Genomic DNA, 144,179 nt, shown 5'->3' on the forward strand with positions numbered 1-144,179 from the left:
TTCTCACCTGGAAGCTTATATTACCAAATAACATGTTTTTCTCTTTCTACTGAGTTGTGCTATGCTGCTTCTGTGTGTGAAAGAATAATGATGACCGAAGGAACCAGAGGAAGTTAAAGCACTTCTAAGGCTTGACAATTGAAGGCATCGCTGCACGAGGTCCTCAAGATTTGACGGTGGCAAGCGCGCGTTCCTGTTCCTGCTGGACGCTTTCCACCACAACAGCGTTTGATCCGGACACCAGCCAGCGTTAACAACGTACAAACTTTCAGCGCTTCTTTTCATCAAACGGAACAAATTTCTTAGATTTAAAAAGTGAGGTTTGGAAAACCACACTCCATGAACGACAATAATTAAATAAATATTTTAAAATTAAAATCACGCAATTTTACACGTAATTAGGTCTGTTTGAATACTAAAACTGACTTGAAGAATAATTTTCAATGATATTCATGTTATCGGTAATGACATTATTTGCATTGGCATGGTCATGAATAAGATAATGAAGTTGATGGGTGACTAAAATGAGACTCAAATGAATGAAAATTCATCAACGTTGGTTGAAACTGGTTCACAAAATTTGTAGTGCACGGCTTCGCTCCGCAAGCCCACGAGTCCCTTTCGCACAGGTTTTATCTGCTTTACTGAACTTGCTAATAACTACGACACGCCTATATTTCACGTACCAATGCCGTGAAAATGCAGTCTTCAATGCTTCAGATTTAATTCTATCTGAACTCTAATACTTTTATCATTTCCTACTGTTGAGAGACCGCAGTTATATATACATTGCTACTGAGTAGTTCAGTCAGTATCTGTTTTCCGAATCGTTATTTCAGCATTCACTAAACTATTCTTACATGCCAACAAGGCACTAAAAACAGACGATAACTAATTACATGGCATACACTCCAGTAATCTATTTCAGATTACTGCAAATTGTGCGAGTTGTTACTTTTATTTATCATAATTCATTGACCTATAAATTGACTTATTCCGTACTGCGCTCATGGTCATCTATGCAATACATTTTTCTCGTATGGCATTTTGTGAATAAAATGTATTGAAAATATCAGTGAAAATAATAATCTTCTCATGCTCGTGCAACAACGTTTTTTTGATATAATTCGTAAATCATTACTGAGCTTATTTCTCACGATATTCACTGTGTTGTAATTTCGTGACAGCGAATGGTAAGAATAGTTTTGGTTTGAGATACAATTATTCATGATGCTCAGTAGGTGAACGGAGACTTCAGTAGTCATGAAAAATACCTAGTTTTGCTCTAAATTATCCAGTTGTCTTGCAATAATGTGATTACGTAGCCATTGGCTCATATGGTGCCAAGGCTATAATTCGAGAACAGCCTTGCCTGTATCCGGCATAGCAACGCCAGGATGAGTAGGACTGCAAAGACCTGATAACGACTAAAATAACATCGCTACGGGAACATTTTTTCTCAATTTCTTTGAGTGTGTCGTTCGATGAATTTAAAAGGTGAAGGCGGATACGTAACCTCGACGTTCGAGTACGTAACCTTTCTTTTGCAGGATTAAGTTTCACGAGCACATGCAAATTTCGAACCCACCAACTCGTTGCTCCAATCTCCATCACTTTAGCCCTAATCGCCAAGGGTTGTCGTGTCACGCCACAACCTCGGGTGCAAATGATTTCTGCCCTTAATTCTGTAAAGTATTTTTTAGGTGTCTTCTATTTTACATATGCTGCGATTATTTTACCAGCCATTAATATAGATTGTTTCCTATCAAATGCAGTCTTCAAACGCACAATTGTGAACTCGAATCTATTTTTAAGTTATGAGAATGAAAGGACCGAATTTCTGTCCTCAAGCAGAGCCATTCCCGTGTACGACAACTCTGACTGCTCGAACTTGTGTCTATGTTTACCCATGTGGATGAGACTGTAAGTCATTCACGTGTGCGTGTGCCTGAGAACATGTGCATATTTATCGCTGGTGCATGTGCAGCTTTAGCACTGGTGCACCTCCTGCATCATCATCGCTAGTTTTTTTGTTCCTATAGTTTTTTTCATCTCATAGTCTGCGAATTCGTTGCCCGCCATTGAAAGAACTGCATGAAATGAGACGCATCAGCGGAGCGGGAAGCTCGAGTATACCATCCTTCTCCGTTGCTCGTTGGACACTGATATCGTGAGTCCGACAGGGGCGTAGCTCGCTGCCGGCACTCGAGTCCACTTACTCGGTAGCAAATGTTTATACATGGTTTGCTAAATGATCTACCTTATCATTATAGATCAAAATAGCTAAAATATTATTGATCCAACACCAAGAATAGACATCAGTTGAAGATTATCTCGACACACAAGGCTGTGAGATTCGTGGTTACTTTTTACGGTGGTATTACAAAATAAGGGCATTTTTCAGCTCACCCTACGCGATTAGGGACTACTCGGCAAAAACCAGTTATTATTGACCTAAACATAAAAAAACTCACTATTATTTTATGTGTCATTGACCGCTTTGCTTACAGTTGTCCAGTACAGGTTTTCGTAACCTAGAAACAAATATGGTGTGCGAAATATGTTACTAAATAACTCGTTGGCATCCCCGAGGCTCCTTGCCACGTGTGCTACGATGCGTTTGTTATGAGCGAGTCTGTAGGGAAACACGAGGAAAATGTACGAGCCCTCTAAAAACTTAAATTGTTTTGTGTAGAAAAATTTCTTTCCAAAAATAGAATGCCAATGGTAATACTGAGATATACGAATCAGAATCCTACTTCACTCATGAAACGCATCTGCTATGTTATACAATATATTTTTTCGATAATATAACATATAAATACACTAAATCTATCTCCGTTCAATAACAACTGTTGAATGTGGTTCAAAAGTTATTTATGCGCTATTAGTTTGTAGAAGGAAAAATTCAAAGAATTTAGAAGCACTGAGATGCATTGTCATAAGGAATATCATTCACCAAGTTATCGCTATGATATAAATGGCTGAGTCGCCAGTGGAGCACAATCGCCGGCATAAACATTCGACCTCACGAGATTAGTTTGGCCGAGTTATTCAACGATTCTAGTATAGGGAAATATGCTTCGTTTTATCAAATAAATGAATATTTTAAAAATTATTGTGAACTCCCGAAGCGCGTCAAGAGATCGCAGTACGGGTTAATTTCATCTTCTGACATTTTAGCCCTAAGCGCTTCTAAGCGCTGGGGCACAAAAATTTTTCAAGTAGTGGATTTCTAACATTTTTAATGAATAGGGATGTCAAAACACTCTCATATAAGAAACCACTGAACACTTTGAAAGTTGAGAGCTTCCACTGGCAATTGTATCCCAGACTAAAATATTCTCACCCACTGCCCCGTCATCACAAGTATTATTTCGCAGCTCAGTTCAGTATCATGACTTCGAGCACAAAAAAAAAAGGTTGTGAGTTTGTGGATGTAACGCCATCTCACCCTGGAACTAGAAGAAATCTAGTCATTATTAAACAGGTATCGCCTGTTTGATGTCTCCTTCTGGACCACCAGATGGAGTAAAATTTTTAGTGCGATAATGCATGTATCCAATAAGATTTATACAGTTTGAAAAAATCATGAAAGACTTTTTACATATTATCATACAAAAACATGAATAACACCCGCATTTTCAAGTGATTAATAAGAATTAATGAAGACGGGCGAAGAGGGTTTCAATTTTCATGAGGAGAGAAAACTCGGATGTAAAATAATCGAGTACCTCGCAGGTTAAATTTCATGTGTTGAGTTTCCTGAAATTCACATGATATTTAAATATATTTCTGTTTTGACTTTAGAGCATGGGAATATACTACAATATAATCATCAATATGTAGTTGATCAATATTATTGCTACCGTTAATTAAACGATCGAAACGCTGGAGAAATTTGACGATATCAGTCCATATAAATAAGATGTATATATCAGCGGCTTCTTGGGTACGTCGATAATTTATTACGATAATAAATTATCGCCGTACTGTCTTATGTGATATAATTTATTGATGGCAGATAGCGCTGGCGATGCCACCTAATATCAAATTATACTTTTAATCTCAAAGCCACTGCTGCTGATCAGTGATGATGCACCAAAAATCGGTGTTTTCTTGTGTGAAAAACAGGTGCCTGGAGTCAGGCAGCGAAAAATTTTGCAATAAGTTTTTAGAAACAAACAACGTATTTGGGAGATTTAACTATACATATTATTGGGATTTGGTAGCTGAAACGAATTGCTGAAAATTGCCGAAGAAGCAAAACCACTGACAGACTCGATAACTTTATCCTAACCTAAACTATTCCCACGTCACACAGAGGCTGCTCAAGCAAACAGAACAGTTCTCATCTTGCTACTTTGTAGGCAGTGATTTTATAGCCAGCGTCATTAATTACCTCCGCTGAAACGCATGAAAAAAACGAGTTCTATATGGAGAGCGTTCATCTCCCTGAAGCCTACGAACAGAGTATTATTTCTGGACATGAAGTATTATTATCTGGACAACTACGGGAAATAGTATCCCAATAAATATATATTTACTATATACGGTAATGTGATTACATATATATCACATACGATTACTATATACGGTAATGTGATTACCGTATATAGTAATCAAAAGTAATATATTTCGGATCAATAACATTCTGGCGTGACTTTAATGGGCATTATATGTGTTACAATTTGTCAATAAATAATCAATTTTTATTCAAGGAATAAATTTGAATGAATATGCCATCAAATAATGTAAATTTGCCAAATAATTTTTTTTAACAGTATTGATGGGGTTTGTATAAAATGTTATGGCTTCTGCAAAATTATACAAAAAATTTCATGTTATTGCATCTGCTCCCGCGCTATATCTCATGTCGCAGCATTATTTGAATCAATATTCCCATTCGGCCTTATTAACGAACATGAACTACTGAATAACCAGAGTTAAACTACTGCCCTCGTATATTGGATTCAAAAGCACATGCATGTTCTGGTTATGAAATCTCAAAGAGGGCAATCATCAGATATATTATTAAAATAATCTGCTTGTGCGCGTGCAGCTTAGATTTTTATGACATTCATATCAATTTTATTCTAATAGGATATTGTCTATCACCAGATGAGAGGTCTCGTATTACTATTTCAAACTGCATAAATATTATGACAAAGATCCTGGCTCATATCTTTATTAGAATTGCAGATTGAAAATGTTTGTGACGACGCGGTGAGAATAGTTCAGTTTGGCATACAAGTGTCTGCCGAGGTTCTACACTTGTCCAGAGTATTCAGTAGCTATGAATATATGTTTAGGAAACAACTTCTGTTTGTGTAATTAATTTTTTCATTTTTAGAATGTATGCAAATTTTGAAAGCCTTGCGCTTTCTTGAAATAACTGATTGAAATCTTGAAAAATTCCCATAACCTCGTATTGAGCTATTTGTATTGAGTTTACGCGAAAAAGAAGGTAAAATATCAACTACTTGCTGGTATATCTATTCAAATTAAGTTAATGCATAAATTCGCAACATTTCTTTTAAGATGAATGAATAAAATCTAGCGAGATGCAAATTTAGTTCAAGCAGGAAAATCTTTAATTGAAAATCTAATATTCTCGACACTGGCGAAACCGTTTTTAGCACACGAAATAGTGCCGCAACTTAAAGTTCTTAAAGTTCGATCACTTCATGTTTACGAATGCTCATCGTTTTTAAGTCGGTTGTTCGTTCTTAGATTTTATCGTAGCCTTCAGTTTACTGCATTGAATTTATACTTGAAAGACAAAAAACCAACTCGTGCATAACTACTGAACATCACCAATTTACTAGGATTTCTATATTTCATTTGATTCCCACATGGACGAAAAGAAAACAACTCACGCATAATTATTGAGTTTTATTTACCGATTTTTCTGTAACGAGAAACGCCGATTTGAAGTCATCGAACCTACGGGCTGCAATAGGGGGAGCGCAGTCGTGCACCACCAATTTTGTGCACTAATAAGCCCTGAATCGAACGCCTTGGATCTCTTCGGACATCCACCAGCCAATCAGCCGTGAACCACTAGCCGTTGTCCTCCTCCGGCCTTGCATAAAACCTGCTGTGCACAACCAGACCGTGGATCGAATATGACTTCCGGGAATCGTTAAATTACGTAAGTTTACGTTCACCGCATCCGAGGTTATGTTTCGATAGCATAGTTATGTTCCAAAATTTATCGTCCTTCGACGAGTGGCCGTTCGACCGCGGGCTGGTTCGATGCACGGCCTAGATATGATTGTCCTGAAGTGTTGAAGGCTACGATCCGGAAGGCAAGAATCATGATTGTCCATAACATCCAGGGCAGTGGTGTTCAACCCGCATGAGGATTTAGAGTTCAAGTAATTGAAAATACAAGATCAAATAAAGGGGTGAGGACTTTGAATGATATGTACTATGAGAGTTATTCACATCTCTCTAATTACCTATTTTCAGTTGAAATAACTTCTTTATCACTCGCCAACTCTCAGAGCCATCGGTTGAAAAACCCGCTGCCCAGCAAATGAGTTTTCCATGCTGTCTTTTCACGTGAGTCAACATTATTTCTGGAAATTAAAAAGAAACAGAGAAATATTGATTACATTAACATGATGTAATGAAGCTATTTCAAGCTGCAAAAATATACTTAGTACACTTCAGAAGGTTATCTCATGTATGTTCAAGTAGGAAACTTATTTTCTATCCCTTCAATTGAAATTTTCTAACATTTAATTGCCGTCCTCAAATCTCACTTCCTCCGGTGGGTTCGAAGCCATGTAGGAGATTGCTTATAACTGAAAATTCGCTCACCTTTCTATAACGCCTACAGAATGAGTGTTGCTGAATATTTTTTACACATTATCTGATGGTCGAGGATCAATGAATAATTTTATTATATCGTCCGTGCAGTCATGATACGCAACTACACCGGATTATGACTGTGATGGCTGCGGTTAGTTGCGGTAATAGTTCAGTCACAGTCATATAAGGGTAGAGTTGCGGTAATAGTTCAGTCTGGGATGAAACTGACTTCGAGGACACTTCATCTGACCGTAGTATTCAGTAGTTGCAAACCGGTGGCACTTTCTCCAAAAAGTGTGTGAAATTAGTAAATATATTTCTATGTATATAATTGTAATTTAGAAGCCAGTTCGCCACGCAAAAGTGGGTTATAAATGTGACTTTTAATAAGAAATTGGTTTTAATATCTTCAACTAGTGGATCGTTTGCGTGCAATTCTGACCAAGGGTTACACGCCTCCATTTTACTTATTAGACAATCGCCGCCTCGTGAGGCGCCTGTGTCGGACTGGTGCCTTCCTCAATAGTTTTACCATGAAAAAACATCAAATTCTCAATCATTTCAGTTGAGAAAAATTCAATCTGTAGGAATGCCAACATTTCGTTACAAAAATGACCCTGGAACAATGCTGGAAACCCAGCACTTTTTGTTTTAAAGATAGGAATTTGATTTAATTAAAACTTATTTTAGATCTTAAACGAAAGGAATTTTTTCACTAAATATGCTGATTTTAAAACAGAACTTTGAATTTTGTTATCATGCCCTGAACGTCTCGATCGCTCCGTTGTTGGTGGCAACAATAATATGCATGTTAAAATGTTGCTGGACGTGCAGTATAAGTTAAACTTTCTGGATGCATGCATCAACAATATCATCATTATTGTTACTGCAGCTTTTTTCATCCTCAAATAAAGTACAGGGATTGGCGACAGGCAGTTCAATGCTGATGATCCAACACCCACCACCGTGTGCACAAAGATCGAGTAAATGTAACTGAATTGCTACGATTGCTATATTAGAAGTTAGTGTCAGTGAACCGATTTGTCATTTGACTCAATGTTATCATCCACGTTGACTGCACTCAACTGATAGATTCGACGTGACAATGGCAGTTTGATTGCAAATTAGACTTTTTATGCCAAGATGAGATTAGTAATCAATGATGTTTGCCACCCAAGTACATAAAATTCAACTATTTGTTCAACAATTTTTCCGATGTTTAATTATTAAGCGAGTCGCCCCTGCAGCACAACCGCCGGCACAAACATTCGACCTCACGAGGTCAGTTTGGTCGAGTCTTTGACGATGAGGAATGCCATCGGCAACAATTTCCTTGCATTTAATGCAGCCACAGCACAAGAAGTTTGATTTTTCTAATTTACGAAAGAAAATTAAGGTTTTTTATATAAATAATATCGATTTCAATGTTTATCTGGTCGTAGCTAGGCCTGCCGTCTATTTTTAACATAAGAGCATTTTCACAGCTTGTTGCGATCTCGAACACGCAACTCGCTGCCCCAATTTCGCTTTGCTTAACTGCCTCTCTTCTACAATCCTTGCTGTAACCAATAGGCCACCCTGCCTTTTACGGAACTATTTCAGAATCCCAAATGCCACGCAAAATAACGCCTCCGCCCTCCATATCTTTCGGTCGAAATTGTATAGTAATTGGGGATCAAATTTCAAGATGAACAAATTGAAACATTTTAGTAATTGGGGATCAAATTTCAAGATGAACAAATTGAAACAAAATGCACAACGGAAGCGTTCAGAATAACTATTTTACTGACAGGAGCAAATGCTTCGCCAGCTGCTGGTCNCCCCCCCCCCCCACGTTTCTTGCCGCCGCGGCGCCGCGTCTCGCGCTTTCATCTTGCTTCGCCATCACAAATCTTACCAATTCTTGTCTTTGTCATTCGACGTTCTGGATTGTCTATTTACTTCATGCATTCAAAGTTCCTTAGTCCGTCGAATATAACTTTTCGATGCTATCCCTTTGCTGCTAGATAATGAATTCTTTGATTCAAACCGACAACGAAAAAAACAAAAACTGATTTAAATGCTGCTGTGGTTGGCAGTACATAACTCCTCCTGAAATTCTACAATGGCAGGACAAGATGAGGGGCATTGCCATGGCACAAGCGACTCACGCGGAAAGTTAACTCCGTAGGATCAAAATGTTTCAGTTACTGCATTGATTAAATATTGTTAGGAACTTCCTTCATCGAAGAAAACGAAAATTTAGGATAAACTGATACATTTATCTCCAATTCTTTAGGGTATTGCTTCTAGCAAATGAATCGTTGCCTACCTGACAAAAAGGAGTACGTAGCCGTGGGCCACAAGTTTAACTCTTAGATAAGCCTTGCAGCAAACGCTTTGTATAAACATGCTCAGCTAATGTCAGCCTCAGAGCTAGGAAGTCGCAGACCGCGCTAGAAACATCGCATGCCACACCACTGTTGCAACGGCTTGAAGCCAAAGTCTCTCTGCGCCTGCAACTACTGTTCCAGCCAATATAGTCTTCATAGCATATACTACAGATTGGGCAGGGCTACTTTGAAATGTAGCGGCGCTACCGCTACTTGCTCTAAATGTAGCGGGCGCTACCGCCACACCCACTAGATTGTAGCGAGCGCTACCGCTACCGCTACAGTAAAATGTAGTGCTGTTACATGAGCCGCTACAATGGCCAAAATTATTGGAAATCTCTAAATATTTATTGTTCTGCTATTAGTATTTACTCATAAACATTTAATGATAATAAAACATTTTCAAAACATATCTATGCAACTTTATTGCAATTAACCTAAACGAACTATAGTACGGGTTAGATACAGTAAATACAAGTTAGTTATTTTTATGTTTTACCTTCCCCTACATGGATGTCTACTTTAATCTACCAATCTCAAAAATTATCCACGTATGCATATGAAAAATCAGCCTTTTATTTGTATGTATATGTGGATTACTTTGAGATTGTTAGATTAAAGTAGACATCCATGTAGGGAAGATGAAACATAAAAATAACTGTAAGCAAACTGAAACATCAAAAAATACCTGTAAGTGGTAACTGGTAACAACTTAACAAGTAACAACTAACATGTTGGCACTAGTAACAGGTTGAGGTTGACAACATTACACCGAAATCTTTCGTACAGTTTTATTATGTAATTTATATTATGTATGCATCATGCTGGTATTTAAATAATATTTAATACTATTAAGTAAAATCTAAAGCTGTGGTTCCCAAATATTTTCAGGCTGGCGCCCCCTTTGGTTCCCTAGTGATTTTCTAGCGCCCCCACAGATACATATAAAAACATACGCCTATTTCTTGAAATTTAGTACGCTGCAATTTCAAAAGATAAAGGTTAAACACAAATGTGTATTTCACGAATAGAACCCCATTTAGCGAACCATTATTTTTTTCAGCTGTTTTAACTGTTTCAGCACTAGTAACCTAGGACGTCTCGGGCAAATGTACGGCCGGACTCGTGGCCGGCCGCACGACCAATCTTAAAATTAAATTATCAAGTAATATCTCCGAAACTAATGAACGCAGCTCAATGAAACTTGGAACACGTATTCATCAGAACCTAACGCGAATTTTTAGCTCGTAAAAATTATTAAATTTCACCTTCTTCCGTGAGTCATATTGCGATACAGGCCAAAATTCGTAGTGATCACAGAATTTTTTACAAACTACTGAACAGATATGAACGAAATTTTGAATATACATTCCTAACTACCAAACGGTGATTTTTTAGCTTGTAAAAAAATTTTCGATATTACCTTCGTTTGCGATTTTTTTTTATTTCAAAGTCATTCTTGATTTCACACTTCCTTATATTCGACCCATATCGCCGGGTAATTTGTCACTTAAATTCGCGGCGATCAAGACATTTCTTCTAAACTACTGAGCAGATTTCAACGAAACTTTGTATATAAATACCTAACCTCCCAACGGTGATGTTTAGCTCGTGACAATTTTTATATTTCGCTTTCGTTCGCGAGTTATACAGATATAGGAGGAACGACCGATTTTTCTAACGGCCGGTTTATCCAGGAGCCGTTTACGTATAGGCTATAGCCGTATAACTCGCAAACGAAGGCAAAACGAAAAAGTTGTAGCGAGCTAAGTATCACCGTTGCTGAGGTTAGGTATTTAAATACTAACTTTCGTTCAAATCTATTTAGTAGTTTTGGAAGAAATTTCTTGATTGCACGTATTTAAGCACGTATTGCTGTTTAAATTACGAATGAAGGTGAAATAAAAAAAAATTCGTGAACAAAGGCGCAATCGAATAAATTTTCCTGAGCTAAACATTAACGTTCGGTAGTCACGACTGTAAATTCAAAATTTCGTTCGAATCTGTTCAATAGTTTGGAAGAAATTTCTTGATCGCTGTGAATTTCGGCCCGTATTGCCATATAACTGTGGCAAAAAAAAATGAAGGCAAAATTCAAAAAAATTTCACGAGCTAAACATTACCGTTAGGTCCTAATGAATACGTGTACCAAGTATGTACCAACGCCCTCTACTTCCTTACCGCCCCCAAAATCTTTCTACCGCCCCTAGGGGGCGATATCACCCACTTTGGGAACCACTGATCTATAGGCTTTATTTATAAATGTAGCGGTAGCGCTGTATCGGCAAAACCTCGTATCGCTACTTAAATATGTAGCGGGCGCTACCGCTACAGCTACTGAAAATGTAGCGGCCTCATATTTTCATTTGTGTGAATGAATGAATATGAATAAATATTTTAATGTGAGGCCATTTAGCGGCCTCACATTTTTAGTTGCCTCACATGTAGCTACCGCTACATGTAGCGCACTACTGCCCACCTCTGCATGATATACACCCTACCTCCACACTTACTCCGCCTCCCCACCTTGCTGCAGCTAACAACCGGCTCCAGTCCGGTCCCCCACAAGCCCAGCTTCTTCTTGCTGTAGCCAATTAGGTTAGGTTATTAGATCCTGAAACATGGTGAGTTGGGACAAGTGTGGAGGAAGAAGCATGCTGGGGTGTAGATGTGTAGATGCCGAGAAGACTATATTGGCTGGAGCAGTGGGTGCTGGCTTATGGCGCCTATATGGCTCCACCGCTCCAAGCACTTAAGTTCAAATTATTATAGACTCAGTGGAATGCTTGTGCACGGGCAGATATCTGGAAGTGATGACGGTTTTGCAGTATTGAGCAATGCTGGCCTCTAGCATGCAACCCTACATTAACAAAATATGTAAGCGAGCCTCTGACTGTTCAGCTACATGGCTTGATAATACCATTCAAGATTAGTCTTGCGTACGTAAGTTTTGATTACGCAAAAACTGGTCTACTAAAGCAAGGCGTAACTTCTTAGGCGTAGGCAAAAGAAGTTACGTCTACTGAGCGAAGTTTTGATAATATGCGTTTAAAAATTACTTTTGAAAGACAACACTTCTGAACAATCCAGTGTCTTGGATGTTACACATGTGCAATGAATTTCTAATTTTATTTTCAAATATTGAAAAAAAATATTTTTCCATAATTTTTTAAGTTATCAAAATTTTGTAAATTTTCAAAATTATTTATTATGTCAATTGATTAATGCATTGTCTCAGACTTTATGCAATTGTGCTAAATTTCAGATCAATTGGACAGGTTAAATTGTGTCATATATGAATTATAAGATTTGTAGCAGACGAAATTAATTTTTAATTTTTTTACTAATGAAATTTTTTTTATAATATTATTTATTCTGTCAATTGATTCATGCATTGTCTCCAACTTTACGCAAGTGTGCCAAATTTCAGATCGATTGGACAGGTAGAAGTGTGTTAAATTATTAAATATCGATTATAGGATTTGTAGCAGACAGACAGACAGACAAACAAGAAGTGAAGTTAAAGAGAAGTGTTGTAATAATAATCAAGCACCAAGTTTATCAGAACCTTATTTTTGGGTTCTGATAAACTCATGATGACTACGCTGCAGTCTTGATTGAGCTAGAATCCTGGAGAGATGAGATTCAATTTTGTTTATAAAATAAGTTATTTTTAGTGAAAGCCGGTTACCTATGTACTGTGGCTAAGTTTTTGAAAATGACTAGGAAGTTGTAAGTAGCTCATGTCTATACTCCATATTTTATTAATTTCCTGCAAAAAAATTTGAGATTCTTAAGCTAGGGGCAATAATAATTCATTTCCGTACTAGTACAATACTGCGGCACTAACTCTGGGCTGCAGTTAGAGTCTGCATGACACTGAAAGTAAGTTTTCATTTTATATTTATTTTAAACTGGAAAGTAAACCATCATTAGAATAACATAAAGATAAAAATAGCATAATAAAAGTTACCGAGACGTAAAAACATGAAATGTTATAGCGGCACTTCACTTTTAATGACGTTCAGCCTATTGGACTCCATTACAAACCATTAGAAGTCAGTCCACTAGAATGGTCTTTCAGCAACTGCTTTCTCTAAACGCACTACATAATTGTATTTTGACTTTCGCGATTAGTGGAGTAAGACTAGTTGCTGTTGTAGTAAAATTCGGGGTCCCCCCGGTTTTACCCCGCGCTCTCAGTACGCGTATTGATACTTGTATCCGAACAACTTTATACTCACTAACCGGGAAAATCCAGAGCGAGGTAAAATTTTTACTTTTTCCATCATTGTATAAGACATCGTGGGATGTAAGAGGGTTGAGTTTATTGATATTGAAATTAAAATGTAGGGGGTAAGGGAACATTCTGGTTCCCATTGTTGCCTTTTTTCAGAGATTTTGAATAGGTATTTTTTTTAAAGTTAGTTCAACGAGGCCACATTTTAAAATGAAGTTCACGAGAAATATTTACTATTTCTGGTATTTTACTTAGTTTGATGAGGCTCGTCACCAAAGGAGGTACTGACGCCCTTTTTCTGGTAGGTGTAACGCCACAAGCGATACAATACACGAAATCCGCACGCAAGACTGAGAAACGCGTGGGTCAACTTACTATAGTTCATTAATGGTGACGCATGATATAGCGAGGGAATAAGGTATATCGTTAGACCAACACTGGATTTCTAAGCTGTCAAAAAAAGAAATCCAGCTAATATATGTCTATTCATTAAATTCAGAATTAACTTATGAATTCGAGTGGAATGGTTTGTTTCATTTCCTTGGTTTGATTAGAGCGTCGGTAATTCTTGCTTAAGTGATATTATACTGTATTGAACGCAGTTTGAGGGTGAATTATATAATAACTTGAGTTTTGAAAGTTATTGGAAGTTAGAGTGAATGTGTATTGAAGGCTATAGGAATTTGGGTTGAAACTGTGTGAAGCTTGTATAAGACGCGATTGTTCTAGAGACCGCGAGACCGAGGGTTTGTTACATTTTTGTTACGGCCCAGGGTTTCAAAAGTGCTGATCCGTGTGGAACTTGAAACTGTCACGGCGTGCCTCGGTAGGCTTGAACTGAGCGCGACGTCACGCTTTATAAGCACCCTAAAATTGGTGCCAAAGGTTGTTCTACTGTGGTGACCGTCACGTCAGTACGATCTGTAGGCTGTAGCTATTTCCGCAACGGCTTCGGCCTTTGGGCGACGGGTCGCGATATAACAGCCGCGCGAAACGTCGAGTTTTCATACCACAACGGCTCCGAAATAGCAACGTCAAAAATTAACAAGGAACGGCCACGACTTCGTCATATATGTACGGTCAACATCATTGCTACGGCTGTGACTCAGCCATGAGACGACGCGAGAAGCCACGAGTTGTCCAACGAGTATAACAGCGGCAATCATGGACATTTAAGTACAGAGCACTGCGCAATAATTCTCATCGGTACGGTCATCAGCACAGTACGATCGCACTTCTCATCAGAAGAAGCGGTACGATCACAGTCATCATCAGCCGCAGTACGTCAATGAGCTTGGAGTAATATCATCTCCTATGAAGACAAACGCCATTATTCATAAGTACGGTCGTTACAAGAAACCTACGGCCAGGCTGACCGTGAGACATCTATACCAGCAACTGCATGCGGAAGGCGATCGCATGGACGCGTGGCAACGGCTGCGTGACGCCCGCTGGTAATACGGTCGCAACGAGTGCGTGAAGAATGGTCGTTTATGTCAGCCGTACTACTCAACGGATCAGCAAAGGATCAATGTTTTTGGTAAACAGAGGAGTTTGAGTGATGTTAACCGATAGGTTCTCAATTTTGATGTTGTTCGGACTTTATTTTTCACGTACTAGAGATTTTTGTTTACTTAGGATGTGAACTTGAATTTCCCAATTTAATATGAAATGCATCAGTGTTTCATTGCAACCCTCTCTCTGTACTTTTGTTGCCGTAAACTTATTCATATAAGGACTTATATAATTGCCTAGCAAGTCTTTTCGGCAACCAACCTGACAAACGATAAATAATAAATGTCTGGAACCATAACGTAACGTAAAACTGCAGGAGTAATAACGTCTATCGATAAATTTAAAAATATTAGGTTTATATCTTAATGACCATTATTTTATTCATATTTACGTGTGCAAGTAGATGATAATTCGTTTGTCACTACTCATAAAAAGGCGGCGCATCGATGATTATAAGTGGCGATGTAGATTATAGGTGGAGTAACGGTGGGTGCCAGATCCGCCAAAAATCTAAAATAAAACGCCTAAAAATTGAGAGGGTGGCGAGAATAAGGGCAGTCATCGATGAATCATCAATGATTTATAGGGTCTGAACCATCGATGGCGCATTGCTGGTAAATCTTTTTTAAGCCACCGATAAGCGTTTGCCCAAACTTTGCACAACGCGAAGGAATTTGCCACAGTATTTATCCAACGTAGAACGGAGTTATTGGGTTGCGGGTGATTCGAGGTCAATACGAAACCACGACTTCGTTCTGCATGCTTGGCGTGTAAGATTTTGGTATAAGTAAATTTAGCGAAAATTTAACGTGAATTCGGTAGGTACGAGTAAAACTGACAGAAGCAAGGTGTTCACAAATTTTTAAAACCAAAGTGAAGTCACTGGACATGTATCAGACTGCTCCTGACATAAATTGTCCGAGGAACAGTGGAAAATTTTATTGTAAAAAAAAGTTTTCGAAAAGGTGATGGCGAATCCAATTTTTCAATCTCTTAATTTATTGCAGAAATTTATTGCGAATTTTACGTATGCACCGACTTGCTGTGTTTGAAATATTGCGATCAATTAAGAGTCATTTATTGTATCATTAAGTATAAATTGTATGGTTCGATTAGGTTTGTTTCATAATAGTTATATTATTCCTAAGTTTTCGCATTTATCTACAGCTACGTTGACGTAGTCTACAGCGGCTTGGCATCGGCGCATCTCTAAAGCATAGCTAGCAAGTCGATGAAGTACACGTCGTTCATGCCTATTACCTGACGTGTTGGGTTGGCGCGTTTCGGCGTTGAACTTCTTTCCTACTAATCCTTAACATGTCCTGCTTCGTATGTACTTTCCGGGTAATTAGTTTGTCAAAAATTATCCTCTTTACGCAAAGGGATACGAGCGAAAATTCGGTTTTCTATCGCTGACTTGAATAGTTAAATTTCATTATTTAGGGGAAGTTTTCTTATTCCGTCGGATAAGTATTTTGATTCCCAATCAACGTTTCTGATGAAGTGGCGTCGGTTTTGGTGGCGTTGCAATATTCTTGGTAAGAATGCAATAATAAGAATATTGCAGATTTTTTTTTATTTTTATATTTTATTATATTTATTATATTTTTTATTTTTATTTTTATTCTTGGTATGAATATTGCGAATCGAACCTCTGTCCGAATTGGTGTAATGTTCACATTAAGAAACTTCGATACTTATCAAGCATTTTCCCGTTACCTATACTCTGAGCTAAACCATCGTTCGTTATGGATAAACGAAGTTTCTTGCAGCAGCTGTTTACTCGAATATGACAGAATGTTCAACTAAAATTGTTAATGGAACCTTCTAATCATCACGTCATTAGCACTAACATCTGTCATTTGATGAAATTAATACCTGCAATACTTCAATTGATATTTTAAAATAATTTCAGGGCCACGTCCTCTTCGATGGCTCAACGGTGGAGGCATGGCTTCGCGTGAGGGAGATAGGAGTTCGAATCCTGCAGTCAATGAATTTTCTTCAAATAGATTTCTCATGCTCGAGGTAGGTGCGCGGTTTTCTGATAACTTGTTCTTGCTACATGTCTGCATACAGTGTTGCTTGTAGTGCCATTGTGGATTTGCATACATAGTACCAGAATGTGTGCTCGTGTGAGGCAATATCAGTAACTGCAAATGCTTAGGATGTGAAACTAAAGGAAAAAACTTTAGGACTTCATTTGAAATGTGGTCATCAGTGGACCACCGGTGTTATGGGTAGTTATTGATGGAAGAAGAGTTTTCCGAGTAGGGTGGCCATCGGCAGGTTTTAGTTGGAACATAGGGCGGACACGCCATCGATTCCGCATCGATGCGCCATCGGTACTCTACCTATAATTTTCACCTATAGCCAACAATAATCATCCATGCTCCACCAATAATTTTTCTTTGCGTATGGCAACAAGCATTCCCTTGTATAGCCCATATGGCCTTTGTACAAGGAGCATTCAAGACATGTGCATCCGCCGGTGACTTGAAAACCAAACTTCGAACCTGTATCTTCTTCATGTAAGTAAGATCGTGTAAAATTAGAAACAAAGAAATAACAAAACGTTTCCACAATATAATTTCTTCTGCATTATCAAGTTGCAACAGTAAACAAACTCACGGTGGATGAACAATTATTCAGAGTGAGTTTTCACGCTCGTCCTTAAATGATTACCTTAAAAAAACTGATCAAAAAGCCGAGATTTTAATATGAAAGTCCAGTATATCAATATATAAGCATTATAATCCAGAGTGGACTGAATTCCCCTATGCATATATCACTAGTCTTCGAGAGCAGTTTATACTGCAAATCATATACGTATGTAAGGTCACTTGGTGATTATTAAAAATTAGACTTATAATGACCTTCCTCGAATGACTGTCAAGTAAGGCTGTTTTCCCCAGCGTGATAAGCAGGTGATTTTTCCCACGTTATTGAGATGCAGTTGATGCGAATGCTGGCGGCGCGATAATACCTCGGGTTATAGACGGGTATTTTATACCTATACAGTCTTACACTCATTTTAAGATATTCTGCTTGATTTCTATCCATATTCAGCGCAGCGATGATTTCAGCTGGTGTATTTATGAATAGTTTTTAATCAAGTTCTGTCATTTACAAGTCAATTTCTGTCTTCGAAAGATCTTTACAAATAATAGTATTTAATTATTCTATACATGACGACACAAACCAAAATAATGTTTTTAACTGGATGCTTCATCGAATGGGGGAACAACAATTTTGAGGATGCAATTTATTTGAATGTTATTGTGTCTGTTGAGTAATGAAACGAAAATTACTCAACGATAACGGGAAGTATTTTTTAAAATTTAAATGTATTTCATTTCTTGTTAGCAAATTTTCTTACTAGTCATTTGAAATAATTTATTATATACTTTTAAGCTTAAGAAAGTAACACAAAACTTTATAACAAATTCATAATGCGATTAATCCACCGATGTTATAGTAGCTCGTTGAAAATTTTTTGATCACCTTGTAAATATCCCCGCTGAAAATTTCATTTAAAATTCAAACTTCAACCGTTTTTTATTGTAATTCCTCCTGTGCCTTATTTTCTACTCGTATTTTAAGCCATTATTTGTCGTGGAATGCGTGGGAGAAAACAGATGCGGCTTCAGCTGTTCTAATAAAGCCGTCACCATAGCAATGCAGAGGGGCAGATGAGTTTCTGATCTCACTCTGAGGAGAGTGCACTGTCCGAAAAATTGTGAAAATTTTAAGTAGCTAATTATTATTTTTTACGAATATTTCATATCTATATAATTGGGAGGTCGAATTACATTTTTTGTTTATCTCAAATAATTATGTGCTTTTTGGCGATTGAGCTCAAATGCGGAAAGTTTTGAAAGTTTACGGAACGTTTTTCAAATGCGGAACGTTTTACTTTCGAGCCCGAAGTCGTCATAATATTCCTTCATTCAAAATAAGAAAACATTCAAACTTCTTTCAAATTTCACGCGCTGAAAAGATCGACAAATTTGAAATAATTTTTGATTCAATTGTGATTCATATATGTTATTTCACGAGTTGTAGAAGCGCAGAATGATGATATTCAAGCGTAAAAAATTGTTATAATTGTTTTTCAGAAATTACTAAAATTAAGTAAATAACGCAAATCAATATTGAAAAATATAAATGCCATATATTCGTTCTTCAATCTTGCGCTCAGTAGCACTTTATGTAGCAAACGTTAATTGCATAAGCGTCTTTTTTTGTCAAGCAATTTCCTCCTATCCGTTTGCAGCTCTGCTTCATAGGTTCACGTCATGAGCGAGTGGATTATCCTATTTCCAGAAAAGGAAGTATGTTTTGCACAAATATTTTGCAATGTTGGGCTGGCAGGGAGTTTTTCCTGGTTTGGGCAACCGAGGTAGTGTATATCATTTAGAAATTATCTTCAATTTATGAAGTGAAAAGTGATTATAGCTTCATCTGTTCATAATGTTATGAGTGTTTAAAATTGGCGACATGCACAGCGAGCGTAAGCTAATACAATTATCTGTTTCGATCGAAAATTTCTCTGCGCTGAGAGGTTTCAGGCTCCGATGTTCCAGTTTGCAAGAAGATAGAGAAGAATTTCGATGATCGAAAATGTATTGAAGATACGCGTATTTTTCATCGGTCTGTCGGATTTGCGGCTTGAGCGTCTAGCTTCCGTTTCAATTAAAAAACTTGACTGAAACTTATGCTCAATTATTTTATTGATGAGCCATGCTCAATTACAAATTAAAATGCTTCTGTGTTGCAGCTTAAGAAACTTGTGTCACGCATTGAAGTTTTGCATGCAAGCATTTCTAAATTTGGTTAAATGTTAAGAGCGTCCTCGTTCAACGCACTCGTTCGAAAATTTCCGTAGTCTTTCTTGCGAAACTTTCGAAAGAAAACTTAAACCTGGGATCTTGCCTCTAAAGTCACGTTGAACGCGATCTTGGTTTCGGGGTGTCAATTTCCTGCGTTTGTGCCGATCTTGTGTGTTGTCTTGGTTGTGCCGAACGCAGTTTGTGGTTTCACGAGAACTCCACATTGAACTTTCTTCTAAACTGAGAGATAAATAAAGATAGTTAATTCAAGAGCGTTCATCAAAGCTAGACTCCTTCCTCTAGTAGCCTTGAGACACGATGACATATTTTTTCTCAAATATATTGGAGCCGAAACATCGGTCAAGTAATTATATAAATTTCTGCACAATCAAACATTTCTGAGGAACAAAATTGATCCTATCACTAACTGCTCTTTATAAATAATATTCTGAAAATTAAACTCATCTTCTACCTACTAACAATAGCAAGCCCTCCCTCAGACGGTAGTGTCATGAAGCTCTCAAAAGTATCAACGTTCGTGGTGCTCGCCGCGCTGGCGATGGCGCGTGAGGCGCTCAGCCAAACGACGCCCGAGGCTGACGCCGATCAGATCACGGCGCTGCCAGGGCTGGACGCGTCTGCTACGTACAAGCAGTACAGCGGTTATCTGGACGGTGGTGACGGCAACATGTTGCATTACTGGTTAGTGATTAATTTCTTTTAATCGATTTTTATTATTTATTGATTAGGTTGTGATTGTACAATGTTACTTATCAGTGACGGACTAAACCACAATGCAAAAACGTACTGTAGGACCATGCTAGGACATTACCTGAAGATATTGTGCTGATATTCTGCCCTACAGTACCTAATTAATGACTGATTCCCATGACTCGACTTCAACAAAATTTTTCCACTCTACAACTGTTAAGTTGATACACAATACCCGTTCAATTAATGCACAGGTTCATCGAGTCGCAGAACAACCCCGCGACCGACCCTCTTCTGCTTTGGCTGAACGGCGGCCCCGGCTGCTCTTCACTCGACGGCCTCCTCACCGAGCTCGGGCCTTTCACCGTCAATGACGACGCGGCTACGCTCACCCAAAACCCCTTCTCATGGAACACGGTCATTAAATTCCTACTAATAATTGTATTCATGTTATTATAATAGTGTAATGTGACTAGTTAATCAAAAATAAATCTGTACACAGTGATTGAATAGCCTATATAGGCGACAAAGAGATTATCCAGTGAAATATTGCCGTTCAACACGGACGTTGGATTACAGATCCTTTGCCTAAATTGCCTGTATTTTATGCATAATAACTGAATTGATCGATAAATTAGAATTTATAATGAATTACACATACGAAAAATTGTGACTAAACCACCGTTCCTATTTCCAATTGATTATATCAGATATTTGCATAATTTTAATGATATTATCTGTCTAATAATTTTCTAACTCAAAAGATTATATTACTTCAGAATAACTTTACGTAAATGATATCAGAAGTTATCACTGGATTAAATTGGCATTATCAAAAATCAATATTACATAATTTAGTTTTTAACAAAGTTATTCATTTTTACTGCCGTAATCTTACAAAAAATTAAGAAATAAAATGGAGTTATAGGTAAAAAGATGTAATGCAATGGTCTATATACACAACAGAACAGTATATTTCTCAGTCAATTCTGCAGTGCAGGCCTTTTGAAATTTCGATAGCTCATCAGGAGGCGATTAATCTAATGAGTATGAAGCTAAACGTCGAAAACTCTCTCTCCAGTTCGCCAATGTGATCTACTTGGAAGCTCCTGCTTGCGTTGGCTATTCATATAACGTGGATGGAAATTGTGCCGCTTCGGACGATTCTACTTCACTGCACAACTACAACGCTCTACTGCAATTCTTTGAACGGGTAAATGGCGGGTTTAAAGAAGTTCCTGAAGAAATAAAGAAGTTCCTAAACAAATATTTAAGGGTGGAAAGAATATTATTTAATTGATTTATTTTAAACACAAGCTCATGAACTGATGGTGGTAGTCATAATAAATGCACATGAAGTCAGTTTATTGGAGCGAAATTTATTTTTCATCATTGACTCCACAAGAAAACGATAAACATTGCCTAATAATAATTCAATTTATCTATTCAGATAAATTTCGTTTCCATGTCTCCTCGTAAAATACAAAATTATTCAACTTTCACTTATATATCTGTTGCCTTTAAGTTCTTTGTTATGGGTCAATTCACACCTTTTTGTTCACAATGTCCAATTAAGTCCAATAAATTGCAGTTTACACCATGAAAATTTGTGTTTTTTTTAGAAAGTATTAATTCAAAGTCCTTTTCGTGATTATAATCTCATATTCTGTTCCTGGCGCGCAAAAAAAAAATTTTGGGTATCATTTTGTCTGTTTTTAGCAAAATATTTCTGCGTTTCAATATTGGTTTTAAAGCCAGTGTTTTAAGGAGCATTGTTAAATTTCAACCTTATCATATGGCAACACAAAATTTGAATTCAATCATCGTTCCATTCAGTTTCCGTCGTACAAATCAAACGCGTTCTTCGTGACCGGTGAGAGTTACGGAGGCATCTACGTACCCACCTTGTCTGTGCGCATTGTTGATAACAATGACACCAACCCCATCAACTTCCAAGGCTTTGCGGTTGGCAACGGACTCTCAAGTTACCCCATGAACGACAACAGCCTCGTCTTCTTTGCTAACTACCACGGACTTGTAGGAAAAGAGTGAGTTTTTGGCAACACTAGGAAAAGAGTGAGGTTTTGTCTGACATCTGGAAAAGAGTGAGTTTTTGGCTAACACTTGGAAAAGAGTGAATTTTTTAGCAACACTAGGAAAAGAGTAAGTTTTTGGCTAGCGCTATTTACACTAATAACTCCCAATTTTAGGTAAGGAGGGAGACTTAGTCTAACACTTGTTGACAATAATTGCTTTGACTTGTATAGTGAATCTTTGTCCCATACTTTACTGATGTGTAATATTTCACTTAAATGCTTGCATTTTAGTTTAACCATGTAGTTCCTTTATCAGGCAGACAAGTAAAGTTTCCTGACAATTTAAACGTGTGGTTACAGATCAATCGATTTGAAGAGACTACTTAGTTAAAAATGATCCAATCACTATACTACCATCGTTAAAATGGAGGCATTAATAGCAACGATTTGCGTGTAACTTCAAATAAGTTGTCTAAAACCAAAACTTCATTGCATCTTTTAATTACATTATGATTACATTACATTACATCTTTTAATTAATTTTAATTACATTACATCTTTTAATATGTTCAGTACATAATTTCAATTGTTACACCAATCATAAGTTGATTTGACGTTCTGATAGTCCCTCTTGAAACTACTCTTCATTCTACATTGAGAAACAATACACTGCCTGGTTACAATATACACCAAGTAAACCATCGCTGGATGATTGCTTAATTAACCCTCAAAATTTTAAATTATGTATTCACAATATTAGTTATTTACCGTAGATTTTTAGCTGAATAGTATACGGATTTACGAACAAGAATAAAAGTACCTAACTTCTTGTTCCCGTTGGCAGGACATGGGATGCAACGGTGACGGAGTGCTGCGCGGGCGCCGTGCCCAGTCAGGACGCCTGCAACTTCTACGCCGACCACAGCGCACAGTGCGAGTTGCAGGTGTGAACTCGGCTACTCTTGATAATTCCCACTGAACGCTGAAGGTTATAGTCTGGGCAGTCAATGCGTATTTGACGAGTGAGAGACATTTTTGTTGCTCTTGTTGCATGGCTTTAGTGTTTATTGCTTTGATCTCAGTGTTGATTGCTATTCGTCGTATTAATTGATTTCAGAAAATTTGAACTAACTATAACCATCACTTAGAATTGAAATCGTTATCCCAGCGAGCTACCATTACTGTCGGATAAAATAATTTAATTACCATAATTCATTTTAATTTCTTCAAATATCTATTCACGTTAGTGTAAATTTATTGCTTGATTTGTGCTAATTGGTTTTAATTTATATTCACATTGGTGTCAAAACCAAAATATTTGGCAATTATGCGTCAATCGCAAAAAAAAATCGCTCACATAATTAATATTATCAAGCAACTTTAATGGAGAACAGAAATCTTGACTTGAAAAAAATATTTATGTCATGAGAATATAATTCTCACAATAGTAAACAAATTTTTTTATTGAAAATACAAATTATTTATTAATAAATAAATGTAAAACAGGTTATTAGTGATGATTTGTTGGTACATTAAAATTCATTTTTAATTGCAGTTGTTCACTTCACATAACTCTCGTCTGTAACTTATTTGTAAATTAATTCCAATAATATAACTTTCCACTTGATCTACCATTCACAGTACGTGCTCTTTGATTGAAGGATTGAAGCTGAAGAGAACGTTATGAATATTAGGATAGTTAGTTGGCAATTTTCCGAATTAATTAAATTTGCGAAGAAAATTTTTTATAATAAATAAGCCAACTTTAGAACTGTCAATGAGTATTAATCTATTTTAAGATTTTTTGGCATTTTTGTGAATTAAATATGTAAGGGAAAATCTTTCGTTTTAGCATTTATTCGCGGTCTGAAATATACGTTCAACAATATAAAGGCGGTTCTAGTACTCAAACATTCATTTCTCTACATTACCAATCCCATGTGTCGAGGCAATTTAATCTGGTGATCTGTGTAAGAAGTTTTATACATATCAGACATTATGATGGCACTCGAGCTGCTTAATTATTTATCATAAAGTCACCATATCCGGAGCGTACTTCACTTGAAGATTGGAAATTAAACCGGAAAATTTTGAAATTAAAATGAAGATTAATAAATTAATAATATAAAATAAATAAAAGCATTAATAGATAACAACCTATGTTATTAAAGAAAATTTTAAGTTCAAATGGAAATTGTCTGTGGCGTACTTTGAAAAAGACAGGCGAGAAACCTCTTAATATATGCTGGGATACCCACAGCGAATCATGAGGGCAATTATTCTCCTATTATATATATCATCTACTCTTTCTATTCGGAAGCTATTCTATTTTCTTTCTTTATTTACAAGTATGCGGGATCTTTCATTCACGTAGCATTTATATTTTTTTTCGGCCATTTGCAGGTGGACAAGATATTTTTGGCGGTGTACAATCGAGGGTTGAACACTTACAGTCTTTATGGGGACTGTCAGACCGCCGTTCGCACGGCAGGTTCGCAGTTGACTCCCATGGATGTTGCCAAGAGCAATCTCTTCCGGACCCATGATCGTTTGAGGTAAATTAGCGTTCTGAATAGTGTTTTTAACTCAAGCATTATTAATTTCTTTAGAAAAGTTCGTTTTAGTTTCGATACTAATTTTGACTTTCTCGACATCTTCAATCCCAGTTCATTACCGGACCAGTAGCAAGCAATGAAAAAATCATCTCAATTGTCTACCCTCTTCCTAACCTCAGTGGCTTTTTAATTCTCATAGTTGATTTTGGTTGGTTATTATTCACGGAAAGAAAAATAATATTTTTTTGTCTTTGTCTGCTTTTCTCCATAGTTCAGCCTTTGTTCCTTTCTTGCGCAGGAATCGTGACGCTAAGTCCGACCCTCCATGCCTTGACTACACCGTCGAGCGAACCTACATGAACTCCGCTGCTGTGAGGGACGCTCTGCACATCCCAGCCTCTGTGGACCAAGTCTGGGAAGTCTGCAGTGACCAGGTAATCAATTTCTCAGCTTGAAAATTCATCCACGTTATTTAAAATTATTCCTTTATACTGGATTGCTATCGCCATTCTAAAAGATTCCTAAAAGAAATGAACATTTATATTGAAGCCACGATTTTATATTATATAGTAAATTCTATATTTTTCAGGTGGGCAGGCTATACTCCCGACAGTATGAGGACATGAAGGCACAGTACTTGCGGTTGTCTGCTGCTGGTGTTCGTGGTCTCGTCTACAATGGAGACTGGGACATGGCCTGCAACTTCATCGGGGACCAGTGGTTCGTCGACGACTTAGGGTACCAGGTGAGAGTGTGTGAATAACGCGTGGCGATAAATACGAAGCGTGTTCTTTAGAGATTTTCGTTTGAGGAACGAAAACAATCTAATTAGAGCTCGGAGTTTTAGGCTGTTTGCTTTGAACATTTTAAAGCTCTATTTGATCTTTAGATTGTTTCTTCCTCGAATTTAATCGTAGCGATAAAGAAAAAGGAAGAAAGCGGCCTTTGGCAGCTTTGCTACCGTTGACCTTGAGTGGTGCAGCAGCCAGCTGGGGTAGTCTGCCTGCCTTCAATCGTAGCACTGTCCGTGTAAAGAAGTTTGGGGAGGAGGTGGTCTCAGCACAGCCTAAAACTCCGAGCTCTAATTAGATTGTTTTCGTTCCTCAAACGAAAATAATTAGAGCAAACTCCGTTTTAGGCTGTTTGCTTTTCTACCAAAGTCGCCCTTTAGGGTCTGGGGGAGGAAACTTTCAGACTCCCATGAGAGGTAAAAGAAGCAATCGAGATATTTAAACCAAGGTTTACTTAATTAGTGGGGCAAAGAGTAAGTACTATTTTTAAAATGCAACACCGCCGCGCTGCAGCCGTGTGCATGTTACATGGCGTGCATGTGCGCCGTGTAACTTCATCTGTTGGGAAGCCACAACCGCCATTACGGAACCATCCGATCAAGTTATCATCTATTAACGCGATTTCAAATACCTATACACCTATTGAGAATCCCACCGACTGCAGAATGCGTGCGTTTTTTCGTACCCAAGGCTTTAAATCAGTTGACATTCATTGCCAAATCAGTGAAGCGTTTGATGTAAATATTATGAGTAATAGAATGGTGCAGAAAAGAGTTAGGGCCTCTGAAGATGGCCGCGCAAACGTTCCTCATGAGGAATGAAATGGGAGACTTTCAATCATTATCGGAGAAGTGGAATGTAAAGTGAAGAAGAACACAGGACTCATGATTTCTTTCTTAGCTGAAAATTATATTACTGTCTCAAGAAGTGTTCATTATGAAATTATCTGAACAGGTTATCTAATCAAGCCGCAAGATTCTTCGGCGATCGCATGCAAACGCTAGCCCAAAATACAATTAATGACTCAATATTAATGGGATTTGGGTATGCGATGTAGAATAATGTATTATCTTTCAAGTGGATAAATTATTTTTGGAAAAAATTTACTCGTTTTTCAATGTCAAAACGATACTAACTTAAAAAAAAAAACTTTTGGGATCAGTGGGACTTGAAAAATCCCATTATTGCAGTTTGAGGATATGGATGCCTGCGTTATTATGAGTAATTGATTATTAATGAGCACAATTCATTTTTGAGCATTAAAAAGTTGTATCTTGACTTCGGTTTAATTTCGTTGTCCTAAAATATCTGGCGCGACTCTTTTGCCCTGAACTTTACTGTAACGTCTTCCCATCCATTGAAAAGCGCCAGAAAAGACAGTGTCTCGTCGCACATTCATTGCTACTTTAATATTATCATTCATTACAATATTAACGTTTAAATTTACTAATTAGTCTCAATGCTAAATGTGCATTTATAGTTCCTCCGCCTGTAAATAGTTTAATTCTAATAGAATTAGCGGTCAGGAATTTTTAATATATTTTTCCAGCCTGACAATCGAGGACCAGGTCTCCAGTGGTAGTGGATCCCGAGGACTAGTGGTAGTGGTTTCGAGGGGGTTGCACTCTGAAACATTACTCTGATGTGTACCAATTGCAGGTACTCGAAGACCACCGTGAGTGGTACTCGGGTCCACAAGTGGGCGGGTTCGTGAAGCGGTTCGAGCTGCTAGACTACCTGACGGTTCGCGGTGCGGGCCACATGGTTCCTGAAGACAAGCCCAGCGTCGCGTTGGACATGATCCGCGCCTTCGTCTTCAACACCAACTACCCTGCGTGAATCAATGAAGAGCGCCAGTAAATAATCTTACAATTAAAGGTTTTCTTAATATCCGTTGAATGAGCACAAAAATAAAACAAGTTGTTTATTAAAATTAATGTCTTTCCTTTCATAGGACCTTCCCTGACTGATCGAAGAGAGAAAATTTATTAACATACCCAGAAAATGATTCTCGCAAGTGCAATTCTATTGTGCTGGCTTCCGAGCAGGCTTTTATTTGTGCGCCTTTCAAGATTTAATCGCTTTATCGTATTATCTACGTGTTCAACAATTTTTTCCTATAAAGATTAAGAAAAAATTTTCACAGTTTCCTAGGGCACGCCTGGTCTCTAAAATAATGTGATAACTAGTATTGAATCGAACCAGTGTTTATCTTAATTAGTTGCGCTTCAATGAGACCGTTAAAATACATGGTTAAGCTCTTGCGTTGGCTAGCAACACTTTCGTCATCAGCAAACTGCGTTCGTGTTGTTATTTAAAAGAAAAATTTACAGTGTTTCCAATGATAAAGAACTAAATTGTCTATTAATTAAATGAACATTGATCATAATTTGGTAGGATCCTTTCTTCTGTTTCGTGCACAGCCTGTTGATGTAATAAACAAAATTTTAAAAATATCATCGGTGAACAAAAATATAACATTGTACAACGTCGAGAATGTTGCAATTAAATGTAAATGCATTTATAAAAAGACCGATTTTCTAAGCATACAAACGGCGGCCTAATATCGAGAGAAACCCTACCGGGATTTCCAACAACGTCTTCTTCTTCTCCTTAGCTCACAGGAAATGAAGATCTGAGTCTCGTCAAATGTTCCCGACGTGTACATGAGCATTCACGCCCCCCCCTGCGCAGGAAACACTCTATAGGTTCGAGGTATCACACTCTTTATTAAACATTGATCAGCCACATTTGCTAAGAGTATACCTAGAGAAGATGGAACAATTCTGTTTCGTTATTTAGTTTTGACAAGAGTTTAAAAGCAATGAAAAGGTCAAGAAAGGTGTACACCTTAGTTGAAAATTTTCAAGAAAATTAGTTCAATTATCTGAAATGTTGAATAAATAAATTATATTATTTCAATGAAGATACGACGAACTTGCTTGGCGTTTCTTATGCTCTTGTATAATCTTTCAAATTTAAATTTACAGTTTATAATTCCTAAAAATGAAGAATTTCAAAAAAATGCATGATGCTTTTATGGAGCGACCAATTTGCGCTGGGATAAATCAATGGTAATTTGATTTTCACTCATGAGTTACGAGCGTCAAGAGAAGGTTTATCAATTACACTTCCATGCAGAGCCATCGCTTTCGACATCCACGACTTTCATCTATCCCGCCCGACGTTAAGCGTAGACAATCAGACATCTATATTGCAATCACATGAATCAATTTAAATAGACGTTCTGACAATTACACTAGTATGTAGCATCGACAATCAAGTCTTAAACTCAGCCAGGCCTGTTTATTTCTTTAGAGTGGAGCAGAGAAAGTTCTTATTATAGCTTAGCAGCTTATACCCACAAACATTGATGACGGCATGAGGGCATCGATCGCACTTGAGTTTGACATGGAGCTATTCATCTGCATTGCTGCAGAAAGCTCTTTCTTGGCTACGAGTGCATATACCTACTAACGTGTGCTAATTTCTCTCATACTCGATCGAGTATCGTGCATTTGCGTAGCTTAGATCCTCTTACATGCCGGTTATTTTTTACTGCAGAAATTTTTTCTTTGGTTTGCATATTTGTCTTGTTGGTACGTAGCATTTTTTTACATGTTAATATTTATTGAAGACTTGTATGCTAGGTATTCGCTTAAAATTCTTCTTTTACGCTGGGAGACCTTCTTCATTCTGCAACACACTCATTATTTTTATCTCTAAATAATTTTTACTTTACTTGTACCTAATTCACTGAAACGTAATACAAATTCAATCTTCATCCCCGATAATTTTCAAATCTAACTTCAACGATACATATTCACTCCAGGCATGCTAACCAGTCGAGTTGGCATGCCTAGAGCATGTCGAGAGTCAAATAGATTTCACAACCAATAGTTCATTAGGTCCGACTATTCCAAATGAATGTCTTGTGATCTCGCGTCGATTAAGATTATATTCCTCTGGCCAACTTATATTGTCAATAATCCAGAGTCTTACGGCGAGTTTGGATACATATTACCTGGAAATATGTCTTGAAGTGAGGATGGAGATATGAAACTTGACTATTTGAAATCTATGTAATTTTCGTGGTCACATCGTTAGAGACATGAAATATTTCTGATGATAATAAAGGTCACAAACAAAAAGTAAAATGGACGAAGTTTCTGAATGGACGTGTAGCTTATAATTTTAAATTAGTCCAATTTCAAGCCATGCATGATTACTAATGATAACTTGTAATAGGCAAGTAATGATTACTATCGACATCATCATTACGCTGCGCACTGGACTTCAGACTAGAAGTCGTGACTACAATCAGCATTCTGATGCGAAATAATAACATATGTTACTCGATAATAATTGATTACAAATCAGGACCCTGATATTACCAGCTCAAGGCACTTGAGACGCGCTCAGGCTTTGAGATAGGAACGCATCGGGCGGCCGTATCAGATACAATATTTTCGCCACTGGGCCAAGGCATAAATGAACGACGAGCCAGAAAATGTGATGAAATATTAAATCCAAGTTACTTACCATCTATTTCTTTGATATGATAAAATACCAGCCAAAATTTTATGATCATTGCACACAGTTCAAATTTTAAGATGAAATTAATTCATCAACTAAAATTAACAACGTTATTATTAAATTATTTGGCAAAAGACAAACTTTTTGCCGTTCCACGTTATATTCTGCTAAAGATTCCATTCCTGTCTCCTTCTCGAATATTAATAACTAAAAACTGCTTTAGCCTAGTAATTAGTGACGAACAGCATAAAATTCTAGATTTGATTTGAGTAACACAAATTCCGTCAGAGCAATGACAGTAAAAAAAGACGTGTGAATGGCTAATTTTGATGAAGCAATGCTTGCGAGATTATGGTGCCGGTTAGGCAATGAAATCACTGCAAGCATCTTCTACATGACGGAACTTGTGAATGGCGTCACTATCTTTGCTATGTTGCTGACGTATTTGGCTTGAGAAAGGATCAAGTTTGCTTGCAAGTTGAACAAAGTAGCATTTTTGCTTACCGTAAACTATCTTAAAAATATCTCAAATTTTACGTACGAAATGTTTGATTTGGTTTGTCACCAATTGCTAACTAAATAATTCATTCATTCCATTCCATTTCTCATTCATTCCATTCCATTTATCATTCATTCCATTCCATTTATCATTTTAATGTTCGTTCAGCTTTAATCTGTCTTGGAATATATTAATAAAATAATATTAGCGATTTAATCCTCTATTTTGTGTTGGTTTCAGTAAGAGTTATAGAAAATTTAGCAGAGTTCACTGACCCTAACCAGAGTCGACATGACGACAGAATATTTCGGGAGCGTGTGTCTTAGAGGATGACACTTGAGTCTGATAAACGTGGCCGCGCCCTGCCGTACAAGGCGATGTGACATAAGCAGGGAGTTGCATAGTGATGTACTCTGGGCGCCACTGACTTGTGCATTATTCAGCACAAAATGAATACAGCAAATGCCGCAAATTACGTCGTTATTCGGTACAAAATGAATGCACCAAATGCCGCAAATTATGACTTTATTCGGTACGATATAATTGCATCAAATGCCGCTTATTACGGTGTTATTTGGTACAAAATTGATACACCAAGTGCCGCTTATTATGGCGTTATTCGGTAAAAAATGAACCCACCAAATACCGCATATTATGGCGTTATTTGGTACAGAATGATTGCACTAAATGCCGCTTATTACGGCGTTTTTCGGTACAAAATAAATTCACTAAATGCCGCTTATTATGGCGTTATTCCGTACAAAATAATTGCACCAGATGCCGAAAATTATGGCGTTATTTGGTACAGAATGATTGCACCAAATGAGACAATTCGTGCATTATTTAGCCACAGAATGAATGCACTAGACGCCAAAGACCTATGCATCATTAAGCATGGAATGAATGCACCTAATAATTTATTCAGAAACGCGTTTTTACAGCTCCAATATTTCACGGGAAAATCGACAACAAATTTAAGTGTGGTGATATCTAATGCCCACAAAACACGGCCTGCATAAGACACTACTTGTGAAGCTTTCCTCTAACGAAACATGCTGAGCAAAAAGAAGAAGAAAATGTTGATATTCTTCTCCAGCCTACTGCATTTACGAAAACTAAACAATACCTAAAAGAAATGATTCGCTGCCATTGGATAGCTAATTTATGTTGGCACTGATTATTTATTGGTTAATTAAGGAATTACATGCACGCAACGTTGAAAACCAAGCAGGCCTAAGATAAACGAGAAGATGCATTCTTTGAAGCTGGCCTACGACCTAACGTGGGATAATTTCCTCATGAATTCGTATCCAAGACAGAATATTCCAACTATCTATATGTTGCTAAACCGACATGAGAACAGAATATTTACGTTAGTATTTTTTGTTAGTAAAATGCTAACGTAAATGATGATGATGACTAACGATGATACTAACGAACGATGATTTTTTCTTCCAGTTTAGTTTACTCGATAAGGAACGTATTTATTAGTGTTGTATATTAAGGCCAAGCGAAAGACACGATGTATGCTAAATTAAATAGAATTTCATAAAATTTCTTTGTATACTATAAGATTCATTTAGTTTACAAATGCAGCATCGCTTATGCACTATCAATCACTAAAGCGGATTTGAACTGATCGCAGCATAAAATATTACTCCAAACTTTCTGTCGCTTAAACTTTTTTAAGAGATAAAATGTTTCGAGACAACCCCAGGTCGGTGAACCTTCGATATAAAAAATTGGTCTTATCCCAACTTCGAACTTCATTTTTCACTGAACACCTTCGGAATCTGGATAACTACTCTAATATTTTTATTGCCATCAAAATTATCTAAAGTAAATTTTAGTGTGTTTGTTGGTGTATTCGAAGCTTTGACTGGCGTCACCGAAGCTAAGAGATAACAGATGCATTGTAGAACTGGAGCGCCAGGGAGTGGCACAAGACGCCATTTGGTTCTTCATTTTGTGTGGTGTCGCCTACTAGTTCTGTAGTGTTACTCCACGTCGCTGTGAATTGACTCTAATTTGGTGGGTGAAATGTAAAGTTGCTGGTGGTTCTAATTCTATCTATCCTTTATTTGTTTTGATCATTTTTTCCCATCTTTGATTACACCCAAAGTTTATGTCTAATTTTTTATCAATAAAGTTTTAAATTGGCCTCACTAATGCATTTTATTACACAATCTACTGTTTTCAGTGACAAGAAAATATTCACGACACCTACATGGCAGATTTCAATAACTCTTGGCTCGTTGTCGCGGTATTATACTTTCGTGGCTAAGCATCTTGGCTGAGCAAACGAACAAACGATTTTAAAATTGAAAGATCAGTTATCCCGATCCCATGGGTCAATAGATTGGAATTAAATCGCGATCGACGAGCAACATTAATCGCTGTACATGGAGGCTGGTCCTTTCCTTAATGATGCTGAATACTATGCGCAAGATATAAAGGTGCACAGCCCCTAAACAATTTTTTTTTATAATTTGGTTAGTTTGACTATTTGAGATTGATCGTTGTAGCATCCATACAAAGCAACAGCTTGGAACGAATAAATCCAGATGACCTGGCCTTGTAAAAACTCTTGCAGGTCTGCAGTTTAATCCAAATAAATATTTGGAGATCAGAGGACGTTCTGGAGCAATAAATTCGAGGCTGCTGGATGCTAGCAAAGTTTCACCCGCATAACGTAGGAACAAGTGTGGTAAAAATCCTGATCAACAAGTATTAGATTGATGTTCAGTTGAATAAACAGATAATTTGTATAATAAGTTCAGTGCTACGGTGGTGCTCGTTTACACGGCAAAACTTCACGGCACGTAAAGTTAAAGAAAGCTTCGTCCTCCCCAGTGTTTATGTGCAACTAACTATCTTGCCTTCATTTGCGCCGCAATTTTTCTCCTTTTCGTACTAAACGCGTGAAAGAAGTAAACTGTCGGATAAAATAGTCTGATTGCTTCATTACTATTAAACTACGTTTTCAATGTGAATCTTCATTTTGGATTGACTTGCTCCTGGAACTCAGAAGATATTTCAGAACGAGCTTATGCATTTCAAACGTTTCCTATTTTACTGCTGCTTTATCATTGTTCAATGCGTGTGTTTATCGATGAATATTGTCATATGTACTCATTCTGAGAGGGTTATGTCAATCAAAGATCCTCTAAGTCAGCAATAGTTTGAAGTGAAGCCCATCCTTGTTTGGCAGCGTTGATACCTTCTGACGTCAGAGAAGGTCTGTTTATTTGTTTATAGATTATACGTACATACACTCACATTGTAGGTCAAGTGGGCCATACATACTCATCCTTTGATTCATTGCCCTTTAATGAATGACGTAAATTACAGCGTCTTTCTCCCGCAACGTTCACATAATTCTTTGTTGAAACTCCTGCTGAATTCGAATGAAGGTTTGACTCACTGGGCCTTTTGTCATATTGAGATACTATAAGTGTGAAGATAGCAGCGTAAATTTGTGCTTTTGGAACATAGATTCACTATCGTAAGTTCTAGCAAGGCGTTGCTGGGCACATTCAGTGCGAACGAATTAAGGTGTTCATATAATAAAAATCAGTTCTTAACAAGGTGGCTGCACCAAATATTGTAACGGTGTAAAATTAAGATGCGTCATAATTAAGAATGAAATTTTAAAATAAAGTTATCATTCCAGAAGCGTCGAGGAGAGCTGTCAGGGCAGGAATTGAATTGACTGATAGTTGCTTGTAACATGGAAGCTCCAAGTGCTGTTGGAGCCAGTCCTATAGAGAGATTAACCTGGATAGCGTCACACCTCAGGCTTTTGTGCATAACCACGGTGACTTCATAATGGTGCCGATCTTGTTTCAGTTGGTGGTCAGTGAGTAGATCGTGGGTGCAGCAGATTTTCTTGGAGGATTGAACTGCATTGTCTCACTCCTTGGACGTTCTTGCATGAGCGATATGACTTCATAATCGTGCCGACCTTGCTTCAGTTGGTGGTCAGTGAGTAAATCGTCTTACAGCCGCATTTTCTTGGAAAAAATTTGAACTTAATTAATTGTCTCACTCCTTGGACGTTTGTGCATGGCTACTATGACTTTATAATCGTACCGATCTTAATTCAGTTAGTATTCAGTGTATAGATCCTGGGTACAGCTGCATTTAATTGGAGGATTGAACTGCATTGTCTCGCTCCTTGGACGTTCGTGTACGGCTATTATGACTTTATAACCGTGCCGATCTTGATTCGGTTGGTGGTCAGCGAGAAGATCGTGGGTAGAGCTGCATTTTCTTGGAAGATTGAACTGCATTGTCTCACTCCTTAGACGTTCTTGCATGATCAATGTGACTTCATAAGCGCGTCGATTTTTCTTTAGTTAGTATTCAGTGTATAGATCGTGGGTACAGCTGCATTTTCTGACTCCTCGGATCGGATGTTGTGACTAAGCGGCTGTCTGGCGTCAGCTGTCTGGAGGATATGCTGAGGGCTCAACTGCATTGCCGAGCTGGCATGCAGGTCGCCGACTTTCTCTTTGTGGCCTCCCGTCTAGCTGGCGTCAGAAATCTTAAGTGTAGCTCAAGTTTTCCTTCCTCCTCCAGCGATACTTAGGAGAACGTCCAGCTTTAGAGATCCTGGCGAGGTAAATTCTAAGTGAAAGTCGTGAGGCTGAACACCGTCCTTTACCAAACACCCTTTAGGTAGCGACAAAGTCTGGCAATTAATTTATTGATCGGACCATTCGAATTCACTCGGCCGTTAGAGAAGTCGAGAGAAGGGATTCAGTTCTCTAAAAAATTCGTATATTTGCACGTGATTATACAGTGTTTTCTATCATATTCGTTAATAGTTCATTAGTTTACTTCGTTATACAATACGAAAAATACAACTATTCAATCAGTAAATATTAAATTCTTAGGCGATGTGGCAGGCATTAAGCATTTTACCTCTCAATCCGAATAAAGGTTACTAAATTTTAAGATGTTTTAATACTTGAGTGACGAACTGAGAAATTCTGACATCAGAAATTGAACTTAAAATCCAGATATTCTTATCACAATTTTAATGCAAGCATCAGAACCAACATTTGCCCCCGAGATTTGCATTGGCAACTCAAGACACGAGGACGCATTATATGTGCAGGCGAAGACTGGTTTGGCGTCAAGGGAGTCACTGGCGATTGACCTTCACTGCCATCACCACAATGAAGCGGTCACTCCTGCCAGATCCTACCGCCTGCCCCCTTGCCTCACTCCTGCCTGATCCTACACCGCCTGCCCGCCTCACTCCGGCCGAGACAGTCTGTTGCCGAGGTGCAGTCGAGATCTGAACGCCGCAGCGGTTGGATGTGTAGTGAGAGCCACTGGATGCCACTGCTTTTTCCTAGGAGAATACGGCGAACTTTTCTAACGCGTGTGACAGTTTGAATTACATTAGTGCTTGTGATACAGGACAGACCATTGACGGACGTGTGAAATTGCTTTTTATTTGCTTATAGTCCATGTGATTAGAACTTATTAATAATAATTAATACATTGGATGATATAATATTGCTGCAAGCAAACGTGAATATACCGACTTATAAACTCAGTTTTTTTCCTTCACCGTGCTTACATAAATAGTGAGTCTTCATGAGGATGATGAAGACTCGCCAAATTACAACTCTGTTAGTAATCTTGCTGTTGCCAAACGTACGCTCGTCTGACGCTGATAGGCCTATGTCAGAGAATAATGATAGCTTGAATGGCAGCAACAGGAACGAAGGGCGGCGATACACATCCGGCCGCTACGTATATCCCAGTCCAAATCAATCTGTGAACCCAGCGAACGCTCCGGAAGACTTATTGGAGCTGAGGGTGCAGAGAAACCGAGCCACGGAGCGCCGCGATCAGGTACCCAAATTTTACGCCCACCCCAAATATCGACGTCCAAAGGGCACGCGTATGCCTAACCAGGACGAGTTGAGTCGTCACTTGAACTCTGGAGTTGACAACCTCCGAAGTGGATACCTCAACAGATCAACAGATCAAGAGAGTGAGGCTGGATCCTCGTTTGCAGAAGACCCGGGACCTGGACGCATGGCGGTAACCAAGCTAGATGAGATGCTGCAGCGACTCGAGAACAATAACGACGAGCTCCTTCAGCGCCTTCGGCAGGAACGCGACCACTTCGCAGTATCGCGGAACAGGATCGTAAGTATTCATGGACATTTTTTGTGGCTTGGTATGAATATGAGTAGAATATCTTCGCCCAATAATCTCAATTATACCGTGTTTTTTCATGAAAAATTGCCGCATTTAGAAGTTTGTAATTAATTTTATAAATTTAAAGTAGTTATTCTTCAAGTGAAATTTTCTAATTTGTCATTAGTTATAAATGGAGAAATTTGGTAATGCGTGCTTCGACAGTGAAAACACATGATTTTTTTTAATTGTTCGGTACATTTCGAGTGTAGGGAATGATGGAAATGAGAATAATAATGAATTAAAATGTTAGTACGCGACACAAAATTCATACAGATGTTTGTTTATCCTAAGCAAAAGAATGATTAAATAGGTGAGGGTTGAAAAAATATTTTTCCCATCTTAATCTGCGGTTATGTCTTTTGGCGAGGTTTGCATTTGTGAACCACAAAGCTGCCACGTGGACAATCCATCAATGTCGCCAGTAGGTCTGCGTTTGACACCTTGACGGTAGCACACATGGTTTACATAACAACCTCGACATAACTTATCGTCTTTCGTTACCAACGAGAGAAAATATTATTCACGCATTATCTTGTGCTTTGATTACTGCTTGCTTACTTTTTATTCTAATTTCTCATACTATTCAAAATAATATTTGACGAATTGTAAATATGCACATTAAGTTCTTTGGACGCGGAATCATGGCAAGAAATGGCAAGAAATAAATTAAATTGAACTATTCACAAGGAAACCAATTATTTTGGCACAACTAACATATATTTAAGAAGGCTCGACATGTTTAAATGGGTCCAATTGAAATATTAATCATTGCGTAAGTGAATGTTTTCAATTCAACACTATCGAATGCTTTCGTCGTGACTGAGAGAAATTTTCATAAATATTAAGTTACAATCTTACGGAACTTTTTACTTATAACCTAATTAAAGCGAATTTTCTGAATAAATCACGGCAGCAAGCACCAAGATTATTATGCCTGAATGAAAGTATTCGTGCCATTATTTTCTCTTACCTCTTTTCTCTTGTAGGTTGTTCTCGCTCTCCTATAAATGTAAGATCCCTTGGAACTTTAAAACTCGCGTAACGATTTTTCACCTGATTATTTTAATTTACATTGTGTGCTTTTTACGATTATATGATAAATTATTTAGAAAGTATTAATTGTGCTGTATATAATCTATTGGTTATGCATCGCGGAAATTCTGCACAATCCCAGGATATTTTTTTACCACAGTGTAAAGAAAGGCGCAAAACCAGCGCATCTGCCGTGTCGTATTACTGTCCCCTTCATTTTTTAATCAAAAGGTTTTACTATAATTGTCGCTTTATTCTCTCAATGAATCATAAAAGAGGTTGGGTGCGGTGCTTTTGACGTAGTAAATGAAATACAACCTCATGCCCAAGCAGACAAATCATCAAAAGCTTTCGTGTCCGGACCTCAATTGCTTCGAAGATTATTTTAAATGTTTAACGAAGCCTGGCAGAGGTAGGTCTTTCAATAACCCAAGATCATTCATCTCTCTTAATTTGTTGATGTTTGAATACTGTGTGAATTATGTATGCCTTTACGCTGGCCATGCACGGCTAAGGTAGGCCGTAATTATAAGCCTACCACGGCTCATTAAGGGCATGGGAGTAATATACTCGCAATGGGCCGATGTCAGTTCATTAGCAGCCATTGGAGCTGCGGCTTACGTTCAGTAGGTGGTCGCTTGCTGAGCGCCAAAGCCTTGTAACCGGAGCGGAAAAAATTCCTATCTTGAAATATTTGTTCGTACATGCATTGTGTTTTTATCAGACTGTAGAAGTAAGTTACAAGTTATGAAAGATAAAAAAGTAATGCTTGATTTCGTGGTAAAAATGCCTGAATTTGTTATATTGACGACGTTCGTTTTTCTTAAAAAGAGCATATTGCTGCATCGTTTAGCAGTCAATTTAAATATGACCGCAGCACAAAGGTTTATTCAACCGTTTTCAATAGGGATATAGTGAATTTGTGTCGATGTTTCTTCGTTTTTAAGCATTTAATCTCGACAATTTAATTGCTTAACAGCTTCAGCTAATACATAATATAATTGAGTATCGAAAGAGCATTAAATTCAACATTTATCATGAATTCTCTTGGAGTACAGAAGGTTCATGTCCTTCTTATGGCATTACTGTTTGCACACATTATCAAAATATTTCATCTCTTATTCATATTGCGATTTGTTATGTTCAAACTTTCCACAGCCAATTTTAATTTTCCAATTAATCATTAATTTGCATGATTGCATGAGCAAATGTAGCCACCAATACTCATGAAGAGGAAGGAATTATTGACGAATTATTGAATAGATCTGACAATTTATTGAGTTCATTCGAATGTTCTTCCTCATCCCCGAGCTCTAACTCTTATTCAACTATAAAAATTCAAAGAAAATATATTAACAAATTGAAGTATCGTTCTTCTACCGTTTAAGAACGTTAGACGTCTCAATAAATTTTGAACAAAAACTATTCGATATTACCCATGCCAAAATGGTTGATCATAATTTGCTAGAATTCGGGTGCATGTGGTACATGAATTCGTGTTCCCGGTGGTGTACGCGTCTCGTGTTCGATATTCAACGCTTGTATCTAGTTAAGTAATCCAGATTTGCCCAGTATTTACAAGGAACTTTCCCCTATGTCTTGACATTTCGAATTTAGATGTTTTGCGCTATCAGATAATTGCTCAATTAGCTTACGAATCACCTGCATTGTATACCCCGTTCAAAGCGAGGCTGTCGCTATCAATCGTAGTGCATTACTGTGTGCAGAAGCGTTAGAGTCCAGTAAAGTTGCTCCAATTTGGTTCATAAAGTCGCAGTTAAATATGAATTTTTATGGACTTTTTTGGCAAGAAGGTCTGTAAGGTTAAATCGCAAATGTGAGGAAATTATTTTGCACTGTTTAAGCTCGGTAAGTTCCTTCTAGCAGCCAAGTGACGAGTCAGGCTTTAAGCAGGTTTTAATTTCAAAATTTCTCTGGAATGTCTCAAGTCGTGAACGGAAGATGCGATGGTGTAGTTGCAATTCCTTGAACGCTCCGTTTTCCTGTTGCATTGACTCGTGAGCAACTTCATTAGCTGATATATTTGTTTGATTGTATATATATATTTGTTTGATTTGTCCCTCATTGTTTAGTCCGAATCAGGTATAAAAATTACCTCCCTTGACGTAGCTTTAAATACTTTATAGGAACCTGAAAATGATTCATACGCGAGGCTTACGGACAAAATTAATTTACCTTTGATGGCCAATGCTCGAAAAATTTATATTTTATGCAATTCTATATATGAGTTGTTATTTTACATGCTTTGCATGTTGCTAATGTTGTCAAACGATCATTAAAACAGAACGTCCATCTTCTTTGCTAATAAATTACATTAGAATATATATTTAAATGGTAGCAAGATTTACTGTGTTCATCTCTGTTTTCAAGTGTGCGAGTTTGCATAACATCGAAAATTTTCCTTTTTAGAGAACAGTGTTTCTTTTTAATTGCGGAATTTTTTGCCAAGTTACTGAAGCACTCACTGATGTGACTTTTTCAGTTCAACCGAATGTAAAAGATTTTTATGGATACGCTTCCATGTTGTACATGACAGTTTGTCGCAAATCTGCAACGCAAATTCATTTTAAGGTTTCATGCGTTTTGTGCCCGATGGCAGTTCCCATTGGTTCGTCAATTTCTCCAGCATCTCTTGCGTGTTTTGTACGCTCGGAAAATACTGCCAAATTTTTATAAAAAAAACAATCAAAGACAAAAAAATCCACTATGGGTATATAAAAGTTGATTATAATTTATTTGAAAAATATTAGAAGTAATAGGCTTTGGGATTTTGATTGCCATTATTCGAATTATTATTGAATTTTTCGATTTCGTTGTTGATCAGCAATCATGTTCTCGGTTCATGGACTGGGAATTGTTCGAATTCACAACTAGCTGCAACTGTGAATTATTGAATATTTTTTGATCGGCATTTGTTGCCCTCTAACCATTCATGTACAATTATTTCGACTCTATCCCAAAATTTTATGATTATTTACTAATAAATTAAATTCATACCATACTCATTTTGATCGAATTACAAGGTCTTACATATTTATTATTTTTTTTTAAATAAACTGGTCAATGAAAACCGATCAGATGCTGAACCACGTCAAGCCAAATGTTCATCAAGCTCGTTTGAAAAGAGCAAAGAGAAGACGAACATTTTCCAACTGAAAATCACGATTGCCGTATCGCTGGCCTGTAAATGGCCTTCTATGAGCCAGCCATTATCCGCCTGTCAATAGGTTAAAAGCGCATGTGAGTGACAAGCGTTGGCCGTATCTCTAGAATGTGCTGAAGCGGTGATGGTGCTGGTATCTCGACACCTAATGGACGCGACTGCGAACCCTGTAAATATGTCCGCGATGTCTCATATCTTCCCTACTTTGATTATCTGGCATCTGTGGAATATTTAAAACTGCGCTGAGAAAGTACATCTTCATGGTAAATTTTGAGCATGTTTTTGTTGAAATCTCTTAATGGTGAAATTTACTCCGATTTGCATTTAATGTCAAATTTTCGCAATTTGTCTATCACATTCCTAATAGATGAACTATATTTTCAGTCTTTCTTTGAACGTTTGGAACAGCGAATAATATTTTATGTTATGTTCAGAATCCACCGATGAACCCCACAAAAAAACGTTCTTCCAGTTTGCATCAAAGTAAGAAGGTAGAGCTTCAGTTCAATTCGTGGTATTTTACTATCAAAGTATTGATATGCTTCTACACCAATGAAATTTATTTCTGGAGTTTTATGTATGCATGCCGAAAACACTCGAGAAGTCGCTATCAGCTATCCTGACCTTTTTTGCTATATTTTTTTCTTTTATCTTTTTTTTTGCTATCTGCAGCTCGGAAACGAAATTTGGGTCAAGTAGACGCAATATATACCGTGTCGTTTGCATCGCTATCATGAGAACTCGGTAGCGCGAGACGAAAATATTTCACGGTTTTCAAATCAATCTTTGTAAACATCAAGAATCACCTTGAGTATTAATTGAAACCTAAATAGAGATACGAATACCGGGATTCCTTCGCAACATTATATGTAATATTCAAATACAGTTCAAAAAATGCAGCGTTTCTGCAAAAAATTGATGTCATTATCGGAGCAAATTCAATTTTCGTAGCAAATTTGATGAAGAATTTGTGTTGGATTTTGTTAAAATAAAGCTAAAAGCAAGAAAGTCACGCCCCATCGCAGAATAATTAATTCATTTTAAAAATATACCTTGACAAATTTCGATAAATGCTAAAACATATTTGAACTCACAGCTGAGTATCTATACTTCCACCTCTACAACAAACCCTTCAAATGTATAAAAAGAACTACGAAATAACATACTTTAGATTAAAACTGTAGCCTAAATCCTTAAAATGTGGCTAATTTCGAGCCTCGCCGTCCACTTGACCACGTGTGACGGCGTCCGTATAAGAGCGTCGCGAGATGAACGTGCTACGGCAGCGGCTGGCAGCATTAGAGCAGACAAGCCTCGTCTGAAGCGACTTCGTGGGGCGGGACCCTAATCGCTTGGGGCAGCTGCCGGCATGTCTGATACTTTTTCCCTGGCGAAAGTGTCTTCCTTTGGGAAATTGCGAATTTAAGTTTTTGATTATTGAATGACTCTAAAACAATTTGGTATTGAATGCGGACCGAAAATGGCTTCGCTTTGAAGAAGCTGTTAAATAGTCAATATCTTTCTGCTATTCAAGTTATCTGTACTGCAAAAACTGTATCAGAATTCTCGGCATGACTTCAATATTGGAACGGAGCTGCATTTCTCCTTCTGAAAAACGAAGGGCTTCAAGCTGACGCTAAACATACGCCCATGAAAACACGACACAAATTGTATGCAATTTAAAGTCATGAGCAGAGTTCCGTGCAACTGAACAACACTGTTGGGAATCGACTAGCGATGCCCATACCACAAATGCATAGCCTCAAACCAAGGCTCACTGTCTCATGGCTGTTGAGGTCACCAGAACTTTTTGTGTTGGGAAATATTTCTTCATAGTTGCACTAGTGATAATTTTTCATGATGTACGATCGACGGAATGGGTATTGAGCATATCACGATTCCATAATATTTTCTTATTCTATCTTCAACGTTGACGTCACTTCGGAATTACGGAATTTTATGGCGTAAGCGACAAACCACTTGTTTCCGCCTGCAACGATCGCTTGCGTCACGAGGGGCTGAACAAAACGTTCGCTACCAACCATCCCGGATGGAGGGATATGCATCAAAATATTTTAATTACACACCTTTTTGGAAAAATATCTGACCTGACAGATGAGGGCAAACTTTAACTGATATTAATGTACGAGTCTTGAATTCCGAACGCAATCCCTTTAATAACCGCAATCGGTTAAACGAGCGCTTGCCGTGTAATCGATTAAATAGGGCTGTGCATTTCATACATTGTCCCATACTGAAGCAACTCTGATTATGTGTGCAGAAAAACGATAATTGCACGTTTGTTTGAAGGGAAGATTGTTGGGGAACCTTGAAGGCATATCGATTTGTGATCCAACCGCCAGAAGTACTACATGCAATGCCCATGATATTATCTCATTATTTTTGCTGAGAGTAGGATCCACTAAAACTTAAATAAATAAATTGAAAAATAATTTCGTATCTGAGGTTAGAAGATGCAATCCTAAAATTTTCTCAACAGTTGATTGATATTTAGATCAATCTATCTTCAGATTTATGCATGAATAGAATCATATTTTTCTCTATGAGAAGAGAAATAAAAATAAAATGTTATCTTCCTGTTACTAACCAATAAACATACAACTAATGCCGTCGATAATACGCCGGTGATTGTCTTCATTGCACCGTAAAGGTGTGACGTACAAGCAGTTCCGTGGCGCGTGATGATGCAGAGCGCGTTGTTATACCCAAGCCTGCCGTGCGGTCTGCTCGAGGTTGTTTACAAATACCAATTTACAAGCGCCAGGGGGACTACCCTCGTCGCTGCCCAATACATTGAGGCACGAGATCGTAAAAGAGATTCTCTTAGACAGGCCAAGCCGTTGGTTGCAATTTATGTTTATGCAATTTAGTTCACTGGGAGCGCGAATATCGATTCCAGTTCGTCATTTCGGATACAATCGTCGTTACTAACGCGATCAGCTCATAGCTGTTGGGAAAATTTTCCGTTGGTTCCGTTCATAAATTTTGAGAATTTGCTACGTAATAATGCAATGAATACACAAATTAATACAGATATATAGCTCATGAACTGCCATCAATGTTAGTATTATCGAAGCGTGGGTAATTTTGATCAGTTGAAACATATGCAGTGTGAATAGAATAAAACACGTTGTTTCGTCGAATGAGACAACATTAATGAAATCTGTCATCATGTTTCGGTGAATACTCTCCTGTCTCTTTATTTTTCGAGCTATGTGTGTAAATCTCGAACGCTAATCCTTGCTTCTCCACGAAAACTTTGAACTATTTCATCCATAATGCTGGGTCCAAGCCAAACAGTTCGTGATAGGAGGCCTGCAAAACGGCTATTTGAAATATCTGTATTTCTTTAATCCCGAACAATTTCGTACATCTGTGCTGGCTGCTGAGCAAACCGACGATTGTAAACGCAATAGGGACCACGGAGCAGCAGACATAACCATTGTTGGTGGCTTGGAAGAGCACAAATTTATTGGACTCGCTTCCTCCACGCTAAGTGACCCTCAATGACGGCTCAAATCCCGCACACAAGAGCCCATTCATTGTTCAGATCCTATTGGCTATGTGAGTCTTGCCTTTGCTAAATGCGTTCATTTCACGTTCATCGACTCTCTCTATTTAAAGTCAGAGGTGGAACCCCACTGCTCGGCAGCAGAACATAAACGAGAATAGTTTGTGATTTTGTGATTGTCGAAAATGTATTATTTTGTTCCCACCCAGTTTGAATCGGATGCCTTTTCTCGAGTTCAAAGTAGATCTTAAATTTTGTTTCAAAGTTTTATAGCATTGTATTTCATTGGTTTTAACGACGCTCGATTCTCATTGAGATATTCTTACGAATTTTCGTACCTGGGGATTGTTTCTTGTGACTTTATAATTCGAGAGTGACGTGAATTTTCACTTCTGCTGCAAAATTCTACTATATGCGAGCTCAGGGCTTAAAATTTCGCGGAAGATCTTGATGACTAAATGCAAATACGAAACACATTTTACTACTGCTGCGGAAGATTTATCTTATATTTTGACCTCATCAGAATTCAAAACAGGTTTGCTTGTAATCAAGTGACTATAAATTTACAGACGAGTTATAACTTTGTTCTTTATCGTTCATGACATTCCAGTGCCAGGCTCCAGCGCACCCGTGGAATATTTAATGACATTTGGTTTGGAGAATCTGCACTGAAATGCTAACATCCTACCGCGCTTTGTATTTAGGTACGCTAAGCTTCTGATTGAATTAAAGGTATCGTTATGGTCCTTGTATTTTAACCTCAATTTTATATTAATATCATTATTTTCATTAATTTCCTCTTTCTTTCATTCCCTATCTCAGGATCGTCATCACGAGCATCCCGGCAACCACCATCGACACAACAATTTTCCGTCAAGGTATAGGTGAGTTGAGAATATATAGTGAATATTCAAATAACTTTAATTTCCATAATAATATAACTTCTGGTACCAAGAAATTGTCCAATCCATTAAATTAATTAAGGCTATTCACCCAATGCCCACCGATACTAGCAATCAACTGTCAGAAAACCCATCTAGTCAGGAAGTGTTTTAACAACTAACAGCCACTATCGTTCATTCGGATTGACAGCTTTTAATAGGGAATCAAGAATTAGCTGCAATTTTTCGAAGGAATTACTTACTCTTGGTCATATTCAATCACTTCCTGCTGCAGAATCACCAAACAAGCAAAATTTTTTTGAATCAAATTTCAAGTTTTTTATGACTAGTGATGCGGGCTGTGACCAGACAGATCTGCCAAAAATACATATCTATCCAAACAAAGCAGAATATGAGAGCTAAATTGCTTTTTGCTGTTCGCTATTTCTATACATAAATATTTAGCGTAAAAATGAATGCTATCACTTGAGGCATCAATCACATCTACATATAATCGTTTAATTTCTAAGGAACGACAAAGTCAATGTCACAATTTCGCTGATGTCTCTTGTAAACATCGCATGACGGAGCCTATGCAAATAAAATTAGCTGCACTATTATAACTGCACTAACTATTAACTGTTCACTGCAAATCATGTTCACTGCAAATCATGTTCACTGCAAATCATGTTCACTGCGAATCATGTTCATTGCAAATCATGTTCACTGCAAATCATGTTCACTGCAAATCATGTTCACTGCAAATCATGTTCACTGCGAATCATGTTCACTGCGAATCATGTTCCTGTCTCTTATACACATCTAGATNCACTGCGAATCATGTTCATTGCAAATCATGTTCACTACAAATCATGTTCACTGCAAATCATGCTCACTGCAAATCACTTCAATAGTTGTTATATTTATTAGGTGCACTTCATCTAACTCGCGCATCGCAATTTTTATCATACTTTTCCTTGAATGTTTTGATACAATAGAATATAAATTATGTTTTCAGAACTGTCCTCTACATTGCAAAATGCAGTTAATCATCAAAATGAAAAGAGTGAAAATTAATGTTCAAGGTGAAACATAGCAAAACTTAACCTCCTACAGACAACCAATTCTGCTGCTAAAATATTAAATAATTTATAAACAGTTTACTCAAAATTATTTTTAATATTCGAACTGAAGAACGATGGAACTCGCTCACAGGACATTTTAAGACTATGTACCGAGAAGTTAGTTCCAAACAGCGCAGCCAAGGATGAACATAAAATTTGCATTTTACGATTTTTCTTGGTCAGAAAAAACATGCGAGTATTCTATTTTTGTATCCTGAGTTTTTATCTGTATAGATTTTTTCTCTTTCAAACACAGGGACAACAGCGTCCATTATTCTGACCGCGTCCTGCACGCCAGCAGCCGACATGGCGTCCAACGCATCGAAGATTTGCACGACGACTCTGAGCGCCTGATCAAGCTTGACCGCGACGTTGCCCAGCTTGAGGCGCTGACACCGAGACTTAGCCAAAGACCAACGTCTCGTAACGGGCTTGATGTCTCGTCTCGCAACGGGCTCAATGCCTCGTCTCGTAACGGGCTCGATGCCTCGTCTCGTAACGGGCTCGATGCCTCGTCTCGTAACGGGCTCGATGCCTCGTCTCGTAACGGGCTCGATGTCTCGTCTCGTAACGGGCTCGATGCCTCGTCTCGTAACGGGCTCGTAGCACCCCCTCGTAACAGACAGGACGGCAACGAGCCCACCGTCCTAGAGACTGACTACCAAGACGAAGACGCTAGTCTCAAGAATCGTAAGACTAGTCATCGCATCCTCCAGCAGAGCCTCGTCAGCAAAGATGGTCAGTCACTAATGTTAATGCATTTTGCCTGCCATTAATTATTAATCAATTCATAGACATTTTGTGCAGGAAATGACTGTGCCTGAGACGTTTTCTGAGTTCTTCGGTAAAAACAAAAGAATCACGTAACGTCTTTTCTGGCATGAGTTCACATTGAATCAATTTTTACAAGTTTCCATAATACTATTAGATAAATTTTACGGAGTTGAATAATGAACTATGGAATATTTGTAGTGTATAACTCCCCATAATAAAGTACCACTATGCAGTGTCATTTCAATTTATACGCAAGGGAAGGAAAAACACCTATCGACAATCTTCACTGAATTTAATTGAAATCTTTGACTTATCATTGCAGCGATGTGAGGTAATAGTGATTTGTAGTACTTCTCTGCATACTATGATTTAATAATCTTTGTAGGAGCGTATTTCCAATGGGCATGAATGGATTTATTCTAAAAACCGTATAATATATATGCGTATACCGTATGCAGCCACACCGTATAATATATATTAATGATTGTTGGTCTGGAATATAAAATTTTTACCCGTTGCATGAGTACATCTGTTTAACTAAAATTCACAGATAACACGCCTTTCGAGCCGTTGTCACCGACTGTTGGAAATTTGTATAAAATGAATTGAACGAGGAGACCCAACCGTTGTTAATGCTTGGTTGCCAATAATTTCCTTTTGTATATGGTTTATGTCATTCTGATTAATTCTGCAGATAGTCGAGTCCTTATTTTGTATTTATTGAAGTCATGAAGTATCTTAGAAATTGGTAACAGTAATATAACAGTCAGTAGCACAGTGCGTGAATTTCAGCACATTTTACAACGAAATTGAATAAAAAAATCGAAGTATAGCGTTCAAACGCTCAAATAATAACAACCGCAACTGTTGCTCGGAAGTAACTTTTTTCCAGCGCTGCAAGCACCAATAAGTTGCGTAATTTCAAGGTCTCAAATATTTTTGGGTGTTAATCACATGTCAGGATTCATAAGATTCATAAATAAACACCAATAATCCTTAATATAAAATAATATTAAAATTATATCTTATTTATCCCCGTATCCTTTGATGAGGTATACTCCATGGAGGCAGATCTGTTAATATTAAAATTATATCTTATTTATCCCCGTATCCTTTGATGAGGTATACTCCATGGAGGCAGATCTGTTCTGTGCATCTGACTTATGCGCGTAAATAATAGCGTAAATAATATCATTGAGGAAAGTATTCGAGTGAAGCTTAAATGCCCACACTTTTTTGTCTAATCATCAATTAATAATGAACTAATGCATTGTAAGTTATTCCGTCATTAAAGTTTTTTCACATATGAACCATTTCACACCCACGAGGAAAACTTTCTTCATCAACCGGAATACATATACTCCCCAAATTTATTATCCACACGTGCATTGAAGAGTCAAACAGAAGTGCCAGCTCATTTTGCCCCAATTGGATATCTAATGCAGAACCACGTACACGCCTGGGAGAGAGACATAAGACGATAGTATAACAGTGTAAATAAACTCTATGTTTATGGGGTCAGCACCGGCATTTGTCAATATAAGACACGTGCATATCCTGAGCTATCAGTTACATGTGAGCCTGCAGTGCCCCGCACTAAAATACGACCTCATTTAGATAAGATGTGGTCAGTTCTATGAAGATATTTCACTGCCACCGAGCTATTTTATCAATCCCTCGAAGTGGTTATTTATTTATGGGTGGACTCAATAAAGAACATCCGTAAACGCTTTCTATTTACTTAGGAAAAATTTTATCAATCCAATAGAAGTGGCTATCTGTTTCATGGATTTTTTGCATTCCATCCATATTAAACTGTCTTCCTACTGATTTCTTTGAACTTTAAAGGACACTGTAATTGGCATAGCGTTTCTTTACAGTCCAGGAAAATATTGAATTAATTATACCTAGTATGTATCTCATTCTTCAGTTGTTATTTCTTTAGTCAGTAGTATTTCTAATATAATTTGTCGTGAATGCTTCTATGCTGGTGCTTGATGTTAATAATTTCCAAACAAATGCTGAGTATTTTAATTTCGTGACAGATATCATATAGGACTAATCCTAAACAATAATGATACAGATTCATTTCAGTAGGATACATGTTAAATGAATCCAATCATACCTTACCCTTCTTATTTCTAATACACACCCTTCTTATCTCTGAAACCTCACCTTTCTTATTTCTAATACTTCACCCTTCTTATCTCTATTACCTCACACTTCATATTTCTAATTTCTAATAGTTCTGATCTAATTTCTAATAGTTGTGATCTAATTTCTAACACTTCTTCACGTTTCTAATAATACCTCACTCTTCTTATCTCTGAAACCTCACCCTTCTTAACAACTGTGAAAAATTCCAGTTCAGCTCGTATTATATCGACTAACTTTTGACCTTTACGAATTGGCATTATTTTACGACCCTCCGCTGTATACGTTCATCACAAATTTGTAACCTTTTTGGCTCCTGTTGCTCTTCCATCCACAACAAGTGGCTCTCTGTATGCATAGCTCGGCTGTATGTCTTACACTCCTCACCCACAAATATTTCGTATTGAATAACTTATTTTGATTACCAAAAGCACAGGCTTATATTAACATGTAAGTGCAATGTTTGCTCGCTGTTGTTGATCAGCAGCCTGGGCGCGCTGGATGATCTCAGTGTTCTTGTGTTTTGCTCTCAAAAACAATCATGGAATAAATAATGAATTTAAAATCAATGCTGCTTTGACTATAGCAAAAATATCTTTAAATTAAACATTCTACTGTTTGAAAGAAATTGTAGTGAGTAATCATGGTCAACTAGAGTTCTAGATCCACTAACGCATTCTCATTAATTAGTGTGATGTTTATTTCTTTTTCACCGAGTAAACAAAAATAATAAAAAACAAATAAAACCATTCCGTCCAGTGGAAATGTAAATGTTCTTGCACTTAGTTGGTGACCCTCTTTGTATGAGTTATCCTGTCATTTTTAGCGCATTTTCTCATTTATGGAAAAAAGGCGCTATTGTGCTCGTCATGTCCGCCCGTGACATTCGTCCGTGACTTCACGTCACGGGCGGACGAGAAAATGCGCTCTCTGTCACTCACAGCAGTGAGTACTGAGTTATATTTTTACTAATTCATGAAATGAATTTTACATCTTCATGAAATGAATTTTACATCTTCATGAAATGAATATTCAATTTTTATGTTCTACCCTAAGGAAATTAGTCACTACCATCACTTACTTTCTTGTGTAAAAATTTTTAATGTGTTTTTGGGAAGATATAAATTTAAAAAAAAATACGCGCACAAGTTGGAAATTATCACTAAACAGTAAAGAATAAGAAAATTGAATGAAGTGAGCGAATGTTGGCATGCTACATGATGATTTTTAACGTTTAAACTTCAGTTTTACGATGACTGTTATTAATACGAGCTGAACTTGAATTAATAACAGAAATTAATTGAAAAAATGCATCAATGTCGCATCAGAAATCTGCATCGCAACCAGCGTCTAACTTTTTGTATTTCTGAATTTTTCGGCTAATCGATCGCTTTTATAGATCGAACACTAATTAATAAAGATAATGTTAACTTAGCTTTCACAAAACCAAAATTAATTACAGGAACAATTAGAATCGTGAAATTAAGACTTCTCATCATCGCAATCATCACAGAAATCAGGAGCAGCTTAACTAACAATCAGTACAAAACTAAGAAAAAAATGTTAACTAAAATTATTACTGCGAACTATCAATCAAATTTATTGACTAGTCTGAATTTGTTCAAATCCATTTGAATTTTATGAACATTCCATGAAGAAAATTTAATTTTTGAAAATACATATATTAATCTTGCGATTCATGACAAGAACAGCTAGGAAATAGTTGAAGCTAAATCTTACTTTGTACCAAGCTTAGATAAACGCTTTCATAGTGCTAATTTTTTTAATTTTCAATTCACGCACGTTCTCCATGCATGAATTACCGAATTACCAATGCGATAAGAAGAAATTTTGTGGAATTTTCTTTGTATATTTACAAGAAATACTCATATAATATATGATCAAAGAGTATAATTTACTAATTTTGCGCTTAAATGCACGTTACGCAATATTAGTTTTAAACTGGAAACTCAATCAAAAATTCGTTCATGATCATTTTATTCATATTTTTAAATTTTCTTGGAATTGAAAATGAGATTCAAATTGTGAGCGTTGTTTGAGGACCAAGTTATTCCAAGTATCCATGAACTGCACCACGAACTGCATACCATTTGCATTTTTGGTGCTTGTTTACGCCTAGTTTCTCCTGCATTTATTTTCTTTGGTCAGATCATATATGCAGAACTGATTCATAAAAAAATCAATAAGTCTTGACCACTTCCTTTGAACGTTTAAAAAAATCACCTAAAACTTGTAATCGTACATTATTCGACATATATTCAGTTTTGAAGACCTAAAGAATCAGTTGTCGAATATATTTTCTGAAATTATCGAAGAACGAATTAACACTGTAATGTGATCAGCTTTCAATAAAGTTCCATTTCAATTTGAAAATTTATGAACTGTATTCATCTCTATGCTTGAATCCAAAGAAAGAACAATTCATATATTTTTAAAATATTTTCTGCAATATCACCAACTAATATCGTGTATTTCTGTATATTTTGAATCAAACAAGCTCTTTTCTGACGCTATTCATGCTGTCGTGCGAACCACCGAATGAACGAATGTTTTTAACTCATTGTTTGCATGAGCTGAGTGAGTACTGTACGTTGTAACTGCACTGGGTGTCTCCTTGCTGCTTGACTTTACGACTTCCTCGATGTTCTTCTTCTATACTGCAGCACAGCGTGCAGCACAGTGTGCTATACTTTGCGTCAATTTGTTCTCCGGCAGTACAGATTAAAATCTGCCGAGTCATAACCAAGTTCGGTCGAAGGCTTAATTTTATTGGCTGGTAATTCTGCATGCTGTGGGTATCTGGTACATAGATCGGTTGAGAGCAGTGGCTAGAAGTTAATAAATAATTCGACTCTTCACTGTTATTGAATGAGCGTATCAACTGAAGTTCTGCACAAGTCTTATACCAAGCTCTCTAATGTCGCAAAAATTGTTTATTTTACACTGATATTTCCTAAGTACGTATTTCTAAATAACTAATTATGCATTCAATGAAGTGGCCATATTTATTACACTGCCTGAGTAATGCGTATCATGAATGTCTATGTTGGTTTATAATTGCATCGATCTGCATCACGATATTATTTTTGTATGCATCATAGTCATTCATTTTCAATCAGGAACATTTAGTTGAACATATCATTCTTGGTGATGAGAATTACACAATAATTTTAATAGAAGACGATAGTACTTCAATATCCACCTAACTTCTCTTACTGTAATATCTACTTTTACTGTTTGCCTTATACTTTAAGGCAATTAATAATTCTGATCATAACTTACACAAGTTGTACGGTAACGTAACAATGACAGATGTGCCCATGAACTCGTGTTCATGAACGCACAATTCCTGCGGGCAGCTGAAGGTTAAATTAAACTATCGGGATCCTTTTTTTACCCTTGTAAGACATATTGCATGCAGAGTGCAATTACATCATTACGCCTGCCCAAGTGTGGGAAGCAAACTGCATAGTGACTCAATACCTACGCTTGGCTTCCCGTTGTGGTCTCTGGGTCTAACTCGGAAATTCTTGCGATGTCTAGAACATGTCTGTCAATAACCGGTCTGAGTTGAAATAACCCTAGAATTTAAAAAACTTACGAATGTTTTTACGATCATCTTAAGCTTACTATCATGTTGATGAATTTCGTCACTTAATCCGGCTGATAACGAAAATATAATGCGCCGTGTAGTGAATGGCTTCTACCAATTCATTTCAAAATGTGATGCTACTCAAAACGTGACGTTACAATTTTTCTCCTGGGTTGAGTAACTTTTGATTTCTTTATACCTTATGCTTATATATGTTGTTTTGCCCTCAGAATGTGGAAGACTTCTTACGTTATTAAAAATAGCGTAGGTTGATTGTGCTACTATACATCACCGAATGTTTAATTCAACTCTTGCATTGCAAAGATGTTTCTAGACTATCCACTGGTAACGTTGATCTTCAACTGAAGGTCACCCATGATGCAGCTTTATGGATCCGCATATCACGCCCAACGTAAGCTTTAGAGCAAAATTTTATGATCCCTGAGCTGCAATGATGCATCCGTCTGCCCGAGTGACAACCATGAACGTTACTCTAACACCAGAGGCGCCTGCAAGAAACTAGCTGTACTTAAGGGGCTGCACGAGTTACTTTTTATCAGCTTATTGGTGATTATCAAAGTTTAACGAATGTTGCACTTTGTTGTGTCTGTGGGCTCTTACTACGATGAGAAACTACCGGGCTAAAATAGATGAAATAATCAATCAACGTCCGTTATGATGTATTACTGATTCCTTTCGATTTATAACTCGGACTAACAAAACCCATGCCCGACTAACAAAAGAAAATTTTGTTTCTTATAGCGTCATAGCCGAACATTGAGCTGTCAGAGATACATTAGCTGCACTCAAACGATCTCTCATAAGAACGTTCTGCTCTGCACCCCAAGCAACGCTCATCTGGTTTATCCGTAATAAACTTGTATACAACTTGACACTGATGATGCCGTAGAGTGAAGTTTATCTCTGGCGCTAGGCTATAATACTGGACGCGAAGACTTGGAACTACTTCATCCATTTACGAACTTCCGCGTGTGTTTGGATCAAAGAATACGAGTTTCCGCGATTGATACGAAATTGAGATCCACGCTTTATTTTATCTTTATGACAATTCATGCCACCTGTACTACATTTTTATTCCGTGGAATAAAAGCCTTACGTTGAACGTAAGTACTCGCTTCAGTGATACAACCACTTAGTCAAGGTTAGAGGGCAAGTGGTGTGAATGTTTAGCGACCTAGGAAGTTATACCTGCATTCTTAATATTGATTGTGAAAAAAATAAGATTCTTAGGACGTTGTAAATTCACTTCAAAATTTTATAGGAATCACATATTTTGACGGCAATTTTGAGCTTTAGAAATTTATTCATTTCAATTTTCATTTTCATTTTTGATATCCTGATATCCTTTCATTTTTTATATCCTGATACTTGAACTTCATAATATTCGCCATAACTAAAGCAAATATTCAACTTAATTCGATATCGGGCAGTTAATTTACCATCATTTTAAATATTTGTTGAAAAGTTTCTCTCTCATTAATGTCACAACGCGCGTGAAAATTTACTTTAATTTGACTTTTTATTTGATTAGAAACGTTTTAATTTCTGTGCTATTTCAAAATTATCTCCACCGTATCTATCCCTTAATTGAATGCCGATGAAATGTTATTGATCTTTCTATTATCATAACATTGATGGAAACATTCTTTTATGTCCCAATTAAAAGTGTTCTTTGTTTACTGTAATTTCAGCTTAGACGTGCTAACTTAGCTGCACCATACATCTTTAATTAAAGTAATCAAAGTCTTGACATTTTCCCTGGTCCAACTCTACCCTCAAATTAAACCTGACATGCGTTAATTTAACAGCTAGTTTCCTCGGACGCGTCAATCTTTTTGCATGACAAGGCAAACAAGGATCATGTTCATTGCATGAGTGCGCCAAACATGTGCATCTGCACCCGGACGATGCGTAATAACGTGTGCAGTTTTTACTATAGTTTTAATGAATGTCGTGACTGCCTTGCAGCCACCATGCTGAGCGGTCTCTGTATATGACGCCCAGAAATAAATAACAGTATTTGAAACAAGTGTAAGGGCTGCATTGGGTGCCGGTCTGTCGCTATGGCGCCACACCTTCTCGCGTTTGTGTTTTTCTTTATTTTACGACGAGGGTTGTTTTTACACGTCGCCGGGGCGGAGGAACCAGATGGTTTTCATTCCATTGAGCATCGTTATTCCTCATTTTCATAAAGCGGTGTGGGTTGATTGTATACAATTGGTAAAATTAACTCGGTAGCTGGTGAATATGATTTCTCTTCTCCCACGCGCATATTTTCGTCGCAGTTTTCAACCGGTTTAATAATTCATTGAATTATAATGGATTTTTACATGAAATGAGCCAGTTTTTCACGTTTGATGTAATTTTTTGCAAAATGTTCGAATGAGGTATTCTTATGAGTTTGATCAGTGAAATCTAAAAAACAAGCTTCGCATTATATAATCTTTATTCATTAAACTCTACGGCTTGCAAGTAAATTTTCCAGATTTTAATTGTGAGTTGATTTTATGCAAGTACCAGTTCACGTTCAGGGGTAGCGTATGTCAATTACTCCATCCCTTACCTCCACTTTTCTCGAAGCTACTTTTGAGTTCTTTTGAATTATTCTCCCCGTGACTGGATGTGCTTGGGTCAGAGAATATTCTTTTTCATCATTGTTTACTGTCTGTGCCAGAAGCTCAAGGTGACCCGCAGCATCGTCGCCCTTTGCAAAGAGTTTCCACGCAACCGATTTGCTCGACCGCGTCTAGAAGAACTCTTCTTCTGACACTCAAGTGCCAAACCCACTGGGGTGACTTCAAGTTTTCCCGCTCGATTAGCTCACGCTTCAGGTAGGAATAGCGTTAGATTTACGCGGACGCATTTGTCTGCTTGGAAGCGGAATTGCTAGATTTGTCTGTCGAAAAAGACAATTTTCTTTCTTCAATTTCGTTTTAGTTTCGGCTCATTCTCGAGACTAAGTTTAAGGTGACACATATAAATTTTATGAACAACAACTCCGCAGGTTATATGATGCGGATTAATTAGAGATAAGCTGACGATGCTCGACTTGAAACCTTAGTTTCAGCTGAACCTGAAGCAAACTTAGGATATGTAAAAAGCACCGGTAATGAAAAAATTTCGATTGCTTCTGTATTTCAGAAACTTTGTTTCCAATATAAAATTATCGAGAAATATTTTACTTGGCGCTCTTTCTATCTGCTATACGGGTAAATTAAGATAAAATAATTCATCGAGAATAACCAGAATTTATTAAATATATGGAAAATTTGGGTGTGAAAGGTTCAACGATCATCTACAGAAGTTCAGAGGTTCAGGGAACCATTACGTGATGTGCGTTGCTCTCCATAGAAACTGAGTTCTGTCCTCGCCAAATGGAAATCGAGTTGATTCCCCAGACTGACTTCGAAATTTATTTCCTGAAGAATACAAACAATATTGAATCATCAAAATGTGATTGTAAAACATGTATAAACTGCCATGAGAATAACAACAGTTTTTAATCATTAGGACTTGTCTTATTTTGTTATATGATGTAATTCATCGACAAGTCCTCACAATTTCAATTTCCTAGTAAACTTTTTGCAAGCGCTCAATCACTGGTAGATTTTTTTTAATTACATGAATTTGTGTAATATTATTTCTTTTCATCCATTTTTATTCTTTCCATGTATTGCGCAGCAAAATTTTCTTGAATATATCATTGTAATGTCAATTTTATTAGCGACACGGCCTGTAAGTATTTGAGTATGATACGATTAAACGGTCGCGGCAAGTTAGTTTCTTCTTCAATAATATTTACGCCGCCTCCATAACAAAGAGGCTCTTACAGAGATCGGGACGCTCTTTCCTCTCCCGTTCGTTGATGGGTTAGTCTTCACATTGAAAGGCCAGTGTTTAAGTTCAAACTTCTGTATGATTACTTCATATCCGAACTCAAAATACCTGAATTCGCTATATATGTATGTTATAATCATCTTGCTTTCTATGTCAACAAAAATTGTTCACCACAAAATTTCAATGTTCATTTCGTTTGACTTTGCATTCGGTTATAATTCAAAATTTTAATCGAAGCACAATGAACTGTAAAGTAACTTTGGAAGCCAAATGCATTTTTATTCAATAATAAAATTTCCGATTTGTTTAATCCGGTAGCTTCCACAAAACTAATATACGCTGTTATGTAAAATTTAATTAATATCCCTGTAGATTTGCAGAAACTCATATTTTACACGTCGGCAATCGACCTTCCTTGTGAGGATCATTTTGCATTCGTGAACATTAAAAATCGCACACGAAACTCAATCTCATCTCGCAAGTTCTACCTGAATTTGGACATTGCTTTAAAAAATAAAATTTTAATGTTTTGGGTTTCAAATGCCCACCTCGTGAACGTTTGGGACTATCTTGGTAATCTGATCTGTGCGATTTCGTTCCTCAAAAACTCCACTTTTTTATAAACTGTCACGAAAACTCACTATCTTAGCATTCTTATTTTTGCATTTCACGTTAATCATTTAAATATGGGACACCCGGCCGATTGTCCAAGTGAGCCTTATTTCAATTCCAGCATTAAATTAAAAGTGACAGCTATAACGGATTAATATAGAACAGCTGTCTTTTTACTATTTAATTTTGTTCCTTACATTTATTTATAAATTTCGGTTCATGTTTCGATTAAATTCTTATTTAATTTTCTTATTTTAAATGAACTAGAGAATATAAATAAATAGACTTATTGATAAGCAAATTCTTTTCGATGCATTAATTTCATGGCAAGGCATCATGGCAATATTCATACATAGCGATTTATAATGAATGAGCGTCGTGTTCACGATTGCACTGGAAAACTCTTTTACTGAAATGAAAAAACCCACGCACTTTACAACACTTCAAATTCTGGAATGCGAAACAATTACTGAAGACGCAAAGAATAAATGGAAAACAATATGAACAATTCAACTGAATTTAACATTTATTTAATGCTATGTGCGCCACTTTCATTTTCAGTGACGACTCATTACCTGAGTCGGCTTGATAGGAGCTGCCTCACCTTATCTTTAATTGCCTGTTTCAGACCTGCAACAACAATGGCCACCCAATGGCCGGGTCGGCTTGAATTCCTGATTTTTTCATCTGAGTATCCTTTTTTTCTATTTCTAACGTTTTTACTCTTTTCTGCGTTTCGGTTCACAAGTCGAGATGTCATGTAGGTTGGCTCGCTCGACCGCGCCTAAAGAAAGAATATCCTTATTAAAAAATAATTGTGGAACGATGGGAGGGCAAAGTTTGGCCTTTTCTGCTTTTCCATGCTGTGCTCGCGTTCACCTTCGTGAAGCACATGTCTTTCTTGCCTCAATACGAAGGCTCTCCCAAAGTTCTTTATTTTTAGCTCATTCTCTCATTTATGGAAAAAATGCACTATTATGCTCGCCATGTCCGTCTGTCCGTCCGTCTGTCTGTGCGCTCTCTGTCACTCACTGCAGTGAGTACTGAGTTATATTTTTTTTATTTATTCCCGAAATTCTGTAATTTTTGTTTATTTATTTCCGGAATTCTTTAATTTAACAGTGATTACCTTTCAACGACGGGCGAATGCATACGTCAATGAAATTTCAACGTATCTCAGTCATGATAAATTATATTGTACATTGTATATCGCGAGTGAAGATCGGAAATTTATTTACAATGAACATTCTGATCAGAATTATTTTTACTGTACAGCCACGATTGAATTGCCATTCAAACGCTTAGCAAACATTGTTCACAGTCGAAAAGTGTTCCAGATTCTAAAAAAATATGTTAAGTTGAAAATATGTTGAATAATAAATTCAAATGATGCTTGATGAATATTTTAAAGGAAAGTAAACTTCCGGTTCAAGCTTCTTGAAGCACTACCATATATAGAGACCATCGCCACGGATATATGACCTAAGTAGTTCAAATTGTGATCGCGCATGAAGAGAACTTTTTTTTGCTTTAGCATGGCGAATGAAAGACGTTAGTTTGAATGCTCGGCAAAAAAGTCTTCGGGATTTACTTTCAATTTTAGAATTGAAGATATCAAGTAACATAAGCATTTCATGTAAGTGAATTCTGTGTTCTGAACAAGATGAAATCTTGTAATATCGTTGCAGTGCTGAGCTAGTACTGGAGAAGTGCATGCAAGTAACACTACATTAATAAAGCCCACATATTAATTAACTGAGCACTCGTGTTATATGTAGGCTTACGCTACGCGGTGTTGATTCCAAATTTGCATTTTAATCATAGGATTTGCAAGGTTGTCACTATATTTCGCTGTCGGTCGTGCTCATCTTGTAGATAGGATCCAACCTGCCGAGCTATAGTTGGGCTAGCTACACAAAAATTGAGTTATCTAACGTTGATCCAGCTATAGTAACACTTCTAGAATTGTCGAAAATTTTACACACGTGATGATCCAAAGGTTACGACGCCATTTTTTAAATTCTCATTAAGTTACTTATAATTATGAAGTAGCTCTTACTTCCAAATTTTGTTTCTTCCCGCTTTGGGGATATACATATATCTGAATATCTTGATATGTCGATATTTGACGTCGCAACTCATATTTAAAGTGAATAATCATGACTAAAAAATTTCAATAGGTGGTTGAATATAAGGAAAAAAACGTAAAATTTGTAAAGCAATACTTTTTAATGAATTTTGACTGATTATTTTAACATTTTTCAAACCAGCCCTGAATATGTCAAATGATAATTCTATGAAGGCGTGTATGTTTTGTGACGAATTACATCAACCGATGCTTTATCTGCATTTAATAATATATTGCGGACTTTGAATGCACGTGTAAAGAATTTTGATTGATTAGAACTACCAAAAATCGAAAACGTAGAAAGTAGGTTATTAAATGTACATAAATTAAAATAATGGAGTTTCTTCTTACAAACTATAGTTCCGTGTACAAATACAACTTTATGGATGGTACAAACTCTTCATTTGTGATGTCAATTTTTTTTAAAGTATTGCATAGGCAAGTGAGGAAAAACATGAAATGGGGAACAACTTTTTCCAATGAACTAGCGTGCACAGGATCGATTTCTTCTACCATTAGCGGAATGTGCAGCTTCCCCGTACCCTTGAATTCCAAGAATTTATTGCAAGAAATGAAGTAAAGTATTATTATAATGCCATTGAGACATTACAAGTTAAATTTATTCATTTTCGTTCAATCAACTGGCAAACCAACCGAATTTACAGTTCGGTGCCATGCCGACCAGGTTTTGACATCAACTGCAATTTTTTTTGTAATTTTCGCCAATATATTGCTGCTTAATGGAATTTTAGTTTATTAATACAGGAATAAATTTCACCTAATTTTTCCTGTGAAGCTTAAACCTCTATAGTGAGTGGATTGCTTGATGCTACTTCGATGTTGGAGATACGTTTCGCTGAGCTACTATAATGACTGAGTTTCACGCATTTTGAAACGTCGTATTTTTCGCCATGCTACATTGTATTTTAGAACTGGTATAAATGAATGTTTTTACCTCCGCTGATGGCAATACGACGATCTCTTTGAAGGAATTATGGCGCGCCATTCCAGCCATTCAATCACGAGAACTAACGATAAATCTCAGTTATTGCACGAACACAATGTGAACGATAGTAAGCCACCATTGATCCTCGAATTATTTCAGTACTGATATTTGATGATCCTTCGCTCGCCTGATTGTCACTTGAAACGCAATACGAGACTCGGCGCGTCTTGAAAGGCCTTAGGGCTATTGGGAAATACTGATTTTTTCGCCAGATGAAATAATAAAAAAAAAGCAGAGCTTCTGGCCCATTGTGTGACCTTCATTTCTTGCGGTGACTGCATTCCTACGAAATGTCTTTTGAAAATATTTTTTTTAGTTCAGGTTTTTCTATGGACCTCTGGGAAGATGGGTATGGATAGAATATATATTTATATAAAATCGACAACCTCTCGACCATGAACGGCTGTGTGTAGAACTGCATAAAATTAATGATAGCTCGTTCGTGAAAGGTGTGTGTGTTGAGACAAACAATGAAGTGATAATTGCATTCGAATAATTCAGCTAAATTTAATAAATTAGTTTATATTGTTCTAAATAATTTTCTGACCATTATTGAAACTAATTCTCCGAATGCAATTATCGATGCCGGGTCTGCTTGTATAAACACAAATCTCATGAGACATCTCATCGATTTTTAATGAATTATATTAAAAGCCGCTCATATAGTCCTGGGGCTGTCGGTTATAGATTTCCTCTATTCAACTCATTCCTTAAGAGCAGCACGGATAAAAAATAAGTAGTCAATATTTAAGCTCGTTCTTCGTGTGTCATCAACGATCAATAATAATTGTCAGTAGAGGCACAAATTTTACGGGAGATGTCTTCTCCTATTTAATTGATGCGATACGAAACTAATTGCAGGAAAATTTTTTCGGTCGCTGATTGAAAGATCAAAAGCAATGATTGAAGACCAGGATTTTCGAGCCATAACTATTAATTGAGAATAAAACTTTTGATGCATTCTAGAATCCAAAAAAGGGAATACATTAAATTTCAATGTTACACCTTATATTGGAATAAAATTACGCGTTTCAAGGTACATTTTTGTCATGCTGAAGTCAGTGCGACCATTATATAAGATTGAAATGAGGTAACAAATCTACACTGCACTTATCTTATTCAGGTTTACTGTCGTAACATGAAAACTTCTCGACGATTTGTCAAGAAATTAAATGATTGAAGAAATAAATTTCAGACCTTCTTATTCGCTTATTGTAAATTAATACTTTGAACGTTCATCGTCGTTCAATTTCATTGATTACCTTTCGATTATCAATAATTATTTAATTATAGTTATTGATGATCTTTCTTAGCTAGAAAAAATCGCGCACAAAACTTGCAACCGAAGAATTTAAAGTAGCAATTTCATTTGGAAGGCAAAACTAACACTAGAAAATAAAAAAAAAGTATTTAGTTAATTTTTACTCACATTTTTCAGTCGATTTTTCTGAATACTTGTCGAGGTGGGGGCAGTGGGCAGCTGAAATAACAATTAGTTAAATTTTATTAAAAATTTACCTTATTAATTGACACTTCAGAAATAAATCAGCAATTGAAAGAACAGTTGCAGGAAATAATGCAATATCAGACCACAATCTGTGGCAATCTTTGATCATATATAATTATTCGTCCTTGAAATTTAATTGATTGGCACATTAAGTGCAAACTGCAGCGCAGACACAGCGCACAAAATGCACGTTGGAGTGATGAGCTGTCAGTGCAGGCACGCATCAGTCCGCTGTTAGACAAGCATGGTGGGATAGGTTCTCTGTACTAAAAAGAAATAAGAACTGCAGTTATTGCTGCTCGATGCCAGTGATTAGCCAATACAGGAAACGCTAAGAGAGATTTCTGAGAAGCAGTTGTCTGCTAGATTCAAATGCCAGTTTGATGCATGTAATTTGCCAGTGCTGCAAGCACGGTTAGATATATTTTTAGCGATGCAGCTGGCGTCGCATTGATAATAAGCATTCTAAGATTAGATCGCATGAATAAATCAAACCTAAGCTTTCATTTTGCTGAACCAAACCATTGCGAATTGGTACAACTACTAACGATGGTCGCAAAACGTCTGCGAAGTTTTGAATGCAATCTATTGTTTATGTTAATATATATCAGAAAAAAATAAATAATAATAACCATGAATAACGTCTGCGACGTTTTGAATGTAATCTATTGTTTATGTTAATATATATCAGAAAAAAAATAAATCTCATTCATTGAAGCCGAAGCTCTCGTCAGTGATCGACTATCCTTTTTCACTTCGCGAATTTAATTAGGAAGATTTTCTCCGAGACCGTGAACTTGTGTGTGGTCGTCGCCCAGCAACAGCGAACTTTTTAGTCATCCTCCTCGTAGCTCTACTTAAAAGCCCTTTGTGTTCCTTCCTGAGTGTAGGAACACGTAGCGGCTCCGCTGAAAATTATAAGCGTCACACCTTTGGCCGCTTGATGGCCGATGGGGGGCCGTTTCTGTCCCGGCCAAAATTTCTGGAAAGTACCTTCCATGAGATGAAACCATCGCCTGTTTGGGTTTTGTTCTTGAAATGAATCATTGTCTAACAAATGAAAGGGTAATGAGGCAGGGCCGTGTGGTCATGAAGCATAAATAAACGAATGGATGGAACGGCCGGCACTAAGCTTATGAGTATAGAACCTAGGCGGCCGCCATACATGTTCGGGTCATAGAGTTCTCGCGAGGTTCGTTGCTCGTCTGCGCTCATTAACTATTAGCAAGATTACCAAGCATCGCACTTCCTGGTTGCAGCTCTGGTTTCTCATCAAATTGTAACCAACATCGGTAATTTTGTTGTTGGTTTAAAATTCAGACTCTGCTTCTATTGCTTCAGAAAATTTACTTCTCTGTATACAACTTTCCTTTTTAGCGCATTTTCTCATTTATGGAAAAAATGCACTAATGTGCTCGCCATGTCCGTCTGTCTGTCTGTCCATCCGTCTGTCCGTCCGTCCTTGACCTCAAGTTTTCGTCGACGAGAAAATGCGCTCTCTGTCACTCACTGCAGTGATTACTGAGTTATATTTTTTTATATTTAATATAAACAATTGACAAACCTCCAGTTAAAAAATACGTGAAGGACACATGAATAAACTGCAAAGCAGTGATCAACATTGCGAATAAAGTGCATCTGTCTGTTGCGCATAAAACTGAATGGGCGATATTATCAATTTATTAATGATATACTCGTGCAATTTGATTTGCAACTCATGAACTTCTTCAAGGAAAGATCCATTTATAGTTAAAAATTTTTCAACAGCTCGTCATTTTTACTTGCTATTCAATTCGCATCCAATCGAGTCCGGTCTAATTTATCCTATTTCACTCACCTATCTATTAATCGGGCAGTAAAAACATGGGATGATTTATTTATAACCTGTTGCAGCGCAGCCCATCTTTGTATTTATATCAAAACTTATGGAGATGAGTGGGACTTTTTCCAAATAGCGATGCATTTTTCGCCCTCGTGTGCGTCATCCTGACCCAGTTTGGCTCGGCAAAAGGGTGTATCTGAACTTCTTGTAGAAACTGTGTCTCCATTAAGACACTATGACCTAATCATTTTTCTCGGTGAACAAGAGGATCAACTACAATCATTAAACCAGTAATCTTTAGTGTCCTGCAACCGATGCGAATTTGTACATAATATAAGTACAATAATATGCGATTAACACATTATTTAAAACCAAAATAATTCTTCATGTCCGTTAGTAGTGAAAGCAATTAAGTTGTTCCGTGCTCCAAAGATATTCTCATAGTTCACACGACTCGTTTACTTGTTTCCAGGGAGTTCCTAATTAAATTGATATTCTACTTGACTAAATTTTGTTTACAAAAAGATATTTAATCAGCTTCAGCCGCCCGATTTGACACAATATTAAGATTTTTACTTATACATTTTAATTTTTTCTCGTGCTGAATATTGCAGAATATTAAAGTATTTCAAAGTTTCAAAAAGAGTTTCAAAGTAGACCTAAAATATTTATTTTCCTTGTCTGCGCAGCGCGGTTGGTGCGTCTGGCATCCGAGAACGTGCGCTTCGTGATGGCGAACGCTCAGTGCGCCACACCCGTGCGCCGCTGCGTCGACCTCTCCGCCAACCAGACGACCAGCGGCAAAACTTACTGGCCCAGGTGCGTCTTTTGCCTGCAGGCTGGCCCAGGTGCGTCTTTGTCTGCAGGCTGGCCCAGGTGCGTCTTTTGCCTGCAGGCTGGCCAGGTGCGTCTTTGTCTGCAGGCTGGCCCAGGTGCGTCTTTTGCCTGCAGGCTGGCCCAGGTGCGTCGTTTGTCTGCAGGCTGGCCCAGGTGCGTCTTTGTCTGCAGGCCCAGGTGCGTCTTTGTACGTCTTTGCCTGCAGGCTGGCCCAGGTGCGTCTTTGTCTGCAGGCTGGCCCAGGTACGTCTTTGCCTGCAGGCTGGCCCAGGTGCGTCTTATGTCTGCAGGCTGCCCAGGTGCGTCTTTTGTCTGCAGGCTGCCCAGGTGCGTCTTTTCCCTGCAGGCACAGGTGCGTCTTTTGCCTGCAGGCTGGCCCAGGTGCGTCTTTGTCTGCAGGCTGGCCCAGGTACGTCTTTGCCTGCAGGCTGGCCCAGGTGCGTCTTTTGTCTGCAGGCTGCCCAGATGCGTCTTTTGTCTGCAGGCTGCCCAGGTGCGTCTTTTCCCTGCAGGCACAGGTGCGTATTTTGCCTGCAGGTTGCCCAGGTGCGTCTTTGCCTGCAGGCTGGCCCAGGAGCGTCTTTGCCTGCAGGCTGGCCCAGGTGCGTCTTTGCCTTCAGGCTGGCCCAGGTGCGTCTTTTGCCTGCAGGCTGGCCCAGGTGCGTCTTTTGTCTGCAGGCAGCCCAGGTGCGTCTTTTGCCTGCAGGCTGGCACCGGTGCGTCTTTTGCCTGCAGGCTGTCTCTTATACACATCTAGATGTGTATAAGAGACAGCCTGCAGGCTGAGCCCAGGTGCGTCTTTTGCCTGCAGGCTGGCCCAGGTGCGTCTTTTGTCTGCAGGCTGCCCAGGTGCGTTTTTGCCTGCAGGCTGGCCCAGGTGCGTCTTTGCCTTCAGGCTGGCCCAGGTGCGTCTTTTGCCTGCAGGCTGCCCAGGTGCGTCTTTGCCTGCAGGCTGGCCCAGGTGTGTCTTTGCCTGCAGGCTGCCCAGGTACGTCTTTGCCTGCAGGCTGGCCCAGGTGCGTCTTTTGTCTGCCCAGGTGCGTCTTTGCCTGCAGGCTGGCCCAGGTGTGTCTTTGCCTGCAGGCTGCCCAGGTGCGTCTTTGCCTGCAGGCGGGCCCAGGTGCGTCTTTGCCTGCAGGCTGGCCCAGGTGCGTCTTTTGCCTTCAGATAGGCCCGAATTGTCATGTGTCTTCAACCTAAGTCTTAGTCTTCAGAGGCTCTAAGGGTTATGTTTGTCATTGACCAACATCGGTGACTATAACATTTAATTTTTGCAACAAAATCAGCTGAATGTTTTAAATGAAATTACGGTGAAGTTTTTGGGTAGAAAAGTAGAAATAGATCAATAATTACTAACAAAATAACCTATACACGAACCTAAATAACCTATATCTAAAATATGAAATCAGTTATTTACACGATCTGTTCACATCATTATTTACATACCTACATCGGATCCTATTCTCACACATACCTCCGCTCAGGCTTTCCACAGCACAATAACCATTTCACCCTAACATTCCGCACCTTTCCTCCGGTTCACTCTAAACTAAAATGACAATTTAATATTTCGACAAATAAACAATATTACCTTAAATTTACTATCCCTTACAATGTTTCACACTTAGGACAGAATGAGAATCGTATTTGTCTTCGATGATTTGTAAGGAGTACAAAATTATAATTTGTAAAACCTTTACGTATCGTTTTTATGCAATCAATGTCATTTCGTTTTTCTTTCCACATTCGATTGGGGGAAGGAAGGATGAATGAACTGTCACATTATACTTGGTGTATTTCTAAAGCAAACGTAACTGAGACATAAATAACCTAAATAAAAAAACATAACGCTCAATAATTTGCCCTGCCAAGCAGAACCTAACATAACCTGAAACAGCCAAGGAGCATTAAACAAATCCTAACACAGATTAGCACTGCTCCACATAAACCAAAGGTGCTTTGTCTAACGTTGAAACCACGTTTAAGATGTTTAAACAACGTTTACGACGTTGAGACAACTTTTACGACGTCGAAACAACGTTTACGACGTTGAAAAAACTTTGATTACTAGTTGATTTTATTAGAAACAACGTCGAATCAATGTTATTTCATCGTCATATGCCTAGTGGGACACAACTCTACTGCATCTGATTAAAAATATAATTAAAAGTATATTTTAATTAAATTAATTAAATATATTCTGCTGCGCAGATGTGCGATCGTGTACCGCTGTGGAGAGGATGCTGGATGTTGCTACTCCCCTGAACACGTCTGCTCTGTTAAAGAATCTCACGACATCGACCTCCACTTCTTCTACATGGTAAGTCAGTGATTACTTGAATGGCGGGGCTACTGCTTATACCTCGGTAACTTTGTTTTCTTTTGAGCTGTCATTTATTTCTTCGAAGTTGTGAAGTTATACTTATCGATCTGCTATAATTGGGCGTCAACTTATGCTTCCAGGTTAAGTTAAACTTTATACGGTCTGATTTCCTACATTTGCTAGCTTAAATAAGATGGGATCTTTTTCTGCTTCTATTTCTAAGGGTGGAATCCCCTTATAAAATTTTCAAGATTATATTCTATTCAAAAACAATAGTCTATTAATTTTAGAAAATCTGCGGCTCATTTATCAAACGCGAATGGGCCAGGTTTGTCCATTTTTTTTTAAGAATTTAGCACAGAAACGATATTAGGATCCTTCAGAATTTACTTCTCAATCAAGTTTAAGTATTCGATCAATCTCAAAATTCGATCTTCAGTTCAGAGATTTTAAAACAAGAGTACTTAATTGTGTGGAAATGGCTTTACTGGAAACTTTGAAATAACTCACTTCTATGTTATTACGTATTGTCAAGCTAAGTTCTTAAATTCCCTGTTTTTTCGCAGCAATTGAAACGATCAATCCTTGAATCAATGAGAAATAAAATTTAAACATTTGATACATAGTTATCCATTCAAATTTCTTCATGTATAGACTAGGAATAGTAAATAAACAAGAAATTTTTTTATTAAATCGCGTTACACGCAGATTTTAAACGCTTCAATAACATTATGTGATTTGAAATATATACCTTTTCAAATACGTAAAAACTCATCCTATTTTCCAGACGTTCGGTACTGAAAAAACAGGCGTTGACAAACTCACTTTTGAGAACCACACGTCATGTGAATGCCGCCCTCGATTTGCCTTCGTAAATGGGTATGAATATCCTTTGCACACCGAGTCTCGCATCAACATACGACCACCTCATATGAACCAAGAGCAGCAAACTTCTGCTCCCTTCATGGGAAACCATTTTACCCAACAGCACCAAAGACCTGCTCATCACTCGGGTGATACTCTCTACCAGCCTTTAGCATCCTCTCATCAAACGCGTAATCGCTTGACACCAGTACATCACTCCGGGACTCATCACAGCACTCTGGAAGAAGATATACGGTTCACAAACTTTTCCTTGCCAGTTTCAACCTCCTCAGATCTGCCGTCAACGAATTATTATTCACCCAGCACCTTGGATGGTACTTACACAAGTCCAGTTACTCAAGATATGCTATACAACCTCGTTAGTGGCGAAACAAACCTACATTCTAGACTTTCAAGTACCGCGGCAGACGAGAATTTCTTACAGACCAGTTCCACTGGTCGCTCGGTCTCGTCAACGGCAATGCAGAGCGGTACTACCAGATCTTCGACGGCAGCAACGACTTCGCGGACCAATGCCATGAGACCATCAAACGCGGTGACAGCTGCGTATACCAGCGTAATAGGCTCCCCAGTATCAGAAACCATCAGCACTGAACGCTCCTACAGACAATATAACGATGCTATCATAGGCAATAGTTTGCAATTAGATGACGATCTGAGCCAAGTAGAAAGCGCACCTTCGATCGGTGAGTTCCGGAGACACCCCGTAGTGCCGGCGCTTGTTGAAAACGTGCTTGAGAAGGACGAACCTCAAGTTAGAATCGTTGAGCAGCCTGAAATGTCGCAAGAGTCTCAGAGATGGACGAATGAGCAACAAGGAAGGACGCGCCAACAAATCAAGCTCTCACAACCTGCAGACTTGCTCGCTCAGACCTACTTGAAAAACGCGCCTCTCACAGCAAAAGATAGAAACGAAAGAACTACTGCAGCTGTTCAAAAAGACCTTGCAGCTAAAAAAGAGTAAGTAGATGTTCAAAACAAAGTAAAGTCATATAAAGGCATAACGAAATAAATAATTACAGAAGGAAAGCTCTGCCTCTCCATTTTATTTCAAATTTCGTTTGTACTATCAATTCAATGGTTTGATAGTCATGATCAAATGCAGACAATAATTTGAGGTTAGCAAACCAACTCTTTTATTTTCCGCCTCGAATTCGTGTCCTTTATTCACAACTTTTTTCGATTCATTGTTGAACTAACACCTGGTCGACTACCGCCGAATTTGTCTGAAGCTTCTAAGAGATTTCATAGACACCGTTGTCTGATCTGCTTATCTGAATAGAGACAACTTACAACTAATTCATACACGACGCATTCCAATGTGTCATGCATTATTCATCCATTAACGAGTACTTTTTTATACATATTGAAAGATCTTTTGTCATTCTTCGTCCCTACTTTCACAAATTACATCGACAGTTCTCACACATTCATCTTTAATTTTTCACGAATTCTTCGGAGAGTAATTTTGCTTCGTCATTGCAACTCTTCGCCAGTAGTATAATATTTCATGTTTTCAACCTCTGATGTAAGAGATGTTGACCTGATGCTCAAGAATTAATGTCTTCTATTAACTCCGTTATCCTACAATTGTTTTGCAAAGTTGATATTTAACTGACAATATATTTGGAGACGAGTGTGTTGGACGTCCAAGTCTTGAATAATTCCAAGTAGTGAATGATCAAGAAGTTTTGGAAGACATTATCTTTGATGTTGTTTCAGTCATGCGCACAGAACTGCATTCTGCCTCTTGTGTTCAGGTGCCGGTGCCCCGAACTCTTCGTGACGAAAGCAAATCCACTGCAGGCAGGCGCCTGCGAGTGTGTGTGTGATGCCGACCGTGGCAACTGCCGGCGTCTCATGAAGGGACAGCGTTACTTCAAACCTAAAGATGAGAGGTGAGTGTTGTCTGTGTCATTAACGAAACGTGACAAACGTTACGCCAGACTTTAAAATATATCTATTTTGGTTCAAAATATATCTATATCTAGTTTGCTATTTTTGATACGGAAGTTTAATTTTCAACTATTTATTTATATACCATAACGTCTGTATAAAATTTCATGCCGTTTCTTTTTGCATCAGATGCATCATGTCAGGAGAATGTGGACTGCCGGCATGCAAGTTCGGCAACTTCATCACGGAGTACAAGAGATGTCCGCGCAAGCGGGAGATGAAAAAGCGCCGCAACCGAACCTCCGGAACTTGAACACGAAAATTTCTGCTGTGCAGATAAGGACACGGTTAACTGTTATTAAAGCGAAGGCGAAAAAATTGAATTTATTTTCGGTTCTTTTGGCGACAAAATTATTCAAGAAGTTACATCTTATACAACTTTTATCGTGTAGGTATGTTTTTGTGAATACTTCGAGGAAACTATCGAAAAAATATAACTCAATACTCACTGCAGTGAGTGACAGAGAGCGCATTTTCTCGTCGACGAAAACGCGGTCACTGACGGACGGACGGACAGACAGACGGACGGACATGACGAGCACAACAGCGCCTTTTTTCCATAAATGAGAAAATGCGCTAAAAAGAGATGAATGCTGTATTGTAATGATCTTAACCCATTATAATGCAATTTTTCAGTCTAAAGCATACAAATGGTAATAATTCTAGTATAATCCGCTGAGTTAGCTACTAATCATATTTAAAATTTGGAACAGGGCGACATAATTGACCTGGTGCTTTAATTGATATAGACTCGTGGCTATTAATGATCCTAGAACAATAAACCCAACGAAACACTGTATAAATTCATAGATTAATTTTACTATAATGTCGACTGGAATGCTGTATAAAAACGTCTCAAATAAAACACTGTATAAATTTCTTATAACAGTCGTTATGCAAAACAAAGGCTTACACTCGATAAATAATCACACAATTTTTGTGTGAAAATGACGCACGATAGCCCGTCATTAATTCGACTAGCAGTGAATGTGTTAACTTCAAACAAACTCGACAAGTGAAAGAAAAACATTTTGTTGATTTATTTAATGTTTGACAATAATACAGTACAAAGTGCTTTGAAAATCCATCCTTCTTATATTGGGCAATATAAAAGGGATTTACTGTTGAATAAATTTATTCCAATTAATGCAAGTGACGTGGCAGGGAACCTATAAATTTCGGAGCATTTTTCAAAATTATTAAATTTTAAAGAATGGACGATGTGCGAAATTGTGCATTAGGTTTTGTGCAACTGAGTGTGAAAAGTTGCTCAATGTATTTCTTCATTTACCAATGATTGGATAATGATATTAGAAACTAAGTCGTTAATTGTAACTTAGTGATTGTAAACATTATCGTCAGGAATTATTTATTTAACTTTAAGCCGCATCGTGTGGCAAAACTAATTATATGTTTGAAATCTTACCAAATCGAATATTCGAAGCGAATTTGCTCTTAGTTTGCCTTCAGTTGTTACGCCTTAGTTTGCTTTTAGTTTTATCTTGTTACATCTGCTGTACACTATTTTCTGCAACATTATTTACGAAATTGTAGATAGTTGCCGAGGATGTAAGCATCTACAGTATATTCCTTAACAAAAAAGTTTGCTTCTCCATCTTACATAAAATTCCAGGACTTTCAGCCATATAAGGCCCGGTAAAAAAGGAGTTTCTTTCTTAAAAGTTTTTCATATACCGAAGAATATTTATTTTACAAACTAGAATGCATTGAGCGGCAGCACATGTATTTCACAATTTCGAAAAACTCTGTTTTTTTACCAGCCGTTCGCTTCGTGAGAGACTTGTCCACAGTTGTTTGTTATAATCATGCACTACAGGAATGCATGTATAATAGAAATGAATACGCTGCTTTTAATATACTACCTGTAAACCCTGCAAAGGACTAAAAAATTTCCTTGTTGAGAAATGCCCCGTCTTTTTATGGTAGATTACAGATTCAAATCTATAGATCAAATCTTTCTGTAACCTAACCCTTAAACGGAAAAAAACGAAAATTCTTTTCGGTTAAGTTTAATTAGTATCATCTAAATCTAAATTCCTTTTACTTCCCTTAAAAAATATCCCTTTCTGCTCACTCTTTAAAAACTTGAATAAAGGTGTAACTCGGCACATTTTTGTATATAAAATCTTCACGTAAATTCATTTGAATGCATTTATCTTTTATATTCTTATAAAAGGTCGAGACTTATACATTTCATTTGATTTTATGTTCGAGGCGCATCACCATGTTCGATGTTTATGTTCTTCATAATTTTACTTTAATCTATTTCATTATGTAAATTTAAAGAATCTGCTAATTGTTTTGATCATAAATCGACCAATTAATCAAGCGTGGAGAAAATTACAAGAAAATTTTCCATTTCATCATAGAAAGCGCCTTCGTTTCCAACTTTCTTGAAAACATTCACAAAATGAAATTGTGAAATATCTGAAAAATTTATTATGTAGATTTTATGTAAAGTTTCTCTACCTATGCCCTCTAACGATATTAGTTTTGGTAATGAGATTCTTTTATGTGTGAAAGCATAACTATGACTAATATCATGATAGGTAAGTTAGCAAAGGCCACCTTTATCGTGTTTGAATATGTAATCGACCATTAATGTGCGATATAGAGCGAAACCACCAAATAACTTACGATTATAGACTAGAACCCGTATACCTCGAGTAGGATTATTAGAAGATCGCTTCTATATATTTATACCTCACGCATTTCTAACAAGTGCCTCTGATCGTCGTCCTGTATTTATTGTAGCCGAACAATTGTAAATAAATAACTATTTCTCTCGTGTGTGCTTTTCTTTTTAATCATTATTTAACATATCTGACAGCGCGTTATTTTTATGATACAATAAGGCACATTAGTCGCGTATTAGATGGTCAGGAACGAATGGAGGACAACAAATCAATAACGTTGCGGTGACGAGAGTAAGATTTAATTATTGAAATTTATTTTTATTTAGTGATGTTACTCTTGGAACTTAAGCTGCGTGAATTTCGTAGAGTTTTCTCAGAATTTTATTCAATTTGCTCTACGATTGATCATCCTTTGACTAGCAGTTAATTTTTCTACAAATAAAATTTTGTTTAGGATGTCAGTGGATTGTACCAAATATTATTCATCTGAGCAGCGACAGCGCACTGCAGTTTCACGTTGGGTTGCTCACATGACACTATAGCGAATCCCTTAATATTCGCTTAGAACATTTGTTCATATATCTATTATTTATCAACTTAATATTACACATTTTGGACGATGCAAGTAAATGAAATATTTAGAGACAATTTATTTACCGGAATTTCCGGGTATTAGATTCAAATTATTGACTTTAAATGAATTCGCTTTCTTCCTGACACACATGCAAACTATATATAACCGGAGTTGTTATGAAAAAGGTGTCATAAATCCAAATTCACTGACTATTAGCTGAGCTAAATGAATCTTCAATTTAAACAGGTTTTCTAATACGACAGCTTCAGCATTTGCATGCACCCCCTCCCCGACCCCAGACGCGGGCCAGCACCTTCCATGAAATATGAAATACGTCGAGCCGGCAAACTGGTTTGTTGTATGGAATAATTTTGCATTTTAATCTGGTCTAAAACTCACACCAATAGAAGCCAAATTCATTGAGCTGTATTTTCCTTAAAAGGGGTTTAACCCAAAAGCAAAAACTTCGAAATCTTCTTCCTTTTCGAGATATTTGCATTTAAAGTTTTCAGTCAGCAGGGTTCTCAAGCTCCAGCGCACAAGCTGCGCGTAAAAAACTGGACGTTGGGTGAACGTATCATCTCAGATGTATCTAAAAAGTTTTATTAAATTTAATCATTGATTGGAAATATTTAAATTTAAACGTGAACTATTAATTAAGTAAACCATTTTCCAAGCTAAAATTTCGTAACAGTATGGAAGATTGAGTAAAGAAATGACTTCAGCCGCTTGAATGCGCACTTCTCTATTCTTTTACCGATATCAAGGAACCACATTTGATTTGAGATTTCCAATTTTACTGCATATCTCTTAGGCATACGAATAATCTTTCTGCCCAGCTCTAAATTTACTATATTTTTATAATAAAAAAAATTCATTTAATTATTTATTTATATCGTGAGATTGCTCAATTTTGTAAATTTCTATCTGAAGTAATTCAAATATGTGATAGAACGATGCCCATACGGAAGCTATCATTTTCATTTGTGTTACACTTCAGATCTAATTTTGTCGGAGACAGAAATTTTTTGATTAAGATCTGCGAATATATCCACAGGACGCCACGATTCAATCTCTCTTGAATATCCCCAAGTCTAGATCTTCAGGAAACCCATTCCAGGCAATTTTTTTCAAGCAACCTTGCTTTGGTGCAAATATATCTTAGAAAAAAGTTTACCTTTTTCTGTGTAATTCAAATATAAATAAAGTTTATCAACAAGGTACATTTTTTTAGCGATTATTCTTACCTAATAAGCAAATTAATTATTTTTACACCCACATAAATTTTTCCTACGACAAAAGCATCAGACTAAATACACATGTTCAATTTTTGACATATGCACGTATAGATATAAAATTTTTCCATTGTTTTTAAATTATGTATCCTTTTCTTACCTAAAACAATGTATTGGAATTAATTATTTTACTTTAGCACTCAGTAGCTATGCGATGTCGGTAATTAAGAGAGCGAATAAAACTTCCAAGCGACAGCACAATTTAATAAATATTGACAAACACTGAACATTAGACATACAACTACATCTGAGGTTCGTTCATCTCCTATTGGAAGCAATATTATCATTAATATGAGTAATTTCGGCCGATAAATTATGAAGGCACAGAAACGACATCCAAGCAAGAGGCAGCAATCGATGTCTCAGAGGATACCCATAAGAGAACTTTACCTTAGTCAAAGTTTCTCTGCGGCTAAAAAATTAACCCTAGATGTACCTTGAGACGGGTTATATGTTAGGGTTAACCTTGATGAGGGATAATATCAGGAGGAGAAATGTCATGACGAGGAAATATCTCATTATGCCTGGCAAACATAATCTTGTTTAAGCCTAGCAATTGTGCAAAACCAAACATCTTCATTTATCCAAAAAATGAAGAATTGTTGGTCCTAGACAATTGCAGCAGAAGAAGAGATCATACCAATCAACCAAGTCAAAACTGTCAACACGTATTACTAAATCGCAAAATACTAAAATTAATTAAAAAAATTACCTGGAATGCTGGCATAGCTGTCACTTATGTCGTACTTGATAACAATCGTTGGTTCAAACCAATGTGATTTTCACATCACAGCCACTGCGTTCCTATCGCTATCCTTAATCACAAGCAAAAAATCTCAATTGGCTGCAATTGCCAATTACATTTATACATTTACCTTTAAGCTCCTTTGTTAAGACATTTGATTAATAATTATAGTTTCTTCTCCAGAAGGTTCACCATCAAATTCCTCGCCAGTGGTTGGTGAGGCTAGATTGAAAGCCGACAGTGATTAGCTGACGGAGTTGCGAATTATTACCTATTTTTGATAGTGTAACCCAACAGATATTTTTGAAGCAAAATGCGACTAAAATTATCTTTTGTTGATGTTTCATAATTACTTCGGACCTGCTGGCCAGTGAGATCTCTTAACGCACAACCATGATGTAATAATTCACGTGTGACTGAGCAACTTAAGATTAAACTTCAAACTTTAATAGACGTTGTCGTAGAAATAAATTGTACAAAAGGGTTTACGCCTACGAAACAGTTCCTGCAAAAATTATCACAAGTTATCATGTCATGGATATTTTAGAAAATTGAAGCCTATATATGCGCTCGTATATAGTAGTTCAGAGATTCTCCTTGCACGACTCCTCATGTAACATTAATGTTTCAGCTTCATAACACCTCATGCAGTCTCAGCGGTGTCTTTCTCAGCTCAGTTCCAGCATTGTTCACAACAACAGGATTCGTGTTTTCCCTTCAAATTCAATGACACGAAAAGTTATTTTGTATTTTCAACTTAACTCACGCAGAGCTTAACAGAAGCAAAGTATCTGGTTGTAGGGCATCTGATCTTCAATAGCCCCATGGCTACAGATGTGTCGTCAGACACCGCTTAGTAAAGGATTAACATCTTTGTTTATCCTCTATCCTCTGCATTGAAACTCCAGTTGTAACGTTTTCTGTAGCAAAGTTCAATCGCAGCGTCAGCGCGCGTACGCCTCTGTACGCACCAACGCTTTTAGACTGTCTGTACCTTTACGCTGTCTCTACAGCAGCTTTCCTTCCGCTGTATATCCTTCATTACAGCTCATGCAGCAACGTAGCTACAGGAGTATCTTTACAGCAAAATAGTTCATGGTGTGTATACTGAAGCATATATGCTGATTCTACTGCACACAGTATATGCTGCGTCTACAGCATACAGTATATGCTGCGTCTACAGTGGCATGTCTTCGGTAGCATATCTCAGCATCACTGCTCCAGCAGCCGTAAGGAATCCTCTGTAGGATTTTCAGGACGCACCACCGTCAGGATCTTCTGCAGCAGCACCGACGCGTCATCTTGCATAAGAAAAATATTTTGCTAGGAAAAGTGGAACAAATGACGAGGCGATTGAGAATTTAATTATTTGGAAACAATTTATTAAAATTAAATCGCAAGTTATATGGAAAAATATAGTAATTAGCTACTAATAACTAGATTCTTTTACTGTGTCATGAACAAAACGAGTGACAGTATCAAATGAAAACACTGGTAAGAACACTGAACATCCAGAATATAGGTGATCTTTTCATGAAAATTGACTCATACAAAACGGATACCTACCAATAAAAAAATTATTCAATCAATAAATGCCACAGAACACGATTGTAATGATAAAATATAATAACTTACAACTGAAGCGCTGTGCATTTTTGTTGTTCTTGCAAGCTTTGCCTAAATAGTAGACCGGCAGGGCAGACAGGGTGAACAGCATGCCGAGGCCTGTGATGAGGAACATACTAAGATACCAAGACCAGTTTCAGAAGCACATATAATCTATTAAACAAAATTAGTAGGGAATTATAAGAAGCAATGCTCGTAAATGTACAAAAATTGTTATAAATAAAAATATTAATTGGATGGGGTGAAGCGATTCAGCGATTCAATCATTGGGAATCCACAACACTGTTGTTTAAATTTACGCTAAAAATTCAATAAACAGTAAAATATTCCAGGAAACATCAGTTTATGAAATTAGAAAAGGTCTAGAACAGGTATTTCAATAAGAAATTAACTATTAACGAAACTGAATTGTCTCAAATAATCAATAATATATTGTACACACAAACAAGTGAAGCTAATAATATATTTTAGATATTAATAAAACGTGCCAAAAATTTTCGAAACAAAATCGATTACACATCAAGAAACTATGAATACACAATAATGTAAATTACTTATTCGTGATTTATCCAGTAAATTATTTTTTTTAATCGAAATGCCATCATGACTTCAAAGTTCATACCGAGTTAGTTTGTAACCTGTACTTGTAGGGTCCGTGATGAGCGGGACAATAACGAGGTAAGCACAGCACGCCAGGAACACAAGTGGCAATACAATAGGCACTTTAATAGGCCTGTGTAGGAGCGGGTGTGTGTATCTCAGCCTCAGCAAAGCGGCCGTCGCCGCGCCGATGCTCAGCCACAGAGCGAAAGACAGGCAGTTGATGAGCGCCATGATGTCTAACCCTAACAAAGCCAGGGATATTAAGAATGAGGTGATCAAAGCTGGCTTCGGGGTTCTTGCTTTGATGTCGATGAAGGACAAGACAGCGGGCATGTGGCCTTCTCTGGCCGCCGCGAGGAACAATCGGCCGGAGGTGAAGAGGATACCGTTGAGGCTGCCGAAGGTGGACAGCGCTACGAAGACCGGCACGACGAAGCGAAGTGGACCCAGCACGCGCGACCCGAACTCCTGACGAAAGAGTAAAACATTTGATAATTCCAGCTAAAATTTATAAGCTAATTAATATTTTTCTTTATGCTGATAATTTGTCAGTAAAACTTATAATATTTATCATCATGAAGTTTTTTCTGAAGATTTATTCATTATGTTTGTTTCAATATTATGACAGTTGTACTTTTTAAATTTTTTGCCTCGCGGTTCACTTATCTGGTCTAATTCATTTCAATTGATGTTTTGTCACTGTCCAAGTTACTTTGAATCGACGTTACGCTGTTGACCAAATACGTAACGTTGCTAAATTGTAACCGATGTTATACTTTTTTATACATTTTCCGTTTAGTAATTGTTAATAATTTTCGTGCAATGATCGCCCGTGTATTTTAGCATCCAATTGTGTCGGTTATTATCGACACAAGTGGAAAAAAATCACAGTCGAGAAATCTGATGCTGAATATAATGAAAATTTTAGCATATAAATATGATGGTAAAATTATTTAGTGTACCGTATGTTAAGAAAGCTTAACTTTGTTTCAGACAATTTCTCAAACTCATTGGACGAATCTTAAACTTTTCAAGTTCCAATAAAATATTTCGAAACTTTATTTTGCCGCTATACGTAAGGATCAGCATAGTTTGAAGGCTAATGTATATTATAATTCATTCATATCTTCATCCAACAGAACACAGGAATATCCTGTGACATGTACACGTTTCACACAAAATCCACTCATAAATTATTACAACAAACAAAAGTAGCATGTTACATTTCAGGAATAACACATTTTTCTTGCTGTATTAGCATATCATTTTTAAATTTTTACAATAAAACATCTCATTGGGAAGAATTTTAACTCACGACGGCGACTGCCGACGACGAAATGAGCACGTCAGCTGGCAGGACGACGAGGTAGGCAACGTTGACGCAGACGTACACCATCGTCACCATCGGCAGCCCCACCCATATGGCCAACGGCAAGTTCCTGACCACCGAAATTCATTAATAATCACGAGTGTTCAATACGGTAAATAATATGATCAAGACTGTGATACGACCTTTGATGGCATTGATGATAAGAAACATAACTGGAACATCGTAATGGAATAAAAAGCTCTGTTCAGCCTCCCTGATTACATCGTTGACGCTCCGAGTATAAACGCGTTCAAGAACAGACTAAATAAAGCAATGGAGAAATATATGTTCAGACTTGAAATGCCCAGCACCATATCAAACCCAGGGGAAGTCTAGTAGCTACTTCAAACTATCGTCAGTCATGAAAAGATCCGGTCAAAGGACCTGTTTTTAGATCTCCTGTGAAAAAGTCACGAAAAGTACAGCTGTACAAGAATCGGCGACAGGCCACATCAGCCCTACTCTTCACCGTCGACATCACTGTGTTATGTTACGTTAAAACTTAATACATTGATTATAAAATTCCTATACGCATGCAAAGTATTGAGCAAAATGACCCTTCAATGTTTGATGTTATTTTTCGGACAAAAGAACACGAATACTATTTTGTATTGATATTGTTTTCCTATTGTGTGCATGCAGCGCTCACATCTCATCAGTTGCATGCAAGGAGACATGGCCTCCATTTTAACCGGTTACTTGCATCAACAAAATATGGGATATTCCGGTAAGAAATGATCATACACCTCATCGTTATTGGTATTCTAGCCCAATGAGCCGTAGCTACAAATATTCTCATTATTATGGGCCAGGTTTTCCAGCCAAGCTCGAGGAACAAATATTTGTGAATACTCAGCGGGCGATAAATCGATTTTTATCGATGATCATCACATCACCATCATCGAACTCGGGTAATACGGAGCAATGATTCTTGATGAGGTGATGTCACGCATTGCCGTTTCATGGAATGAATGAATTGGATAGCGCATAATATCTTCAAGCGAGAGACAATAAATTGTCAATTTATTGACTTGAAAAGGCATTTATTTATTTCAATTTATTTATCAATTTATTGTCAATTTATTGACTTGAAAATTTTAAAAAGCGCTAGAAAATATTAATGAATAGACGAATTTGGAGACGATTTCAAGATAAGCCATCAGTAGTTAGAAAAATGTTACTTTATGATTTTATTATTAATTCTATGCACTGCCTGTACTTCAAAACAACTAAAACTTCGTAAAAACACAGCAAATAAAGCTGAGGCCATCAGAGATTTTCCAAAGAAAAAAGAGAAGAAACGTAAGTGGCTTCGTTGTGTCTACGAAGCCAGCCGTGACCCGGCGCTTCTTACTAGACGTTTATTTTCGTCTTCTCGAAGAAAACTTGAGCAAATAAAACTTATAATTTGAAAATCTTTTACATGCCCTCAATTCTATTGTAATTTAAGTTGCTAGGATTTTGTAATGTGAGTGTTGTGTTGAGTTAAGCGGGAAAATATCATACTTGTGTATTCTTCAACGAAAATAAATATTGGAAACTTTCAATGACCACAGAAAAAGAAGTGTTATAAAAGATAATTAATGATAAACTATTTTCTCGGAATATTTTTTTATATGTTATGACTGCAATGGCGAGCGAAATATAAAATGCACGAAAAACTTTTTTATGCACGCGCAAGCACCTGTAGCAAAGTCACCAATTTTAAATACAAATTTAGAATTTATGCCATGTGCACATCAGGATTTGTAGCAGACGGTATGTGAGACTGTAATCTTGAAAGTCTAAATTTAGTTCCTTGAACTAAGTAAAAAAATTGCTTTTGGCTTATTTATATGAGAAAATGGCTTATGAGAGGCGTTAGTATTCGCGTGTGGGAGACTAACCGTCATATTTTATATAGTCATCAATAATACAATGTATTCGTCAATTAACCAGTTGCGATGAAGAAATCACTATAGCATAGTCATAGTATAGTTTGGTAAAATAGTAACTAGTTAGATTCTGAGGTGCCATATTCAAAGTAATCAAAGTCAGATTCAATTTCAAGTACAAAAAAGTTATATATCTGTAAGTTTTCTCGCGTGGACAATAAATCGGTGGCTTTAGATTCGAAACGCTCTCACGAGAAAGATATTCTAGCGTTAGCCTTTCGTCGTCGTAAAAAAATTCATTGGAATGTTCCAATATTGGTGGAATAAAAAAAAATTTTAGGTCTGTAATGTTAGGTCTTGTTTAGGTTTTATGTCTGTCTTAGAATTTTGATAAGATAATATGATTTTATTCATTTTTAGCTTTTCGAACTGATGATGGACCTGGACTCCGAAACGTTTTCAATATCGATATGGTGAATTTGCTTGGTGTTTTTTTTTTGCTTTTAAATTCCTTGTGAACTTGCGATATAAGCAGACTGATAATATAAGTCCTTGGTGAAATAAAATAATAAAGCTGGACTAAATAAAAGATAACATTGGAAACTGAAGAGATAATTTACCTATGCGGATCTTTGAGTTCCTCGGTGACAAAGTTCAAGTAGTTCCAGCCGCCGTACGCAAAGAGCCCCGCGTAGAACGCGATGGCCAGTCCCTGCCAGTCTGCCTCAGGTTGAGCGGTGACGCTCGTGTCCCGCAGGTGTCCACCTCTCTCTGCCCGTCGAAAATTTACTAATTAATTGAAAAAGTACAATTTTACGTCATAAAAATTATTTTGAACATTGAATGATTCAATATAATTTAACGAAAATTTTATCGAATTTCCATTAATAATGAATTTACAAGTATAGACAAAGCAACGCTTTGCTTGAAACTTTTTTGGAATTTTTATTGTGCATTTGTTACTTTTAAATTATAAGGTGATATGCTATCCAGCAATTATATAAATGGTGGAATAAGTCAAATCGAAAAATGCCCCAATACTTAAATAATTGTTACGTTGCAAAACAAAGTTATGTATAGGAGACGAGTGAAAGAATCAGCCTTAAAACGAATCGTAATAAAATATATTTGCCGTACAAGTAATTAATTTTCATTTTTAATACCCATCCGTAATACAATTTATATTTTGAATCTTCAATGTTCTTATATAGCATTTACGGATAATGATCATTTAAAAGCTTCATCCATTCAATGCTACCGGATTATTGCTCGCACAATCATTGATGCTCGTATAGGAATTTTGACTGGAACAGCAATTTTTCTGTCACGAGCAACGATGTAGTAAAGTTTTCTAGAGAATCCATGAATTGTCAATAATGCGCTTTGTGGCTAGGGTAGATATTCTGTGTAGATATTCTTACGTTTAAGCTTGTAAGATAAGTTTCAAGATTGCTTACCTTCCAGATTATTTGCATATTCCTCTAATCTCATCTCCACACAAGAACTTTAAACAATTAGAGAACTCTAAACAAATAATCTTGTTTACAATTGTAAACTAGATTGAAAGTCGATTAACAAATTTACCCTGGGCAAAAAAATGAAATACTTTGTATCCATTCATTTCTGCCCACTATTCAATCAGCACCACTATTCCTTCTTTACATTCTGAGTTTTGCATCTACCAGAGTGCGTATAATGTACACATACTGTATACTGTACATATACTCAACGCATTTGTGTATACTGTACGTATACTGTACGCATGTTGCATTAGTGGCTTGGTGCGTATACTGTCAGAGATGGTGGTTGTAACTACTCTTTTGATATTAAACGGGTTTGTATGGAGACAGTCGGAAGGGAAAATTATTTTTTTCTCATTTCAAGGTAAATTCAATCAAAATCATAAAATAAAATTACATTCATAACTAATAACATAACTAATAAAATTACATTCAGCTTTGCATGCCAGTGCAACAAAATCCCTTCGTTATCGTTTGATTTGATTGATTATAATTGCATGGATTAATTGCATCAGCGGGAAAATCAATAAATTCAGCTGGACAGACAATCAATGGATTGCGCTGCCAACCAATCCATCAAGCGTCGGTAACGAGGAAGTATCCTTATTTGGCCGACGCCGAAAAAAGCAGCGCGAAATCAAAAATTATTTTTCAATTGTAAAATATTCACGCAACATTTGTTGATACTCCTACAATTAATGTTCACACGTACCATATACAGTAAACATAGGAGATATTTATTAAACGAATGAACAGTTATACTTAGTTATACTTAGATTAGTCAGAGACTTGACTGAAGACCAGCCACGGCTTGATGGTTTAGTTCTGTTCTGGAAAATATTGATTCATTTTACCCTTGAAAATTGCATTTAATCGAAGAGGAATACACCTTGGTTTAGAAAATGAAATACCGTCTGGATTCAGTAACATGTCAGCAAGTAGAATTTTAGCAAGTTGATAATAACCTGATTTATAGGCAAGGAAATGATATAAAAAAACTATTATGTGTGCTAATAAAATTATTCACTTATCTATTTGATGATGATTATCTTCGATATCTTGCATATGCCATCTTTTCAAAATTAATTTCTTGAAAATATATGATATTAAACCACGTTTTAGGGTGTAAAAATTCGGCGGTGACAACTGACGGAATGGAAGCTAACATTTTTTTAATTCCATTTAAAAACGAAAGAATATTTTAATGAACAGAGAAACCAGGCAGATAAATTTTCTCGACGACTCCGACTCAAAGAATTCGAGAGCTAGCCACGCGACAGACAAAGTTTCAAGGTAGAACGGCAACGAGAAATTCAGGGTTTAAGCACTCACTCAAAACCTCAAGTTCACTTTTGTCATGTTATAATATAGAATGTGTGTTGTGTTATTTTAATACGTGACTATAATACTTGCTTATTTAACGAATATTTGTTCTTGCACTTGCTTATACGTAGTACCTATGCAGATATATATATTTTTATATTTTACGCTTCCGGCGGCATTGGTGCGAATTAAAACTCTCCGCATTTATGGTTCCAATGTGGTTTAAAAAATAATTTGGAATTTCGCCTTATTTTTTAACATTTTAAATCATAAATTTTTTAACATTGTAAATCATAAATTATTTCTCACATTACATCAGTTATATGAGCATTCAACTATTGCCTTACCAAGCCAAAGAATTTTCATCAAGTCATTAATTACTACAGTTTCTCAATTATCCAATTATCTAGACCCTCGTTTTTCTACTATATTTTCTCAATTCTTTTGTTTATTCATGGAAAAGACTCCAGATTAATATGTTTCGAGAACAAAATGATTTAGTGGTCGATTTTTGAGGCTTCTAAGGCGTTTTTCCAACTCCGTTATTGCTCAAGGACTATCCGGAAATCTGCATAAAAATAAACGTTTACAAGCCCTACCCGCAACGAGGATTTGTCCTAGGCGTCCTAGTCACACAATGACATATTTGGAGAGTCATTGTAATAGAGTGCACAAAAATATTTTATTAAAGCACCTTACACACTTAATTGCGATACTCATTGAGTTTAGGCTTTTATGTTTAATTCTATTGATGTGTGGATCTGAAAATAATGCATAGACCAATTGTTACAAAGATCCGTTAAATTTTCATCTTATAATCCGTAGAGTTTTTACCGATTCTTCTTCGGAGAAACTCAATTTGATGCTAAACTATAGCAAAATCCGCAATGACCCAAATCTTGTTACTTCATCTTGCAATACACCATTAAATGCTGCCATAATTTCTCGCCTTACATTAGTATCGTGTAGTTAAGCAGGAACTTTAGTGCTACACTTTTAGATGTAGAATGCATTAAAAAATTACCACCGCATCAGTTAAATGATTCAGTTACTAAGTTAATAAAACCGGACGTTGGTTGATTTGAATGTTGGATTTAAACATCAAGTGCGGCTGAAAACATCATAAAGTATTTGTACTGAGATTAATTCACCGTGAAGTTAATGAAACAGGCTGGAATAAGAAGAATATGAAAAGTTAAGACGAAAGTAGGAAGAAAGAGTGTGGGCAGTGTTTAGAAGTGCGAGGGTGCTACCTTACAGTCCGACAACATTTCTTCACGCTTCGAATCACCGACATATGGAACAGCCACATTTTAATTACATCGTTGGCGCTCCAAGTATGAACGCGTTCAAGAACAGACTAGATAAAGCTATGGAAAAATATATGTTCAGACTTGAAATGCCTAGCACCATATCCAACCCGGTGTAAGTCTAGTAGTTAGTTCAAACTATCGCCAGTCATGAAAAGATCCGGTCAAACGACACGATTTTAGATCTTCTGTGAACAAGTCACGAAAAGTAAAACAATCGGCGACAGGCAACATCAGGCCTACTCTTTAGCGCCGACATCACTATGTTATGTTATGTTAAAAAATGAATGAATAATTAATGTGCGTGGGAGTTGACGAACGCGCAAGTCAGACACATCTTCATTCGTGTCATGAGTATATAAAACATAATTAATATTCACAATTATTATCTTCATTCGTTTCATGAGTATATTAAACGTAATTCATATTCACAATTATTATCTTCATTTGTGTCATGAGTAGTACGTATATTAAACATAATTAATATTCACAATTATTATCTTCATTCGTGTCATGAGTATTTTGAACATTAATAATATTCACAATTATTATCTTCATTCGTGTCATGAGTAAATTAAACATTATTAATAATTAAAATTATAATCCTCATTCGTGTCAGGAATATATTAATATAAACATTAATATTTACAATTATTAGACTGTTGAAAGTAGAACTGACCTGTTACGAGCACGTAGAAGCCCATGATTGTGATGATGAAGAGTGCAAGTAACTTTGCTGCAGTGAAGATCATCTGTACACGCATGGCCCACTGCACACTGTGGCAGTTGACTGCCGTCAGCACACCTGCGTGAGAAGACGTCATATGGATAAAAAAATAGTTTACAGGCTAAAAAATACATTATCAACAATATATTAATTGAAAAATTACAATAACATACATTAATAATTGCATTATTACCGGAATAAAGGAAGGGTATTTTGAATTTTCCACTACCAGTAGCGCACACTTGAGGTTAACTGAAATAATGTGTATATAGGTACTTCACCGGAAACGTTGAAAAGAGCCACGAGTTTTGATGAGCTTGAAATTATTAATGAATAAGTTTTTTCGTCATTTTGCCAATTATTGCTTGTCTTATATGTTGCTTGTCCCTATTTTAATCGAAATTTAGTTGTAATATCGAATCCTGACTTTGGCTAACTAATGGCGCTGATCTCCAAAACGTTCTCTCCATGGAGCTGCTGATAGTGTCATGAGTACTACCTTACCTCTACGTGCTGCGGCAAGAGTTGTACACTTCGTCAACATGTAATGGCTAGTGTACTTTTATCTCATCTCTCTACATGAGTAGCAGAAGTAAATTTTTAACTCTACTCAACCTGGAAACCTTAACTCTACTCCTTTCTGACAGGAATTTATTATGTCAACCTGCTGCACGTGGCAGGAATATTAATATCTGTCTACACGTGAGGCAGTACTTCTTACTGTCTATATTCTAAAGAAGTCTAGAGCTAATCTGTCAGCAGGCAGCCCCGCAACTGCTCAGAGACGGGATCTGCTGTCATCATCTAAGCTCGTCAATATCTGTGCGACGAACAGCGTTAACTAGACAGTTGAAGTCCAAAAAATGGCTTAATTTCTGCAAAAAGAGTTGAACAATTCGAAATAACATGTTTTCTTAATTGAGTTTCATTAATTTAGTCGTGATCTCTAAAAATTTATTTACAATTTTTTCTCGTTTAATTAATACGGCAATTTTTTGGGAAATTGATTGATTATAGTTTGCATGCGAGATGTAAGCTACTGATTTCTGTTCCAAATTAGAAATACTTAATTCAACTTACCGAAACACAGGAATTTAAACTATTTTAATCACCCAATCTGTAATTAAAATATCAAGACAAGAATAGAATTTTAAAGCTGGTAAATTTTTTCCATTAGTATAAAAACCTTCTTGTTTGAACGAGTTTACCATGAATTAGATGTCAATCAAAATCTGGAGGAGATTAATTATCGCTTCCCCACTGCCAACATAGGACAATCCTCTGATTTTTACCCAGATAAAAATTCAGGTCAGACAAAGGCAGCAGAGTCGACATCAACGGCCAGTCGCTGAAGATTCATCAATTGTTTTCAACCGAGAAGAAAACTGACGCCATCAAAGCTTTCAAAAAGTCTGATTCCTCGAAATCTAATTTGGCAGCACTTAGCTCCTCATATCTAGCTTACTGCACCTCAAGTTTCTAATGCGGCACAGAAATCTTAGTTGTCACAATGCACTAATGAGTTAAAAAACCGTACCAAGCTATAATCATCACATGATATTGAACTTTCAATCACTAAATTCCACAACTGTTCGCATAATACTGAAGGGATATCTCATATATGCAAATTAACAAAAATCTTACATTACATTGAGCTAATTTTAAGCATGAAGCTATACTTCGAATCAACCAAACGAAGAAGATTTTAGTTTTTGAGCGCCTGCTCCCTCTGTAGAGAAGCCGTAGAAAGTCCCGAACAAGAAAGTAGCTAAGCTCCCTAGTCAGAATTAAACCGTGCAGACGACACAGCAGACATTAGTACAGAGAAGTGCAAGGCTAGACAATTGCCACGAGTAGCGAAGCCATGAAAAAAATCATGGAGCGCCTAAAAATGGTGACGAAAGTCTAAAAAAATTAAATGACAGCATTACAAACTTGGCAGGAGTCATAAAGAATTGAAATACTTGCATATCTCAAGCAAAATTTTGAATGAACAGCACAAATAAGTCTCGCAAAAGGCACTCGATATGAGCGGTAAAACGTCCCAGGCATTTATTTTCCTTAAGCACATACGTTGAGTTTCGAATCAGTTATAAAGATCCGAAAAATTCAGCATGTTCGAGTAAAAACAGATTTCGTTTGAAAATCAAAGTATTTAGAAAAAAACTTACCTAGAACGAGGGCAGCAAGCAGCGCAACGGCGAGACGCGGCGGCGGGCAATGAGGGAAAGCGAGGGCGAGGGAATATTCGGCGCAGGCGAGGGCGACAACACACTGCGCTGCTGGCCGCACCAGCACCACATTCACCCAGAGCGTCGTGAACGCCGGCAGGTCACCGAACGCGTGCAGCACATACGTGTACTCGCCGCCTGATGCAGGCAAGATGGTGCCCAGCTCGCTGTAGGGCAATCGAAAAAATTTTACATAGTTAGAGAAAATTTTACATCGAGAAAATTTTACACAAGATCCAGGGGCGTCGCAAACGTTGGCTAGATGGTTATTTAACTTTTATTAAATTGTTTTGAAAATCCACCGGCGTCGTAAACGATGACTATATATTAAACTGTTTTGAAGATCCAGCGGCGTCGTAGACATTGCCTAGATGCTTGCATAATTATTAGTATTTTTTTGAGGATCCAGCGCAGTCGTAAACGTTGGCTAGAGGGTTGCAAACCTATTATTAAATTGTTTTCAAGATCCAGCGGCGTCGTAAACGTAGCCTAGATGGTGCTCAGCTCGCTAGGGGGAATGACGAATATTTTACACAAATTTTTTAATTAGTTTACAAGACACAGCAACGTAGTAAACGCTGGCAGGATTGTTCCTTGCACGCATTTAATAAATTAAAAAAATTTTATAGATTGTTATTAAATTGTGTCAAGGAGCAATATTGTTTCGACGTAACAAACACTGGCATGATGGCGCCCAGCTCGCTATGGGGGAGTGAAGAAAAATTTACATTGAAACAGTTTATTACATAAACTGTAATTTACATTACAGTTTATATTGAAACTTTTTAATGATCTAACAGCGTCATAAATGCTTGTTGATTGTAATAAATTGTTGTAAGGAGCCATCAGCGCCGTGAACTCAGCAAAGATGAAGCCCGGCTCTCTAAAGAAGGATGAGGAACATAACTTCAACTTGATTGTCTTTCTAACAAACAAGTAGATTCAGGCATGATGCAGGCATAATAATCAGTAAATTCTAGTAAATAATCAACGGAATAGTGAATGACAGTGAACGTTGGCGTTATAGTTTACATTATAAGTCGGGGAGTTACAGAACGCGCGATGCACCCTTCCGCTGGATATCATTTAGATCAATCAAGAAAAATCATGTGAAATAAAATTTTTATAAAGTGAAAATAAAAAATAAAATTCGTCTACGACGCCTTCTAATAAATAACACAATTGGTTAAACGGCAAGCTTCACAGTGGTGAGTGGCAGCATTGTATTGCCTCAGGTATTGTATTAATGGCAACAAAACATAGAGCTTTTTTAATGCTGCACCAGCACAACTGAACATTTAAAATGCATAGCAATATATAGATATATAGTATAAATGTTTTTTGAAGTTAACTTCACAATGGCTTTCTTTTCACTCTAATTAACACGCATCCGACAATAGCAATTCAAAGTCATTTGAACACTATTAGACAACTCCTAGTCTCGCCATGTCGTATCCAGTCTCTTCGCCAATGAAAAGGTCTCACTGACATTGAAATAAGAATATCGAATTGACAAGACCTGACGGAGAAATAGTTCATTTCGATTCGTCAATTTCAATAATCAAACAACTGCTAATATGATAAAAAATTCAACACGTTTTACCTACTGTTATATCATGTTTTTTTATATCAACTCTCATTATACCATTTGTTTGATATTCAAGCTAATTTTCTTTCCTGTGATAAAACAAGGCTTTGTTAACCTTGAACCCAAACACAAACTGAAAAGAGCGCTGACGTTAATAATTGTTTCTTTTTCACCACCAATTCCGTCACCGACAAGTAACGTTTGTCCCAAAACTCTTGATTAGATAAGATAACGTGTCTATGCAGGAAATACGTACTCCGGAAGAAGCAATGTGGCTTTTGATTCTACGTTGTAATACATATGCAACGACGCAGTTGTTATTAATTAATTTTATTTGACTTCGCTATTTTGCTGAACAATTACTGCGCCTCTGTGCACAAGATACAGTTGCAGCCCAGTCAAGTTTTGGGAAGAAAATAGAGAATCTACAGTTTACATATCGATCACCGAAATGTAAAGGAAATCATTTAACACCACGTCTGCATTCATTCCGACTGATGGGACTCAACACAAACAAAGCATTCATCATAAATGCTCTCGTGAAACTGAATGCACGGCGATTTAAAATCACTCCTGATGTCTGTATGAACCTGAAACTGAACACACAAACATTAATCGTCTTACGTCTCTACATTTGCCAAATGCAGAAACATAGCATACTGATCTAAATAATACGCCTGACGTCTGTATTTAACTACTGTGCACACTGATAGAGCACACTGATGTAAATAATTTAGATCAGTATTTAGAGCAAACTGATCTAAATAATATGCCTGACGTCTGTATTTAGGTTCCTAAAACAGAATGTATAAACATAGCAAATTGAATTCAATATTATGCATGACGCTGCATTTATCTAAAACCGAATGTATAAACAGAGCACATTGACGTAAATAATACGAACGCCGTCTTTAATTTAACTATAAACAGATTGGAGATACCGAGCACACTGACATAAATAACACGTCAGCACTCACCTGAAACAGAGTGCGCCGACTGTACACAAGACGCCAGACACAGTCCAGACGACGATAGCAGCCCAGGGCGATCCAGCGTATTGTAATACTCCTCCCGGAGATACGAACACCCCGGAGCCGATGATGCTGCCCACTATAATTGAGATGCCATTCAAGAGCGTAATGCTTCTCTTGAGCACGATCGGGCCTTCGTGTTGTTGTTTAGTTGGACGATCTTGCATAATGGCGGCAATATTATCCGTACTTCGAGCAGTTTTTATATATAATTTATATTATTATTTGATTTCGAATGGTTTTCAATATTTTCACGGTGATTTATTAGGTCGAATTAAGCAAATTAGTAATTGATGTAACGTTAGAAGCAAATTAGTAGCGGTTTCCATCGCCGGCGCGAAGTCTCAAACGCAACAGGTTGAAGCTGTCGCCGACATGCGACTCTACTGAAATTCCCGAGTCTAGCGGAAATGACCGCAGTGGCCGTGAGAGGAAACACTGCTCTTTTCCTCGTCAAAGCTCGGACTGATTGCAGTTCAACACAGATCTCCTTCACTGCTGTAGTAGGCGGGATCGTCGGCAGCGAGAAATTTGAACTGGGCGGCGAGACTGACGCAAGACTCACCGGAATGACAAAATATTTGATTTAAATAACACCTCCTTGAATAGATTAGTTTACGTTCATTTTCTTCAAGAGGAGTTTAGCGAAATATAATGACCAATCGTACCGAGCTTGATATAAGCTACAATAAGATTGTTGAATATAAATAAGCTTTATCCACTTACGAAAATGTAATGTAGAATAATATTTGTTCCATTGACGGTATCCGGGAATCTTGTTTCCTGGTGTACAAATTTGTCCCAAATTAATTTTCAGGGGAGCACGTTTATTTCTTCCCTCCTGTATTTGCAAGCGGGCCGATTCGCTATGACGGGCGACTATGCCGACAATGTGAGGAAAAAAACAGTAAACAGTCGATAAAGTTGTTGGTTGCGTTGTTTGTCTATTTATGAGCCTAAAGTTGAGGACTATTCATACGATTCGTTAAGAATAAAAATCGGAGGGTAAAATTTTCGTAAGAGATTAGAGCTGATTATTCATTTCGGTCGGTCTATTCTGAACTAATGAAGCCAAGGCTATTGTAGGATAAATAGAGGCGAAAGTGTCCTCGAAGTAGGTAGGCTTATTCCAATGGATTCGACCTTTGGAACCAACGGCAGGATCGTGAAACTTTCCAAGTTTGGGAATCCCGGCGGACGCGTCACGCACAGATCAGAGTCTTGTATCAGTTCCACTTGTGCTAGGAATTGGTTACTTTTGTTTGAAGAAAAATTAGATCCGATAACAATATAGCATTTTCATCCATGCTGTTTTCATGAAAACATAGACAGTGAGATTAATATTTTCTGATCACTCACAAAATCATCGTAAAGCATAGACGAACAAATTTTACATCAAATGTTAGCTCCTTAGTTATTCCGCTCTCATCAACATTCAATTTCAGCTGTAATTACGCTCAATAGTAAAGTCAGCTTTCACAGAGACTCCTCCATCATTCACATTTACCAGACCTTGCTGAGCACATGGCTAGAGCTAGACTGAACTGACGTACCGGGGCGCCGGCAGTTGCGTGCTTCTGAATGCAGTGGCCACACGTACGTCTGGCTTCCTGTGAGCAATGTTCAGTCGATACAGTGGGCGGTGACATGTTGTCGTACGTCTCTAATGAGAATCGATCCTTTAAGTTCACTATGCCCTCACCGTGGGTGACATCAAAGACAATACAATGACCTCATAGGCTTTCCTGGGCCTTCTTGATCTTATCTTGGACACAGAATATGGAGATTGAAAGAGGTTAGGATCAGTTCAAAGAGATCGGTAGCATTACGCGAGCGCCTTCGTATGTTGCGTCAGCTTCCGTGAGCTAATTTTTGCCTTAGGAATGTTAATAAAAGATTAAGCCTTGAAATCTATGCACCGTCGGTAGTTTTTTTTTATAATTTTGGAAAATTTTCAATTGATAAACTTCATTATTCAAAACATGAGTCACTCACAATATTTAATCATTCTTTTGGTAGTGAGTTGTAATTGCAATGATATTTAAATTGATCTATATTTTATGATGAGTTTCGTGTTATGAATATAAGAATGGGTGACGATACGTTATTTAATTTATTGATACTAAAAAAATCTTTGTGATTATATGGGTTACTTAAGTTATGATTTATGTGAATATATTTAACTTTTTATACGATTTCGCTCGACACAATATCAAAAGTGAAACCAACTGTATGTTAAAAGCTATACAGTGGCAATAAACGACTATCAATCTAATTATGAGATTTGAAGAGGTACAGCTTTTCGATATGGCCTAATATTTATTGCATGTCACTTCAAAACACTTACGCCACAAACACATTTCTAAATAATGATATGCCATGATTTTTTGCGCAACATGACCCAAAAATGTTAACGATACATCTTAATATCTCACATCCTGATCATCAATTTATTTCTCAAAATATTTTCTGAACTATATGCACTCCCATGCATTTACTTCGATATGTCATAAATTAAATAAATAAAAGAATATATTGTTAACTTGTATGAATGACGGCTTAACTTGACAATTACGTGATTTTAACATTAGACCGCAAGACTTCATGTAGAAAATAATTCAATTTCTTCTAATTTTATCACCTATATTTCAACTTCTAAATTTGGAACTGACGACTTCTTTTCAAATTGAAATCGAATTATGAGTTCAAAATGTTGACAGGTTTTAAAAAAATGATTTAAAAAAATAACTGCAGATGGGCGGGGTGGTCCAGAGGTCAAAGTTCAGAGGGTATTATTGCAGATTAACTACATCCAAAAAAAAGGGAAAAAAAACACCCTTTTTTTGGATGTAGTTAATCTGCAATAATACCGAAGTATCAACGACAGGCCTTTAAGGCCCATTTAATGCTCAAACCGCAATAGTTGAAAACAAACCATTGGCAAAACTTTAAACTTTTCGCATAATGACATTAATTCAGTACTAGTGAACGTTTATTAGCAGTTTATATTATTTTTATTGTGTTTATTATTGTCGCAATACACAAGAAATTATGAATTTAATTTAATATTTTATGATCCTGCTTGCAAGTTGTAAATACCGGTAATTTATTTAATTTTTCTTTACGTCTGAATGAACTAATTGATAACATCTTAGTTCGGGACTAATTTGTCAATAATATATGCAGTATGAGCACTGTAATTATTTCGAATATATTTTTGACTATTATTAGTACCATATAATTTGTTGCTTCGTATTCACCATTCACTTGTTGAGCTTCGTACGATAGAAAACTTCTATACCATCGTCTGTAGCGCACCATCGCAACATTTTCTTCTAACAAAGAATGAGGAATAGAGAAAACTGTTTATGGTAGTACCAAAGAAATTTATAGAATATAACGAATTTGTGCTCCTAAAAATCACATTGAAGCTCCCGCACTCCAACAGGTTAATTCGAAACATAATTTTATGTTCCTTATATTAAATTATCATCATTTGACCAAGCAGCTTAAAATAAACGCTTTATTTCATGCCTGGTTCCACGGTTGAACATCACTAATAACTTTAATGCAGCAGTTATTACGACTCGAATATAAGGAAATTAAGGAACGGCATCAATATAAACATCAATCATTCAAGCGTAAGACATTAATGACACAATGTGCAGAGAAATCTTAGGTGATGATGAATAGGGCATAGAGCTGAACGATTTTAGTTTTACGCAATGTTTATCATTGTAATCCTTCAGATCTGTTAAACATGGAAATGCATTAGAAATTGAATAAAAATAATCTAAAAATTGTGAGAAGCGTGTGGTAATAACTCAATTTATATAATCATTATTACAGATGAAAGAACCGTAACTTTTTTATTTCAAAATTCCCAAGCCTAAAAATTCAATCACTTCACAATGGCAAACACTTTGTACGAATTATTTATGTGTGTTCATAGTATAGTATATGTATGTTCAGTGTACGAGTGTATGTTCAGAATTTGTATAAATAACTTTTAAATTTCAACGTTCAACATTATTGGCGTAGATGTCAGAGCGGCCGTTCAAAAATTAGGTTCGCCAATTCAAATAAGAAACAGTTCAGCCGTTTAAAATTGCATTTTCGCTCATAACTTTCATAATTCAACAACATTTAAATGTTTAAGTGCTGTTCAAATAAATAACTTGAAATTTATTCAGTTATTAACGGCAAAAATATTGTTCAAATTTCACGAGTTCCAGGTAAGTAGTTTCTGAAATACAATTAGTATAAGTAACTTTGTAACTTCAACTTCAGACGTTTCCGTTCTGGTTCAGTCGTTTCTTTCAGGTGTTTTCCGTTTGCAACAAAAATTATTCAACACCAAATAATACCGTACTCAATGATTTCATTTACTTATCAAGTTATCAACTGTGCAGTTGCTGCATGAGTTTCATAGATATGTTAGTGGACTCATTCAAAATATGTTTCCCGGTATGATGCCCACAACGATTCAAGACCGGATATCCCCTTAATCGAAGAATTCATTCACTTTCTAACTGTGTAGTGGCAACTTTAATGACATAGATGTCAGTGTGGTCATTCTAAAATTATAATCGCCAATTTCAATAGAAGTCCGTTTAGTCGTTTCAAAATTGCATTTTCGGTTATAACTTCTATGATTCCAAAAGGTTTATTCTCAAAGGCTTTTGATATAAATAACTTTTCAGATTTAACTTGGAAATTCTCCCAGTCCTAGGAATTTATTCACTTTAAAATGACAAAAATGCTGTTCAAATTTCGAAAGTATCAGTTCAGCCGTTTTTAAAATAGAATTAGTGTCGATCCCTTTTTGAATTCAACTCGCAAGTTCTCTCAAAGCTAGAAATTGATTCACTTTAAAGTTGCGAATACGCTGTTATAATTTCGTCGGTGTCAGTTCAGTCGTTTCTAAAATAGAATTGGTATTCATAACTTTTTAAATTCAGCTCGAAAGTTCTCCCAAACCTAAAATTTTATTCACTTTGGAGCGGCCAAAAATTATCTATTAAAATTTTACCAGTATCAGTTCAGCCGTTTATAAAATAGAATTAGTATTCATAACTTTTTAAATTGAAAACTCGAAACTTCTCTCACACCTATAAATTTATTCACTTTATAGAGGGAAAAAGTCTGTTATATTTACACGTGTATCAGTTCAGCCGTTTCTAAAATATAATTAATATTCAGAACTTTTTAATTACATTTCGAAAGCACTCCCGAAACTGAAAATTTATTCACTTCAAACCGGCGAAAAGTCAGTTATAATTTCATGAATATCAGTTCAACAGTTTCTAATTTAGAAATAGTATTCATGCATTTTTAAATTCAACTCAAAAATTCTCCCAAGTATCCCAAAAATTCTCCCAAACCTAAAATTTTAAATACTCAAAAACATAAATGCTGTTCAAATTCCAGGAATTTTAGTTCAGCCGTTTCTGAAATAAAATTAGCATAGATAACTGTTTAAATTAAACTTGACAATTTTCCTAAGTCTAAAACTTGAGTCACGCCGGAAAGACCGCCGAAATTTCAACGAAAATCAGCTCAGAAAATCCGTTACTGAAATAAAATTAGCACGAATAAATTTCTATATGAAACTTGAAATTTTACTAAAATTAGAAATTATATAATACTTTAAAAAGGCAAAAATGCTGTTCAATTTCCACGAGTTATAGTTCAGATGTTTTTGAAATAGAATAACTATCAATAACTGTTTGAACTTAACTCGAAACTTCTCCCAAATCTACAAATCTATTCATTTCAAAACCGGTAAAATACTTCAAATTTCGCAAGAATCAGTTAAACCATTTCCTAAACATTACTCTAAATTATTGTTATTATATACAACTTAATAATTCTCCTAAACCAACGAATTTATTCACTTTAAAACTGCGCAATAATGCTGTTCAAATTTCGCGACTTCAGTTCAACTGTTTATGAAATTTAATTTTTATAAATAACTTTTTAAATTTATCGAGTAAATTCCCCATAACAAAAAATTGAATTAATTTAAGTGTCATTAATGCTGATCAATTATCGTTTCTGAAATAAAATTAGCATAAATAATTTTTTAACTGTAGCATCAGCTGTTTCCATTCAGTGGTTTCCTAAGTTTCCGTTCAAAACTTGAATGATTTAACTCAAAATATCACTTCACTGGAGGATTTCATCCGCTTTTGAACTGTACAGTGGCTGCATAAATATATACATGGATGAACATTTTAGAATTAGTGTTCTGATGAATCATCTCTACGATGATTCGACACCGAATATCCCCTAACTCGAGGACTTCATTCACTTCCTAATTGCACAGCGGCTACATTAATGGCCTAGATATCAGTGCAGCTGCTCCATTTACTTCAATTATAATGGGAGGCAGTTAAGCCGTTTCAAAATTTCATTTATGGTTATAACTTTCATGGTTCGATGACAGTTGTATTTTAAAATGATTTTTAGATTAATAACGTCTCAGATTGAACTTGAATAGTCTCCCAAAGTTAGAAATTTATTCACTTTTAAACGGCAAAAATGCTGTTCAAATTTCACGGCGGTCAGTTCGCCCGTTTCTAAGTAGAATTAGTATAGATAATTTTTCAGGAAGTCTTAACGGTGTGATTATTTTCTAATTCAGTAGTTGCTCCAAATTTTCTTTGGAAATTTAAAACACTTAAAACTTTAAATAAGTTCTAGATTAAACTCTCGCCAGAAGATAACAGCGAATATCATGTATCAAAAGAATGCAAAAGATAATTTGTAAATAGAAAATATGATTAAAACTTACTGTAGCTAAGCCTGTCACAAAATATTCATTGATTCACTGTATTTCTTCAATGACTCACAATTCACAATTAAAGACAATCATTCGCCGGTTCCAGTATTAAGTAGGCTTGATTTGACCTCCATATATTATAACAGTTTCTCGCGGGATTAAAAATTGTAAAAAAGATAGACGCGATGACTTAGGTAAAACACAATAAGATAAATATATTAACAAGAGCCTATTACTATATCTACCCACTTCTACTTTTTTGGAGATGATGTAGGATTGTACGTAGATAGCCGCGCTCTGAACGCTTGTAAACATTCGGTGCGTTTTACTAAAATGTTTACACTAAAGACCGTAGATTTTTTAGATGATATTGAATGTGTTTTCATTTCCTGGTTGATCGAACGGCAAGCTATGGAAGCGTCCTGCTATAACCAGTTTGCGGTGGTTGATAACTTAATCGCTGGTCCTATAATCTTCTTGTGGTGAGTCTCGCAAATGTGAAATTGTCATGGCCTTTCAGAGCTGTTTAAGCTAAGGGTTTAATGTGAGACAATGACAGTTTGAAAGGACTCTGCAAAAATATGTTGTGTTGCACGTAGATATATTCTTATTATGCCTCTTTCAATTCTCAAAAATTTCCCGGTAAACTGAATGGTAAAATAATATCGGATAAACGTACGTCTTATTAAAAGCTCTTTATGTTACATACATATGATGTTTTATACGACATTAACTATTTACTTATACGAAAAACTCCTCGAGCTTTCATGAATTGTATTGATACCAGATGTAATAATCAAATCAAAACTAATAACACCCAATTGGAATTTTTTCTTCTGGCGTAATTTTTTTTGTTTCTACTATTATTAAATGAATTAAAATTTTCAATGATAATAATTGATTACTGAATGGTTTATAGTTTAGATATATCAAAAAAATTGTCAACTGAATTTCATGAGAATTTTTCATGCTCAAATTTTAAGATGCAGTATTATGTCTTTAACGTGTCTTTAAATTATAGGCATGATACTGAAGATATCCTGCCTACTCTTCCTACTTTTCTTTGCTTCCTCTATACTTTTTCTTGACAAGAGATAATGTTTAAACTGAAATACGTTAATATTATAAAATATAGTGCCAATTCACATTTAAGTCAGTAAAAACATATTAGCACAGAGTTGATCAACGCGCAAAAAAGCATGCATTTTCAGCGTTGTTTCCAAATTAGAGCGAAAAACATTTCCTAGCAGTAAATTCCACCAATGCAAATATCATCAGTTGTATTAGAACAATAAACATTGAAATAACATTTCTAGGACAGCGACTAGATTTGTGATCTTCAGCGAGGTTTGACGTTACGTTTCTCAATGACCCTTGGAAGACGTTGCTATATTCAGTTCGACGTTGCATCAGTATTGCTGGTCTCCCTAGGTTCACCAGCCGTACTAGCAACTGATCCAACGTCGCGCTTTGAACGTCGCAGGCGTTAGGAGCCTTTTGTGTCTACCACAGATCTTCTCCTGAAATTATTAGAGTAAAATAAGATAAAAATTTTTATTCATTCATACAAATTCAGCAATTACAGTATTTAATACGGTATTTGAGATGTTGGTATATTTTTTCTGCCCCTTTGTGAAGAGGTTTAAGATCAATGGTAAAAAGTTAGTGAATACAACAACCTTTGGATATTGATACACGTTTCAATACTTACTTTCATTTCATCCTAAACCTGCTTCTTCTTTAAAAAATTCTAAGAAACGAACAGAATTTTCGTTTTCCGTCTGTTTCATCATATTCATCTTGCAAAAATAAAGTTTTCACTGAATGTTCTTGGGTTCCTAATTTATTTCGAAAACTAATTAATTTTTTAATTGCTTCTTCAATACTTATAACGAACCAATCATTTTTAAGACATTTCTAAGTTAATTTACCTATTTCTTTTGACATAAATAATTATATTTTATTTCAGTCCCCGATGAACTTTAGGCAGAGAGTGTATGCATGTCAACAGTAGCATGGCATATTACCTGCCTGAAATAAATTATTTATTCTTCATCACTTAAAAATATTCCATGTCAGATCCGTGCAATATATAATATGGCACGATGAATGAGAGGATATTTTTTATAGCGAACGCGTTTATTTTGCACAAGTAGGTTTTGAATTTGGTCAGCGTAATGAATTCATGTATTACGTATCTGTGCATCTCAGTCCCACCCATTTTTTATGCTCAAACTTCAACTCCTCAACCCTATGCACCGCACCCTGCCACCCCCCCCCAGGGACCGTCAATATAAAGGCGAGTGACAGAGGCACTCTCAACAGTTCTGCTCGGCAGTCCCTGTAAGAGCCACGCAGGCCATCGCGCTCCCATATCCACTCGGCTGCAGTGCCTCGACTTTGTTACGCCGCATTCAGTCGACAGTGCCTCTAGAGCTGCCACGCTAGTGTCTCAAACTACTATCAATAGTGATTATTAAAGCGATCTTTAATACCATTGAAGGTCTGAATCCAATCGAGCTGTATTAATTCAGAATTGTTCTCCAGTCGTCGTAAGCTGTGTTATTTCCAGCTTTTAAAAATGGCTTTTTCATTCTTCAGCTTCCTGGACCCCACTGAGAAGTATTGAAACCCTACTTCTATGCTCCCACAATAATTCTTATTTATTATCTAACATTCTCCAGCTGCCAACGCCGCAAGATTGCCGTCGATTTCGGCTTCATTAACAAAAACGATGGTTTACTTCATCATGCAATACCTGGACCCAACGGAGAAATATTGAATTCCTTGGTGTCGTGATAATTGACACCACGAATTCAATAAGTCATTGGTCCCCGATTGCCGGTGCGACTGCGACATTAGACGATGAGCTTCTTGGTAAATTTTGGTGTTTCCATCCAACTTGATGTCAACTTCCAGCAATGGGACCCAACCCGAAGAAGACCGTGAAACATTACCATAGTGCCTTTTTTCCAAACCATGTCACCACCAAGAAGAAGATGAAGTCAAAGAAGCAGGAAGTGTTGGCGGGGTCGGCCACTAGACTAAAGGCTGTCGTGCCTTGCGCCGGACGTTGAACTCTGTCTGCAGCAGCACTCCTCTTTCCTTGGTGAGTTTTATGAATATCAGTTCTGGGGTTTAAGGTTTAATAATTGGGTATTTTCATCGATTACTTTTATCTGTCATCGATTACTTTTATCTGTCACAGATTACTTCCATCTGCTCTGTCTTTTCGGATGGCAAAGTTTGATATTATTACAGTGTGTATGACGTAGAACATTTAGTGAATTCACGAATAGTAGAACTAGTGTTATATCCTATTGTTCTCTTTCTTATGTTGCTGTTAGACTATACCGCAAGCAATCGTGTGAAAATCCGACCAATGTTTGAGGTTTTTTGTTTATTAGAATATGCAGAAGAAGTTATACACATATATGTACAAATATTATTTTATAATATGTTTCCCCTATTATATAAGACGTAGCAATAAACACATTCAACTGAAATTTTAATGGAAATATTTTTCTTCCATTTATTCAGGTGCTCGCTGACAGACACGTGATGGCATCCGAAGCGCCGGGATGAGGAGCGTCTGATGGTTGACTCAGATATCTTCTTGGCCACTCGAAGATTCTGTAGCCACCTCAGACATCTTTGTGGCCACCTCTGACATCTCTTTCGGCTACTGCGAACGTTTGTCTAGCCACCTCTGCCATCCTCTGGGCTACTTCGAACGTTTGTTTGGCCACCTCTGCCATCTTTGTGGCTACTGCGAACGTTTGTGTGGCCGCCTCTGACACCTTTGTGGCTAAATCAAACGTTTGTGTGACCATCTCTGCCATCTCTGGATTTACCGCGAAGGTTTGTGTGGCCACTTCTGAAATTTTGTGGCTACTTCGAACGTTTGTGTGGCCACCTCTGCCATCTCTGGAACTATTTCGAAAGTCGTGTGGCTGAAAGTTTCTCGGTCGAACCCTACTTAGAAATATGCCACAATAAAACGCGAGGACTTTCAATGTTGAATTATCTTTATTATTTTCACTCATATATATGAACATCAAGCCTACTTACATCGATGTAGGTTATTTCATATCTAGGCGAATATTAAACTTGAATATCGTCTGAAAATTTGATTCGAAAATATGTTTGGATAAATGATTTTAAATCAATTTGTTATTAAATTCGAGTAAGTATGCGTGGTCGCAAATCTAAAGTATATGTTGGGTCTTTATATAGTTGCATTGGTTTTCTGGGTATATTAGTGAAGGTTATGTCTTCAATAGGCCAAGTTTACTAACATGCTTGTTATTTCTCCTGGACAAAAAGGGTTTATCTTACTAAGTTCTTGGTAAAAGTTGTACCTTACTATGTTCTTTGTAATTAAGAATGATTACATTAGTATTGGTTAATAGCTTCACACGCGTCAAATTTCGAGAGCTCGACATCCGGGTTTCCACTCGTCCATTTATGGTACAAATACCGAGTCATTTACAAAGCTGTCGCAGCAGATGTTTGATTGCTTAAGTACGAAGTTATCATAAGCTTGGTTTGAATCACAACCAATTAATATAGTTAAAGAATTTTCGAGATAAAATTAATAATGCCATGTCAACTGACACAAACAAGTTTGATCGGATAAACGAAAATATGTTATTTACCGCCCAGCTGTTGGACGCTCGGTACAAGAGGACAGTAATGTTCATCAAGATCAATTTAATGTCTCTTTGAGTGCTATTTAGTACAAGTCACAATTATACATTTAGTCTTCTACCATAACTCTTGTCGATTCTCGTGCCTGTACGCTTTACTTGTTAATGTTGTTTATCATGTTTTGTTGATTTGTGAAAGAATTTGATCTTTGTTTATCGGCATTACTAGTGATAACTTCCCACAATAGAAGCAATTTTTATTTGCAGAAAAATACATTTTTCATTTTGGAACTCGCTCGCCTTTGTGGTGCACTAACCAATGTCGCTTATTATTCAAAATATCTAATGGTTTCGGTTTGAATTTCATTTTTTAGTTTCTGTATTTTCAACAGTATCTGTGATATAAAGGGTTTTACAAGTTATTTATGATATAAATATCTATATATACGAGATTTTTTGTTCATAGACGAAGTATAAAGATATTTTTGTTTTTATTTGTGTTTTTGTGCTGTTATCAAGTTGAACAGATGTTGCGTCGTTTTGGAATTCTTCAGTTCTCGATCAACTCGTTCTCTGTTCAACAAACTGCCAGGATCTAGTGATGATTTCTTGTTGAATGCTGTACATGCAGATTTTTATTATATTAACATATTTTTCTATAATAGATGAATTTAAATGTAATAAATATCATCCAATCAACCGAATATTTTTATTTCAATTTGACCTATGATAGAAAACTACAATCTATAGGATGAGAATTGGACTTAACGATGAGCAATGATTAATACTCACTCCTACTTAGGGGAATTTTCATAAAATTTCATCACAATCTCCTGGTTTCCCGAAGAATGTGATGAACTCCTAGAAGTGATGATTCACAACGAATAATATTAAAGCGGGCCAATGCATCGGCCGTGGGAAGTGTTAAGATAGATCTACTTCCGCCAAACAACTCCACTCACTACTTACTAACAAGACATTATAGCCTCATACAACAATGAACATTGGACATTTGCACTCAACATTCAATGTTGACATTCGCACTCAATATAAACTCACACAATATTAAATTTTACTATAATTCACAAGGATCGGTCACCGAGTCTGCGGAAATTAGAATTTTCAACAATTGATGGCTCTTGAGACTTCGAATCAACTGCTGCTTGTCAACAACCAGAGTAAATTCTAATTAAATTTAATTTTTGATTCAAAATTACGCGTATTTTCTTAATGCTCAAATCAAATGGTCTATAAAGAGAAATTTTCCAGCGAAAATTTTGGTTAGATGGAATGCAAAGGATCGAAGCGATCACGAAATAAAGTGAACATTATTATATTACGCTGCGGGATGTTGATAGAATTTAGGAACTTGGGAAAAAACAGTAAAGTATTTGAAAAATGTTGTGTAGATCGATTTCGTATGCTAAAAACGTCTATCAATAAGAAAACAATTTCTACCCGAATTCTAAAAGTTATTTCATTTCATTTGAAAGATTGAAGCACTTTGAGGGTGTCTTACACATTTTTACGAACAAAATTGTTTCTATCTCTTCAAACTGCTTACAAAACATTATAAAATATTTCTAAAATTGAGGTGATCTGCCAATTTATTCAACCAGTTTTCAAACTAAAAAATCTTTATTTTATAAAATACAAAATTTACGATAAAAGTCTCTGAAGCCAACCATTTGATATAAACTATGGTACCGATACAATCACAATGGTTAAAACATTGGTGTGAAATTAATATTTAAGATAATTCATCAGAAAATAACAAGGGAAAACATTTCCAATTCGAATCTAATTTCTTAAGTGAAAACGAGCGACACACGCATGGACAATTAAACTCATAAGTTGGGGAGAATCAAAGTCATATTAAAAGAATAGGTGTGTGTTTTTTAAAAGCCAGATCTAAAATAATGTATGTGATGAACATATTTCCATTGAATCGCTTTAATACAAAATTCACAGAAATTGGTCATATAACAAAATCGGTTATTCAACGACTTCATAAGCTTAACTTTGGTAAGAATGTCATTCAGAATTTTGCCTCAAAGTTACTGAATATATTTTACTGATATTTTCGTTAACTTAAATTATGATACATTGATGTACAGATGATGAAAACATCATTTTTCAATGTGTGGAAAGAAAAAGAAAAAAGAAAGAAAGTTAAAAAAAATTAAAAGCACGTTAAAAGAAAAGGAATTTGCCCGACGTGGCGCATGACAATCTTGCGTAACTCTACGAAGATGTGGCGAGCTATTTTTGGCGTCTGCATCCGAACGACCATGGAAAGTTCATTGAATCGCGGATACGAACTTCGCGCGGCCGCTTACACCTTTTGTCGGCGCAGACATGTGAGGCTTGTCCGGTAGTATGAAATAACTGCCCGTGTAAAAACTCTAATTCCGCATATTCTTCACTGCGGTAAATTGCACGCTACGTTGTCTAGAAATAGGTATGGTTTTAGTAATATGCTGACGTTACTGCGGTCATGCACTTAACTTGGTGAAAACTGTTTCTAGTTTTTGGCAATTATGTACTTAGATGTCCTTTTGTTTATTCATGCTTATATCACTTGTCCAATTTAACATCCTATTCTCGAGCAGTAGAAAGAATTCGATTGGTTTTGTATGGAACTAAAGACATAACTTAACTGGCTTCTAATATATCAACTAAAAATATTAGTTCTATACTTTTTTGAACAAGAATTTCCGTTTACCTTCAGATGAGATAGACATTAATGCCTTTACATGAACGTGAATGTTCTTAAATAAAATCCCACATTGGTATTTTACAAAATGTATATAAAATGATAATTCACAAAATAAATGGTAATTCTATTCTCCAGTACGAAATATATTGACTATCTATGCAAGCTGCTTTGAAGTGCAATTACTTGTTAGTTTCAACTTTGTTTTGCTTGTGTTTAGAAAGTTTTCAGGATTTTCCGCCCCGACTCGACGGCCGCGGCTAAGTGAAGCTATTGCCTCACTACATAGTGAACTTTCTTCAGGCGACATGACTTTCTTTTACGTGCGTTTGCACGCACATTACATTAAAATTTGACAAAAGCGTGTCAACTTTTAACAGTTTTCAGGTGGTTAAACTGGCTAATCATATATATATAAATCATACGCATTTAATATATAGATATGTAATAGATATGACTAAAAATAATTTTTGGACGTTTGAAAAATAAATTAAGAAAATATTTTGTGGGCATTTTATATTATGAATGACTAATTCATGCTCAAACCTCATAGTATTGTATGTGGTAATAATATTTTAATATCTGTTTTATTCTAACATAGTTTCAAGAAACTACTTTATTGTTAGAAATTTGTTTCTATTTTAAATTTTTTCGAACTCCAGAATGCCAGGTGTAACTGACTGCCCTCTCCCCCCTGGCTAGGCAAGATGTGAAGGAGGGGCAGAATTGGTCACGTACGCTTTATTTGCTGCACTGAGCACGGAAAAATTCGTAAAATCGGTCAATTTTTTAACAATTCGAAGACATGAATGCAGTTCATTATCGCGAAATGACAAAGGAATTCGTATCTTAATGTGCTTATAATTCCCGCGTAACTAAATACAGTAAGATAACTCTTGAACCTTTCGAATCCGTAATAATAAAAAATAAGTGTTCCAAGATTGTAGATTGTATCGTTACGTCTGGATATTCTAATAACATCTATCATAGTTGTGGCCTACAATTATTTTAAAACTTGAGGATTTTTACTTCGTATTTACTTCGAGGTCATTAATTTTATTTATTTATTTCATTTGTTAATTAATATTTCGAGTATCCTAAAATTCTTGGTAAAATAACTTGCACTTTGGGGTATAGGATCAACTAAACGATATTGCAATAAATGCCTCTGTCTCTGTTACCCTGGTCTCTGTTACCTCTGTTTCTGTTACCCCTGTCTCTGTTACCCCTGTTTCTGTTACCCCTGTCTCTGTTACCCTTGTCTCTGTTACCCCTGTCTCTGTTACCCTTGTCTCTGTTACCCCTGTCTCTGTTACCCCTGTCTCTGTTGCCCCTGTCTCTGTTACCCCTGTCTCTGTTATCCCTGTCTCTATTACCCCTGTCTCTGTTACCCTTGTCTCTGTTACCCCTGTCTCTGTTACCCTTGTCTCTGTTACCCCTGTCTGTTACCCCTGTCTCTGTTGCCCCTGTCTCTGTTACCCCTGTCTCTGTTATCCCTGTCTCTATTACCCCTGTCTCTGTTACCCCTGTCTCTGTTACCCCTGTCTCTGTTACCCCTGTCTCTGTTACCCCTGTCTCTGTTACCCTTGTCTCTGTTTTCTACAAGTAATTTTCATTTTTAACCTTAATTTGAATTTACTTTTTTTAAAGCACCATCATATTTTGATAACGGATGACTAGATATTCGTTAGAAATACGTGCAATGAGGACCTATAGCTCAATAATCCATACTTTCTCTCGTAGGCTTTTTCCATCACTCCGTCTGCAGAAAGCGATCCTGAAATAACCAGTCTGGTATCGTGCTATTTCAGAATCAAGGAAACGCGATTACCTAACAGCAGAGTTTGTACCCCGACTATTTCCCGGGTCGTTGGCACTGCCAGGGTTACTCGCTGCCAAACAAACAGGATCGCGTAAGAGGATCCGAAGAAGCTGAAGTTGTACTGCAACTTCCTCATTCCGCTTCCTGCATCGCGGCACGAAGGCTTCGTTCACGCCATGAACTCGCCAGAGTTCATCGCATTCGTAATACAAGGACGCCTGCAAGAATGGTAAGAGGAATCAAGTGACATCAGCTGTGAATGGCGTAGTATTGGAGACACTGACATGCAGCAAGTAAATAAAGGCCGTTAAGTGCCCAAGGCTTCATCAAGGTAGAAAAACTACTTGATGCATAAAGCGTTAGATATGGAAGAGAATATTGCGCTACTCATCTAAAATAAACAAATTTTTACTGGCCAAAATTCGATCACTCGCGACAGTGACAGGAAATTTGTTTTACTTAAGAGATTGAAACGAATTAAGGTGTTTTACTGCTCGCTAATATCGATCTTGCTCGATTGAAATAAGACATTAATTATTTGGACAATAATTCAACATATCAGCACGGGTCATTGCACTCTGATGTGAAAGAAATTATTAATACAAGTTTGGTCTACGTCATCTGTTTGGATGTGCACAGAACCAGTCTCCAGCATACCATTATCCCTCACAGTCATTCATGCTCGGGAAGTCGTGGGGGCGAGATGGCAGATACATTTTCGTTCGCTATTTATCTGTCATCCTGGTTGCTTGTTGTACTTTATTGTTGAAATGTTATGGTTATTTGATGATTTTTAATTACCATAGAATTAACTATCATAGGAGCAAAACTTTTCTTTGTCCATAATTTCCATAATTTTTTTTATTGACATCGAATTATACTGCATTGCAGTATGGCAACACAGCAATCGAATCTAAATACGGCAATCGAATTTTTTTATGATATTTGATTACTTTATTTCGCAGCGGCTACAGTTCAAATGTGTGAGACGAAAGATGAATCTAATACAGAAAGACCATAGTATTTGTATTTTATACTTTTTTCAACCACATATAATAGCTAGGCTCTCTAAAATTTATGTGAAATCGGCTGTAATATTACAGTGTTCAATAGCCATTTGTTTGATGCACATGATTCTATATAATAAAGTATTATGTAGAGAAAATAAATACTCATATGGCATTAGGTTTAAAAAAATGAAATATTAAATATTAATAATAATAGTAATGCTTAATTAACACATATACATACATATAATTGTTAATTACATAATATTCTAAATATATTAGCATAAGCAATAATAAACCACGATATTCATCTTTTTTTGGCAAAACATCGTTCACATCGCTTGTGGATCTCTAAGCATCTTCGGAAAGTGCTAGGTTCTTGATAATGATCAGTGATATCGAGCTCATAAGGCCAAAAATGGCAGCTTAAGTTCACGACGGTAACCTACGGCCAAAATAAATTTTAAATTGTGAACTATCTTGTCATCTTTGCTTTTAAATTCTTGGTTGTAATAAAACCTTTTAAAATTACGAAAATTAATAAAACTTAGCAATTAAAATAAAAAATATATGCATATAATGAAACCATAATTCCGGTTTAGGCTAATTGTGTAACTGCAGTGTAATACAAGCAAGTTTATTTACTGTACTCCAATAGGAGAAATAATCTTCATAATCATTTATAATGGAAAAATTACCTATTTATAATATAATTACTTCCAATGTAAAAATAAACAGGCAGGGTAACCTCATATTTCATTCTTCATACTCATGAATTTATGCATCATGTGCATTCATGCATCATATTCACGAAGACCTGCATCATGTCGCACGTACTTCAATTACAATCAATTCAGCCAGCAGACGATTAAAAAGCGGTTTGATAAAATGCAGGTTTTAAAAAAGGTTTTAATTATAGTAACTCCCGCTATTAAATTTAGGCCTATATTCAATGAAGCCATTTTGGTTTTCGAGTAATTGAAAACGGTTACATCATTAATGTTCAACTTTTGCATTCATAATGTGATAGCAGACTTCTTCATATCCTGGGCTACTGAAGTAATCTAAAAGTTACCGCCCAAAATGCCGACATGTTTCTCAGGGATATCTTTCAAAAATCATTAAAAATTTTAATGATAATTTTATTAAGAATAATAACGATGGAATCTTTTTCCTTTAATTTTCAAGTCATGGACCAAAATCCTCAACACGGAATAATGCCTGAGGTAATTGATCATAACTAAGTTTTGACGCGTCCTCAAGTTCAATCACCTACAACCGATGTGGTACTGCATTCTAAACGAGGAACTTTGTTCCAGATTAGAAATGCTACATTTCTATGAATCGGAACAGATTGTATCAAGATGTGAATACATTGAATGTTTATTAATCATACAATTAATTCATCAGCTATCTCTTGATTAGAACGCCAGCTTCCATGAAAATGTTTCGACGTTCCATTAATTCACAGTATTGACCCACCGAAATATTTACATCAAACTTATCTAAGTCGTTTTCATTACTCGATCAAAAATATCCCAATTGAAATATATTATCTAAAATTTGATCGGTTCATCACCTGTTGTAGGCACAGTCTTCCTCTTACGCCTCGAAATAACAAAATAACAATTTAAGCAATAAACCGAAATAAACAACAGAAGTAGACATAATGATACTGAATCATATGCTAAGCTACAGACTACCAGAAAAGCAAGATGAGCCAAGTTAAGTATCCTGTATGCCCACCGAGTTGTAATGCAGCACACGTTTGGTTCCAGCGCTGTGACAGCCACGGCAGGTCAGCGCAATCAATAATGCTGAAGCTTCAGTAGTCGAATAAAGCAAGTAATGGAATTATAACAGTTTTATATATATCTATGTCTATAACAATGCTATCATACAATTGTAATGTCACTGAAAAGCAGTAATAGTATTTCCGAAAAAATTAGCACATAAATAAAATTACACAATCAATAATAGCAGGATACCTAGAATCTGAAAGATTATGAATATGAGCATCGAATATAGCGAACAAACAACAGCATAAATAAAAAACATTAATAACATTAAACAGCATTTTCTAGAGCTTTAATATTCTCTAGCGCTCTAAAATGAGATAAAAATTATCATAGGCAATGCAAACAACAAAGAAATTGTACAATACTTACTGTATCACAATCAATAGAAAGCAACAGTCACCATAACAGTAGCACAAATTAATAACCGTTGAAATTGATAATTTCAGCCGAAAATAACATCATACATGTGGGCAGAATTGCACTAACTGCTTGAAATTAAACTGAAGTGTAGATGTCAAGAATTATATGCGTGATGCTAAAAATCGACACCAATTATTGTAACTTCATTAAAAATAATATTGTTAACTGCAGCGGCAATTACAGCAATAACAGTGAGCATTGCATTAATAATAACAATTAACAGCCGGAACTGCATTTATAATAACAATTATTCGCTGGAACTACACTTATAATTACGGTTAATCGGAGGAACTGCATTTATAGTTGTAGCAAAAAACGAAAATCCGATTACAATTAACTATTGCAGCAATCGTAAGACTACACACGAAGAAAAGAATTTTAGTGAAAACAGCAGCAGCAACTTTGGGAACAGTCGAAACAGGTTCTGTAGCAATAAGAGCAGTAACAGCTGTAGGAATAATAACAGCAACTGCAGCAATAACATTAGCGGCTACAGCTGTCACAACAGAGCAATGAACTCGGGAGCGATGAGCAGCCGGAGCAAGAAACGCTGCTGCTGCTGCTGCTGCTGCTGCTGCTGCTGCTGATGCTGCTGCTGCTGCTGCTGGTGCTGCTGCTGCTATGCTGCTGGTAATGCTGGTGCTGCTGCTGCTGCTGCTGGTGCTGCTGGTGCTGCTGGTGCTGCTGGTGCTGCTGGTGCTGCTGCTGCTGGTGCTGGTGCTGGGGCTAGTGCTGCTGCTGGTGCTGCTGCTGCGGGTGATAGTGCTGTTGGTGCATGTGCTGGTAATGCTACTGATGCTTGTGCTGCTTATGTTTGCCTTGGTGCTGGTGCTGCTAGGAGAGATGCTGCAGATGTGAAGGTCAATTCAATTAATAAACAAAATAAAACCATCGGTGATCACAAACATTGGAATAATGGTCACAAAGAAAAGAATAAAAAATAATAGATAAAAATTATATGAATAATCCAACTTCAGATTTGAAATATTTACCGTGTATTCTTTTAGCCTAACTTATATAGGACCCAAGATGCTGTGCTTATCTGAAAATACCTGACTAAACAAATTACGGATTAGTGTTCTTCTAAAATTAATAATACAAGATATGATGCAAAGCATGACATATAAATAATTGATCGATGTAAATAATAATCATGAACACCTTTAAAGACCACCATTGAATTGCGACAGAAGATTATCACAAACTAAACAGACTAAGTCATTACAAAGTAACACGTACCTCCGTGGTGGATCACAAAGCAAAGAATAAGTACTGAGCACGTCTCGCCGAGGTCACGGCAAAAATGACTAAAAACCAAAATCAGAAATGCTTTACTTATAAAAAATCACTATTGCACTGCGTTCCCTAACATTGTGCAATAGTCCCCTAACGTCGCCCTATAGGATGCTGGTGCATGGTGCGACATAGATGTGATATGTAGGGTAACATGGGGCAGCGAGCCCACTGCGAGTCATGGGCCCATAGCGGGTTTCTCGCTAAGTATGGCAGATATTGGTCCGTGTTCTCTACCGCCGGTCGACAGTTTCATTGGGATGACGTGTACGGATTTACGTTTCGCTAAGTGTTTGCGTGATTAAGTTATTTGTGAATAACTGTTTTAGCCCAGATAAAAATTTTTTTGCTGCTAAATAAAATTGTTTTCGATTACTGTAGATGAAGCTTTTTAAATTACTGTGAATTATATTTTGAAAGTAATATATATAGGGATTATTTTGAGATCAAGTTTAGACTGTTAGCTTCTAAAATGAAATGTTGGCACGATTTAAATTTAAATGATACCTAGTGGGGCAACGGGCCCACGCGTGTCACGGGGCAAAGCGCCCATGGGGAAGTCTTGTGTTATACATCATTAGATTTGTCTCAATGACTTTTTCAAACTATGACTAGCTTTTTGAATTACAAATTACACTTCATATTGCATGATTTTTTTTTTCTTTGCCTCATCAAGGCAGAAGGTTTAGTTTCTAGTTATGCGTATTTATGACCCCTTATCGAGTTTTTGACTCTTGCCTTGACAGAAGTTGAATTCAGTCAACACCAATGAGCCAAAAGTTGATGAGTTTTTATGGTGTTGGTTGAAATCACGATTAAGTACGAATTCTCTGCACATAATATCTGGATTATGGACGAAGGTGGACGCCTTGCCCCAAGCCCATGGGCGCATTGCCCCAGGGGTGGGGGCAATGCGCCCATTTTGACACTTTTTACAAAATAGTGTTTCATTCAAAATTTAATAACTCTTTAGGCGTCTAATTCACATCAAACATTTGTCATTAGTTGTACCTTTTAACAAAACAAAGAACCACCTCGTATCAATTAAAACTTCATCAAATATTTAGTTTAAAAAAGGGGGGGCGCTGCCCCCATGTTGCCCTACGCATCTGATCTTCATATAATGAATTAATCGAATTTTTGGTTCGCGGAACTCTGTGGAATCCCGTAGCCCTTGCATGGAAATTTTGCCCAATTCTACCACTTTCGGCAGCCGATGACCTCTCGAAGACCATCATTTGCCAAATTTTAGCTGTATTTATTAATTGCAATTGTGATACCTTTATATCCAGTACGTTCTTAAGAAACATGATACACGTTACCTATACGTGAGACAGATTTTGTTTAGTTTAAATGTTGTTTTATGGCTTTGTAATTCGCATCAAAGGAACAACCGTACATAAAAACCAACAATTTCATAACAGCATTGCAGGCTTTCATTCTCAACCCGTGTTTTATTTAGAAATCATTGGATTTTGAATTTATTTAATATTTTATTTGTTTATTTGAAGCATATTGTGAAAATCTATTAAAAAATTTTACGATCAATGAACCTTCCCGCGAGAAAATAACCATTAATTTTTTTGAAAGATCAGAATGAAGCGACATATAACACCAAATATATTCATGAGAGTCAAGCTTAATGATGACTTCCACTGAATAATGTTAATATTCTAGGTCTGAATTACAGATCATTTTTGTAGCTCATGCATAAATTTTTTCCTGCATAAAATTGCCAGGGAATCAGATGGATGTATTTTCTCTGTATTTACCACAATTCATTTAACATTCACAAATGTTATAAAAAATGAATTTCTCTACTTTACGAATAAATATTTCCCTTAGCACAAGTTCATTTGGTGAGAAAAACAGCCACTTATTTAAGATTCGAATGAAGTACAGTAAAACTCCTACATATTCTACGAATGTAATTCAACGTTGAATGTAATATATGGATTCATACATTGGATAACGGATTAAGCATTCCCACGTGGCACCCGAGAAAGATAGAGCAGATTGTAAGATAGGCTGATAATTTATACGGAAATTAGGATATTGAGATTTGTTCAATGCAGGATGCCTGATAAATTATGCGTTATGGCTGCGCTGCGCATTTAACAGGCAAGAAAAAGTGAAGGAAATCGAAAAAATTGGGGTTTGCAAAAGCAGGCAGTCAATGCACCGAATTGAGATGAAATAAAAGATAAGATATTCATATACATAAATTATTAAAATTCTGTTATATATGTATTTGTTTTTGTGAATGAAAACTATGGCAGAAACAATTTCAATTCGCTGTTGAATTTCGAAATATTAGTATTTTTCGCTGAATTTTCCTAATTTATTACAAATTATTGCTTGAAAGGTTGAAAAATTTTAACGTTTTCCATTTCAACTAAATACATCCAAATTTTTTACATCGGAGGTTGATTGTCGTTATTTTTTTAGACATTTATAGTGACTCGCTGTAGGCGAGCGTGCCGTCCCCAATCAATGTCCAGCGAACTCAGTTCTAAAATCTACTTGAATCTTTGACACTTGAGTCACAGTACATTTTATGATTGTCGATTAGAATTGATTAATAATTATTTAACGCCATCCGGTAGTTGAATTAACTATCGACAGGCCTAATCACTCATCGAATCTACATATTCACCCACGATGGATAGAATTTAAGAATTGTATCAGATGATTGAATAAAAAACCTTCATTCAATACATTTTACATCCTGGAAATATAGAAATAAAAAAATCATAAGGTAATTTATTTTTTAACTTTTGTCTTCCGCCGTCAGGTAGACTGAGTGTAAATACGAAATCAATATGTGTGTATATATATCCTATGGGTCACCACTTCCAATTAGCTTCATGCCGATTTGTTCCAACGTACATCCAGAAATTTTTATTTCAAGAGTAGACTTCCTCAAGTTCAACAATACTTGGAATCATCAGTGATCGGTACGGCGAAAGAGTTGACGTGGAATGCTTCATGTTGAATTTCATTCATATGAAATGTCGTAAAACTTTATACACAGTACACACCTGTGCACCTACTCTCATAACTGAGTAAGATTCCAAAATATTCAAAGATTTAGCATCGAAATCTAATTGTATACTGACTCTTCGTAACTCAATTCGGAATTTTAAGAATAGTATTTGATTTTTATATATTTTATAGTAATCATTCGAATGAACATGTCAAAAAACAACAAAACAAAACTCGTTCGTCCGGGCATAATTCTTATCATAACATCAATTACGTAACCTTTTTCAGGAACGTAAATTCAGTTATAGGAATTTCTGATATGAAACATTTTCTTCGAATTTTTAAACTTCTACTACTAATTTGAAACTGGATTCTCGTGTTCACTAAATGAAGGTAAGGATTAGAAATATCTAACCAAAGTACCACTTTCTGCCAATGCATTGTTCTGAATCCATTTCTAAGAAGTATTTTATTTATGAATGGTGTCTAGTTGTATGATTTTTACTGTTTTTCTTATTTCCTCGTAAGTCACTGCCTAAGGGGTTATGCAATGCATTTAATGTAATGGACTTAAGTATGCATTTTCTCCGCGCATCTATTCACTTAAGAAAGTATACGAGGTTTTTTAGGCTGTAGAAAAGTTAAAGTTGTAAAGTTACGACACATTATTAATTGTTATTATTATGTTTAGTTCAGAACAAATAGTATCCGACATTATTTAAGTTTTATCCAGTTAAGAACGTTTCCATACGCTTGGTCATCGCTTTCAGCCAGTACAGGGCAGCTTAAAACGCTATATTTCTTAGCTTTAATCCAGTATAGAATATATTTCGATACTGTGACTTCACTTTACTCCAGCTAAGAACACCTTTCGATCCTGTGTCGTAAAGCTTCATCGCTTCCAGCTAAGAACAGCTTACGATGCTGGGACTTTATTTAGTTCTGATAGGAACAGCATAAGACGTGAATTTTCACTTCAATTCAGCTAAAAAGAGCATACGACTTTGTGTCATACTTCCTGCTAAGAACAGCTTACGATTCTGAGATATCGTTTTAATCCAACTAATAACAGCTTACGATGCTGAGACATCGTTTTAATCCAACTAAGAACAGCTTACGATGCTGAGACATCGTTTTACTTCAGCTAAGAACAGCTTACGACCCTAGTACTTCGCTTTAATTCAGCTAAGACCAGCTTACGATGCCAGGACTTCGCTTTAATCCCATAAAGAAGACAACTCGAGGCTCTCAAAATTCTGCTCACAAGCAGCGGCCGGTCAGTGAACCAGCCGATCCGATGATGATATCTTCGTGCCTGCATGACAAGTGCGAGGGAGAGAGTTGCTCGCTATAATTATTTAAATCGAAAGTCTTGATGTGGACCACGCTTTGCTGAATCTCTGAGTGAGTGAATTATTGCTTCTTATCGAACAAATTTGATATTTAGAATGAAGGTTCTAGATCGCGAGGCTCTTGGGTATAGTACGGTCAGTGAACCTAGAGTCCACATGCATGCCCACGTTATGGACCAGCTGAACCTGTGTACTCGTACAAACATGTCAACATGCTAACGTTATTGGCTAGTTGAGACGGAGTAAAAGCATGTCAAAATGCTACGTTATGAGCAAGATGAGACTAAGTACAAACATGTCAACATGCTAACGTTATTGGCCACTTAATTAAAACGGAGTACAAAGATGTCAAAACGCTACGTTATATAGCCAGAGAAAAAGCTTCATTTTCGAAAATGAAATGTTAACATGCAGACTTACATTCTTGCCCAGTCGAACCGCTATACAAAAATGTCAACTTTCTTAATTAGGTTTTGTGATAGATGAGACTGACTGCAAATGCGAGTATGTCAACGTTCTCAAATCATACGTCAGCTGAAGTTGTGTAGATTATGCAGAGGTGAGTTTTCAGTGTTTCAAATAACTTTGTAGTATAAATTTTATTTCCGAATTATCAAACAGACTCTATGTGAAATGAAAGATTTTTAATTCAATAATTAACTTTTAATTTGGACAAAAAAACATTGGCTGTGACTTTATTAATAGATAAATTAGGTATTTATATATTTTAAACGCTTCTATATCTTACTCACGGGGATATCCAGAAAGAGTTATTCGTCTTATCTCATAAATTCATTTCATATTGAGAGTATCAAACTTACAAAGCTCAAATTAAACGACGTTCCGATCGAGCTATTTATGATTATTTGCTGATCTCTATTGAAAATATTTTAACATAGATTTTTGAGACGTTCGCGTTGCTTTTCATGTCGGAAAAATCCACCAGGAAAAAATTATTCTCTGCACTCTTTATAGCTACATACATTTAATAGCGAAGCACATTCCAGGTGAAACCACTCAGGATGGAGGATAAATTCTGAAACAATTATAGTGCTTTGAACATTTCGGTGAATTGAGCCGGCACACTAGAATTTTTTTCAATATCCATTAACAGCTAATCGAAAATAATAGGCCAGACCCACTTTCACAAACAAATGTATAATAAAATTGTCAGTTGCAGTTCAGTTTAGTTTTCACTTTTCAGTTCAGTAAACGGAGTTTTTAATAATTACTGTTGACTAACAGAATAGTTTGACTAATTCACAGTTTAAGGACAGTAACCAAATAATAATTTCGGTGGCGCCGAAATTATTATAAATATGAAATTATATGGAAAAATTAAAAATTATAATAAATTCGGAAAAGCATGCAGCATACGCTACCAAAACATATGGTTCACGCAAATCTTACAATCATCGCCAGGTTATTAGAGGATATGGACTTTGATGGTAGCTTAGACTGCATGATTTTAAGCAACTGCATATCTGCAATCAGCACGTTCTCATCCCACGATCGAGCGAACATTTTCTTCAACTAACAGCAGTGATAAAGAAACCAGGATATTTTCTGCTATGCAAGTTCTTATATGCATCCAGAGACAAATGTCTATAGAGATTTCATCACGACACCAAATCAGCCGTCGATATGATATGTTCCGGTCTTCCTCAATAATGAATCAGCCTTCATGTCCTAAGAATAAATCAAAACTAATTAAGTATTCCTATACTGAATCAGAGGCTTCATGTTCTTGAAATACAATTCAGCGCACTCGATTGCTACCTTTAAAATATGTCGCTCACGTGCCCCTATGACTTAAGATTTCCTACACGCGGTGTCATTTTGGTCGGGGATTGAGAGGGACCAACGACCTGTAGCGAGTTACGCTACCTTGGTCAACTCACGACAAAAATCTGATGCAATCTTGGAGCCGAGTACATATCATGAAAAGTATGTAGAAGCGGGTAATAAAAGTACGTACAGGCAAAAAATAAAATATTAATAAAATATGTTTCCAAATACAAATATGACGGTGATTTCGCTTACAGTATTCGTTCTCTTTCGCAATCCTAACTTTGGTGTTGAATAACTCAGTTGCATTATAAGATCGAGAGGGCAATATTATGAAAAAATAACACGTTGAACAATGTAAGAAGATACTAGTAAATTAAAACAAAAGATGAATGAGTTGGAATAACAATCATATTTTGCTACTGTGTTCAAACCTTTTAAGTTTTTTTCAATAAATTTATGAAGCAATAGAAGCATGAATATTTTCACTCAAGACAATTACAACGAACATCCGCAAAAAAATCTTCTAACTCCAGCGTAAAAAGTTGATGTCAAACTTACACCAGCCTCACACTTACGGCTGTTAACGCCTCCCTCTCGACACCTCCCTACAGCTGTTAACACCTCGCTACAGCTGTTAAAACCTCCCTCTCGACACCTCTCTACAGCTGTTAACACCTCGCTACAACTGTTAAAACCTCCCTCTCGACACCTCGCTGCAGCTATTAACATCTCCCTCTCGACACCTCGTTACAGCTGTTAACACCTCGCTACAGCTGTTAAACCTCCCTCTCGACACCTCTCTACAGCTGTTAACATGCACCTTGCTACAGCTGTTAAAACCTCCCTATCGACACCTCGCTGCAGCTGTTAACACCTCCCTCTCGACACCTCATTACAGCTGTTAACACCTCGCTACAGCTGTTAAAACCTCCCTCTCGACACATCGGCACAGCTGTTAACACCTCCATATAGACGCCTCTTTACAGCTGTATAACAGCTCTCTGTAGACACCTCTTTACAGCTGTATACAGCTCCTTATAGGCACCTCTTTACAGCTGTCGTCACTTCCATGTAAACACTCCTTATAGGAAGCGAGGTTCAGTGAACCCTCATGGAGAGCTATGAACCGCCGGTGCGTTTAGGTCGTTGCTCGGCAGTTAAAATTCAGGTTTGAATCTTGTTTTATACACATGTAGCAGCAGCAAAGGAACTGGGTCATACACTCGAGGCTTCATTAAAAAGTGGTAGTGCGGGCACAAGGCGAGCTCTCTATACCTACGGTACTCTTATAATTGGCACGCGACCAAATCATATCAAGAAATATTAATGAATCAAAGCTTGCGTCTATGCTAAGTAAATGACGCGGTCAAAGCTTCCTCTTCACGTCATCATGTAAAATTTTCTTCCGTGGAAACTGTTTTTCTTAAAGAATCAAATCCACTCGATGAATAATGCCATACATATCCGGTCACTCAAAACTAATCATTAGGCTGGTACTTACGTCAAGCATTAAGAAGCAAGCCTATATTTACATTGTGTTACTGAACGATGAAAAAGTACTAAAAATTGCCTCATATGATATTGGATGAGCGGCACTCGGACTTAGAAATCCATCTCATGACTCACAAGTCTGCCGCATACAATGCTACCGATGGCGTAGTGAGTAATTGTCTCCGGATGTAACGCTATTTATATGAATAACCAACACCAATCAACGGCAGCAGTGAATTCATCAATAATTTTTTTCTCGCTTGATTCATAGGCTTATATGATACGAAGCGATCGCTTCAATGAGCGACGGACGATTTTTCAGTTCAAATAGCATGCCGAGATTATTTCGATGTTCGGGAACATCTTTCTAAATTTGTATCACAAAAAACTGCAATTTAAAATAAAAAACTTAAAATTTGTAACTAATTTATTGACGAAGAATATGATGAAACGGTGGAATGACGATGAAACAATGATTCGTTTAACTTGTTATAAATGGAAGCCGTTTACGTAGGCAGGCCCCATATATATACGTTTATCAGGAATGAATAATACACTTGCTGCTTGTCAAATTTACGTATTGAAGGCATTGTAGGGTAAGTTTCCATACAATTTCATGGAAATTCTGCCACGCACACGAGTTCACATGCTAGGGTCAACGATGCACAGGAAATATCGTCAAGATTAGGCACAGAATTAACAGTATTGGAAAATCATACAAGCATTGGCTTCTTTATATCGACCAATGAAACTTTTGAGCCTTATGAATGACCAATCCCCGAATCCCCGAATTTTTTTGGGGTATTATACGAAAATCTAACGCTAAAAGTTAAACAGACCACTATGCCAGACTAACAATGCAGGATCAAGTCAAAATCATAACTGATTTGAGCAAAAACTGTTTCCAGTTACAAAAAAAATATTTATCTTTGTACTAACTTTAGTAAAAGTAAACACTGACACTGCACTAACTTTAGTAAGAGTTTTTTTATTTAATACTTAAAAACAAACACTATAAGCAAAGTAGCAATCATTTTCGTTACATGTCATATTGGAAAGCATGACATGTCCAGCACAGACACCGAACACTACACCACACCACATCACATTCCAGCACAAACACCCAGCACTTCATTGCATTCCAGGACAAACACAAAATATTTCATCACGTCACAGCACACTCAAGCACATATATATATACAGAATACTTCATACCGCCACAACACAATAACATTACACTTCAGCCCTTCACATCACACTTCACACCAGAGTTTATGTAAGCATAATTCCTGACTTGACCGCAACAGCTGCCGCTATCTGACATATTTTCCCAGCCTAAAGATAGCATGCGGAAGACACGCTCGCCTGTTCCACGTCAAGCCATGTGTCCCGCGGCCGTTGTTAAGCGGTTCATCAGTCCAAGCCGCAGTTGATACGTGACATTACATTATTTAGAGTCGCTGAATGGAGGTATGGAGATTAGAAAATAATGGGAAGGGAAGATGAGAGTTTATGTGACCAGCTTATATGGAGTGTTTGATGCTTGTACATGACAGACGCGGTCAGCTTAAATATAGTGCAGGATATTTGAAAAACGTCACGAGTACGTCATGATTCATTAAAATAAATCGAGAGAGTGAAACAATATTTTTCGATATACGATCGTTTTGTAACATAATATTGAGCATTGAGAATTAAAAAAAACGAGAGAATTAAAACGTGACTTTATTTTAATTCTCATCGTGAGAATTAAAAAAAAAACTCTCTTATTATCGATAGAGATCGTCAATAATAGCTATGTGAAACGCATTCAGGTTAAACGAGTAAAGTCCTTACTTGAAACCCGGAGCTCAGCCGTCAATAATAGATGGTATTTAAACATATCATAACACAATATTTTAATTTATTTTTCAATTTTATTTTATTAACTTTCCTAATATTACAACTTAAAAAAAGTATTGTGTTAAATCACAATAAGAGGAGGAAATTTAAACTTCAATCGCTCTACAGCTCTAATTTTCAAGTTATGTACATTAAATAAGTTAGAGCTCATGCACATAATCTCTGCAATAAGTTAATGATCTTCTTTGAGTTATTTTTCAATTCTGTAATATGCAAATAAGTTTCTGAATGAGTAACTGACTACGTCGTTAATGTGTTGAAGCAGAGCATAAGTATGATAAATACAAACCCAACTTGATATTTAACTAGTTGAAGAAGAAACTTATCACACTACAGGTATTACGTATTATCTTATATTACAAAGAATGTAATTCTTAAAAATAGTACACTAAATCGATCGATCGTACAACTTCAATTATATCCAGCCTTATATCCTAAAACTAGTTTTAAAATATTTCAGGAGACTTGCCCATAAGTCCAATAAAAAATTAAATTTAGGTGACCATCATATAGACCGGCCACATAGACTAAAGAAATAGTTATTATTTGTAATATAAACCAAAAAAAAAAAGGATTTAGAGATAACATAAACTGTAACACATCTCTTCTTCAAGTCTTCAGTTACACAGGTGGCCGTGTTCTCATTAATTTCAACGATAAATTATTAATTTATAGGTATTGCAAAGTAATTACTCATAGCGGGTTTTAAAATGTTTTATTTATTAGGTATTTCTTTATAAATTTGCTGACTGATGAAATAACTATTACTAACAAATTACCGTTAAAAAAGTCTCTCCCTGCCTCACCCAGGGCTGAATCAAGCCAGTTAATTACCGCCAAGTTTGTAATTTACAATCTTTTCAAAATGGAGAATAAATCCTTAGTTAAATTTTTGGCATACTTAAAACAATCGTTTAAGATACGCAGCTACCAGAAATATTTACAAATAGAAATACATCATTCTCGCATTTCATGCATCATGTACGCTATTAATTGAAGCTGGCTAACCTCTTATACAACCGGAGACATCGTATCGAGATACGAAACGCAATAAGTGGGTTTGTAGTCAACGTATTAATAATCAAGTGAATAATATACAAACATGCATAGTAAGCAAATCAATAATTTACATTCTTATTAAGCGAGTCAATAATATACGGATACAGTAAGTGAATGAATAATATTCATACGTCCGTATATAGAAATAGTAAACATATCAATAAAATAAGTACGCTTTTTATGAGCCGATAATATGCGTACGTAATAAGCGATTCAGTGAAATACGATACGTGATTAGCAAGTCACTCATTTCCGTACCTAATAAGCATGTAAATGAATAATATACAAATCCACGTAATAAGCGATACTATTCGTACGTAATAAGCGAATCAATTAAATACTTATAAAATATTCGAGTCAATAAATTGCAAACTCGCGACATGAGCTGCTGATGTCATGCAGAGCGAGCTAACAAAAACTGATATGAGGAGGTGATTTTAATAGATAATATATTATCTTAATTTGCATAAGCTTTCGATTGAAATTCAGCTTCTCGAAGTGAGGCTGCGGTCTCGAAGAGACGAGTTTACTGGTGATCGTTTAACGCAACCCATCTTATTGCAAAAAACCACACCTGCTTAATATATAAAGCTGAAAACAGACGTCTCTGAGTTATCTTTATTGTGGTGTTTATCTCAAAAAAGCTTTTTCTCTATTGCAAGAAACTTTAGTTGCTTAATATATAGCGTGGCTTATCTATATTGCGACGTATTTCTTAGCGCCATGAATTTCATGCAAATTGCAACAGGCTGGACCCGTTCAGTATATAGCGTTGTTTATCTTTATTCGCATGTATATCGTAGCAAAGCACATTTTATTGAAGCGAACTGTAAAGTTTTTGTATATACAGCGCTATTTATCTTTATTTAAGAGTTAATTTTAGCGCAGAACTTCGTATTACCGCAAACTAGCAATTTAATAAATACTTTTTTAATCTCTATTATTGTATGTATCTTAGCACAGCGTATGTCAGCAGGTTGTTTATTCCTAGGACACACTGTATAGTGGCGTGTAAATCAGAAGAATACATGGAAAATTCCATTATAAAAATGCTTGGCATCGAGTTTTATCCAAGGGATTGGTAAATCAACGTTAATTAAGGCATGGAATCTGGGCTCAATTATGAGAAATTCTAATTTTGAGTAAATGGAAGGAATCCTAGGTTAACCAAAAGATTTAATTCAAGTTTAATAGATGATGAAATTTATTCCAAATATTTCGTAAAGCCGTAGGCGATTTCTATTCGCTCACATGACATCTTTGCTGAACCAACTTTTGGATTCAGTTAAATATTTTACGCTGATTGCCATGGCGAAAACGAAACTTAGTTTCCTTCTGCACTATCGAGTTTAATGACGAAATGCCAAAATTTAACGCTTGCCTTTCTGAAAAAGAGCCGAAAATATTAATTGAAGTGGGACTTTTGAAAGAGGAAAAGATTAAAAAAAAAACAAGAAATCAAATAGCTGAAAGCTATGAAGTTACCAAAACAAATTTTAATCTTACAAACGAGGTAAGTATTTCCCGCAACGGTTAAAAGTTCCGCTGTCGACGTTCAGTGATCGCTTCAAACACGAGTACCGCAATTTCACGGTCACCTGTGAGAGAATTCAATTTAAAGACGACAATCGAAGCGAGAAACTGGTGCTTCAATCTCTGGTGAACCCGGCTCGTGTCAATGAAAGTTAATAACCGTGAGCACTTCTTAAAATTTTAGCTTTATCAAATCGGTTTTTAAGTCGCATCTTTAAGGCTAATTCGAGACCCTATAAATTTAATCAAATAGAAAGCCAATTTCGTGGAAATAGAATTTTTAACACGAATTTCAAGCACTTCAATTTTACACAAAGAAAATCAAGAACGAACGAAAAATGGAGTACAATATGAGAACGAAAAGTAATGACTAATTTCATATCATAATTTGCTTACCCGTATTAGGGGCACGCCGGTTCGTAAAGCTCAGTTTCTTTCATAGCACGAGCCTGTACCTCGAAGTGCATTGCCCTCTACTACGATAGCAACGTGCCCTTGAACTTACGTAGGTCAAACAGTGCGGAAACGGACGTGGAGCAGCACATCGAAGGTTATTACAATCGTGTCAAGGGCTCTTTCCTTTAAACCATTAATAATTGAAGACATCAAAAGTTCCCCACAAAGTCGTCTCCGCTTTTTTGTTTTTAAAGTGTTTTAAGTTGTCAGAAAATCAGAAGGCGGCTCGGGAGAAATGACCGACCGTCAACATGAGCGTCGCTTTTTTTAGACGTCGAGTTGAATAACCGACCTGGATTTCATGCGGTGCTGCGTTGCCAAGCTTTGAGGAACTTTACGAACGTTGCCAAGTTTTCAGGAACTCTCGTGTTGCAGCACTGCCATTCGTCCCCTGACGACTCCATTGCTGTGCATGCTGATCGACTTCAGTGATCTACTGTAAATATAACGGATGAATAGGTTCATATCCCAGATATTTATATGCAAAGACTGACAATTCAGTGATTTTCGCTTATTTTTCTTAGCCCCAGCATCTGTCTAAATCGAGAAGACACCGAACTCGACAGTGACTCAGCGGCCGCTGGAAGACGGGGTGGGTGCGCGGCTCAAGCGTCCGTTAACATCGCAGCTTTCGCGGTCGACCAGCGAACCTTCGAACAAAGAAAGGTTCGCTGGAGATGCTTTCTATGCGCGCAGGGACTGCCATCTACCATTACGAAACTGTGGGCGGATTATCTTAATTTACGGCAAACACCTGCGACATTTAGTACTTGTATTAGAAGTCTGACCTTATCTTGGTCTGGGTCTATACAGGCACCACTCCAGAGAAGCCATGCTAATCTTCTTACGTTGGGGGTTTACACCCACCAATTTGGTTCTTAATGTAGAATCGTGCGCGAACTATAGATGCTGCAGCTATACACCTGTGAATTTTTTCGTAGCTTAAACAATACTTATAAAATTTTACGTGGATTATTGCTACACTGGCTAGAGCTAGACTTACGAAGTCTTGGCGCTGGCTACGTCTACACATGCGTAACATTGCATGATTCGCATTTTATATAATATGTCATTACGACTGTTGTTATCTTGAATGTTTGCTACGACGAGTTGTTTAACCAATGATTTTGTGCCTCTCGATATTACGAAATAAAATTCAAAAAGAAAAACCAACAAGCAGCTGTATGCGTTAGCACGAATCTTTATATCATAAATATGATTAACAAGCGCAGGAAACTAATTGTTAGAATTTATTGTGTTATAAACTAATCGGAAGCTCATCTGAAAATATACGTGGTTACGCTGCGCGTTTCTCTGCAACATGTGTCGACGTCAATTTCGAAATTCCAGAGACACCAAATTTATGGTGATACCAGGAAATATTAAATATAATTAAATATAAATAATGGTAATTGACCTTATTAACCGAATGTTCTGAGATATCGTGGGTTCCCTTTATTCAGCGCTTGTTCTTAAACACCGTTATTTGCAAGGCACTAAATTTTAATTGAAGCTATTATTTGTATATTCTGTCACGGAAATTAACGTCTGTTTTAGTTATTATGATTGAAGTAGATTAAATAGACGACATAGAGTTAAGTCTAGTTATGTTGAGTTAAATAGACGTATTGAAGTAGAAGTATACGGGAGAGAGATTGAGTACACGATTGAAGTAGAGTTAATTATACGGGAGACGTATAAACAGGAATATGGGCGATAGGAAAATAAGTAAGGAGTTGACACATAAAAGATTTGTGAGTTAATTAGTACGGACTCGTAGTCATTGTGATAAGTTTAGGTTAAATTTAAACGGAAACTTTCGTACATCTTTTTAAGCTAAAATAAAATCTTAATTGTTATTGGCCATCAACAACAACAAACAATTCGACATCAGTAACTAACAACGAGTATTTTGCATGATTCTTAAAATTATTATTGTTAACAGTTGTCATCTTTGTAAAAGTGCAATCATCCAATTAAACAGCTAGGCAAATTATCTGTACTGACAGTTTCACTGGCATTTTCATTTAGAAACGTTTTTTAATCTAAATTAAATTTACTGCATCAAATAAAAAGACTCTTGATGAAATATCCAGTAATGCAATTCTACAAAAGGCAATCAGGGACATTATATGCGCAAATATCAGGCCGTTATCAGTTGATGAATAATAGTAAAGTTAGTGAGCAACGGTCAGGTAAATACGAAGCTGCAGCGCGGCATACTGTATATACAAAACTTGCTTAAGAGAAGAAATTCTGCCAGCCTACACTAATGTGTATACAAATGTACACGAGATTAAAGCCCTCCGTAGTGCAGCTTTCTCCAGCTGCCAGAAAAGAAAGTCGCGGCTCCTCGGAATTCCATTAACTTTCATATCCTGACATAACTGTACAGATCCAAAATTTCCCCAACCTCGCCATCCTAACCGCGAGAATTAAAACAATAACATTAATCGTAGTCCGTGTTTGTATTTCTATGAAGAAGATTTCGTAGTTCACGTTGTAGTGCAGAAGCAAACTATGGAATTGTTGAAACTAATTCTTTTCGATTGACTTTTGATTTACTATTATTGTTAATGCAAGGACAGATTCGAGCAGGTGCGACTGCTTCTTTCATAATTATTATTGGGTGCGATTTTTTTAGGTCTTCGTTAGTTTGCTTCATGACTACCATGGAATCGGCTATGCTCAGGTATGCGCTCTTAACGTGAAGGTAACAGACTAAAAGCTAGTAACTATTTCTCACTTGCCTTCAATTCTACTGTCGGAAATTTTAATGTTGCCTAAAGAAACTGTTGAAGGATTTCTTGTTAGATTATTGTCCCAATGGTAAAATCCCCATAGTATAGAATTGTCTATACTCTTCTGACGGAATTTATTGCATTGTCTGCAAGAAATTCGGGGATTTTTTCATCGTCGGTAAGATTATTCCTTATATTATCAACAAGGAATCATTCTCAAAACATGCTAATACCTCATGTCTCTCGAGAGTGTGACCATATTAAATAATATTAACCAATAATACGACGTACGTGTCATAAATAAATAACATCAAACCCGAAAGTGTGCTCGGTAAGAACAGAGCAAGTGACTGCGTAATATTTGAGCAGCAGCAGCAGCGGCCGTGCGACGTACATGACAGTTTAGCGCACGACCGTCAAGTGCGGACGAATGCTCTACCGGGTTCACTGAACTGGACACCCTGCAGCTTCCTGGTCCTGTTGTGTGCACTTAACGTGTTCCAACAATTCTGCGGACCTGAAATTCGGGTATGTTTCTGATGTTTAATCAATTATCTATGGTTGATTGTGTCGAATATTTATTTTTTTCTAGGTTCCAGTGAAAATGCGGTAGCATTTTTCTTCTTCGTCCCCCTGTGTGCACTTAACGTGTTCCAACAAATTCTGCGGACCTGAAATTCGGGTATATTTCTGATGTTCAATCAATTACCCATGGTTGATTGTGTCGAATATTTAAATTCTTTCTAGATTTCAGTGAAAATGCTGTGTCATTCCAATAACTCGGCTTCTGCGAACATTTTTCACATTTATTATGGATCGCAAACTCCATGACTTTACATTTAAAAATCGTTATTACGTCACTTCATATTTGTTGCCTGACACTCTGTGTCAGGCAACAAAAAAAAAGGTAATGAACTATGATAAATTCTCATTCTTCAACATTAAAATTCTTGTACGTAAAGCAGTTGTGTAACCTCGGGTTATAATTTCAGTTCAATTTCTAATAAATTTAAAATAATAATTTTTATATTATTAATAATAATGTTAAAATAATAATATTCTATTCCATTTCAGGAGCAGGAGAACGGCAGTTGATGTACCGCCTCTGATTTTCACAAGTGCGTTGACCGGAGGAGGCGACGTCGTTCGGTTGCAGCCGAACTCGCTTTTAGAAAGTTTCGTTTTTTTTTTATTTACCCTGCAGCTTTCTTCTACAGAGCTAGAAGTCACCTTGAACTTGGTACTTGCATCTCAGGTGAAACTTTCGACATAATAGCCTGTTACGATGGGCTTATCGTCGTAGAAATACGTACATACTTTAAATTTCTAGAAGAATGAAATGTATCTACAATCCTCTTACACAATATCTAATAAAGCCTGTATATTACATAAATATTGTTTATCAATTGAAATAGTGAGATCATAAACGACACTTATCAAAATTATTAGTTCACACCCAGCATTTGTGCTATCAGGTTTTCGAAGGATCAATAATTAAGTGGCCAAAGTCAAAACACTATATTACAATTTAACAAATAATTGTTTCATATGTTCAATTCTCATGGCTTTCAGTCAATTTCAAACTAGCCTCTATTCGTAGGTAAGGATCATATTTTGTACATCGGCAACTTCCGTGAAAATATATTAATTCCAATTATCGGAACAAATAAAAATAAGTTAAGCTTGATCTCTACAGCCCATCAGTTTGCCGCAATGAGGGTCGACGCCTTCATAACGACCATAATTGTGACTTGCATTTTTTATTCTTTTTAGCGCATTTGCTCATTTATGGAAAAAATGCGCTATTGGACTCGTCCTGTCCGTCCGTCCGTCCGTGACCTCAAGTTTTCGTCGACGAGAAAATGCGCTCTCTGTCACTCACTGCAGTGAGTACTGAGTCATATTTTTTATTTTTCTAGCGCATTTTCTCATTTATGGAAAAAATGCGCTATTTTACTTGTCGTGTCCGTCCGTCCGTGACTTCGCGTTTTCGTCGACGAGAAAATGCGCTCTCAGTCACTCACTGCAGTGAGTACTGATATAATTTTGAATTCTTCTTAGCGCATTTTCTCATTTATGGAAAAAAGGCGCTATTGTACTCGTCATGTCCGTCCATCTGTCCGTGACTTCACGTTTTCGTCGACGAGAAAATGCGCTCACTGTCACTCACTGCAGTGAGTACTGAGTTATATTTTTTTAACTTCTATTGAGTGCTCTGACTGCCGTCCGAAATGGTCTAGACGAGTTTCAGGCATAGGAATATTGTATAAAATTCATACATGTTCACAATCATGCCATTAGTTTTAATTTCTTCTGTATTTTACAGACGACTCAGTCCAAGCCACAATGTGCGCCAGTCAATGCGTCCTGGCGATGAAAAACGTTGCACTGTGACCATCAACAGATGCAGAATACAGTATATTGTGCGGAATACAGTATATTGTGCGGAATACAGTATATTGCGCAGAATACAGTATATTGTGCGGAATATAGTATATTGTGCGGAATATAGTATATATTAGAGCCGATGTGTGGTAACAGCCTAACAGGTGCGGAATCCAGTATATTAGAGCCGATCGACAGCGGAAAGTGCGCATAACTTTCGAATAACAAGCTATTTTAAACTTGTTAAATGTTTTAAAACGCGACTTGATTCGTTTTTTTGCCAGCATTGCAAGTGCACAGAGGCATGTATTACCCAAAATGGGACATTTCCCTCTAGCACCTACGTTAATTTTATTAAGTGCTGAGGCAACATAAATCATCATGCTTCTACGGATTCTAATGATTCTCATTTTCAGACGACAGAGTAAAGAATTAATTATGTAATCTCAAATATTTTCACCAAATTTATCAAAACTTCCACGAAGTTCCTTGATTCCGCGCAATGGCGAACCGCATTTTGCTTATTAGGATGCATTTTCAGTTTATTAGTTTAGTTAACAATAGTCAATAGTCATTTTCATTCAATCTGAATCAAACATTCGAACTTCGATCGCCGATTCATGATCTTTTCGTGCCTTGTTCACAGAAGATCTAATATCGTGTCATTTGACCCGATCTTTTCATGACTGACGATAGTTTGAAGTTGATCTATATTCTACATCCTTTAATGTCAGAAATGTGTCTTAGAGATCAAAATAATCAATCCAAACGTATGTTCTCACTTGCGGCATATCGGCGATGTTCAAGTTGCACCCATACATAACAACATTATTGTATGTGTCTCAACTTCTCAGTTGCAGCGGAGCGCCTTTCCGTTCTCTCCTATCGATAACGAGACTGTCTCAAGCACAGCATTTCTCTAGTGCTATTTTACGTGTTAGAAGTAACGATCGAGGATACCTAAAAGATATTTCCTCAGCTATCCGAAGACACCAGTCAGAAGACTAGTATGGTATAGTATAGTATCTTCGGCAGTAAAGAATAGGCCTGGATAGGCCTGTCGCCGATTCTTGTGCTTTTCTTGACTAGACTGGCCTTTTGATCAGATCTTTTCAACGGACGGTAGATTTAAAATCGATTCTACGTAGATATCAGTTGTTCCGTAGGGTACGAGACATTTTAAGACTAAACATATGCTCCTGCATGGCCTTGTCTAGTCTGTTCTTGAACGCGTTTATACTCGGAGCGTCAACAATATCTTCAGAAATTTCTGTCCTTTTCAAGTCTCGGTGACCACACAACGTTTCCAAACTCTAGGTTCGGGCGCACGACAGAGGTGAACAACAGCTTCATCATTTCTCTATCTAGGTACTCGTAGGAGCGTCTGATCAGCCCAAGCAGTTTATTGGATGTATTAACTTGCGTTTCACTAATGACTAATATTGACTAATATTTCAAAACGTGTATTTTTAGTTGATATTTTGCAATCACAAATTAGGTTGGCGGCTCGATCAAGGCGATCTGCGTAGCATATTCGAAGTCCTGCTGAACCTGAAGACTTGCAGTTGTTTCACAATATTTTATCATGAATAATTTGTTATTGACTACTATACCTTTGAATCATCAGCGGGGCATAGATGAATCATCACAGCCTGTTGATCTGTCACTACCAGAATGTCCACCAACCAGTACATTTCTTCCAGTTAATTTAAAGAGTAAAAATTTCTCCAACAAACCCACTATCAGAAAACTCAAGACATTGGCTTCTTCGACATCCGATCAATGCCAACGAATTTACAAATTAGAAAAATTATTACAGATTGAAACTTGAATTAAAAATAAGACATTTATACCTCCAAGTACGGCCGTTTCTTGCGCCATGTGTCATTCTTGATAGGAATTGAATTAAAGAGCACTACGAGATTAGATCGTCATTAACGGATCAAAGAGAGAGTGCGTTGTCATTGTACTTAAATACCCCTTAAATAAATACAGCACAACACAGCTGGTGATGTCAACTCTGATAAATTTTTCGGAATACGTTCTATAGTCGTAGACGATATAAACATTAAGGGACTACGCTCTCATGTCAGTACCATAAACGCACGAGTTGAAAATAAAACGGGGGCAATAAACGTTCAACTTTACTAACAAATATTTTCTTGTTGATAGTTATGCTTCCTATAGCTTATCATCTGCTGGACTCTGCCTTGCTCTGAGACAAAATAATGCGAGGTTATTACTCAAAAATTGAATGCAATAAATTAGGAAATAAATTAAATGTAACGAAAAGATAGCCACTCAATCGGATACATAAGAATATGAAAAAAGTACATGAATAATTATATTTTAAGCAGCATTTTCCCGGGAAGAAGTGAAAAAATTCACTATTCGCATAAGATTACAATCGCCTCTGGATGACAGGAAACATTGGCTACCATTATATCAGTCCAAAATTACCAAAGATTTCTCATGGTAATCATGTTACCATGAGAAATGATGATATCGACCCACTGATGATATCGACATGTTATGGACGCCGCATACCGAAGTGAAAATAAAACCTAATAATAGGTGGAAGTGTGGTGCGCAAAATATGTTAGGAATGCAACAATATTTTTTCAAAACCAACTAGAAAAAGTCTACAAATAAAATTACATAACACTCATAAAATATTTTATCAGTAATAGATATAATAGAAGCCGAAATCTCATGAACACGCTGAAAACAGGTGCACATTTGAATATATATAAGATTATATTATAATAATCGACACCGTAAACCTAACTCGAGCACTACTGTACATTTCTACAAGAAGACACATATTTTTCCAAAGTTTCAGCTCTGCTCCAACATCAACAAGCCACACAGTACACAAAAAGTGCTATTCAGAAACTTATTTTCCCAAGTTATTTGATTTCATGAAATACACTATAGCAAAATTAGCACAATTTTACTACAAAAGTTGAAAGAAAACAGCAAAAAATTTTATCTGGTTGATAGAAGAAGAGATGCTCGATTGCAAGTTTACTAGCGCGTAAGGTAGGTATTAATTAAAAACTCCATGATGGTGAGACCCTAACTATTAAGAGCTGGAACATTAAGCCACGTCAAACGCAGGTTCAGATAGCGAGCAAACTTTTTTTTTTTATATTGCACGAGCGTTTTGGCAGAAAATTTTTAAAAAGCAGGGCAGAAAATCACGTTTGAATGACCCAAGAAGGTTACAAGAAACACATCTTTACCTGCTTCAAGGATTCTTAAGGTTTGTATGCACTGCATCTGCTAACTAATTTGTTCCTCCACACCTAATAAATACAAAGTCTGAGTTGTTATTAAGATTGACTCTGAATTACCGGCATTACGTCAGGCCTCAATCATCGCTCTTGTTTCTATTTGTACCAAAAAGAATTGTACCTAAAAAAGTAACAATCCAAAATATCCCGCATGAAGACATACACGAATATCAGTACGGTACCGGTAGTAAAGGAAGTAATAATAAGCCTAATTTTCATTCAATTATCAGACTTAGGTGGAGCTACACCGATGAGCTGGACTAACAGATCAGCTGGTGTTGGAGACGATGAGCCAGGAGATGACGAGGTAGAACAGGAAGATGGGGTAAACTGCGAGGCCGCGACGTGCCTGCAACTGCGAGTCACTCAGGAACATCATGGCAGCTGTGAACGCAAGGCAAGAGTTGTCAATTATATGTCATTTATGAGCGCTTTAGAAAAGTTAAGCCTCTAATTTCTCATAAGTATTGATCAGTGTTACGGTCCTGCTTTAGACCGCAATACATTCCGTCTTGTACGCTAAAGTATATTCGCACACATTAGTACAAAATTTAACACTGGCGTTATGGCGTAGTGATACAACATTTAATGATTCATCCAACACTCACCGAACGTTGCCCAAGCAAAACCCAGGCATGATACAAGGAAGCGGATGATGAATGCCACGGTCGAGTGCGAGAAGAAAAGCAGTATGCGACACACGATCAAGGATAAACAGCCGGGCAGCAGACAGTAGCCCAACACACATACCGACTGGAAGAACGATCTGCAATACAGTTAAATGTAAACAAAGGTATGTGATTTTGCTGTTTTACTAGCAACACTAACAAGTGGCTGGGTTCAGGAGCATTAGGGTACTCATACTGAAGGCCATAAATATCACCATATAACTGAACTACCTATCTTTTCATATTCGGATTTACAGTCTTAACTCTAATGACTAGAGTAGGAGAAAAACAAATCCAAAATAAAATGTGAAGATTGTGAGCTTGGATTTATAATAAGATACACAACTATTGCTTTTCAAAAAAAAATTAAAATTAGTGGATGGAAAATGAATCACAGTAAACTTCGAATGTGAGCGCAGTTATATGAGGGAATATTTCCCATCCCTTCAATAAATCGCAAAATTTTCCATTGCATTAATATAAGATATTGTTTGCAACACAACAAACGGAAGGTAAGGACTGACATGTTGCCACCCAGCAGCTTGGAGTTAAGGGTGACGACCGCGGCGCCCGCCCACACAATGATGAAGACCTCAGCGAACTGCGGCCCTCCGTCGTGTATCTCGCGCCCGTCTGGCAGCACCACGCTCTGCGCCTCACCCTGCAGCATCCTTGTGGAGGGCATAATAATTAATAAAATGATATCCGTTTAAAAATTACTTTTTAAAGACAACACTTCTAAAGGGGCCAACTGGTTTCTCCAATGTTAAACATGTGCAATAAAATTTTATTTTTATTTTTAAATATAAAACTTTTTAAATATAAAATAGTTAAAAATAAAATAAATAAAACAAACTTTTAAAAAAGTAGAAAATAAAATACTTAAAATAAACTTTTTAAAAAACCACGCTTTTCTTGTGGACTAAAAAGTAGAAAATAAATTATGGTTCGCCCCAAAAAAACGTGTGTCGGGCAGATTTATGATTAAAGCGAAAAGCACACAACACTTAAATTTTGGAAATTTGATGGTGAACGTACAGCCCGACCCACATTTTTTTGGGGCGAACCATAATTTATTTTCTACTTTTTAGTCCACAAATGCCGAATTTCAGATCTCTAGAACAATTAGAAGTGGGCTAATTTTTGTTGTCAATGTTAACAACAAACAAACAAACGCGAAGCTAAGCTAAGAAAAACGTGTTAAAAATTAGCATTTTCCGGAGTTACTGCGTGATGGAATTGCCAATAAGTACCGTACTGTAGCAATTTAAGGTACCGTAGCTAGTAATGCCTCTAGCATTTTCCATGCTGTGTTTCAGGTTAAAACTCACACGGCAAGGAAGGTGCAGAGGATCAGTGGTCCCCACAGGTCCCCTGTCAAAACAAGTAGAGCAAAAAATAACTTGGATACTTTACACATTCAAATAAGCTATTGAAAATCACACTCCATTGCTACAAGGGATAAAAAAATTAGTGTAACTGCTTACAAGTGACTTGTTAATTACACTTTTTTCAGTTACTATTTATATATTAAAAACAACTCATCAATTTTGATGAATTTGACAATTTTTTCCAATCACTTTGAATGTGATATAAACTAATGCATAAAATATAGGTACCTTTGTTTTGTACATACCATATACAGGGTGTTTCAGAATTAAGTAACCCTTTTAATTTGTTAATAAATAAAAAACTAAGAACGTTATGAAGTTGAAACTTGTTTTATTTAAAATCATGATGAAAATTTAAGGCTTGATAATTAAACACAAATTTAGCAAGCTATACAGGATAATGACGTAACTATGATACAATATTACCATAAAAATGTTCTTCTTTTAAATAAAACAAGTTTCAACTTCATAACGTTCTTAGTTTTTTATTTATTAACAAATTAAAAGGGTTTCTTAATTCTGAAACACCCTGTACATAACAAAAATTTAAATTGCATTATATAAAAGAAATAAAGCCTTACATTCTTTAAGTAATGATTTCTTCTCTTTGGGATACAAGACGTGGTAAAACTTCACTCCAACGGCCTTCAAGTCTCGCATCTGAAATGTTCAATATATTTGACTTGCAATGGTAATAAAATTTTACGAAAGACATAATTCAAAAGTTTGAATAATTACTGGAGTATATACAAAACGTTGTCATATCATTATAAAACTGTCATACTTAAATATGTACCACTAAATTAGAAAATTTTCATCTAGCCAACAAAGACCAAATCACATTAACAAAGGAAGCCATAAAAAATAATGAATACCGGTACTTTACATGTGCAAATGGTATCATAACACATAAGCTAAACAGTGACATATGACATAACACGCCACTCATCACACAGCAGAAATTTTTCACTGCTACATACTTAGATCTAAACATTCCTACACTTGAATAAAAGTTACAAAATCAATGAGAGAATGATACAGTTTTGGGAGCCATCACAGATTGAAGTGAAACAAAAGATAAGTAGAAATTATTATTTGCAATATCTGCTACCATAAGAAACTTATGCGTATCACAAGAACTTCATTTCAAGATTCTTCCAGTCTTGGATTACAGAATATCACAAAAAATACAAAACTTTAAATCTAATCAAATGTTCTGTAGAGATGAAGTTTGATAACAACAACTGATATAAGATACCTATGCTAATAAATACTCAAATCACCACACAGTAGCAAGCCAACAATACCACACTCACCACAGTATCTTTTATAGGCTCGTCTAAAGTGTTGTACTGTGATGGGTCTTCTCTCCCCACTGTGCCAGGCAGGGTGAGCTCCCCACTCACATCCCCATAGTTGTGGGCACTCAGAGTGTCCACAAAATTCACCTCTTCTACCTGAAGAACATTAATACATAAATTTGAAAATATTAGTACAAATACATATTTTTGTTTGATAATGAATTAGCATCATAAGGTTTTTCAATATAAACATTCATCACTGAACCTTCATGAATGAATTTCATACAAGAAGTAGTAGTGAATTCATTATTACATAAATGGGAAATTTCTTCTAAAATGATTACATTGCAAAAAGATGAAGGTTTCTGTAAATTTTTATAATAATTAGACCATGAATATTGGTTTAGAATGTTCAATAACTGCTTGGGACTTTTATGAATAGGAAAGAAATAAATTGAGGTTCAATGTGCCATACTCACATCAAGGCTTTGATGCTGGGGGTTTCCAGCACTCATGTTGGATGTATTTTTTTGTTCAAGATTAACCACAATTGTAGACCTGTCACCTGGAAACTTTTATTTACTAAAAACTTGTATATATATAAGATGAAAAGTGATTAATATATGTTTTAACATTCAAAAATTCATGTAATCTTAAGTGTCAACCTTATCTCAAATCTGTGATGAAGCCTCAGCTGCAGATATGCTCTGTTGTTTTACCATTAGTAGAAGTAATTGCTTCATAATTGCCATGGTCAGGAAGATGTGCCAGGTGCGCGGGAATTTATTTTGTCATTTTAACGACCTGCGCGGTGCGCCATACTACGTTGGTAAAAAAATGCGCCATGCGCCGTACTTTAGAAAGCTAAAATAGTTCTACTATTTTAGTCGACAATATAAGCGAGTATATTGACTACGCGAGTCGAACTGACAATAATAATAAAATGTAAGACATGTCCGGGTTACTTCTGACTCTTCCGGTTGTCCGCCTTGTCGTATACGGAACGTACGGTAATCGTAAAGTGCGGCTGTTATACATACGAAATGTAAACAGATGGTGTTCAGTGTTGCCATATGACTTTGGAGAAAATTTCTTCTAAAATAAAGATGGCCGGGATTGCGCGAACATGTGCGCGAAGATAATCAATTTTCATTACATTGCACCAACTGTGCACAGCAATAGCTTAAAAAAAGTGAAAATGTGCGGGAAAATTCACCGAAAACATACATCATCCTGAGTGTGGCATAATTGTAGATACTATTGATTGTTGAAAGATATTTATATCAAATATAGGCTAACTTTTCTATTGATAAAAGATAAAGATAATCATCATTTCTATTTGTACTCTACTGATAATTATACTTTTAGAAATTAATATATAAATTTTTCAAGTTTTTAATTTGATAATTTTTTTAAATAAAATTATAAAATAGATAGTATTGGGAGATATAGGCTATAGCTAATCAATCTAGAAGACTAGAAAAAATTTCATTTCTTCAAAAAATGGCAGGATAGGCTAGCTCAATTCAGTGAATTCACACTTCAGAAAAAAATTAATCTTTGCAATCAGCAATGCCTACTTAAATGGGAATTTCTGTCAAATTCATTTGCAGTCAGCAGTTTTTGCTAATTTTTTAGTTCAGACACCATACTGCCAAGTCAAGTTAATGAAGTTATCATCAACCAATTCACAGTCCCAGTGTAAATGAGTGTATTAATATTTTGGAAAATTGGATTGAAGAAATTAAAATTGGATAGAATGCACAGTTTTGATGTCGGTTGCCCAGGGGATTACTCAAATTAGATGGACAGACAATGGAAAACAGTGCACACAAAGAAGTATATAATCTGAAAGGCAAGCAATGGGCGGCCATAAATATACCAGCGATCATTGTGTTCTTGGTTGCTTTTTGACGCTCTTCTGCAGTCGGACGTCCATGCCTGATTTGACGTGTTTCATCGCGCTGTCCGAGTTTGACAGCTTCCACGTGTTGAACACTTAACAGGTGCCTCTTTTGAGCAGCATTTTTGCTTCTGTTGTCGCTGAAGGTCATGCCATCAGTCCACGATTCGCCAACCTTACGACGACCTCTGTTGGTATTTCGTTGACGCATGCAAACCTTACAAAAATATCGAATGGCATCGTTATCGCCATCGTATTGCGCCAGGAAATTTGAATCGTAATTTTCAAGCGTATTATTTGAGCTATCAATCGGAGGTTGGTCGGTTCTTACTCCCATATCCTCGCTCATCTTCTTGCAGCAGCAGTCGTTGTTTTCATGTTTGCAAGCTTTCAGTGTTGCTTCCAAGGTCAACTTGACGAATTTTTTAATGATTTTCAGTTCGGAGCAGCATTCACACTTAGGTGTGGAGATGAAAATTTGCTGCACTTTTTTGCTCCTTGTCTCTGATGATTTGCTGGTCGTTGATTGAGTATTTGCAGGTAAGTCGGAAGACGTTGTCTCACACGGCTGACTATGAATTGATTGAGTTTCAGCGTGTGAGGTGGAAGACGTTGTTGGCAAAGGCGCTGTATCAAATGATTGGCTAGACGTGGATTGAGTTTTTGCCGGTGAGTCGGGAGACGCTGTAGGTAAAAGCGTCGTCTCTGACGCTGACGGTCGTAGTGACGGATGACAAGGAGTTGAAGATTTAGCAGGTGAGGCGGAAGAAGTTGTTGGCAGGAGTTGCGAATCTTGTGATGCTGCCAAATCAGAATGGTCTATGTCCATATTTTCGTCAAAAGGAAGGTCATTTGATGCTGGAGTTGGAACAGTTGCGGAAGAAGCAGTCATCGAATTAGTCATTTTGGTTTTAGACACTGGTGCTTTTTTTCTGACAAATCGACTGCAGTATTCGCGATAAGCATTAGGGTGATGTCTCTCTAGATGTTTCACTAAATTGCTCTTGCTAGTTTGTGGAAATTTCACAGTTTTTTTTCCAAACGTGCACAATTTACAAGTGGCCAAATAACCGTTATCTTTTTTTCGCACGTCTTTGAATGCAAATTCAAGCACAGGATGAGGAGTCATCGTTACAGAGATCAGTAGCTTTTCAATAATTAATCTGAGAAAAAAGTAGGTTAATCAGCACTTAAACATGATTTATGAGTTTCAGGAGACATGCAGGTGCGACCGACGCCAGTAACATACAAAATACGAGTATTTATAGGGGTTGTAGCACTAATATAAATACCTATCAATGCGGATATTCTTTTTTGGAATATTTTTTTGGCACGAATCATTTACTTGGCACTATAACTGACCACGTGAATCACGATTTAAAAGTAAATAAATAACTGGCAAATCTTTACTATTAATTCACTTTCGATAAAGTGGCTTAGTTAAACGCACACGTGTATAAACCCAATAATTCTTTTAGTTTTAGACAAGTTTTCAACTATCGTCAGGCGTATATGCCAGAGGAATAAGTCACCGGCCTTGAAAAGAAACGATCTATTTTGTTAACAAAAATTAGTCCAAACTTTCTAGCTTGATGGAAAAAGCTTCTACTGATTACGTGACAATCGAACCCTACAAATCGTATTTCTGACTCAAATTCTGAGTGACGAGTAGGTACGTACGGTATCATACGGTTTTTAACTTTTTTTTTGATGACGAGTGGCGAGTTGAGTGCCTCACAGCAGGAGCTGTTCAGGGCAGTGGGCAGAAAATTATGCATTATAAATATTGACGGGCGACGGCGAATAGAAAAGCACAATAAAATTAACTTTCGAGGCTTCAAACCGGAAAACCATCATTCTTAATTATTCACAATACAACAATGACATAGTCTGGGTCTGAAGTTCTGAACTGCCTTTTAGTCATTTATCAATAACGTAAATAATAAGTAGTATTCACTCTTCAGTCTTCAGGCAACAGTCTAGTCAGTCTTGAGTCCTGACCCACGAAAATATACAAACTTACAATTCGATCAAAATACTCTGAATTTTGAGAAGTATTTCTAGCCCAAATCAGTGTTAAATTAGAACTTTTAGTAAAAGATGGACATAATTACGATTGGTTGACTGCAAGTCGAAGAAGAGCTCAGGAGGCTGGACGTTCGACGGTTAGGTAGTTCATGAAGTCTAACCACTACTCTGAGAAAATTTGTACTCACTACTTAAAATTTACTTTTACTATCTCCATTTTATTTACAGACTTTGGGCAACAGACTCCCGAAATATTCAATTAGATTACTAACTTTAAGAAGCGTTTGTTCCTTAACAATTTGTCTCTAAGTTAAATTAAACAAACGAACTAAACGATAGGAAGTAATAGCGTCTCACGACTAAGCCAACACCAACTGAGTTCAACGTGATGCACACTGCCGAGGACATTTGGAGGAGCAAATGATACACAAACATTTACCACGCATGCATGTCTGCAACTGATTGATGTCCGCATTGTCCGGTGACAGTCGACGCTGCATAGCTGCATTACTACGCGATGGTGCCAATTATTATTAAAATTAGAAATAAAATGACGCACTTAGCTCATTTTTATTCTAAAGGTGTGTATATTTGTTATATGTTGAAATCAACACTCATGTTTTCATTAAAAAGATCTGATGTTATAATTATTAACTGAGTGGTATGAGTCAATTCAATAAGCCTCATCTGAGGCTCATCTGTCACTTATTTTCTACCTTCATGGGCGATCTCTTTGTTAGTCGTAATGAACTGGAATGTTTGCTGCAAATCATATGAACGGTATATTAAGTTAAAGTTTTTTTTTTTTATCACTTGCACAATTTGTGATGGATGTCTAAAATATATTTGGATCTTTACGCCAAGAAACAATTTTTTTACAATCCTTCCGAATTTCCGATGATGTCACTCATCCCATCTAAATATTTAAAATGTAACTATTTCGTCGTTTCTAAGACTCCATTGACTATAGAGCAATCGGTATTTATTTCTATCGCAGGACAATGATAATACATACTTATATTAAAAATTTCGAGCTGATCCTTTCAGTATTGAAGGAGGTATGAGTGGATTCGGTTGAGAGAAAATTTAGGTTGTTCGTCTGAGTCCGCCGGCGTGTTCCCAGCGGCATGCGGGTTCGGAGGAGTGTCGATTCGGTCCTAAGCCATTGAACTGACACGTGCACTGGGTAGCCGCTAAGTGTCGCAGTGTTTGGTCAATATAACGTTAGAAAAATTAAGTATTAAAATCACAGAACCTCTAGCTTACTTTTTTAAGTGCTGGTCCTAAAATTCCGCTACCGTTTTAAATGTTTCTTTTATTATTAACCTATCGTTAATATTTGCAGCGCGCTTATCTATCGATAAAATTAATTGTCTGTCTAATTTGTTCATGCATCAAAATGACCAAATGATGAATTTTAAATACTCATACCCGAATTTCTGTGATTGAAATCTTGATACGTTATCGCTATTAAATTTTAATACAATTTTAGATTTCACTGCAGTGGAAGGTGAGGTGGTGTAACGCGGTGGTAGGGTTGATTTTTCGATACGTTTTCATATATTAACATGAGAATATATTAACTATACAGAATTCCACACTGATGCACACTATTGCACAGTGACAGTGGCAAAGGTAAAGGAGAACCTTTTTTATTTTTGTCGCCTTTCCTCACACCTCAAGTTCATTTTTGAGTCCTAAAAGTAAACCAGTAACAGTAAGTAGGTCTTGGATAAATAATTATATGGTCCTTGCAAAATTTCTTTCTCATTAACTTAAAAATGGTCTTTTTCAGTAGTTTTCACCCATGATTTTTGAAAAATTACCCATAAACAATGGAAAGATTCTTTTGAGTTTTGACCAATAATTTTTGGCAAATTTTGCCCAAATTTGGAGTGTAAAATGATAGGCTGCAACCTGCAAGCCTGCAGCCTGGCCTTGTGGACAGTGGAGGCTGCGGTGTGCTGCAGCCTGGCCGCCACACTGCCACCGGGACCCGGGCCACAGCCCACAGGTCACAGGTGACAGGTCTGTGCTCAGTGCTGTGGTAAGTGTGGTTGGTTGAACTTGAATCTATCATGAAATTCATGATTATCGGAAGCATTGTTCCCTCAGGACCCTCACTTCCCTGAATTCTACCAAAATCATAAATGACGTAGGCAATTTCAACTCCAAGCCTCGATAATCATATCAGAACTTAGCAGAAGGTTCACAAGTCATAACCATTTTTCAAGCCGATGGAACCGTATTGGAACGTTCAAATTGGCGCTGAAGCCGCTGATCACTTCGTTTCGCAACTTCGCCACTGTGGCATGTACTCCCTTAATCGCGGAAGTAACAGCTGAGCGGAAATTCGAAACCACCTACTTTGTAAAACGAAACATGAGCCTTCAACACTAAGTTACCAATATTCTAGAAACAATTTTTTGGGGGGGGGCTAATTGACTCCGTGAGAGAATGCAGGAAGCCACTCACACTAATTAATGCAATGAACTGCAAGGCAACAGCAGCACAAGATAAAGAAAAGCAAAGACATCACGCGATGCACAAAGTCAATGAGACCACATAGTTAGTCCATTATGGCAACTGCACCACGCAAAACAGGAAATCAACAGTAATAAAACGATATACAAATGGAACAGCCCAAAAACAATACAAAAATCGGCAGCCACAAATACCAGATGGATTTTTTAAGCACACAAATCTCAAGTTTTTGTCGCATAGTTGACTTATAACCGTGTAATTTGACTAGAAATAGAGATTTAGTAATGCTTTGTATTCTGTTATAGTTATATTAGAAATTAGTTTTAAACATAAAATTATGAGTGCAATTATGAGAGGAGCATTGGAGCTCCTTTTTGTGCAATTATGAGAGGAGCAAAATTTAGAGTTTCCGAAACTATCGCGATCGTCAAGGACCCCGATTTTTACGCAACACATATCTTAATTATGAACTCCGATCAATGTGGGAAAATAGGGATCAGAAAATGGGATACGTTTGTGTTAGTGCCCTTTGTAACACAAGGTTTTTCTTATGAGCCCCAATGAAGAATTAGCTTGGAAGTTAGAACACCAAAATTTAAGTTAATTTCTTTACTAATGCACGCTTTTATTTCTCCGAAAGTCGACAAAAATTAATTTAGAATGGGATCTTGGGCGAAAACACAGAATACTATACAAACTCGGTCCAATGCGTATTCGCTTCGTTAATATCGACGACTCAAACTATCATCAGTCTTGAAAAGATCCGGCCAAATGATACGACCTTCTGTGAACAAGTCACGAAAAGTTCAAGAACTGGCGACAGGCCACATCAGGCGCCGACATCGCTCCTTAGCGCCGACATCGCTATGTTATGTTATGTTAAAAGCAGGCCTTAGCACACGACTCTTTTTTGGCTGCCGTATCTCGGGTTACTGGCAATGTTAGGTTTGCTTCATGCATCACTCGCATTCAAATGCTGATGCCACTGTTCATCACAAATTTCTTCCTTTCCAAGTTTTCCTTTTGTTTGCACATTTTTAACTGAATATGAAGCTCTGAGGTCTTGCAGTATAGATAAATATTACATGCTTATTGCATTATTATTATTAATGCAATTAGGCTTATGAGATTAAAATATTTATTATTATAGATTATTAAATGCTTATTGCATTACAGGGTCATCAATATTTAGCGTTACATTGTTTTTTTTCAAAATCAATACACTCGCAAAACAGTCAAATGTGTCGTTTGGAACCATGTCAACTGTTCTCCGGAAGGACCTAAAGTTGTCCCCATTCAAGCATGTCAAAAACACCAACTGTCTGCTCAAGTTGTTGACAAACGCCTCCAAAGATCCAAGCATGGTTGGAGGCGTTTCCAAAGATCTAAGCATTCAACCATGGATCCAAGATTCTTCTTTCCCGCATTCATGATGGCACTGTTGCGGGAGACCACCAAAAAGTATATGTTGCGGGAGATGAACATACACTGGCAATCCCGACGAGATAGTGGAATAAATCGACGCCAAAAACTCTAGAAGGCCAGAAATGAAGGTAAAATCTACGTTATAAATCTTTATTAGGGAAGCTAAAAGAACACACGACCTTCAAACTTATAAACACGGGCAGTTAAAATACCCTACCGTCCCTACGCTAGGTACCCACAGACGGCTAAGAAATATCCTACGCTAGGCAAACGCAAGACGGCTAAGAAACACAGACGGCTAAGAAATATCCTACCCTAGGTAAACGCAGACGGCTCGGAACGCCATACACTAGGTAACAGACGGTTCGAAATTCCCCAATGCTAAGGAAACACAGACTTAAAAATGACCCTACACTAGATAAGCACAAAAGGTGCCTGTACACAGGGATAGTACTAGCCGCTAGTTCATCCGGCGCTTGAACTGTCCACGCTACTAGCCTCGTGTATAGGGGTTCAGCCGCTTCAGAGGCATGCGCCGGCAAGTGCTCGAGGCGCGGTCGAGAGAGACAACGATGTGTTGATATCTTTGCTGGAGATGGAGAAGTGGCTAGTAGCGCTGATGCAGCCATGGTGAGAGCATCTGTGCCGCTCCTGTGAAGTATCTTG

The 144,179-nt window shown here is 36.8% G+C and overlaps 4 protein-coding genes and 1 long non-coding RNA gene across 5 annotated transcripts; 3 read left to right on the plus strand and 2 right to left on the minus strand.

Moving 5' to 3' along the window:
• Positions 1 to 20,251: 20,251 nt before the first annotated feature.
• LOC108665481 (lysosomal protective protein) lies at positions 20,252 to 27,804 on the plus strand. The gene is made up of 9 exons (XM_018152237.2): positions 20,252 to 20,480; positions 20,744 to 20,906; positions 21,571 to 21,702; positions 22,326 to 22,537; positions 23,370 to 23,469; positions 24,929 to 25,080; positions 25,379 to 25,514; positions 25,670 to 25,825; positions 27,531 to 27,804. Exons 1-9 carry the CDS (start codon positions 20,290 to 20,292, stop codon positions 27,708 to 27,710), a joined length of 1,422 nt encoding a protein of 473 aa, XP_018007726.1. The 5' UTR covers positions 20,252 to 20,289; the 3' UTR covers positions 27,711 to 27,804.
• Positions 27,805 to 35,737: 7,933 nt separating this feature from the next.
• On the plus strand, positions 35,738 to 70,830 carry LOC108665467. Its single transcript, XM_018152222.2, has 8 exons — positions 35,738 to 37,077; positions 45,702 to 45,763; positions 47,141 to 47,622; positions 65,048 to 65,177; positions 67,407 to 67,515; positions 68,306 to 69,363; positions 70,164 to 70,301; positions 70,489 to 70,830. Exons 1-8 carry the CDS (start codon positions 36,517 to 36,519, stop codon positions 70,610 to 70,612), a joined length of 2,664 nt encoding a protein of 887 aa, XP_018007711.1. The 5' UTR covers positions 35,738 to 36,516; the 3' UTR covers positions 70,613 to 70,830.
• A 4,244-nt stretch (positions 70,831 to 75,074) lies between these two features.
• On the minus strand, positions 75,075 to 92,244 carry LOC108665485 (large neutral amino acids transporter small subunit 1). Its single transcript, XM_018152239.2, has 8 exons — positions 90,779 to 92,244; positions 88,154 to 88,380; positions 85,935 to 86,060; positions 81,723 to 81,873; positions 79,175 to 79,298; positions 77,895 to 78,327; positions 77,266 to 77,355; positions 75,075 to 76,931 (listed from the first exon to the last, which is right to left on the minus strand). Exons 1-8 carry the CDS (start codon positions 90,997 to 90,999, stop codon positions 76,843 to 76,845), a joined length of 1,461 nt encoding a protein of 486 aa, XP_018007728.1. The 5' UTR covers positions 91,000 to 92,244; the 3' UTR covers positions 75,075 to 76,842.
• Positions 92,245 to 99,951: 7,707 nt separating this feature from the next.
• LOC108665484 lies at positions 99,952 to 102,497 on the plus strand. The gene is made up of 2 exons (XR_001930450.2): positions 99,952 to 100,725; positions 101,157 to 102,497. It is a non-coding gene; the product is annotated as an uncharacterized LOC108665484 (long non-coding RNA).
• Positions 102,498 to 131,146: 28,649 nt separating this feature from the next.
• Positions 131,147 to 136,377, minus strand: LOC108665482 (protein YIPF6-like). Its single transcript, XM_018152238.2, has 7 exons — positions 136,153 to 136,377; positions 135,689 to 135,829; positions 134,954 to 135,032; positions 134,313 to 134,355; positions 133,506 to 133,652; positions 132,922 to 133,079; positions 131,147 to 132,697 (listed from the first exon to the last, which is right to left on the minus strand). The coding sequence occupies exons 1-7, from the start codon at positions 136,186 to 136,188 to the stop codon at positions 132,582 to 132,584; spliced, it is 720 nt and encodes a 239-aa protein (XP_018007727.1). The 5' UTR covers positions 136,189 to 136,377; the 3' UTR covers positions 131,147 to 132,581.
• Between the last annotated feature and the right edge of the window lie 7,802 nt (positions 136,378 to 144,179).

Source organism: Hyalella azteca, unplaced genomic scaffold (assembly GCF_000764305.2).
Source record: "Hyalella azteca isolate HAZT.00-mixed unplaced genomic scaffold, Hazt_2.0.2 contig4447, whole genome shotgun sequence".
NCBI classification, from domain to species: Eukaryota; Metazoa; Arthropoda; class Malacostraca; order Amphipoda; family Hyalellidae; genus Hyalella; species Hyalella azteca.

Bases quoted from the DNA above. Each gene is read 5' to 3' on its own strand.
- LOC108665481 (XM_018152237.2), top strand. From the start codon at position 20,290: ATGAAGCTCTCAAAAGTATCAACGTTCGTGGTGCTCGCCGCGCTGGCG. The intron at 22,538-23,369 runs GTGAGTTTTTGG...TCCCGTTGGCAG, and splicing joins CACGGACTTGTAGGAAAAGA to GACATGGGATGCAACGGTGA. The intron at 23,470-24,928 runs GTGTGAACTCGG...GGCCATTTGCAG, and splicing joins GCGCACAGTGCGAGTTGCAG to GTGGACAAGATATTTTTGGC.
- LOC108665467 (XM_018152222.2), top strand. From the start codon at position 36,517: ATGAGGATGATGAAGACTCGCCAAATTACAACTCTGTTAGTAATCTTG. The intron at 37,078-45,701 runs GTAAGTATTCAT...TCCCTATCTCAG, and splicing joins CAGTATCGCGGAACAGGATC to GATCGTCATCACGAGCATCC. The intron at 65,178-67,406 runs GTGCGTCTTTTG...TCTGCTGCGCAG, and splicing joins GGCAAAACTTACTGGCCCAG to ATGTGCGATCGTGTACCGCT.
- LOC108665485 (XM_018152239.2), bottom strand. From the start codon at position 90,999: ATGCAAGATCGTCCAACTAAACAACAACACGAAGGCCCGATCGTGCTC. The intron at 86,061-88,153 runs GTAAGTTTTTTT...CTTCTCACGCAG, and splicing joins GCTTGCTGCCCTCGTTCTAG to GTGTGCTGACGGCAGTCAAC. The intron at 77,356-77,894 runs GTTACAAACTAA...TCCTCATCACAG, and splicing joins CACGGACCCTACAAGTACAG to GCCTCGGCATGCTGTTCACC.
- LOC108665482 (XM_018152238.2), bottom strand. From the start codon at position 136,188: ATGAGTGCTGGAAACCCCCAGCATCAAAGCCTTGAT. The intron at 133,080-133,505 runs GTCAGTCCTTAC...ACTGTATTGCAG, and splicing joins AAGCTGCTGGGTGGCAACAT to ATCGTTCTTCCAGTCGGTAT. The intron at 132,698-132,921 runs GTGAGTGTTGGA...TTGCGTTCACAG, and splicing joins TTTTGCTTGGGCAACGTTCG to CTGCCATGATGTTCCTGAGT.